General features: G+C 52.8%; 9 protein-coding genes across 17 annotated transcripts in view; 6 read left to right on the top strand and 3 right to left on the bottom strand.

Moving 5' to 3' along the window:
* Positions 1-32,933, top strand: part of Adgrl1 (adhesion G protein-coupled receptor L1) — a 43,398-nt gene extending 10,465 nt beyond the window's left edge. Inside the window, exons 2-23 of one of the 6 annotated variants that reach the window (XM_052166146.1) lie at positions 5,464-5,625; positions 8,832-9,045; positions 12,933-13,042; positions 19,378-20,178; positions 20,825-21,139; positions 22,067-22,170; positions 22,462-22,647; positions 22,861-22,899; positions 23,241-23,424; positions 23,537-23,659; positions 24,276-24,490; positions 24,750-24,920; positions 25,313-25,522; positions 25,604-25,824; positions 25,936-26,002; positions 26,468-26,559; positions 26,935-27,103; positions 28,385-28,513; positions 28,601-28,697; positions 28,782-28,910; positions 29,033-29,050; positions 29,435-32,933. In XM_052166146.1, coding sequence (XP_052022106.1) covers positions 5,556-5,625; positions 8,832-9,045; positions 12,933-13,042; positions 19,378-20,178; positions 20,825-21,139; positions 22,067-22,170; positions 22,462-22,647; positions 22,861-22,899; positions 23,241-23,424; positions 23,537-23,659; positions 24,276-24,490; positions 24,750-24,920; positions 25,313-25,522; positions 25,604-25,824; positions 25,936-26,002; positions 26,468-26,559; positions 26,935-27,103; positions 28,385-28,513; positions 28,601-28,697; positions 28,782-28,910; positions 29,033-29,050; positions 29,435-30,171 — 4,401 coding nt within the window. In that variant the 5' untranslated portion in view covers positions 5,464-5,555 and the 3' untranslated portion in view covers positions 30,172-32,933. Of the gene's footprint in view, positions 1-5,463; positions 5,626-8,831; positions 9,046-12,932; positions 13,043-14,145; positions 14,260-16,458; positions 17,175-18,214; positions 18,300-19,377; positions 20,179-20,824; positions 21,140-22,066; positions 22,171-22,461; positions 22,648-22,860; positions 22,900-23,240; positions 23,425-23,536; positions 23,660-24,275; positions 24,491-24,749; positions 24,921-25,312; positions 25,523-25,603; positions 25,825-25,935; positions 26,003-26,467; positions 26,560-26,934; positions 27,104-28,384; positions 28,698-28,781; positions 28,911-29,032; positions 29,051-29,434 lie in introns of those variants that run through there. The other 5 variants (XM_052166145.1, XM_052166149.1, XM_052166147.1 and 2 more) reach the window with 5 other exon arrangements.
* Positions 32,934-46,245: 13,312 nt separating this feature from the next.
* Asf1b (anti-silencing function 1B histone chaperone) lies at positions 46,246-58,973 on the top strand. The gene is made up of 4 exons (XM_052166721.1): positions 46,246-46,505; positions 54,156-54,271; positions 56,608-56,784; positions 57,909-58,973. The coding sequence occupies exons 1-4, from the start codon at positions 46,397-46,399 to the stop codon at positions 58,113-58,115; spliced, it is 609 nt and encodes a 202-aa protein (XP_052022681.1). The 5' UTR covers positions 46,246-46,396; the 3' UTR covers positions 58,116-58,973.
* A 2,730-nt stretch (positions 58,974-61,703) lies between these two features.
* Prkaca (protein kinase cAMP-activated catalytic subunit alpha) lies at positions 61,704-83,662 on the top strand. Its single transcript, XM_052166598.1, has 10 exons — positions 61,704-61,979; positions 69,470-69,531; positions 69,871-69,999; positions 75,077-75,175; positions 76,364-76,446; positions 78,507-78,633; positions 78,721-78,816; positions 78,942-79,064; positions 82,589-82,753; positions 83,083-83,662. Exons 1-10 carry the CDS (start codon positions 61,934-61,936, stop codon positions 83,206-83,208), a joined length of 1,056 nt encoding a protein of 351 aa, XP_052022558.1. The 5' UTR covers positions 61,704-61,933; the 3' UTR covers positions 83,209-83,662.
* A 1,707-nt stretch (positions 83,663-85,369) lies between these two features.
* Samd1 (sterile alpha motif domain containing 1) lies at positions 85,370-88,025 on the top strand. The gene is made up of 5 exons (XM_052166719.1): positions 85,370-86,354; positions 86,732-87,023; positions 87,107-87,203; positions 87,297-87,408; positions 87,498-88,025. The coding sequence occupies exons 1-5, from the start codon at positions 85,461-85,463 to the stop codon at positions 87,654-87,656; spliced, it is 1,554 nt and encodes a 517-aa protein (XP_052022679.1). The 5' UTR covers positions 85,370-85,460; the 3' UTR covers positions 87,657-88,025.
* A 94-nt stretch (positions 88,026-88,119) lies between these two features.
* On the top strand, positions 88,120-92,527 carry C21H19orf67 (chromosome 21 C19orf67 homolog). Its single transcript, XM_052166720.1, has 6 exons — positions 88,120-89,666; positions 90,689-90,833; positions 90,952-91,052; positions 91,132-91,317; positions 91,691-91,825; positions 92,204-92,527. Exons 1-6 carry the CDS (start codon positions 89,338-89,340, stop codon positions 92,376-92,378), a joined length of 1,071 nt encoding a protein of 356 aa, XP_052022680.1. The 5' UTR covers positions 88,120-89,337; the 3' UTR covers positions 92,379-92,527.
* Positions 92,528-97,224: 4,697 nt separating this feature from the next.
* On the bottom strand, positions 97,225-99,199 carry Misp3 (MISP family member 3). The gene is made up of 3 exons (XM_052166593.1): positions 98,172-99,199; positions 97,739-97,812; positions 97,225-97,517 (listed from the first exon to the last, which is right to left on the bottom strand). Exons 1-3 carry the CDS (start codon positions 98,725-98,727, stop codon positions 97,503-97,505), a joined length of 645 nt encoding a protein of 214 aa, XP_052022553.1. The 5' UTR covers positions 98,728-99,199; the 3' UTR covers positions 97,225-97,502.
* Positions 99,200-114,188: 14,989 nt separating this feature from the next.
* Palm3 (paralemmin 3) lies at positions 114,189-117,567 on the top strand. The gene is made up of 4 exons (XM_052166531.1): positions 114,189-114,331; positions 114,429-114,513; positions 115,443-115,488; positions 115,621-117,567. The coding sequence occupies exons 1-4, from the start codon at positions 114,216-114,218 to the stop codon at positions 117,312-117,314; spliced, it is 1,941 nt and encodes a 646-aa protein (XP_052022491.1). The 5' UTR covers positions 114,189-114,215; the 3' UTR covers positions 117,315-117,567.
* A 543-nt stretch (positions 117,568-118,110) lies between these two features.
* On the bottom strand, positions 118,111-130,845 carry Il27ra (interleukin 27 receptor subunit alpha). 4 transcript variants are annotated; one of them, XM_052166532.1, is made up of 14 exons: positions 130,754-130,845; positions 130,385-130,502; positions 129,064-129,221; positions 128,640-128,797; positions 126,717-126,873; positions 126,545-126,618; positions 123,290-123,473; positions 123,013-123,201; positions 121,687-121,788; positions 121,444-121,602; positions 119,266-119,391; positions 118,763-118,853; positions 118,557-118,683; positions 118,111-118,471 (listed from the first exon to the last, which is right to left on the bottom strand). In XM_052166532.1, exons 1-14 carry the CDS (start codon positions 130,836-130,838, stop codon positions 118,277-118,279), a joined length of 1,923 nt encoding a protein of 640 aa, XP_052022492.1. In that variant the 5' UTR covers positions 130,839-130,845; the 3' UTR covers positions 118,111-118,276. The 4 variants fall into 4 exon arrangements, with proteins under 4 accessions (XP_052022492.1, XP_052022493.1, XP_052022494.1 ...); XM_052166533.1 differs by having other exon boundaries at positions 118,111-118,456; XM_052166534.1 differs by having other exon boundaries at positions 118,557-118,650.
* A 125-nt stretch (positions 130,846-130,970) lies between these two features.
* Rln3 (relaxin 3) lies at positions 130,971-133,581 on the bottom strand. The gene is made up of 2 exons (XM_052166536.1): positions 133,356-133,581; positions 130,971-131,684 (listed from the first exon to the last, which is right to left on the bottom strand). The coding sequence occupies exons 1-2, from the start codon at positions 133,540-133,542 to the stop codon at positions 131,446-131,448; spliced, it is 426 nt and encodes a 141-aa protein (XP_052022496.1). The 5' UTR covers positions 133,543-133,581; the 3' UTR covers positions 130,971-131,445.
* Between the last annotated feature and the right edge of the window lie 2,353 nt (positions 133,582-135,934).

Genomic DNA, 135,934 nt, shown 5'->3' with positions numbered 1-135,934 from the left:
CAGGTGTATATAGCCCCACACATACACATAATTAAAATTTAATTTATATTAAATACATATTAAATATGTAACCCTAGCCTGGGACTTGCTGTGCTGATTAACTGGCCTCAAGCTCACAGAGATCTGCCTGCCTCTGGCTCCACAGTCCTGAGGTTAAAGGTGTGTGCACTCAGCTTCAATTTTATTTTGAAATAATGTCTAAGTTCCCCAGGCTGGCCTTGAACTCACTTTTCAGCACTGACTGGCCTTTAATTCAAGACCCCCTTGTCTCTTCCTCCTAACTAGTTGGACTGACAGTTCTGCACACGCACACCCCACCTCACTGGAGAGGGTCTCACTTAACTAGCGGGGCACTGCTCGTGTTCTTATAAGAACACAAGAGGCACGGAGAGATTTCTCCGACATACCAGGAAGGCTGAGTGAGGACAGGTGAGAAGGCGGTCTGCACGCTGGGCAGGGAGGCTGTGACAGAAGGCCGGCCTGCAGGCCTCTTCAGCGGAGGCCGTGACAGAAGGCCGGCCTGCAGGCCTCTTCAGCTCAGACCTATCTCTCAGAGCAATGAGAAAGAAAGTTTCTCCTGCCCAGGGTCCCGGACACCAGAGTCTGTGCTTGAGGCAGTCTGTGAAGTAGTGTGGCATCTGCAAGACTCTGCATGTCCCGTTCTGGAAGCTTTCACCCTTCCCGGGACTGCACGGCTTCCTGATGCAGCAGCAGTGCTATAGAAGACTGATTGTTGCGGGCATCCAGCATCCTCTGTGGGCATCTGTCCCCAAATGGCAAGATCTCCATGCATGCACGCAAACACACACACACACACACACACACACACACACACCCCACACATGCACATGGATGGATTGATATATTTTAGTTTTCAGAGACAAGGTCTCACTACGCAACTCTGACTGTCCTAGTCTTTACTGTGTACACCAGACTGGCTTTGAACTCACAGAGATTCACCCGCCTCTGCCTTGCAAGTACTAGGAGCAAAAGGTGTGTGCTACCACACCCAGCAGTAGTACACAAAGCTTCCCCCCAAACAAATTTAAAAATTGTAATATAATCCAAAGACATACTACTTTAATACTTGTGTGCTTGGGAATGATGGTAGGAAACTATTAAAAGCTTATATTCAGCCATAATTAAACCATACCAAACTACCATGTTGGCTTTTTGTTTTGTTTTGTTTTGTTTTTTTGTTTTTTCGAGACAGGGTTTCTCTGTGCAGCCCTGGCTGTCCTGGAACTCACTCTATAGACCAGGCTGGCCTCGAACTCAGAAATCCGCTTGCCTCTGCCTCCCAAGTGCTGGGATTAAAGGCATGCGCCACCACTGCCCAGCTAGCCACCATGTTTTTATAAACGCAGAAAACTTTGCATTTATAAAACGCCTATGGCAGTGTAGTCTATGCAACAAGGCACGTGCTCCATAGGTGCTAAGCTGGCAGATACCAAGGCACACGTTGCAGATGTCTTGGACTCAGAATCAAGACTCCAGTGAAGTTGGAGAGCGCACCCTCTTCTTCCACCCTTTCAACCTCCTAACCCTAGATAGGACTGGAAGGAGGGGTGACCTCATCATTAAACACTTCCTGCTGATTAGGGACATCGAGTTCCTTGGGGCAAGTTTGATCTTCACCTTGTAGATATCTAACTTCTTGTTTCTTCTTCTTCTTCTTCTTCTTCTTCTTCTTCTTCTTCTTCTTCTTCTTCTTCTCCTTCTCCTTCTCCTTCTCCTTCTCCTTCTCCTTCTCCTTCTCCTTCTCCTTCTCCTTCTCCTTCTCCTTCTCCTTCTCCTTCTCCTTCTCCTTCTCCTTCTCCTTCTCCTCCTCCTCCTCCTCCTCCTCCTCCTCCTCCTCCTCCTCCTCCTCCTCCTCCTCCTCCTCTTCTTCTTCTTCTTTTTCTTTTTGGTTTTTTGGATTTGGATTTTTGGAGACAGGGTTTCTCTGTGTAGCTCTGGCTGTCCTGGAACTCACTCTGTAGACCAGGCTGGACTCAAACTCAGAAACCCGCCTGTCTCTGCCTCCCAGAGTGCTGGGATTACAGGCGTGCGCCACCACTGCCCGGCTTGTTTCTTCTTTGCTACTTAACAAATGACTCTTGGGGTCCTAGCATGTATATACCCTCTGAAGAATTTATATACTCTGTGAACTCCAAATGTCACATGCTTGCAGAAACTATCTGCAGCTGGCCAATCAAATCATGTGCCTGCTAGAAGAGGAAGAAAGGAAAAGAAGCCACGATTCTCCCTACAGTGCAGTTCAGGCAGAAACGCCTGGTCTTGTTCTCCATGTGTCTGATTTGAATTAGTTTTTGGTCAGTTATGAAAAGTTGTTGGCCTTTTCACAGACCCACCTTCGGATACGTGAGGCTACAACCCATGGGTTAAGAAGCTGACTTCTACATGCCTGTAATCCCAGCACTCTGGGAGGCAGAGGCAGGTGGATTTCTGAGTTCGTGGCCAGCCTGGTCTACAGAGTGAGTTCCAGGACAGCCAGGGCTATACAGAGAAACCCTGTCTGGGGAAAAAAAAAAAAAAAAAAAAAAAAAAGCTGGCTTCTAGCCCACAGATCCTGGGGTCCTGTCCTCAGCATTTCAAGGGAGAAAGAACCAGGCAGGCCTGGCGTCCCATGAATGCACTTCCAACCTGAGAAAGCTAGAATAAAGAGCGGGGTGTAGTTCCTTGGAAGGACGCTTGTCTAGACTGGGCCCCACATGCTCCCTGGGACTGTAGAGCCTGCAGCTGCTGGGGAGTCTGGGGGAGCTGTTGCCTGGGGTCCCAGCTAGAGGAGAGACTGAGGTCAGAGTGTCACTGGAGCCCAGGAGGGCACAAAAGCCTGGGCCACATGGTACAGCCCTGCTGCGAGGTAATAGTAACAGAAGCCAGGTGACCGAGACAGGGGGGCTGCTGTGAATTTAAAGGCCAGCTTGGGTTCCTCAAAAACCAAGCAATCAAAATGACCCTGTCATTAATACCAATTACTGTATGCTTACATGGTTCGGAGGCTGGGGGTGCAGCTCGCAAGTAGAATGCATTCTTAGTAAGTTCGGGAGACCCTAGATTTCATCTGCTCTCTAGAAGGAAACAAGTAGTTTAGATGATTTAAATTATGTCATGTTTTACATATAATGTATATGGGTAGTTATTACGTATATACACCATCTCTGTGCTTGGTGACCTCCGGGGTCTAGACAAGAACATTGGATCCCCTCGGAATTGGAGTTCCGATGGTTATGAGCCACCGTGTGGGTCCTGGGAACTGAACCACGGTCCTCAGCAAGGGCAAATGGTCTTGACCACAGTCATCTCTCTAAAACCCTTCTGGTGTAGTGTTAAAAACCCAACATCCCTTGGCCTGCTGGGGGCATAGAGTATTAGGACAAAGGGATGCAGTGAGGACCGACTCCTGACTCCCTCAGAACAGAACAGGGTCTGGGCTTCTGAGATCTGAACCTGGAAGGTGGCTGCCACCGGTGGACAGGAGGGGATCCCGGGGTCTAGTCCTGCTAGGAGGATACTTGCGGCCTCAGCCTCTGCCATCCACGGGCCTTAGGGCATGAACTGCATGGGTCTCTGCATGGAGAATGCAGGCTTGGGGGAAGACTTTGTCCCATGCTGTTGTCCATCCATCCATCACTGTGACTGTGGTGTCCTGTCGTCCCGCCCCTTATTACTCCCCGCCCGATGAGGGTCTGACAAGCCTGCTGCGCGCGCATGTGTAAATTGTTGCTCTCATAACAATATAATAATAATCTTACCTCCCTGAGGGAGTAGGGCTGGGGGAGGGGTGGTAGAGGATAGACTTGGCCCTGGATCCTTTCAAGGTGACTTGACTTTGGGGACCTGGGCTCCATGGGGCAGGGGCTGGCAGAGCTTCCTGCGAGCGCAGTGACCCATTTCCTTCTGCCTCTGAAGCTCGCATGGCTGGGAAGGAGAGGAGTGGTGAGTGCCTGTGGGGTCTGTCCCAGGGAAAATGGAAGGAAGGTGGCCTGGCCGGTAAGAAGAGAGCTGGTTGTGGTGCTGAAAGGACAGAGGCCAGCCCTGGACCCGCGGACCGGGTGTACTGATAGACCAGCCACCACAGTGGGAAGGAAGGTCGGGTCGGGGTGGCTGGAGCAGGCGTTAAAGCCTGGGCTGATGGTGTTGGTGAGCTGCCGATTTATGAGCTCAGGACCCGGGTGTCGTCGGGGACTATCCCGGAAGGTGGGGGCAGGCCGGAGCCTTTGTGAGCAAGAAGGAAGGAAAGGAGGGGGAGGGTGGACAAGCCAGCAGGGTGCTATCTTAGGAGTAGAGGAAAGTTGAGCTTTGAGATGCACCATGTCACCTGTCCCTTAGCTCTGGAAGGTGAGGGGCAGAGTAGGGGCTACACAGAGGTAGACTTGCCGTGGGACTTTGAGTGGAAGCAGTAGGTCTGAGATGCAGTCAGCAATACGATTTCTCAGGACGTAGGGCTTGCTCTGTAAGTTGGGTGTGGTGGTCGTGAACTAAGATATCTAGGTCCCTGGATGGCAGTTTCCCACCAGAGAAACAGTTCCTCGGGAGCAGAGTGACGGCCTGCCCTGTGGATAGCTGAGAGTTGTAAGGGACAGAGGAAAAGACGCGGGCAAAGGCCCTGAGGTGCAGAGGCAGAGCAGAATGGGAAAGCGACCTGCGTGGTCGTGGTGGGTGCTTTCTGTAGACGTGGAAGTGGGAGGAGGGAGGAAGAGCCACAGAGCTGTGCTGAGGGAGAGGGGGACCTATTGGAATGGGGTGCAAGGGGCAGCCTGGGGCCAGGTGCCACGGTGCTTTCTCTGGAGACCCTTCCTAGAGTGAGTCTTCTAGGCTGTTGGCAGGCGAGGTTGGTGGCCCTAGGCTGAGCTGGTCCTGAAGACTGGGGTGTAGATGTCACAGGAGCGGAGGGCAGAGGAGGAAGAAACTGCAAGTCACAACGGTGGCCTGGGAGGAGCTGTGGCCAAGGAGGCTCTCCGCACACCCTTGGTCCCTGCTCCTTCTCCTCCCAACCCGACTGCCTGTCTCCAGCTCACCCCGAGAGTCCCCTAGAAAGGAAAGAGGGGACTTGGGTGTCCCTGGTCCCCTATCTGTGGCGCCAGCCAGCTGGATTCTAATTAGCTGCCAGAGCAGAGAGACAGGAAGCAGAGGCTAGGGGCGGGGCTGGATTCCTGCCCAGAGCTGAAGCTGGAATCAGGTTAGACGCCCCTTGCCCTCCTTGAGGGGTGGAGATGCTCGGTGGTGGGGAGCGGGCAGGAGTTAGCAGTGCTGGGGTGGGGAGGTGGGTGCTTGGCAGCTATGCTGACCAGTCAGGCTGCCCCCAGAGAGTCCATGGAGAAGAGGGAGCAGAGCTGGTGAGAGCGACCTGGGACAAGAAGCCCAGGAGGGGCCTCACCTCACCATTAAGGTGACAGACACCCTCTGTGCCTGCTGCGGTCAGCTCCTGCCCAGTATCATTCCCCTGTCCTCCTTCAGGCTGGTGGGCCAGGTCGTGGTACCCTGGTGATGCGGGGCGAGGCCCCCCCCACAGTCCGCTGAGGTCCCTGTGCCCGCCCCTGGCCTTCGCCATGGCCCGCTTGGCTGCTGCACTCTGGAGTCTCTGTGTGACAACCGTCCTCGTCACCTCTGCCACCCAAGGTAGGTGTTGGGAAGGCGCGGGTCTCCAAACCCAGATGGGAGGGTGGGCAATGTGAGGTCTCTGTGGACTGCAGCCTCTACCCCAGGTGGAGCTGGGCCAGGCCAGGGGGACCCCGGCGATGCTGCTCTTAGCAGGCCCCATTGGGGAATGGGGTCTCCCAGCAGGTGCTGTCTCCCTTGGAGAACCTGAGGACCAAGACAGGCCTTGGGGAGGGGGGCTACCTATTCCTCAGTCTTCCCTCCCCTCATTCATCACATCTCTGAGTCTCACTGGGACCGAGGCTTAATTAAAGCATGCCTGCTGACGTTTATTTAAAAACAAGTAATTACCCAGCTCCGGCCTGGGATCCTGCACACGCCACAATTAGTGCCTTGAGCACGCTGCCCACTGTCGATCACTTAGTTACCACCGCAAGTGGGTACCAGCTGGGTGCAGGGCAACAGAAGCTAAGATGGGGTCTGTTGGCCTTGCCCTCTCCAAGAAGGTCCCTCTCCCCATATATCCAGTCCTGTCCTCTGGAAAGTCACAGGGATGAAAGGACACTGAAGCCTTGTTCTGAAGCCTTGGCAGGGTCCTGCTGGTCACTGACCCGGTCTCCCCAGTATCCAAGTTCTGGGAGCAGCCCCTGCCAAGCCAGAAGGGGCTGCCTCCACCCCCAGCCCCATGTGAGCCAGCCTCCACCCCCGGCCTCCCTCCCTGACTAGGGAAGCTAAAATTAGAGGAGGCAGATGGCACAGCAGGCGCATGGGAAACTTTCTCTCGAGTGGGGCTCTACTCCCCCAAGCCCGAAGGCCTGCCGCTCTAACCTGGGGACTGTCAACATTAAGTGGACCCCGTCTCTAAAGAGGGGCCATCTTGGCTCTGCCACTGCAGTACAGACGCCTTTCACAACACTCCACTTGCTCCCCGCCATTGCCTTCCCCTAGACCTCTGTAGTTTCTATCCTCCTGTCCCCGTGTGGCTGGGTGTCACAGTGTCCCAAGGTGCTTTGCCTGGGCAGCCTGGCACGTGTCAATTCTGGATCTTGAGAAATACCCATAACAAAACAAAACAGTGAGTGTCTCGTCAGCACGTTATCTGTAGATTAACTCCGATGGTGGGGAGGAACCCAGGAGCAGGGACCAAGGTCCTCTTAGGTTACTTGGAGCCACCAGCCAGACCAGGGGGCACCAGGGTTGGGACTTAGAGCTGTGCTGTGAAGCTCTGATTGTCACAGAGGGACCCCTCATGTGAAGCTCTCTGGTGTGAGGCAGAATGCCACCTTTCTGTGATGCCGGCATTTGGGGGTAGAGGGGAGGATCAGGAAATTGAGGCTAACCTTGACTACTTAGACTTTGAGGCCACCTGGCTATGTGTGAGCCGGTTTCCAAAAACCAAAACAAAGTAAAATTCCTTTGGTCTAGAAATTCAACTATATGATCCTGACCTGTGGGTACCCATTTTGCAGCTTCGGAAAACAAGGCCTGGGGAAGCTACTAGTAGTGGCTTTTCTGAACTTTAGCATGTTGGGTGTGGTGGCACATGCTTGTTATCGGACAATTTGGGAGAGTTTCAAGCCAGGTTGGGACCACACAGCGAGACCCCATCACCAGAACAATAATAAACGAAACAGCTGGAGTAGGCCAGTGGCAAAATGCTTGCCTGGGTGCGGTCTGTTCCTGTACGGTGTGTGGGGGTGCATGGACATCCCAGGACCACGCTCACAGTGACAGGTGACAAGCTGTAGTTTGCTCAGAGGACCAGCAGCAGTCACAGAAGCCACTGTGCTTGGGGACAGTTTTCTGCAGTGGGAAGACAGAGTCTAGTGAAACCAGAATAGTAAAGTTGTGCACAGTTCTGCTGGGACAGCATGTCCTACTGGCCCGCTTTAACCAAAGCCGCGCATCCCTAGACTTGTTTGATAGCCTGCATGGCAGCCACTCCCCAAGGGGACTCCGCCCTAAGACCCACCCCTGATGAGACTTGTCTGCTAAAACTGCCCCTGCCTTCTTCGTTCAGCCCACCGACCCACCCCACTGCTCAGGAGAACAAAGGCCTGCTGTCCTGGCACCCTCCCAGCCAGCTCCTGCTGAGGTCTCTGCAGCCTGCAGGAGGAGCCCCTCCCTCCGTGTCTGCTGCACACAGTCTTCCCTGGGTGCAGGAGATTTCCTCATTGAGTGGCCTCGCAGCCCTGACGTCCTAGCCAGTCAGGAGGCTGACGTAGGAGGATGACAGTTCCAAGGCCAATCTAAGCCCGTCAATGAGAAGTCATCTCAGAATAACAGGTTCAGTAGAGCTCGGTCCTACATGTGTGGAGCCTTGGTATTGTAACAGTGACAATGAAATACCCCACATGCGCCCTTTTTGTAAGGACCCTTGTCAGGCTGGACTGGGGCCCTCCTTGAGAGCCTCATCTTAAATTAGTTTGCATTGTAAGACATCATCTCCAAGCCAGATGTGGTGGTGCACTTGTCCCAGAGTGAGGCAGAGGCAGGCAGGAAGTTCACTGGAGGCTTGTGGCCAGCAGGGTCAGCACAGACCCTGCGGTAGGGTCACTACGACCCTGTCTCTGAGAAATTGTGTGCGCGCGTGTGCTGCATGTGATAGCGCACGCCTCTAGTCCTGGCTTGGGACGGAGAGGCAGTAAAGTCAACTCAGGGCTGTATTGCAAGTTTAAGTCTAGCCTAGACCACACGCGACCCTGTGTCAGTTTAGTAATTGTGAGGGGTAAAAAAAAACCCCAAAAGACATTGTCTTTGAGTACAGTCATCTTCCAAAGTGTGGGGCCTTGGTTCTACAGTCCAGCATAAGATTTTGGGAGCCGGCTAGTGAGATGGCGCAGGTGGATTGAGGTGTTTGCTACGTGACCTGACTTGAATTCAATCCCCAAGGTCACTGATAAAAGGTACAAGTGCCCTCTGACCTCCACAGGGACACCTCATACTGAAACCATTCTTGATTGTTTTTAAAGAATTTGGGGACACACAGTTGTGGCTGATCTATAACGTCCAAGATGATGTTCACTCTTTCCTACCAGGCTGGGCATTACAAGGTGAAGAGTCAGCTCTCTCTGGGCCAAATTACCCCTTCTTCCATGGGGTTAAAACTCAGAGCCATTTTACAGCCTTACAGGCCTGAGAGTCACATAACTAGTTTCCCAGCATAGCTGAGCCAATGGTTTCCTTCTTCCCTGGTGACTATGACACTGTCTCCAACGGTTCTGCAGGCCTGAGCCGGGCTGGGCTCCCGTTCGGGCTGATGCGCCGGGAGCTGGCGTGTGAAGGCTACCCCATCGAGCTGCGGTGCCCGGGCAGTGACGTCATCATGGTGGAGAACGCAAACTACGGACGCACCGATGACAAGATCTGCGACGCCGACCCCTTCCAGATGGAGAATGTGCAGTGCTACCTGCCCGACGCCTTCAAAATCATGTCACAGAGGTGAGCCTGCTCGCTGACCGCCACATGTCCCACAGGAGCTCCCGAGCACAGGTGCAGCAGCTGGAGCTGCATCACACTGACAGTGTCCCCAAGTCACTCACCCCGTAGAGCAGCGGTTCTCAACCGTCCTAACCCGCCGGCTCGTTAATATAGTTCCTCATTTTGCGGTGACCGCCAACCATAAAATTATTTTTGTTGCTTCTTTATAACTATAACTTTGCTATTGTTTCGAATTGTGGTGTAAATATCTCAGGTGCAGGATATCTTGATACACAGCCCCTCTGAAGGGGTTGCAGCCCCCAGGTTGAGAACCACTGCTGTGCATGGCTTGCTCGCGTTGGGTTCAGGCGGGAGCTTGTAGGACTAAAGCGAAGGCATCATGGATGCAAAGGGAAAGGCTCTCCGAAGAAAGAACCTACTCAGAGCTGACAGTATGAGAGGCCGAGGTGGGTAGGGAGCTTTGGTGTGCAGAACTGTCCTGAGCTTGGCAAGGGGCAATGACTATACAGCGTGGGTGTGGTGTGATGTATGAGCATGTGTGTGCAGATGCACAGCTTGTGTTTGTGTCTCTGAGCAGAGATGTGTGTGGATAAGGGTGTTTGTATGGCTGAGGAAGTGTCGCAGGCTGGGGCGGCCCACATGCGAAGATGCACGACCTACTGGAATAGTCTGTCCACCTGGTTTCTCCACAAGCACCTGTCCCTGGAATGGGGCTCCACCTGCTCTCTTTGCCACCATCTTGTCTGTGATCGTCAGTTCTTCCCATGCAGCCCGTGGGCATCAGTGGCCACTGGCGTCAGACCCTGTGCCTCTGCTTAGAACTGTCTGGTTCCCACCTTCAGAAATCCAAAGCCTTTCTGAGGTTCAGAGTACGCTCTGTGACCTGCCCTGACCGACGACCCTCCTTCCCTGAACACTCACTCAGTTGCAGCTATGCAAGGCAGCTCACTGTAGAGTGCTTGCTGGGTCCATTCTCAGTACTTGAACATGCATCACAATTTGCAGCCCTGGAACCCAAAGGTTCCCAGTCTCCTGTTCTGGTCAGTCACATCCTTCGTGGGGTCTGTGGGCCACAGGAACATGGCCTCTTAGCTCAAGTGACAAAGCCAACTGCTAGGGTTTGGTTTGGGTTTTGGTTCTTGTCTTCTTTTAGAAGTATATCCCTGGTGTTCCTTCTGGTCTGAGATCCAAGTGGCTGGCCCCTCCCCTTTTCCTGACTCCTGCAGAGCCTCCACTTCCAGCCGTATTTCCAACTGATCGACAGTCCTTGCTTGGTACTTCACCTTATGTCCTCCCTAACTAAGTTACTGGCCATACAGGGACAACAGGCCTTTGTCCTTCCTGCTGTGGCTATGGTCAGGTACACAGCAGGCGCTCACTTGATGCTTGACGCCTGCTCGTTGCTGTGTAGCGTGGTAGAAAAGGGAGGCAGGCTGGAACCAGCGTAGTTGTCAGAGGACAGGACACCAAGACTGTCACAGGACATTGGGAAGAGCGGCTGGTTCAAAGTATGTAGGGCTGGGGCTGCCTCGCCACCTTTGCCCCAGTTCCCGGTACCTCGTCTGACGTCCCAGCCATGACTTCTGTCCTACCCCCTTCCTCAAGCACCCTGGTTCCTTTTTACAATATCCACACAGCTGGAACAGAGGCATGTCTGTCCTCCTCCAAACGGGAGGCTGAGAGTTACAGGGTCCAGGGAGCATGCTGGGGCCTTGGGAGCTCTGTGGGGAAGGCTCTGGACACCCTCAACCTTGCTTCCTCTCTGGATGCTGCAACTTTGTGTCTGTCAGGGTCATGGCTTAGCTGCTTGGACAGGTGCCACAGGATAGTTGGCCCTAACATTCGCCAGGCGTTAGTGTTGTCACCTCCTGGAGTCCCACCTCTTAAAGACAAATGCACACCCACTCTCCCATGGTAGTTCAGCTTCAGGGGAGTCTGGGCCACAAAACTGGGCATGCGACTCAGGGCCTTGTACACACTGGACGAGCACTCTGCCCCTGGACTGCACTTACCCTGGAAATGAAAAGCTCTAAAGTGAATGCTTTTGGTGACATCTTGTGCATTTGCCAGCTCAGCTTAATTCCAGAGCATTCCATGGCTTCAAAAAGAAACCACACGGCCTTTATTAGCTGCTTTCCGGTCTCCTGTCGTCCCATCTGTGTTCTCTGTCTGATTTGCCTGGGCTCTCTATACATTATATACATACATATACCATCCTGCCCCACACAGCCCTTCCTCAGGGTCACTGTTGAAATTTATCCTTGGTATGCTCTGAGTTGGCTCCATATCCCCCTTCCTGGCCAGATGTCATTCTGTCATGTGGGCAGGCTACATTTTACAAGGCGGCCACACCAGTGATGCCACCAAGACTTCAAGCTGGCTACACTTTGCTCGGCATTTCTCCATGGGCTGGCTTTTGTGTTGTCTCCCCCTGGTGGTAGACGTAGGCAATGCAGCTGTGAAGGCGCATGCTATAGATTCTGTAGAGCACACTGCTGAGGACCAGGATTGCTGTGTTGTACGAGGCCATGGCTGAGCCTTAAGGAAGGACTTGGGGGCGGAGAGCACCGAAGCCTGCCCTACCTACTCCTCCATTTCTTCCCGCCTTCCCCATTTCCTCTCTGTCTTTCCTGGTGCCTGGGGAAAAACTAGAGGCAGATGCAGCTTACTTTTTTGTTTGTTTTGGTTTTCGTTTTTTTGGACTAAAAGACAGGGTTTCTCTGTGTATCCCTGCAACTCTCTGTAGACCTGGCTGGCTTCAAACACAGGAGATCCACCTGCCTCTGCCTCCTGTGTGCTGAGATTAAAAATGTGTGCACCACCCAACTCAAGTTACTTATTACACAAGTACACACCTTGGCTGGATACTCTAAGGACGGAGAATGGTGTTGCCTGCATTTCTCGTCTCTCTGACCTCACAGAAATAGCTTAAGGAAGGGCTCATTTTGGCTCTGGGTTTCAGAGTTCAGTACATCACAGCAAGGGTATGTGGCAGAACGTGGTTCCCACATCATGGCTGCCAGGGAACAGGGGGAAGTGTGGCCATTCTGCCTTTCTCCTCCTTTCCCACTTTGATTGCAATAGGCCAGGCCTTCAGGCCATGGGATTTGCCTCAGGTTGTCCACATTTGAGGTGGGTCCCCTCTCTGGCAGGCCCGCGCAAGCATACCTGGAAGCACACCTGACTAATGTCGTAGGCAGTTCTAAACCCAGTCTAGCTGACAACGAGGGTGACCCATTACAGGAACCTTACTGGGTACTGATGGTAGTAAGGAGTGACGTGAAGACACAGGGAGTGGGCAGGTGACTGGACCTGAGGTGCCCCTGCAGGGGGGGACAGGGTCTGTGCAGTGGGAGAGCAGCCACCCAGTGTGGACAAGTGTCTGTGATGGTATCTTCCAGTTGTAAACTAAGACAACCATCCTTTTCCATACTGGCCGGACCCTGGCGATGCTGGCAGGCCTGGGGCCAGTGCATTCCCTGTAGAGATTCATGAGGTTGCTGGCTGTGCTGGCTGTAGACCCTCAGACACTGTCCAGGGTGTGGCGTTGTCCATGGGAAGGCCAAGGTAGTCACAGCAGGCACCGAGCCTTCTGAGGGTGGTGCAGTTTGCAGGGGTGTCCAGTACGTGTGGTGCTGTGCATGCGTTTTGCTAACTGGCACAGGGGCTTTGTACTCAGTTTAAAGAAAACTGCCAAAGGCGTGCTAGTCCGGGGAGAACTGCCTCTCAGCCGCAGAGGCCTATGGGACAGAAAGCAGGCAGGAAGCTGGAGTCGTCCAGTCTGCCCTCCATAGCGTCTTCCCATTTGGAATGTGTTTGGCCTCTGACCTAGAGCCTTCTGCGTCTGAGTCCATCATTCTCAGCTCCTTTCCCTTCTCCGTCTGCAGGTGTAATAACCGAACCCAGTGTGTGGTGGTGGCCGGCTCTGACGCCTTTCCTGACCCCTGTCCTGGAACATACAAGTACCTGGAGGTGCAGTACGACTGTGTCCCTTACAGTGAGTCATCTTGTTCCTCATGCTGTCTCGGGCCCTTCCCCCAGTGGAGCAGGGAAGGAGAACCTTGATCCAGCACACATGTGCACACATGCGCACACATGTGCACACATGCGCACACACATGTGCACACATGCGCACACATCCATAGGGCTAGGCCCAGGGCAGCAGGCGTGCTCTCACTCGGACACATTCTTTTCAGACATCCTCAGGTCTAGGCACCCGCCCACCCCGCTTCTTCACCACGTACCCTTTGCTTGCTAAGGCCCTTCAAGGCCACACTCCTCCAGCCTGCCACTGCTCTGCCTCCCTCCTGACTGTGGTCACACCCGAACGTCCTCAGCTGCCCCTCCCCTCCACTCGCCCCTCCCCCACTCCGCCCCTCCTATGTAGTACCCTGAGGACACTTCCGGTCCACAAAGGAAGCGATGCCCCTAAGCTGGTCTTTGGGAGGCGGGGCCTAACTACGTACAACTGACCAAGGGCTGCAGACAGAGGCTTGCCCATCCTTAGCACCCCGCACCGCCAGTCTTCCCGCCACTGCCCCCCCTTCCACCCATTGCCCCTCTGTCCTCTCACCTGGCTTCACACAGCCAGCCTTGGAGGTAGGGAGGCCCTCTAGGCAAGAGGGGAGGAGACAGACCATCAGGGTGTCCAAGTGAGGGGCAGGGGAGCAGGAGACCTCACATCTCTCCCTCCTCTCCCCTCCCACCCAGCTCTCCCACCCCCACCCCTCCAACCTTTGATTTCTCCTTGCAGGTGAAGCCAGGACGATGGATGGGCGAACAGGCTCACTGACTGCTCTGTAACTTTCTTCTTTTAGTCTCCGCCCTTTCCTTTCAGTGCCTGAGGCCTTCTTCCACCGCCTGAGGGGGATGCCCATCTGCTCCCCGAAGCCTCCCCACAGCACTGGGGACACTGCCCACCTGCAGCTGGGCAGCAGGGAGGGAGGTGGGGCGTGGCGACTCTAGGACAGGGGGTTGGGCAGGCGGTGTGAGGTCTGACTGTGGCTCCTGACTTGTCTGGCTCTGAGACCTGCAGCAAATGACTTAAAATTTCTTCGGGTGCTGCAGACGGCGTGAGTCCTGGAGATCGGGAGTGACAAGCGCCTGGCCCTGCCGCCAGAGTCTGCTCCCAGGAGCAAAGCCCCGAAGGCAGAGGCTGCGACTTCACCCCCCAGCGCCCAGCCCCGAACCTGGTTCACGATGTGCTCAGTGATGGTACGGACGCTCTTCTCCCGCCACCTGAGCCTCTTAACGCCTCTGATGGGGGAGGGGGTCGACGCGCGCCCAGAGTACTTCAAGTATAGACAGCATGGGGGCCCAAGCTGCTCCGTGCCCCACCCAGGCCACTGTAGGTTTTGAGGGATGGCAGCAGCCGCATGGTGTCCTCTGTGTGGCTTTACTTCTGAACCTGTTTCCCTAGCTGTAGTCAGGGTCCTCGTAGGCCTGACTGCAAGGGCCCGCACTGTTCTGCATCCTCGTGAGCACTGGCTGTCACTGTGACGACACTTCTTCTAACCAGTTACTGGTATTGCCATGGTGATCAAAATAAGAATAGCAACAGTTAGTGAACCCAGCTCTCCAGACTGGCAGTCACGAGACTAGAAAAGTCCCTGGGCCAGTCCAGACTCCAAACCAAGGTACAAGGGAAAAAAGAGGCCCTGGGTCCTGAGTGGAGCTTAGAGACCTAGAGCCACGCCCCCCTCGTGTGGCCCAGGAGCACAAGCCAGGAAGATGGGCTGTGGGGTTAAAGGTGACACAGGGCAGGGGTGGCAGCTTTTTAGAATGAGGAGAATGCAAATGAACCTCCAAGACAGTGTGTGTGTCAAGAGTGGTGTCATGGGTGGGGCACCGCAAGTGCTCCTGGGCAGGCAGAGCTAGTAGGTCCAATTAAGTTGGCTCCTGTCTCCCCCTCCCCCACCCGCCCCTGGACCTTGGGGACCAGGAATAACTAAAGCTAGGGAGAGGCCGGACACACACTTCCATGACTTTCCCTGAGCATATCCTGAGTGCTAGGCCCTGGGCGAGGCGCTGGGGAATCAGACAGGGTCCCCGCAGAGCTCAAGCGGATGCCCAGAGGGGAGCAACCTGGTCAGCCACAGGACCTTGGGCTTCAGAGGCTGGGGTGACCCCAGTGCTGGTGAAGGGGGGGCAGGGGCGGGGAGCAGGGATCCCAAAGCTGGGGGAGGGGCCGCTGGAGTGTGGGAACCCCAGACGTTGAACTAACACTGACTGGATTTGCTTTGCAGCTGAGCACAGCCTAACTCTCCCTTCCTCCCCAGGTGCCACCTGTGCGTCATCAAGGGCGGTGGGCAGGGTAGGGTACAGCTAGGGCTCCTGGCCTTTGGTGGACTGGGCAGAGCAGCTGAACCTTGAGACCCCCCACCCCCACCCCCACCCCCGGGAGTGTAGGAGCCTGTCTGCCACGTGCTGTCCAGCCCAGTCTATGTCCCCTCCAATTCTGTGCCTCGTGTCTTCCCTACCCTGGCTGTCTGAGGCCAGGGGCACCTGCCTGCCTGCCTGCCTCTTGTTGTGTGTGGGGCTCTACCAGCCTCTCTCTGTGCGTTTCAGGGGTCTGGAGGGTTTCGGGGAACACAGCTGGATTCAGGTGGGAAGGGGCTCAGCCTATGCTCTGGGCTGAGGGGGGCACCTGGGCCCCAGAGCTACCCTTCCTTCCACCCTGGTTAGCTGGGGTGTTAGCACAGGGTGGAGAGGAGCCGCGGTTCGCGCTGCCTGGTGTCTCCTAGCCAGAGTTCAGCTCCTGTTTGGGGCGCCTCTTTATACCTGGGCCCCTCCCGCCTGAGGGCTCTGCCTGCCTGTCTGTCTGTGCCACACCCAGTCTCTTTGTCTCTTCCCTTCTGTGTGTTCCCCTGACCCTTCTCACTCTCTCCTCCGCACCCTCTCACCCCATCCTACCCCAAAAGAAGGGAGTTGGGGGTGGGGGCTGAAACGATGCTACGGAAGGGGTTGGGAAGGCAGGAGGAAAGACAGGAAGAGGGGGCGTGTGGCCAGAAAAGAAACGAAAGCAATTTAATCTTTTTTTTCTCTTTTTTTTCTTGCACATTTTTTTTTCAATTTGTTTTCTCTCTCTCTTCCGATGCTTAAAGTAGAAGTGGAGCAGAAAGGTAAACGCACTGTCACCAATGCTAACCCCTAACTCACACTTTGTTCCGCCCGCCCGTCCATACTCATGTGGCCTGCCCCTCCCCCCTTCTTCTCCCCCTCCCTACCTGGTCGAGTGATTTCCCTGCCCCGGGTGTCCTCCCGGCACAGCTGGGCTGGCCCTGGTGCTGCGGCACCGCCAAGGCCAAGGTCATGGCCCTGGCTTCTCACCCTCCAGATACTCACGGAAGCTCCTCTCTGAGCCTGGGCAGGATCCCACCCCTCCCCCTCTCTCTCTTCTCTCTCTCTCTCTCTCTCTCTCTCTCTCTCTCTCTCTCTCTCTCCTCTCACCCCCTCTGTACTTCTCTGGTCCCTGGTCCCGGCTGGGTACCTGACCTCATCTCTCTGGGTACCTGACCTCATCTCTCGTTTCTTTTGCCTCCCTTAGGAGAAAAGTGTAACCTTCCAGGCGGGTGGGGAGGGGGGGACTCCCGCCTCCACAGGCACCGGTAGAGCTCTCTCTTCCTCACTCTCTGTCTTTTCCTTCCCTTCCTCTTCCTCTCCCCACCTCTCTCTCTTCTCCTCTCCCCTTATACCTCTCGCAAACTGTTTCTGGTAGGGGGTGGTGAGATGGAGGGGGGTTTTTTCCTTGGGCACCAGATTTCTCCTCTCTCTCTGGCTCCTGGTGGCTTAAGTTCTTCTGGTTTGGCGTTTCCAAGGCCCAGAGCTGTTGTGGAGCACAGAGAACCAGTCTCCTCACACGCAACCCTCCTGACCAATTGTGTCTAGTACTGGGGAGGGTTGTCAGCTATCCCAGTCCCCTGGGAGGGGGCAGCCTACCAAAACCCTGGGGTGGGGGTTGGAGTGGGCTTCCTGGAGAGGGCGGGAGCGGGTTCTGTCTCTGCACACTTGCAAAGCTGCAGTCAGGGTTTCTTCCGGGCTGAGAGGGCCAAGAGGGATGGGGGGGTGTCACAGACTAGCTCTGGGGACTTCCACAGGCCCCGTAATTTCTCGCAGGGAGCCCCGTGGTGGTGAGTGAGGCGTCCGTCATGGGCCGGGAGCAGAGGGTAGCCTGCTAGCAGTCGGGAGGAGGCTTGGGCCAGCAGGGAGACTGCCCTCCGGGTCCCTCTTGTCTTGAAATTAAGGTGGTCTGTGGAGGCTCCCCTGCTGGGCGGCGGGCAAATCCCTCTGAGCTGCCCCCCTCCCCTTTCCTCCCCTGCCCATCTCAGAGGCCTGGGCACCGTCCCCCGTGCAGTCCCGAGTCAGACCTGCACTGGTCACTCTCCTTGTGGGCTTGGAACTATGGCATCGGGGTCGGGCTGAGGGAGGGGAGAGGTGCTGGGAGCTGGGTGCTGAGGAGTGAGCCTTGCTGCCCGAGGCTCTGGGCAGACCCTCTCACCTTCCCCCTTCCTGGGAATGACTGTTTTTCTCTGGTACCCTCTGACTAGCTCAGGCCCTCTTCATGAATACACACCCTGGCAGGGGTTTCTGTGGAATACCGGAAAGACCTGGGGAACAGCAAAACAAAGGGGTGGGGCCAGGTCGTCTGGTCAGAGGGTACAGATAGAGTTGGCAGGAACGCCAGGGCTTGGAACCCAGGCTTAACCTTGGCTAAAGGGGCTGTGTCACGGGCTGCCGTGTGCCCTGTGTCCTGGTGCCAAGCTGCCCCTGTGCTGTGAAGGGAGATATGCAGATTACAGATCCCCAGCCTGCTGAGGAGCTAGGCTGGAAGTAAGCACTGCCCAGGGCTTCCTCACAACTGAGGCTGCCCACCATGCTGGTGCCAAGTCACCTCAGCCCCCTGTGCCCTGGGGCTAGCTGCTTTGGTGATGGACCAAGCAGGAGCAGAGAATTCACCGTAGACCCACACACACACCCTACAGCCCTGGCCTGCCTGTGGGTTCTGTCATGGAGTGAGGGGAGGTAGCAGCCCTCCTGAGGGAAGGGGCTGGCCACTCTGACCTGCTGGATCAGTAGGCTAGACTAGGAGAAGGTGGTGCTGGGCTGTGAGGGCAAGGGTGGGCAGGCCAGCGGTGCCAACGAGATGCAGTCGAGGTTTTCCTCTTTTCAGGGAATGGGGGGGTGGGGCGGGGCCCCCCACCTTTCTGACATCAGCGCTGCCTTGGTCCCTACTCCCGAGCCGGGGATGGTCACAGGTAAATCGGGGTCCGGGGCAGGGGAGGTGGGGGGTTGGCTGGGGTGGGCTGGGGCTTTATCCTAGCACCTGGTTCCCTCCCTTGCCCCCTCCGAGCTGGACCTGGGACTGCCCCTGGAAGGGACTCTCAGTCGGGCCTGAGCCTTGGAGTGAATTCTCTGCTCACCCCCTCTCTCCTCCCAGCACTAACCTTTTCTTCCCAGGTGGTCTGCAGAGCGCCTCCCTGGGAGCCAGGACTTTGGATACACAGCCTTCCTTGTCTCTCTTCCCTCTGCACAGCTCCCTCACCCCAATGTCCCGGGAGTGCTGTTCTCCCCTCCGCCCTGTGCACCAGTGTCAGTGTGTGCTTCTGAACCTGAGCCGCCAGAGACCCTCCCTAGCTAACCTAGGAGCCGCTTCCCTCCATCCTCTCCTCAGCTGCCTAGTTGGCGGGTGCCTGCTGAGTGGAGCCCAGACAGCCCAGGGACTGAGGCCGAGGCTAGGCAGCCCTGGGCCTTCCTGCCTGAGCGGAAGCTCCGCTCTGCCCTGCGGCTGTGGGGGAGGAAGAAAGTGGAGTTTTTGCTTTTGTTTTTGCTTTTGTTTTAAGACAAAAGAACGTCTGCCCCTGCGTGGTTGGCGAAGGCTGGGACCCCAGCCCCTAGTTTTTCCGTAGAGGCAGAGAAGAAAGGCCAGGGTGCTGATGCCCGAACCTTGAGGCTAGGTGGCAGTGCAGCAGAGGACCCCACTCCACACCCCTCGTACCCAGTCTGGAGAGCTCCGGGCAAAGCCTTTATCCCCAGCCTGTAGGGTCTCTAGCAGCCAAGGAAGGGAAGAAGCGCCACCTTCCCACACTAACCCTGCTCTTGATGGCCTCCAGGGTTCACAGCTCCAGGGAGAGGGGCAGCTGGGCAGGGCGGGACTTCCGGCCCACAAACCCCCTTCCCATCACCAGCCCGACCAAGCAACCATGACTGCAGCAGCAGGAGGGGACAGCATGGTTTCCTCCCCCACCGTGTGACCAACTTGCCTCTCTCTCCCCCCTCTCCTGCCTCTGCTCTTCCCCTCCCCTCCCTGCCTACCCACCCACCCACCCGGCCCAGTCTTCGTGTGCCCAGGGACCCTGCAGAAGGTGCTGGAGCCCACCTCCACACACGAGTCAGAGCACCAGTCTGGTGCGTGGTGCAAGGACCCGCTGCAGGCAGGTGACCGGATCTACGTTATGCCCTGGATCCCCTACCGCACGGACACACTGACTGAGTACGCCTCCTGGGAGGACTATGTTGCCGCGCGCCACACCACCACGTACAGACTGCCCAACCGTGTGGATGGCACTGGCTTCGTGGTCTACGATGGCGCGGTCTTCTACAACAAGGAGCGCACCCGCAACATTGTCAAATATGACCTGCGGACCCGCATCAAGAGCGGCGAGACCGTCATAAACACAGCCAACTACCACGACACCTCACCTTACCGCTGGGGAGGCAAAACCGACATTGACCTGGCGGTGGACGAGAACGGGCTGTGGGTCATCTATGCAACTGAGGGGAACAACGGGCGTCTGGTGGTGAGCCAGCTCAACCCCTACACGCTGCGTTTTGAGGGCACGTGGGAAACGGGCTACGACAAGCGCTCGGCCTCCAACGCCTTCATGGTGTGCGGCGTCCTCTATGTGCTGCGATCTGTCTATGTGGACGATGACAGCGAGGCGGCAGGCAACCGCGTGGACTACGCCTTCAACACCAACGCAAACCGAGAGGAGCCCGTCAGTCTCGCCTTCCCCAACCCCTACCAGTTCGTATCTTCTGTTGACTACAATCCCCGGGACAACCAGCTGTATGTGTGGAACAACTATTTTGTGGTGCGCTATAGCCTGGAGTTTGGACCCCCAGATCCCAGTGCTGGTGAGGATGGGTTTTGAGGGGTGTGGGCCTGTTTGCATGCATTACTTTGGTACCAGGATGTGGGGCCCACTATAACCTCTGGGGGATTAGGAGGTGAAGAAAATCACAACTTGTGACAAACATCTACCCTTCCCACAGCCCACACGCAGTGTGGCTCTGTCTTCAGGGCTTGGGGTTCACTGTACTGTTGACCAAGTGACTGAGGCATTATTTTACTTCAGAATTGAACCCCGGGATTCCGGGCTCTAACCGGGGTCTGTGCTGCCTGGGACCTTAGTGTAAGAGTGCCGGGATGGAGACTCACAAGCAAAGACGGTGCTGTTCTCCTTGGCCTCCAGCCTCCGGTCACCTCCCCAGAGCCTTGGGATTCCCCTGAGAGAGGGGGTCAGCCGTGTCACGGAGGGAGGGGCTGCATCCAGCAGCTTCGACACGCGTCTCCAGGACCCGCCTGGGAGAGACTTCATGGGGCAAACTAGTTCATTCTTGTCCTCTTCTGAATGTGCATGTGAATGTAGGAGACTTCTGAGCACAAACAGGCCAGGGGGCCCAGGACACGTTTCCACTTCCATGGGTGAGGTCAAGGTGCCAGGGGACCCTGTGTTTGGGCACACTGCTGTGACTATGCCCTGTGTCTCCTACCTTCCAGGCCCAGCCACTTCCCCGCCTCTCAGTACCACCACCACAGCCCGGCCCACGCCCCTCACCAGCACAGCCTCACCAGCAGCCACCACTCCACTCCGCCGGGCACCCCTCACCACACACCCAGTGGGTGCCATCAACCAGCTGGGACCTGACCTGCCTCCAGCCACAGCCCCAGCACCCAGTACCCGGCGGCCTCCAGCCCCCAATCTGCATGTGTCCCCTGAGCTCTTCTGTGAACCCCGAGAGGTCCGGCGGGTCCAGTGGCCAGCTACCCAGCAGGGTATGCTGGTGGAGAGACCGTGCCCGAAGGGAACGCGAGGTGAGTGCCGGAGCAGCAGTTGAACTGGAAGGGTCAGGAAGCAGCTTAGCTCTGCAGGTGACAGCTCTGCAGGTGACAGCTTAGCTCTATAGGTGACAGCTCTATAGGTGACAGCTTAGCTCTGTAGGTGACAGCTTAGCTCTATAGGTGACAGCTTAGCTCTATAGGTGACAGCTTAGATCTGTAGGTGACAGCTTAGATCTGTAGGTGACAGCTTAGCTCTATAGGTGACAGCTTAGATCTGTAGGTGACAGCTTAGCTCTGTAGGTGACAGCTTAGCTCTATAGGTGACAGCTTAGCTCTGTAGGTAACATCTTAGCTCTGTAGGTGACAGCTTAGCTCTGTAGGTGACAGCTTAGCTCTGTAGGTGATAGCTTAGCTTAGCTCTGTAGGAGATAACTTAGCTCTGTAGGTGACAGCTTAGCTCTATAGGTGACAGCTTAGCTCTGTAGGTGACAGCTTAGCTCTATAGGAGATAGCTTAGCTCTGTAGGTGATAGCTTAGCTCTATAGATGACAGCTTAGCTCTGTAGGTGATAACTTAGCTCTGTAGGTGACAGCTTAGCTCTATAGGAGATAGCTTAGCTCTGTAGGTGATAGCTTAGCTCTGTAGGTGACAGCTTAGCTCCTGGGGACCTGCAGGTGTTCAGCTCTCGGCCTCAGACTAATCACAGCCAATTTCAGGACAGACATGGGGCAGATGAGCACCTCAGGTGTTCTAGGGGTTCCAGACAAGGTTGGGAGAGGCTTGGTGAAGAACCCTTCCACCACAGATCGTGCCTTAGGTGTGCTAAGGCTGGGAGGCCTGGGGTGGGCCTCGTGCCCTTGCCCAAGCGTCCTTCTCCTACTTGCCCTCTGCTGTCTCCTCGCTCCTTCCTTGGCCCCCCTTCATCTCCTTCTCTTTGGCTTTTTTTGTCTCTCTCTACAGGAATTGCCTCATTCCAGTGCCTCCCCGCTCTGGGGCTCTGGAATCCCCGGGGCCCTGACCTCAGCAACTGCACTTCTCCCTGGGTCAACCAAGTAGCTCAGAAGGTACCAGTAACTGCTGCCCCTGGAGGCAGGCCAACCAGAACCCAGGGTTGGCAGGAGGTTGGCAGGAGGGGTGGGAAAGTTGGAGGCACATAGAGCTGAAAGCCAGGGCAAGGGTTCTCTTTTATCTAAACTGTGTGTGAGAAAGGCCGGCAGGGAGATGGCCTGTGCAGGCGGGGCCTGTGGTGAGGGAGCTGGAGCGTGTGGTGATGGGGCGGGGCGTGTGGTGAGGGACTGTGCAGCTGTAGACCAGTGCACACCAGACCTGAGGGCACCTCACCTTACCTCATGCAGATCAAAAGTGGAGAGAATGCGGCCAACATTGCCAGTGAGCTGGCCCGCCACACACGGGGCTCTATCTATGCTGGGGACGTGTCCTCCTCGGTTAAGCTGATGGAACAACTGCTCGACATCCTGGATGCCCAGCTGCAGGCCCTACGGCCCATTGAGCGCGAGTCAGCCGGCAAGAACTACAATAAGGTGGGCCTGTGGGAAGGATCTGGCTTGTGCTTCTGCACCTGTGGCCACCCCACAGTGACCAGTGAGGGACGTGGGGCCCCGGGCTGCTGCACTGCCCTGAGTAGTCCTCAGAGGTAGGGTTCCTGAGCAAGGTCCCCAGAAGAGTGCTCTGTCAACGCGGGGGGAGGGCATTGCTGCGCCTCTACCTGCCACTCCCTCCATTTCCTTCTCTAGATGCACAAGCGAGAGAGAACCTGCAAGGACTACATCAAGGTGAGCCCGGGAAGGCCCGGCTCTTGGCGAAGAGGGGCCCTGGCTTCCTGGGGACTCTGGAAATAGAAGGGAGGGGAGGGGACATCAAGACTATCCCAATGGGCTGGAGAGATGGCTCAGTGGTTAAGAGCACGAACTGTTCTTCCGGAGGCCCTGAGTTCAAATCCCAGCAACCACATGGTGGCTCACAACCATCTGTAATGAGATCTGATGCCCACTTATGGTGTGTCTGAAGACAGCTACAATGTACTTACATATAATAAATCAATAAATCTTCAAAAAGAAAAAAGACTATCCCAAGGGATGTGGGAGACCCAGTCTATTGTCCTTGCTACCCACAGGCTGTGGTGGAGACAGTGGACAACCTGCTTCGGCCAGAGGCACTTGAGTCGTGGAAAGACATGAATGCCACCGAGCAGGTCCACACGGCCACCATGCTCCTGGATGTCCTGGAGGAGGGGGCTTTCCTGCTGGCTGACAATGTCCGAGAACCTGCCCGCTTCTTGGCTGCCAAGCAGAACGTGGGTGAGTACTGCAGCTACTCCAGGGTCAATCTCAAACCCTGGGGCTTGAGGGTGGGGGCTCCCCGTTCCTGGGCTGGGGTAGACACTGAGTGCGTCTTCCTCTGCCCACTCAGTCCTGGAGGTAACTGTCCTGAACACGGAGGGTCAAGTGCAGGAGCTGGTGTTCCCCCAGGAGTACCCCAGTGAGAACTCCATTCAGCTCTCCGCCAACACCATCAAGCAGAACAGCCGCAATGGTCAGTGTCCCGCGGGCTTGTCTGCGCGTGCGCGCTTGGCCCGCTCTGCACCTTGATCTTGGCTCTGTAAGGAACATAGCGGTCGTGTGTTTAGTCGAGGTTTGTGTGCCACTAGTGACAATATTCCAGCGCTCTGCGGAGGCCTGGGTTCTGGCTCTATTTGATATGGAGGCAGAGAGGCTAGGGTCTGCCCAGGGCAGGCAGAGAGGAAAAGTGGGGCTGGAGAGACGGCTCAGCGGTTAAGAGCGCTGACTGCTCTTCCAGAGGTCCTGAGTTCAAATCCCAGCAACCACATGGTGGCTCACAACTGTCTGTGACAGAATCTGATGCCTTCTTCTGGTGTGTGTCTGAAGACAGTGTACTCATATAAATAAAATAAATTAATCTTTAAAAATTAAAAAAAAAAAGAAGAAAGTCAAAGTGGGTCAGAGAAACAGCCTCTGCGCTGACACTTACGCTGCCCACCAAGTGAGGGGATGGTAGCTTTGTGGACATGGCCCGAGCTGCTCGGATGGGACAGCCCAGTCTCAGTGTACCTGAGAGCTACGTACGGAGCCCAGATCCTGGGCTGTGGCCAAGGATAGCCACTGCATCTCCCTGGGCCCGTCTTCCTCAGGTGTGGTGAAGGTCGTCTTCATTCTCTACAACAACCTGGGCCTCTTCCTGTCCACGGAGAATGCCACAGTGAAGCTGGCAGGTGAGGCGGGGACTGGTGGCCCTGGCGGTGCCTCCCTGGTGGTCAACTCACAGGTCATTGCAGCGTCCATCAATAAGGAGTCCAGCCGCGTCTTCCTCATGGACCCTGTCATCTATACGGTGGCCCACTTGGAGGTGAGCCCAGGTGCACCCTCAGACTCCCTCATGTCCCAGCAGCCTCTGTTCCCGACTGAATATCCCCCCCATTCACCCTCCCCCCGCCCCCCCTCCCCGAGAGTAAGTCTCAGCTTCCTGCTTCAGCTTGGGTCACCGAGCTGGTGGTCACCTTGGCACCCCCAGACACTGCCTTCACGCTTGTCACTGTCCCTGTAGCTGGTATGAGGGTAAGAGCAGAACGTGCAATCTCGACACTCTGTCTACCACCACGTGACAGGCCAAGAACCACTTCAATGCAAACTGCTCCTTCTGGAACTACTCCGAGCGCTCCATGCTGGGCTACTGGTCAACCCAGGGCTGCCGCCTGGTGGAGTCCAACAAGACCCACACCACATGTGCCTGCAGCCACCTCACCAACTTCGCCGTGCTCATGGCTCACCGAGAGATCGTAAGCTGGCCAGTGCCCTGCTGAGCCGGGCGGGCGGGCGGGCGGGCGGGCAGGCGGGCGGGCCTGCTGTTGCTGGCCTAACTTTGCATGGCGTCCCAGAGAGCACACGGCAGGGCGTTGCCTATGAGGCCAGCTCATGGGCATGGGGGCCACCAATCTTACCTGGGGCATGAGGCCTTGCATCTGGCTCCCTCTGTCCCTGAGGCACTCTGGAGAAGCAAGTCGGTGTCGCAAGGCTTCCAGAACATGAGGAAGTGGGCCTGCACTGCCTGCACGGGGGCGGGGCCAGCTTGGTGGCCAGAGGGCCTTGTGGCCCACGGCCTCGCCTGGGTCCTTACCTTCAGCTGGCACCTGACCAAGCCCTGAGTGCACCCCCTTCTCCTGTCCCCCAGTACCAAGGCCGTATTAATGAGCTCCTGCTCTCAGTCATCACCTGGGTTGGCATTGTCATCTCCCTGGTCTGTCTGGCTATCTGCATCTCCACCTTCTGCTTCCTGCGGGGCTTGCAGACCGACCGCAACACCATCCACAAGAACCTGTGCATCAACCTCTTCCTCGCCGAGCTGCTCTTCCTGGTTGGAATAGACAAAACTCAGTATGAGGTGAGGCCTACTAGGGCCAAGGCCAGGCAGAGGGACGCGCTGCAGCCCCTGGAGCGGCCGCTCACTGAGCTGCTCTTGCAGGTCGCCTGCCCCATCTTTGCCGGCCTGCTGCACTACTTCTTCCTGGCCGCCTTCTCCTGGCTGTGCCTAGAGGGTGTGCACCTCTACCTGCTGCTGGTGGAGGTGTTCGAGAGCGAATATTCGCGCACCAAGTACTATTACCTGGGCGGCTACTGCTTCCCAGCCCTGGTGGTCGGCATCGCAGCAGCCATTGACTACCGGAGCTACGGCACTGAAAAGGCGTGAGTCACCCTGCTGTCCCTGGGGTCTTCCATCTTCTTGGCTTTCTTTGGGCCAGGGCGGGGCGGCTGGGCTCTCAGGCACCTTCCCACTCCGGTCGTGTTTCTTTGTAGCTGCTGGCTGAGGGTGGATAACTACTTCATCTGGAGCTTCATTGGGCCTGTCTCGTTTGTCATTGTGGTGAGTGGCACTCCGAGTATTGGGGCTCCTTTCATTCAAGCTGGTCTTGACCCTAAGCCCCGGGCTCCTTGCCAGCTTTGCAAGGCACTAGTGTAAAAACTGTCAGACAGGCCAGGGCATGGCTCAGTGGAGAACACTTGCCCAGGATGCAAAAGGCCCTCGGTTCTATCTCTGATAACACACACGGATACATGTGCACACTGTGCACGTGTGCGCGCACGCACATACACACACATACACACACACACACACACACACACACACACACGCGCACGCACGCACGCATCCTGAAGAACAGCTAAAAGATCAGGATGACATATGAGTGGTTCCTTGGCACTGAGGCCAGTGACGATCCCACAGTTAGTTATGGTTCAAGCCATGATAGCAAATAACTGTAGATAGTGGGCAAAGAAGGCCCTGAGAAGAGGCTGGACCCCAGCCTGCGCCCACTCTGCTCCTGCCCAGGTGAACTTGGTGTTCCTCATGGTGACCCTGCATAAGATGATCCGCAGCTCCTCCGTGCTCAAGCCCGACTCCAGTCGCCTTGACAACATCAAGTGAGTCACTGACCCTGGGCGACCAGAGGTTCCTCAGACACTATCACTGCTACCGTCCAGTGGGATTTTCAGTGAGAGGGTATTCGTACCTAGGACGGCCCTGTTTAACAGAGCCAGAAAGGGCAGCAGTCCATCCAGCCCGTGCTCGCAGAGTCAGTGTGAGTCTGTTTGAGGGTACCTGGAAAACGGGCCACAAAGGGGGTTTTAGTGGCTGGAAATCTAGCCAAAACCTTGAGGTTGGCAGGGTACAACAGGCCTTCCCAAGACCTCCTCAACCTTAGCTTAGGTCTTTCAGGCGGCACTGGAGGCCTTGGGGCTGGCCGTCTTCCCTCTTCCTTGGTGAGTACCGTGACTGCCTGTCCCCCTGGCCACCAGGTCCTGGGCGCTGGGTGCCATTGCGCTGCTCTTCCTCCTGGGCCTCACCTGGGCTTTTGGCCTCCTCTTCATCAACAAAGAGTCAGTGGTCATGGCCTATCTCTTCACCACCTTCAACGCCTTCCAGGGGGTCTTCATCTTTGTCTTTCACTGCGCCTTACAGAAAAAGGTGAGGGTGGTAGGTCTCCTCAGAGACACTGGATTAGTAAGGGAGGGGAGCCAGGATGACGCTCGGGTGCTCCCTGGGACCGTTGGGGACCCTTGGTCACCTCCCTAATGTGGAGTCTTGATGGAGGCGGGGCGGGGATATTCAGTCAGAAGTAAAGACGACTGCAGCAGAGCAGCCAGAGCAGGTCTCACTATGGGTGTCCTTGTGGCCCTGTTAGGCATGAGGCCCCGCTTTGGGTGACAGACAACTGGGAGCCACAGAATAAGCTTCCTACCTCAGCAATGGGAGTGGTTCTCCCTTGTCTGGTGGCTTCCAGGGCAGTGCGCGGACGATGCACATGTGCACACGGTGCACACACACAGACAAAACATCCATAGTCAGAACATTTCCTAAAAACACATAGAGTGTGGGGGTGGGGGGCTCCTCACTTTAATCCCAGCTCTCAAGAGGCAGAGGCGGGCAGATCTCTATGAAATTTGAGGCCAGCCTGGCTCACAGTGCAAGTTCTAGGACAGCCAGCACTACACAGAGAAAACTGTCTCAAAAAACACCACCACCAACAAGACCACACATGAGGGAGAATTTAAAAAGTCAAGGGCTGGAGAGATGGCTCAGTGGTGGAGAGCTCAGACGGCTCTTCCGGAGGTCCTTAGTTCAGTCCCCACGGTGGCTCACAACCGGCTGCGTGGGATCTGACGCCCTCTCTGTGTCTTTGGAGGGAGGGAGCGACAGAAACAACACATAGAGGGGCTGAGGGCATAGCTGAGTCGGTCAAAGCCTGTCTCGCTTGCACGAAGCCTGGATTCCATTCCTAGAGTCACAGGAATTGAGCATAGTGATGCATGCCTAGCATCCCGGCACTGGGGAGGTGGGGGCAGGAGGATCAGGGGAACATGGTCCCTGTGCCCGGCATGGAGTACATGGCCCTTAAAGACGTGTTGAGTTGGAAGACCAAGGGATGAATAAGAAAATTGGTGGTGGACAAGATTATGGGCCAAGGCTTCAGTGACCTGACAGCCACGAAGATAAGAGATCGGTCTCGGCAGCAGGTCTGGGAGTGACAGTGCGCTGACTGTCCCTCGCACAGGTGCACAGGTCTGGGAATGAGAATGCGCTGACTGTCCCTCTGTCCCTCGAACAGGTGCACAGGTCTGGGAATGAGAATGCGCTGACTGTCCCTCTCACAGATGCACAGTTCTGGGAGTGTCAGTGCGCTGACTGTCCCTCTCACAGACGCACAGGTCTGGGAGTGACAGTGCGCTGACTGTCCCTCTCACACAGGTGCACAAGGAGTACAGCAAGTGTCTGCGTCACTCCTACTGCTGCATCCGCTCCCCGCCCGGGGGCACTCATGGCTCCCTTAAGACCTCCGCCATGCGAAGTAACACGCGATACTACACAGGGACCCAGGTACCCGGGCAGGGAAGGCGTGTCCACCAGATCTCTCTGGGGCAGAGTGGCCCTAGAGATCCCCTCATGTTTGGGCTGTGTCCCCAGAGCCGAATCCGGAGGATGTGGAATGACACCGTAAGGAAGCAGACAGAGTCCTCCTTCATGGCAGGTGACATCAACAGCACCCCCACGCTGAACCGAGGTGAGACCCCACACACTGTGTTCTCCCAGCTCCCTGCCCCCGTCTCTCAGTTGCCGTGTAACCTCTTTCCCCTCCCTTGGGCAGGGACCATGGGAAACCACCTACTGACCAACCCTGTGCTGCAGCCCCGCGGGGGCACGAGTCCATACAATACACTCATTGCGGAGTCCGTGGGCTTCAACCCCTCCTCGCCCCCAGTCTTCAACTCCCCAGGTGAGGACTCTCAGACAGCCGGGTGCCAGGCCGGGTTGGGAGGGAGGCTCCGAGGACAGGTCCTCAGGGCTCTCTGCTTAGCTCACGCTTGTCTTCTCTTTTTTGTGGGCTGGCGTCTACAGGAAGCTACAGGGAACCCAGTAAGTACCTCTGTGTCCTGGAAGCACTTCCAAAGGGGGGGAGCAAGGCAGTGGCTTTCTGTAGCCTCGCATGGGCTGTATGTACACTTGGGGTGCCCCTACCCACAGGCTCCGACATGGTGGCTGGGTGGGAGCCTCAGATAGAGGATGAAAGTGAGAGGGGTACACTAGGGACCTGCATGCACCGGCTCCATCTGCTGGAGTTCTGAAACGTCAAACTTGCAGACCCTGGGGCCTGGTCCTGATGCCCACCCTCCTCAGCCCGTTGCTAGTTGGCAGAAAACACTGCAGCTGAGGAAGAGAAAGTGGGGGTGGGGACCTGGGGCAGACCCTTGGCCTGCCTGTCCAGCTAGGCCCGTCTTCATTGCTCCCTCTGCCCTGCAGAGCACCCCTTGGGAGGCCGGGAGGCCTGTGGCATGGACACCCTGCCCCTTAACGGCAACTTCAACAACAGCTACTCCTTGCGAAGTGGTGATTTCCCTCCAGGGGATGGGGGTCCTGAGCCGCCCCGAGGCCGGAACCTGGCGGATGCTGCAGCCTTTGAGAAGATGATCATCTCAGAGCTTGTGCACAACAACCTGCGGGGGGCCAGTGGAGGCGCCAAAGGGCCCCCACCAGAGCCTCCTGTGCCTCCTGTGCCAGGGGTCAGTGAAGACGAGGCCGGTGGGCCCGGGGGTGCTGACCGGGCAGAGATTGAACTTCTCTACAAGGCCCTGGAGGAGCCCCTGCTGCTGCCCCGGGCCCAGTCGGTGCTGTACCAGAGTGATCTGGATGAGTCGGAGAGCTGTACGGCAGAGGATGGAGCCACCAGCCGGCCCCTCTCCTCCCCTCCCGGTCGGGACTCCCTCTATGCCAGCGGGGCCAACCTGCGGGACTCGCCCTCGTACCCGGACAGCAGCCCCGAAGGGCCTAATGAGGCCCTGCCCCCGCCCCCACCTGCTCCCCCCGGGCCCCCAGAAATCTACTACACCTCTCGCCCGCCGGCCCTGGTGGCTCGGAATCCCCTCCAGGGCTACTACCAGGTGCGGCGGCCCAGCCACGAGGGCTACCTGGCTGCCCCCAGCCTCGAGGGGCCAGGGCCCGACGGGGACGGGCAGATGCAGTTGGTCACTAGTCTCTGAGGGGCCTCATGGACCAGAGGCCAGAGGCCTGGCCAGGGAGGGAATCCAGGAGGGGCCCTGGTGGGAGCAGAGACTGACGAGACAGTGGCTGGTGGGCCACTCTCTCCAGGTGCCCCTCTGCCTGTGGGCCCCACAGTCCCTCGGGGACTATGACCTGGGCCCCAGGTGCCAGGGTTAGTAGACAGGGTTTCCACCAGCCACAAGCCCCAGCCTCTCTAGGGGAGTCATTGAGGAGAAGCCCTCAGGGCCCTGGGAGTGAGGGAGACGCTGGTGGGTGTGACCGACTTCCGAAGCTCCCTGCCTTTGGAGGGAAAGCGGGGCGAAGGCTTCCCTGGGTGTAGGGGCTGCCGCTTTTGAGGTGGCCAAAGCCTTGGAGGATCCACTCTATCTGCTGCTCACTCTTCTCCGTCCACCAGAAAGGGACAGTGGGACAGATGGACAGGATCCTTCCGTGCTACAGTTCCTTGCTTCCTGGAGACTGGGCCTTACACGGCGAGAAAGCCCAGACCGGGGGCTGGGGCTGTGGGGCTGGTGTTAATGGTGGACCTTTCTCTGAAGCTCCTTTCTCCTTTGCTATTGGTCCCTGTCTCCCAAGCAAGCCTGCCCCTCGACCCCCAGAGTGCACCCAATGACCCCCTCCCTTGGGGTGACTCCTGATGAAGCACAACTCCCCGCAGGGCCCCGAACCCACTGGAGTGGCCATATTTGGGCAGTTCCCAGTCCTGTGGGCTGGGCTATCTGGGGAGCAGGGTTGGGGTCTGGAGTCCCCTGAGGAGTGGGTCCTGGCTTTGGATCTTTCCCTAGGGGTCCTCTCACCCCTCTCTCTTCCTCCCCTATTGCTGTAAATATTTCAACAAAATGGAAAAGGAAAAAAAAAAAAGACAAAAAAAAAAAAGTAAGAAAATCTCATCACTTGAAGCCACCGGGCACCTGCAGCCCAGGCCAGCCCAGACTTTCTCCGGAACAGAGCAGCGGCCAGCCCTGGCAGCCAGGACTTCCTGTGTGTGAGCATCCCAGCTGGGGTGGGCAGCCGTCAGAGCAGCTTTTACACTCCAGAGACAAAATCTAGAAACAACAGCGAGACAAAGAACCTGCCCTTCCTCCCAGCACCCGTCCTCTCGCCTCTGCTCTGCCCTGTCCTCCCCGCTGCCCTCCTGGGGCGTGTACCTCACTGCCTGCCCCAGGGCCAGAGGCCTGTCTCCCCTGCCCCACTGGCCAGGAGACATCTTCACACCCAAAGATGCTTTTGCCAAGATGGCTGCACTACCCCTTTGAGTTCCTGCTTCTTGTATATCACTTCAGGACTCATGGCAGGCAGAAGGAGGCTGGTGTCCCATCCTGAGAAGGACAAGGGAAAGAGGTGGGGGTCAGAGAGTAGTGGTTCCTGGGGCTGAGGGTGGGATGGCAGAAGTGATGTCATTTCAGGGGTGGGGGACAAAGGTGAGAGGTCGCTTTTCCTTACCCCACCTCCAGCCCAGCCTGCCCTCCCCCCAGTTTTTTGGGGGTAGCATAATCCTGCTGCCCTCATCTAAAGGTAGCGCCACACCTCTGCTGACTTCATCCTGTCTCTTCCCTGCCTCCTTCCTCACAAGTGCCATGAGTTTTCAAGCATCCTCCAATCTCAGCTGCTGCCATGAGCTTCTTTGGGTTATGGGGGAGGGGCTCTAGGAAGGAGCTGAGGAGGGGGGGATGGGTGGCTGGAAGGACCCTTTTTGCTGCTAGAAAGCCCTCTCCCTTCTAAGGAGCTGGGACTGGCTTGTCCCCAATCAATGAGGGGGAAGGGGCCAGACCAAAGATGATGGTTTGCCCCATGGAGGGGAACAGATGTGAGAAGGCAGGGTTTATTCCATCTCTGGTTTTTTCTGGTAATGTTTTAACCTGTCTTGCCAGAAGACCAAGGATGAAGTCTAAATAGGGAAGAAGAGACAGGATGGGGACAGTCTGTCAGGCAGATGTAAAGGGCACGGGATGGCTCTGCTCTGGCCTAACTTGACTGGATCTGGACTTTGCTGTGGCTGGCCTAGGAGCCAGAGGACTTGACTCAGCCCAGGCCTGAGGCCATCAGACACCAATAAGACTGGAAGAAATGGGGTGAAGAGCTCCTCGGGGATTGGCAGGCACAGGCGTCCTGGCCCTCTGTCCCTGTACAGCCCTTCCCTGACTGGGCTGTGGAGAGAGAGTAGGATGCGATGTGGCGGGCCCTAGCTGGAATCGCTAACACAGGGAGCAACTTCCTCCCAGGCCTCAGCTACATGGCAGGGCCCCACGTGGGGCTGGATCCACTACAATCCAGCGTGAAGCCACCCAGAGAGCCCAGGTGTCCCCTACCCTAACCAGACCTGGTGCCTTGACGCCCCCACCCCAGCGGGGACGGTACAGAGAAGGGTCTTGGGCTCCTCCTCCCTTCCTTGGGCTCCTGAATTCATTTGCTCCTAAGTCTTGCTCATTCTTTTTCTCTAGGTTGTTTTCTTTGGGTTTTCCTCGCTATCCAACTTTTCTTTGTGCTCTTTGTTGCTGTCTCTGTGTTCCTCTCATTCTCAATTTCTTAGTCCATTTGGGCCTCCTCCCTGACCCCACGCCCTCCCTCCTTCCTCCCCTCCTTGGTCTCCTTTTCGATATGCCAAACCAATTTTGGGTCGAGTGCATTTAACGAGAATAAAACAAAAGGCTCATAAGAACGTTTCAGAAAAAAACAAAAAGTTTTAAAAAAATGTTGAGTCAAAAAAGTCAAACAATAAAGAAATTAAGATTTCTTGAAGTGATAGAGTGGTGTGGTCAATTGGTGGACTAAAAAATGCATGGTGTAGTTCCCTTGGTCCCCAGAACATTCCAGAGTTGGATGAGCATAGTATTACAGGCCTATAATTAAACATGAGAAGCGGAGGCAGTATTATCAGTCAGGGTCCAGCCTGGGCTACCAGTGAAACCCTGTCTCAACAAAATTAAGGGGCTGGGGAGATGGTTCTGGTACAAGTCCCAACTTCTGTTCCCCTATGGTGGCTCGGCCACCTGTGACTCCAGTTCTAAGGATCTGAACCCTCTGACCTCCAGAGCATACCTGTGGTCCGTGTGGTTACATACAAGCAAAACACTCAGATATAAAGTCTAAAACAACCCTCAACAGACACCAGGAACTGATGTGCGTTCTGTGCTTGTGTGTGGAGTGCTTTTATACTCCTGGTCTGGCTGTGTCTTGGGCAGTCTCTGATCTGCACCCATAATGCAGGGTGCACAGGCACAGTTATAATTCCACTTTACAAGTGGTGCGCCGCCACCGCCCGGCTGGAAATGGATTCTTATCTGCTGAACTATCAGTGGCTTTTCCTGAAGGAGATGCCAGGCAAGACAATGGGGGTATCCTTCGGGGCTCACCAGTAGTTTTACCTCTAGACTTAGGGCTCCTAGAGGGGAGATAGAAAGTGTAGTCTATAAGGAGGCACACCACACCATTAAAATAACTTAGTGAGTCTGCCGATTTATTCAAGCAGAAGTCTGGGGAATACGTGTGGGAACGGGTTTTACTGGTGGGATGTAGTTGAGCGATGGTGGCAAACGCCTTACCCAACCCTTGGGAGGCAATGGCAGGTGTATCTCTGCGAGTTTAAGGCTAGCCTAGTCTACGGATTGAGTTCCAAGACAGCGAAAGCTACAACAGAGAAGCCCTGCCTTGAAAAGCCAATGGGGGCCGGGGGGAGGAGGGGACAGGAGGGCCTGGGTGTGTGTGGGAGAGCCCGGGGTGTGTGTGTGGGGGGGGGAGAGCCTGGGGGTGCGGGAGGGCCTGGGGGGGGTGTGGGAGGGCCCGGGGGTTTGTGGGAGGGCGGGGGGGGGGTGTGGGAGGGCCCAGGAGAGGGTTGTGGGAGGGCGGGGGGGGGGGGGTTGTGGGAGGGCCTGGGGGCTGGAGGGGAGTGAGGAAAGAGTGAAAGGAACATAGAACTGGATCAGGCTGAGTTTACTGACATAGGCCCACGAAGTGGACAGTCTTGGCTTAATATAGAGGCTTGCACATTTATTAACAAACAAATAAATAAATGGTGTAGCCAGGCAGTGGAGGTGCACACCTTTAATCCCAGCACTCAGGAGGCAGAGCAGGCAGTCTACAGAGAAAGTTCCAGAGCGAGCAGCCAGGGATACACAGAGAAACTGTCTTGAAAACCAAACAAAAGTGGGTACATAGTATAAACCTAATCCTCTACAACAGGAAGATCCAGGAAACATGCCCTTCACTAATCCTGTAAGACTCAAAATGGTGAGGCGATCTGTTGTTACCTTCTCTTTCTGTTCCAAACCTTCTCAAACAAAACAGAGAAAGGCTCCATTGAGTCCACTGAATGGTGGCGAGAAGGAATCTAGCCCTGAGAACAAACTTCGGGTCTTGAGCCACTCTGTAGACTCAGAGCCCCTGGAATGAAAGGCCAAGTTCCCCTGCTTTAGAAAGGCACCTATAAGCTTTATTAATAGCCTTTTCCCAGGCTGTCCTCAGAAGGACCTACAGCTTTTTACAAAGGTGAAAAAGGTATACTGGGGGGAGGAAGCAGTCAGAATTTCTGGGGTATCTTGTATGCTGTTTCAGTGAGAACGTAAGAAGCATCGCAGCCCTTGAGTTAAAGCAGGAGCTCGTGGAGGTCAGGTGACTGATGGAGTTCTGGCTGTTCTGACTCACAGTAGGTCTATGGGTCATGTAGCCATTTCATCAGCTCCAGAATGTATACGGGATATACTTAGAAGTTGGCAGAATTTACACATTGATTCTCTGACCAGTGCAGTGTTAGGGAAAGATCCAGTGACATCCACGGATGAGCACCTGTGTGTCATCATCAGGCAAGAAGGTAGCAGGAGGTCTTGGTGCTCTGTCATATAGTCATTAGACAGTAAGTGGTGTGGTGTTACTCAGAGAAGGGTCTCAAACACATTGTGGGTGCTGTGTGTAAAAGATCTTAATCCAGAGTTTACTTGTTTTCCATTGAATTAGCAGAGGCTGGAAAAGTGGTAAGACAGGTAAAGTGTCCAAATGGAAGCCACTGGAGTTGCCACTACTAGAAAAATAATGACGTAAACACAGTACCAAATCCCAGGAGGAACTGCAGAAATTAGTGCTACCATCAAGGACTTGAACGATACAGGGGATGATGGCTCCCATCACATCTTTCGTTAACTCTCCTACCTGGCCAGTGCAGAAGACAGATGCTGTGGTGGTTTGACTATGCTTGGCCCAAGCGAAGTGGCACTATTAGGAGGTGTGGCCTTGTAAGAGAAAGTGTGTCACTGTGTAGGTGGGCTATGAGGTTGCCTACCGCTCAAACTCCACCTAGTGCAGAAGAGAGCCTCCTCCTGGTTTCCTTCAGATCAAGATGTAGGACTCTAGAATCCTCGAACACCAAGTCGGTCTCACGCTGCCGTGCTTCCTGCCTTGATGATAATGGACTGAACCTCTGAACCTGTAAGCCAGCCCCAATTAAACGTTTGTATGAGTTGCCCTGGTCATGGAGGCTCTTCACAGCAATAAAACCTAAACCAAGACAGACGGATTGTGGAGAATGTCAGTGGACTATAGAACATTTAATCAAGCAGTGATTCTTATTGTAGCTGCTATACCAAATGTGGTGTCCTTACTTGAGCTGATTAACACATTTCCTGGGACATGGTATATAGCTATTGATTTAGCAAATGTCATTTTCTCAGGACCTGTCCATAAGGACTAAGAGAAAGCAATGTGCTTTCAGATGGCCAGGCCAGACTATACCTTTACAGTTTTACCTAAAGGATATATTAACTCTCTGGCCCTGTGTCATAACTTAGAAGTGGTCTTGACTCTCAGTCTCTTCCATGAGCTCTCACATTCCTGCATTGTACTGACATTATGCTGACTGGACCAAGTGAACGGGAGGCAGCCAGCACCACTTTGGACGTGTTGATAAAACAAATGCACATCAGAGGATGGGAAGTTACACCAACCAAAATTCAAGGTACTTTTATCTCAGTGGAATTCTTAGGAGTTCAGAGGTATGAGGAATGACAAGATATTCTTTCTAAAGTGAAGGATAAGTCATTGCACGTAGCCCCAACTTATTGAGCATATTTGGATTCTGAAGACAGAACATTCTGCACTGTGTTACTCCAGTCCATATCCAAAGTGACTCTGAGGGCTGCTAGCTTTGAGCAGGGCCTGGAATAGGAGAAGGCTTCAACAGGTCCAGGCTGCTATGCAGACTGCTCTACCACTTGGACCATTCACAGATCCAATGGTAGTCGAGGTGTTAGCGGCAAACGGGTGCTGTTTAGAGCCTTTAGCAGATCCCATAGGTAAAGCACAGAGACATTTAAGATTTTGGAAAATGGATCTAACATCATCTGCAGACTATTTTGCCTTTGAGAGACAGCTCTTGGTCTGATGTTGGGCCATAATGAAAACTGAACATTTGACAATAGGCCACCAGGTTCCCATGAGACCTGAGCTACCCATTATGAGCTGGGTCCCCATGTCTGACCCACCAAGCCAGGACATGCACAGCAGTAATCCATTGTCAAATGGAAGTGGCATAAACTTGCTTGGGACTGAGCAGGTCCTGAAGACACAAGAAGTTTGTGTTGCCCATTTTAGTGGCTATGGTTTCTACTCCTTTTACAGTGCTGTCTGGTCCTAAGCATTCTCCCGCAGTCTCGTGATGTATTCTCCATGATCTGATCAGTTGACTGAAGTAGAGAAGACTGGGGCCTAGTTTCCTGTTATGTCTGGATATTATGGAAGGACTACCCGGACGTGGACAGCATCCAGCATCACAACCCCCTTCTGGGATAATCCTGAAAGACACTGGTTGGTGAAAGGATATCTTCACAGTAGACAGAACTTTGGGCAGAACACACGGTTGTAATTTTGTTTGGAAAGAGAAATATACACTTACTGGGGCCTACAGCCAATGGATTGGCTGGACGGTCAGGAGCTTGGAAAGAATGTAATTGGAGAATTGGTGAGAAAGACTTCTGGGGAAGTATGTGGGTAGATGTCTCCGAATGGATGAAGGATGTGAAGATACTTGTGTCCCATGGAAATGCTCACCAAAAGGTGACTGCATCAGAAGAGTTCAGTACTAAGTGGACTGCTCTACTCTGAGGACAGCCAGTCTTTTTCCTCAGCCATCTCTGTCATTGTCCAACGGACCCATGAACAGAGTGGACATGGTGGCACATATGGCGTTATACATCAGCCTGACACGTGGACTACTACTCACTAAAGCTGACCTGGCTATCGCTGCTACTGAGTACCAGGTCTGCCAACAGCAGGAACTAATGCTAAACCCTCCAGATAGTACCATTCCCTGAGGTGACACCCTAATGACCTGGTGGCATCCTGACTACACTTGACCACTTCTTCATAGAAAGGACAAAGATGACCTGGATTACCATAGGGAAATTGGATTGCTTCTTCAAAATGGAGGCAAGAAAGATTACATCTGGAGTGCAAGCAGTCCTTAGGATGTCTCTTCGTGCTACCATGTCCCATGATTAATGTCAACAGGGAGCTACCCAATCCGGGCAGGATGTCAAAGGTCACAGACTCTTCAGGAATGAAGGTATGAGCCACTCATCCAGGAAAAGAGCCAAGACATCTGAATGCTTTCAAGGGTCGAGGAAATACCAAATGGGTAGCAGAGGAAGGTAGTTATACATCCAGCTAAGGTCATGTGAGTGTTTACATGAGTGCTCCTGTCCTTTTGGGGTTTTTGGTTTTTTTTTTTTTTTTTTTTTTTTTGGTTTTTTTTTTTTTTTGGTTTTTTTTTTTTTGGTTTTTTTTTTTTTTGGTTGGTTGGTTGGTTGGTTTTTGGGGGTTTTGGTTTTTAGTTTTTCAACACAGGGTTTCTTTGTGTAACCCTGGCTGTCCTGGAACTCACTCTGTAGACCAGGCTGGCCTCGAACTCAGAAATATGCCTGCCTCTGCCTCTGTCTCCCAAGGGCTGGGATTAAAGGCATGCACCACCACCACCCGGCCTGTCCTATTTGCTGAGAACATGTTTGTATAGATATCTGTGTCTTCTTTCCTTAGTTTCTTTTTTTTAAAGATTTATTTATTTATTATATGTAAGTACACTATAGCTGTCTTCAGACTCCCCAGAAGTGAGCATCAGATTTCTTTAGGGATGGTTGTGAGCCACCATGTGGGTGCTGGGATTTGAACTTGGGACCTTCGGAAGAGCAGTCGGTGTTCTTACCTGCTGGGCCATCTCTCCAGCCCTCCTTAGTTTCTTTATCATGTAATGTAACATCAACTGAGATAATATCAGGTATAATATTTAAGTTTTGAAATACTAAAAGACTGTCTCTCAAAGGACATGCTACCTATTCTAAAATATATAATGCATTTGTGGTTGTACATAGGACAGTTATATCATGTTAGGTATAATTATGACCCAGTTATTACTTTGAAATTAAGCTTGAAATAAGTAGGTAGGATTATGTCCTGTTGTCAAGGAGTGGACTTGTGATAGCTAATCTAGGTTGTCAACTTGACTGCATCAGGAATGAAATAAAATGCACACTGCTGGGTACACTTTTGAGGGATTTTTCTTTCTTTTATTTTTTAAGATTTTATTTATTGTATGTATATGAGCACACTGTAGCTGTACTGATGGTTGTGAGCCATCATGTGGGTGCTGGGAATTTGAATTCAGGACTTCTGCTCGCTCTGGTCACCCTGCTTTCATTCTGGCCCAAAGATTTATTTATTGTTATATGTAAGTACACTGTAGCTGTCTTCAGACAGAAGCACCAGAAGAGGGCGTCTGGTATCTTTTACGGATGGTTGTGAGCAAACAATTGTGGTTGCTGGGATGTGAACTCAGGACCTCTGGAAGAGCAGTCAGTGCTTTTAGCCGCTGAGACATCTCTCCAGCCCCGGGAGGGATTTTTCTTGATGGGATCATCTGAAGTGGGAAGACCCATCTTAAATGTGGGCTATGCCCTCTGGTGGAAACCTAGATAAAGGATTTGGAAAAAGGAAGCTCTTGTTCTTTGCCTGCCTCACTATCACTGGTAAATTCATTCCTTCTCTGGTATTAGATACTACGTTTTCAGGATTCCAGTGTATTCTGAAGACCACTGAGACAGCCAGCCTCATGGACTGAACAATTATTGAATTATGGGACTTTCCATCAGGAGACAGCCATTGTTAGACTGGCCAGACCATGCTAACAAAACCATTTGACAGCTAATCTCTTGGGATGTTCTACCTGGCCAGTTCTGAATCAACTCTCCTCTTCTCTTTGCACACATAGCTGTTGACTGTGAAGCCACGCACCAGAACATTAACAAGCTATGTGTAGTGGCTAAGTTTTACTTTCTTGAAACATGTTTGGTTTTGCATTCAATACATTTTACTTTTCTAACAGAAAAAAGGTATTTGTGTACCTCACTTGTTATAGAAGAAAGAAGGCCTAAGATTGGCACAAGTGAGAGTCAGAACAAGGTAGAAGTGACCTGGGTAGGGCTGGTTTATACTGTGGTGATATTTGAGACAATGTGTACAGGCAGAGGTTTGAAAAAACTGGATAGAAGGCAACCTATTATACAGCAATGGCAATGGGAGAAATGTCCAGGGGAAGACCAGCTCGGCTACAAGGGTCAACTCCCTTAACAGCCGGTTGGATGTAGTGGCACACAACTTTAATCCTAGCATGTGGGAGGCAGATGAGCCCCTGCCACAGAAGCCCTACCTTGCCATCAAGTGCTGCTGTCGACGACGAGGACTATGTTAACATTTACTATATTAAAAATGCAAACCGGGAAATTTAAAACCATGTTAACTAGTACAATCCTCCTCCAATCCCCTTTTTAGATAGGGTCTCACTATGTAGTCATGGTAGGCTTAGAACTAATTACGTAGGGGCTGGAGAGATGGCTCAGTGGTTAAGAGCACTGACTGCTGTTCTGAAGGCCTGATGCCCTCTTCCCACCTCTGTGCACACAGGCAAGTTCATAGGCAAGCATTCCAACATATGAAATACGATAATTCGATTGGGTTGTTAGCTAAGCTCATGCCTTTGATCCCAGATCTCTAGAGGCAGAAGCAGGAGACTCTGGGAGCTCCCGGCCAGTCTGGTGTACATAGTAAGTTTTCCAGGAAATCTAGGACTATGTAGAGAGGCCTCATCTTAAAAACAAAATATGGGGCTGGAGAGATGGCGCAGTGGTTAAGAGCACTGACTGCTCTACCAGAGAGGTCCTGAGTTCAATTCCCAGCAGCCACATGGTGGCTCACAAACATTTGTAATGGGACCCAATGCCCTGTTCTGGTGTTTCTGAAGACAGCAAAATAAATCTTTAAAACAAACAAAATAAAAATAAAACCAAAACATAACCAAAAGAAAACTAATAATATTAATCGAAAAAATCTGACCACTCCCTGAGCCTCTAAGGACACTTGTATTTAAGCACATAATTAAAAATAAAAGCCTTGGGTTGGAGAGATTTCTCAGCGGTTAAGAGCACTGACTGCTCTTCCAGAGGTCCTGAGTTCAATTCCCAGCAACATAACCATCTGTAATGGGATCCAATGCCCTCTTACAGTGTGTCTGAAGACAACTACAGTGTATGCATATACATAAATAAACCTTTAAAAAATAAATATCTAAAATAAAAACCTAGTCAGGCAGTGGTGAAGCACACCTTTAAACTCAGTCCTCAGAAGGCAGAGGCAGACAGATCTCCGAGTTCGAGGCCAGCCTGGTCCACGGAGTAAGTTTCAGTTCCAGTGTTACACAGCGAAATCCTATCTTGAAAAAAACAAAATAAATAAATAAAAATCTAAATGTTCACAAGCTGTTTATTTCTAGGTCTTACCGACAACTTAGCTCTCCTGGATGCTGTCCACATGTCAAGTGCTACTCTAGGACTATATATGAACTCATCCTTAAAGTTTTCCCTGTGTGTCAGGACCCATGTTAAGCTCTTGAACCACAACAGTAAGATGAGAGCCGATGAGATTTCTGTTTTCAATCAGAAATAAAATAGATACTAAGACAAAGCCCAGAAAGTCAAAACCAGCGTCAGGGTCTGGGGCTGCAGCTCGGGGAGGAAACCAGCGTCAGGGTCTGGGGCTGCAGCTCGGGGAGGAAACCAGCGTCAGGGTCTGGGGCTGCAGCTCGGGGAGGAAACCAGCGTCAGGGTCTGGGGCTGCAGCTCGGGGAGGAAACCAGCGTCAGGGTCTGGGGCTGCAGCTCGGGGAGGAAACCAGCGTCAGGGTCTGGGGCTGCAGCTCGGGGAGGAAACCAGCGTAAGGGTCTGGGGCTGCAGCTCGGGGAGGAAACCAGCGTAAGGGTCTGGGGCTGCAGCTCAGGGTAGAAACCAGCGTCAGGGTCTGGGGCTGCAGCTCGGGGAGGAAACCAGCGTAAGGGTCTGGGGCTGCAGCTCGGGGTGGAAACCAGCGTAAGGGTCTGGGGCTGCAGTTCGGGGTGGAAACCAGCGTAAGGGTCTGGGGCTGCAGCTCGGGGTGCAGTGCTTGCCCAGAAAGTCAAAGGGCCAGGGCTCCATGCCTGCTACAAAGTAAACCTTGTGTCAAAGGACCAGCTGGCAGGGCTGGAGAGGTGGCTCAGCGGGCACTGGGTGCAAGCACTTGTTGCTCTTGCGGAGGTTCAGTGTTTAGCACCCATATGGCAGCTCACAGCTAATTGTAGCTCCATTCCAGAGGCTCCAGTGCCCTCATCTGTCCTCGGTAGGCACCAGACACACAAAGTGATATATATACAGGTAAAATACCCAACACACACACACACACATACACACACACACATACACACACACACACACACACACACACGCATACACACACATACACACACACACACACGCATACACACACACACATACACACACATACACACACACACGCATACATACACACATACACACACATACACACTCACACACACACACACACACACACACACTGCTGCAAGGGCTCAGTGAATAATGGCACTTGCCTGATGGCTTGAGTTGGATCCCTGAGAACCAGTTTCTACGATTTGTCCTCTGACTTCTGTGTTTCAGCACACAAAGAAAAATAAACAGGGGCTGGAAAGATGGCTTGGTGTATAAGAATACTTGCTGCTGCTCTTGCAAAAGACCCTGGTTCAATTCTCAGCACTCACATACAGCTCACAGTCACCTGAAATTCCCATTTCCAAGAGATTTGACATGCTCTTATGGCCTTTGGATATCAAGCCTGCTACACAGACATACATGTAGGAAGAAATTCATACATCTAATGCTTTTAAAGTAACTAATAAATGCAATATATATGAGAAAACTAAGGCACAAAGAGGATGTAAACAGTCTGTTAGTCCATTGAGCCGGTGATCCAGAGTGTAAAGGTAAGAAGGGCCACATTAGATAAGGTGGTCTGAGGGGCCTTGGGAGGACATCTGAGTTGGTTCCTAAGAGTGGGGATGAGCTTGTGTTTAAATAAGTCTCTTTGAAAGTTATAAAAAAAAAAAAAAAAAAAAAAGAGTGGGGATGAGGTAGCAGGCGACTTCCCGGAGAAAACACATTCTGTGCAAAGGGAGCAGTAAGTGCAAAGCCCCAAGGCAGGAAATAAGCCTGGTGTGTGCAAAGAGAAGAAATAAAGCCAGCGAGGTTCTGAGTAGTGACAGGAGACTGGAAGACGAGGCTGGTGAGGTTCGCAACGGCCGCCCTGAAGGGCCTCTCGAACCACAGTAAAGACCTTAGGTTTCATTCTAAGCAGGATGAGCCTTTGAATGTTTTAAGCAGATAACACATCATCTGGTTTATGGCTGAAGATCATTCAGCTAGCTGTACCAAGAACGAAATGGACTCGACTTGCTTTCTAAGCGCCAGAGTATTGTGGCCGGTAAGCTTTGAAGAGAATAGGGGAGGGACAACGTAATCCACAATGCAAACGGAGGGGAACAAACTTTGCTTATGTCTAGGAAATACATGGCAGCTCCGTCATTTTCTGATGGAGTTCTGATCTTATTTTCTGAGACAATGCATTACTATGAAGTCCAGGCTTCAGAATTGTGTACAATCTTTATCCTCCCATTCATTTCCCTTCTGGGGCTAACTCCCACTCCCTTTTCCCTGAGACAGGATTTTTCTGTGTAGCCCTGGCTGCCCTGGAACTTGCTTTGTAGACCAAGCTGGCTTCAAACTCAGAGATCCACATGCGTATGCCTCCTGAGTGCTGGGAATAAAGGTGTGCGCCATCAGCAACAGACAGACCAACTGAGTGGCAGGTGTGGGCTTTTAAGTAGTCATTTTAGTTAACTTTTCTGTTGCTGAGAAATACAACAAAGGCAATTTATAAACAAAAGTTTAATTTGGCTTAGAGTCCATGCTGGTGGGAACATAAACATGGTGGCAGGAAGAGCTAAGAAGTCACATCCTGAGCCACAGGCAGGAGGCAGAGAGCACACAGGGCATCCTGCTAGCCTTCTGAGACCTCAGAAAGCCTGTTCCCAGTGACACACCTCCTACGCCTTCTTAAACAGGTCCACCATCTGGGGTCCAGGCATTCAAACATACAAGCCCATGGGAGCCATTCTCATTTGAACCGCCATACTTGGGAACAGTTGGGATTGAAGGACACGAACCCATAGTTTCTTCTTTCCTTTTTTGTTCTTTTTTTTTTGAGGGGGCATGCTGTGTAGAGCTGGTTGTCTTAGAACTCACTATGTCAGGGGTTCCTCGAACTCACAGAAATCCTTCTGCTTCTGCCTCTTGAATGCTGAGATTAAAGGAGTGTGCCACTACACCCAGCTGTTTTTCTAAAAACTCCTTTTTTTAAAAATTTTTTTTTTTTATTTTTTCGAGACAGGGTTTCTCTGTGTAGCCCTGGCTGTCCTGGAACTCACTTTGTAGACCAGGCTGGCCTCGAACTCAGAAATCCTCCTGCCTCTGCCTCCCAAGTGCTGGGAATAAAGGCGTGCGCCACCACTGCCTGGCAACTCCTTTATTTTTGTGTACTACTGAGTATTTTGTTTGGCTATATGTATGCACAACGCATGGCTGCCTAGTGTAATGAATGGTCAGAAGAGAGTTTTAGAGCCCCTGGAACTGAAGCTATGGACAATTGGGAGCTCCATGTCATGTGTATGCTGGGAACCAAACTTGGGTCCTCTGGGTTTTTTGTTTTGGGTTTTGTTTTATTGTTTCGCTGTTGTTTTGGTTTTTTTGGTTTTTCAAGACAGGGTCTCTCTATGTACTCTGGATGCCCTGGAACTCAATCTATAGACCAGGCTGGTCTCAAACTCACAAAGATCTGCCTGCCTGCCTTTGTGTCATGAGTGCTGGAGTTAAAAGTATATGCCACCACCATCTGGTGCAGTATGTGTTCTTAATTGATGAATAATTGCTCCAGCATTCAAAAAGTCCTTAAATAATAATAATATACATTCTTAAATATTATATGTATTCTTAAAGTATATATATATGTATATAAAATAGTGTATATATATATATATATATATATATATATATATATGCAGATGCTTACAGAGATCAGAGGAGGGTATCAGATCCCTTGAAGCTAGAGAGGGTTGGGAACCAAACTCGGGTCCTCTGCGAGAGCAGTATAGTCTTTAAAGCACTGAGCCACCTCTCTAGTCCTCAGATTCCTCATGTACTCACAAGGATGGCCTTGAACTCCTAACCTGCCTCCTAAGTGCTGAAATTACTGGCTTACATTTTTGACTATAAACTTGTGAAATATAAAAGGTCAGATACCTCATTCAAATCAAAGTGGACAGTCCCATGCTAGGTTACAATGTTTGAAATGTGGAACACATACAGGATCCCAAAGACTTCTGAGTAAAAGGATGCAGGATAGCTCATTAGTGTTTTTATAACGGTCACGTTTGAAATTATTATCTTTGTCCTATTAAGTGTACTATTCAAAATCATATTCATTGCTTCTTAGCCTTTTTTGGTTGGCCAAGTGTGAAAACTAATTTATTTATTTCCAAACTCGTTGTGTAGACCAGGCTGGCCCACAGAAGTCTGCGTACCTCTGGGGACTGAGTTTAAAGGCATGCATGTACCTTTCCGTTTTGTTTTAACCTTTAAAAGATGTGATTGGTAAAAGGTTGTGTAGGAAACTATGACGGAGTTTAGAGAACCAGAAAGCACAGAGAAGAGATAAGTTTCGGTTGCATTCTAGCTTCCTCAACAGTGGCAGTTAACTTGTGTAGCCCTGGCTGTCCTAGAACTCGCTGCACACCAGGCTGGCCTCGAACTCCCAGACCCACCTGCCTCCGCCTCCCTCGTGCTGGGATAAAAGGCCTGTGCCACCGGGCCAGGCCACCACAGTGAGATTTTCAACGGGCTGAAAAATGGAGTGCAGAGGCAGGGTTCAAACCCTGGTCCGACCGCCAACTAGAACTCGACCCTGTATCCTCCCTCATCGCTGCGCCATCTTGTCTCAGGAATGGTCCAGACTTTCTCGACGGTCTCCTCCTTTACAAAGGCGGGAAGCCCTCAGGGTAGTCCCCGGAAACGCTCACCTGCCGACATAGCCAAGGCCCCCTAAGCCACTCTTCCCTCCTCAATGCTTTTCACTGTGAGGGCGTGCGATTCCCACAGCCCTCCGGCCAGCTTTCCTCACGCCCACCACATTAGCCAATCACATCTCAGAAGCCCGCTCAAGCCCCGCCCACAATCGATAGTCAATCCCTGGGAGTGCAAGTACGGTCCTCTGCGCGCGTTTTAGTGAGAGTCGCGCGCCACCGTTCGGCCGTTGGCGGCGCTGCTCTCTGTGAGGTGCGTCTACCGGAAAAGTGGAACGAGGGGAGGGTCATGCTGGTGCGGTAACCCTTGGGATTGGACCAGAGAAGTTCCGCGCTCTAACTCCGCCCACCCCGGAGCAAGCTGTTCCAGTCGGAGACTCTAGGGATTGGTTCCCGACAGACCTTTACGAAGCTAAGAGATTATCGTTCCGCCTCCTGTGGACCATGAAGAGGGAGCTTCTCTGATTGGTCGGAGGGTCCAGGCGCGCGCCTGCAGACGCCCCAAGATTGGCTGACGGCTCGAGCCGTCATAGATCCTTAGCGGCGATTGGCTGGAGGGCGGAGCCGGCTATTTGAAGGGAGCGCGCTCACCAGAGAAGCTCTTCAGAGGGAAGAGTTGGGAGTCGCGGCGAGGCTTCGGTCTTGCCGTCCCCCTCCTTCTCTGTCGCAAGTCACTGAAGAAGGCTCCACGGCAGCTGCGGCTCCCGGGCGAGGTGATGGCCAAGGTGTCGGTGCTGAATGTGGCTGTGCTGGAGAACCCGAGCCCTTTCCACAGCCCCTTCCGGTTCGAGATCAGCTTCGAATGCAGCGAGGCCCTGGCTGACGGTGAGGCTGGGCCTGCCTGTGCGGGGACCCCACACCCTCCTGCCCGCGTTTGCGCCACTCCCGGTCTCCCTGGGCCGACCGACTCTCCGTGAGAGCGGCGCCTCCGTGGCGCAGCCCGGGCCTCCCGGTGGTCCCGGCTCTGGACAGTCAGTGCGCATTGTCTCGCGGAGGCCTCGTCACCCTGGGCTGGCGCCGCTTGCGCTTGAGCGTCTTCCTCAGAGGTGTCAGCCCCCGTGGGGTCCCCGCGGCCACGCCCTCTTCCCTGCGGCGGGACCCGGCGGAAGACCCTTCCTCACAGGAAACCTTCCAGCCGGCCTCCCGTGGAAACCCAGCCTCCCTTAGTCCCCTCATCTGTGGCTACGGTTTCCCGCGAGCCCGCCGGGCCCTTTTGTTACCCTGTCTGCCCGAGGCGAGAGCTCCATCCCCGGCTCCCGACAGCACCCTCCCCAGATGTGTCCCCAGCCACGCCCGCTGGCCAGCTGTCACTGCGAGCCCGGCCCGGGGCTGCTTTCTTTACGTCAGTCCCAAACCCCGGCTGAGCTTCCTTCCCCTCCGACGAGATGGGGTGACCTGTCTCCCAGCGCCCGGCCCGGGCCGCCCTCGGCCGGTTCTGACTTGAGCTAGCGCGCAGCGTGCAGCTAACGCAGTGCAGGGAGCCCACCCCTCCTCGCTCCTGATGGGCCCACCTCGTCTGGGGAGGGAGTGGGTGGGCCGGCCAAACGGGTGGGGTCCCGCTGCCCTCAGCTGGGGGGCGCTGGCTTTTGTGGCCCCCTCACAGAGTGACTTAATTCGTCTGTGGGACACAAAGGTGGATGCGGCTCTCGTGTCACCGATGAGAGGGCAAGAGCCATAAAGAGCAAAGGACCTTTCAAATAAATCTGTGAGTCCTCAGCGCCACAGCGCAGGGCGAGGCCTTTCAGAGGGAAGCACTCCACGAGGCCATTTCTCTGCTGAGGGTTGAAGACGCTGTAGCAGCTGAGGAGGTGGAGCTCTGCGAGGCTAGGCCGTGGCAACTGGTGCCTCTTGGGTGGTGTTAAGGCCAGCCACCACACACACACACACACACACACCCCGTTCACTTGGAGCTGCTGTGTGTGCCCGGCTTGGAGCTGCTGTGTGTGCCCGAGTGGGCCAGTGGCTCAGCCTCTCCTGGCTTCTTACTCCTTACGTTTAAGTGAATCTACTTAGGACTAACTATAGAATAAGCTGGGTTAAGTCCTTGCTGGAACAAGGCAGGGTGTAAAGAAATAAATAAATAAAAGGTAGAGTAACAGTGTGGAATAAGATTTATTTGGAAGCCAAGAGGAGATATAAGGAGCTGATAGATTAAGGGATTCACAGTTCCCAGATGCTGAGAGATCAGGTTTCAATCAGCCTGTTTGTGCTCCTTGCATTTAAAAATGGTTGCATGCTCATTGCCTAGTATTACTTTTATTCCTTATTTATAGAATCAGAACAACAAGGCTAGAGTCAGCCTGCTGGTCATGTTTTAATAGGAGCAGGATGATTTTTCCAAGTCAGCCAGATAGTAGAAGTATTATCATTGAAGTGTGTCTCTGAGTTCTGGGTCCAGATTGTTTTTAAATTTTATTTTTTAGTTTAATTTGTTTGTGGGTGTGGGCCAGAGAAACTGCAAGTGGTCTTTCTCATTCCTCTCCACCTTTATATTTTATTTTTTGTGTGTATGTTTTGCCTACATGTATTTATGCCACCACTTGAGTGCTTGATACCCACATAGTTCGGAAGAAGGACTTGGGTGTTCTAGAACTTCAGTTACAGGCTTGAGAGACTCCACGTAGGTGCTAGGAATCTTACCTGGCTTCTAGGGGTGCAGCCAGTGCTCTTAACCCGGGCTGTCTCTCTAACCTTGTCCTACTTATTTAAGACACAGTGTCTCTATAAAACCTGGAGCTCCAATACTGGTAGTCTGGCTGTTTAGTAAGCCAGGGATCCACCATCTCATTCTCCTCAGTAATGGGGTTTTCTTTCCTTTTTTGTTTGTTTTTTGAAACAGGGTCTCACTATATAGTTCTGGCTGGCCTAGAACTTACTCTGGCCTTGAAGTCAAAGATTTGCTTGTCTCTGCCTCCCCAGTGCTGGGATTAAAAGTGTGCACCACCACATGTGACCTCTTTCCTTTCTTTTTTAATTTTATTTTTGTGTCTATGTTGGCGGTGGCATATGCATGGGAGCCTTGGGAAGGCATAGACATCTGATCCTCTATAGCTGGTTTGAGACTCCTGACATAGGTGTTGGGAATCAAATCTGGATCTTTCAGATCAATCCTGGATTCTAGCCTTGAACTATCTCTTCAGCACCCTGATTTCAGGTTCTTAGGTTTTCATGGGAAACACTATCTGCTGAGACATTTAGCCAGCTCCCAGATTCCTTTTCTTTCCTTCAGTACTAGAAAAGGAAGAAAACCTTTACTTTTAGATCTTTTTTTGTTTGCTTATGTGTATTTTGCCAGCATGTATGTATGTGTACCACATGTGCACCTAGTGCCTGCAGAGGCCAGAAGGTGTCAAATTACCTGAACTGGAATTAGAGACAGTTGTGAGCCACTATGTGGGTGCTGGGGATCAAACCTGGGTCCTCTGTAAGATTATCAAGCGTTCTTAAATGCTAAGCCATCTCCCCAGCCCCTACTTGAAAGTTTTATTTAATTTTAACCTCTTTATTTTTTGTGGGGGTGGTAGGGTGTGTGTGTGGTGACTCTTGTTTTTGTGTTAGAAATCAAACCTAGGACTACACACGTGTGCTAAACAGTTGCTCTGCCATTGAGCTGTATCACCAGCTCAACAGTCTATTTTAGGAGAACATATTAGGAATGACCATAGAATTTCTTGTCTTATCAGGACCCTTTGAAAAGATAGAAGAGAGTGTTTTTCCTCTAAGTTATGATGGTTGCTTCTATTCCTTACTCTCTGACTGGCCTGCAATATGGCCTTCATCTTCCTGGCCTCCTTTCCATGAATAGTAGAGAAGTTGTTTCCTTGCATTTTGGCACTTTGTGCTGAAACCTGACAAACCTCTGAAGCCCTGTGGTTACCTCTCTTCAACATCTAGAAGCAGACAGTTCCAAGATACAGGCCTACATTTAGTGGATTTGGCCGAGCTTCCCTCCTCTTCAGTGGAGAATTTCTACTGGTATCAGTTGAAGAAGTCAAAGAAGCCAGATATTGTGCACCAGTGTTGATCTGTGTGATGAACAAAAGACCAGGCAATAATACACAGAAGTTTTAAAAAAAAAAACAGTGCCCAGCTGCACCCCTGTCATGCAAGCAGATACATGAGCTACATAGGGAAGCCTGGTCTCAAAGAAGCAGGAAGTATGGCACTTACCTGTGACTCTAGCTCTCGAGGGGTTGGGGAGAGTGATGACAGGAGGAATGGAAGGTCAAAGCCAAGCTTAGTTTCATAGCAAGTTCTAAGTTAACCTGGGCTACCTGACACTGTCTCAGAAAAGAAAGAAAAAAAGAAGCAATGAAGGAAAAAGCAAGCAAGCAAAGAAGGCCAGAGCATGGTAGTACATACCTTTAGTCCCAGCGCTCAGGAAGCAGAGGCAGGTGGATTGCCAAGGCTAAACAGATCTGTTTTAAGAAATAAAGGAGGGGAAAAAGAAAGGAATAAAGGAATAGGCTGAGGTGTAGATCATTAATTAAGCACTTGTCTAGCATGTGTCAAGTTCTGGATTCTGTCCCGGTGCTGTCTAAAACAAGCTCAGGTAATCTACAAAAAATTTTTACATGTCTTTAGTAAAGCGCTAGGCCGTGGGTTCGGTCCTCAGCTCTGTTTAAAAAAAAAAAAAAAGTGAGCCACTATGCTCTTTTTACATGCTTATATAGAAAGCACTGTAATTACTGTGCCATCTCCCCAGCTCTACATGACTTATTCTTAGTGTCCGAACTATGGAAATAGATGTTATATGCTGTTAAGAGAATACATGAAATGCCTTTAATTCCAGCATTCAAGAGGTGGATCTCAGGCCAGGCAGTGGTGGCGCACGCCTTTAATCCCAATGTTTGGGAGGCAGAGGCAGGCAGATTACTTGAGTTCGAGGCCAGCCTGGTCTACAGAGTGAGTTCCAGGACAGCCAGGGCTGCACAGAGAAACCCTGTCTCGAAAAACCAAAAATAAGAAATTATTTAAAAAAAAAAAAAAGAGGTGGGTCTCTGAGGTCTAGGCTAGCTGGGCCTACATGATGTGAGAATAAACAACAACAACAAAGTTGTACATATTCATGCTCAGTGCAAATTTGTGTGTGTGTGTGTGTGTGTGTGTGTGTGTGTGTGTGTGTGTGGTACTGGGGATGGAACCCAGGCATCATGAATGCTAGATGAGTATTCCACCTCTGGGCTATTCCTCCAGCCCCAGATTGTTTTTCTAATATTTTCTATCTGGTTGGTTAAGTTTATGGTTATATGACCTGCAGGTGCTAAAAGCTGTGTATATTCTGAAGTGAAATCTTTACTTTCTCTCTGTTCAAAACACTGTATCCCAGTGTGAGGAAATGGTTCAGGAAGGACCTGAGTTTGATTGTTGAGCACTCAGGTACAAGCAGGGGAGGAGGAAGGGGTACAGAGAGTTCACTGGCTACCAGTCTAGCTCCAGATTCAATGAGAGACACACATAGGCGCACTCTTGTAATTCCAATACTTGGAAGGCTTGCAGGTATGTTATAAGTTCTGGACTAGCCTACACTATATAGGAAGACTGTGTCATTTGTTCCTTTGTTTTTACACACGTGTATGTATGTGCTAGTGCTTGCAGAGGTCGGAGGACAACCTGCTGGAGTCAGTTCTCTCCTTCAACCTGTGTTTTCTGGAGACTGAGCTGAGTCTTTACATTTTGTGGCAAGTGCCTTAACCCTCAGAGCTATTTCTAAAACCAAACTTTTTTTTTGAGCTATGTCTCACATATTGAGATTAAAGACATATCCAGTGCAATCTATCTTTTGAAGGAAGAAAATATGAAAAAAAACTTCATCAAATTTAAAACGATTGTACTTTATGGGCCCTTGTTTCATCATCTGTTTCTGTAGATTTGATCAGCTCTGACAGTAGCACGTCAGTGTCTTTTGTGGCCTTTTGTGAATTCTTGGGTCTATTTCTGGCCTATGTCAACAGGGGCTCACCATCTGCTGGCTTCCAGCATACACCACAATCTTTCTTTCAATAGTTTTGCCAAAAGTATTGACCTAGACTAAGTAATGTTAGGTGCCTTGGGGACACAAGGAACTATTTTGTGTCAAGCTCTTTTTTGCTTAGCCTTCCCTCCAATACATTAATTAAGTGTATGAATATGTGACACCATGGGGTTTCGGGGGAGCTTGACAGAGCCATCTTAGAAAGTGAGATCAAGCAAGGGTTGCATACTTTTCTGATCTTCCAGAATCATTGATTTTAGAGTGTTACTTTTTATAAAACTAAATCCATGGGTCTTGGAGCATGGCTCAGATGCACAACACTTTTTTGGTATGTGCATGTCTTAAGTTCCACCACCAGCACTCCTCAGAAATAAATAGCCAGGGACAGACAGACAGATTGTTCCATAGTTAGAGCACTGATTGCTCTTCCAGAGAACCCCGGTTTAGTTCCTAGCACCCACATAGTTATTAACTCCTTCTATTTTAATGAGATGACATACCTGTCATCCAGGAAATTTGAAATTTCAATTTTTGTTATAAGTAAGTTCTCACCTCATGTTGGTTTGCCAACATGTTGTGGCATCTATTCTGGGAATTTCCACTTAGACCATATAGTTTTCAAATGAAAGACAAAAACGTGCTGGGCGGTGGTGGCACACGTCTTTAATCCCAGCACTTGGGAGGCAGAGGCAGGCGGATGTCTGAGTTCGAGGCCAGCCTGGTCTACAGAGTGAGTTCCAGGACAGCCAGGACTATACAGAAAAACCCTGTCTCGAAAGAAAAAAAAAAAAAAGAAAGAAAGACAAAAACTTTTACATTTATAATAAGCTTAAAATTGTTAGAGCTGGGCAGATATCAACCAAGTCTTATGTTATTTTGTCTACCTCCCTGTCAGTAACTGAGAACTTGCCATGTTCTGCCTGGGCCGCTCCTACTTCAATAGGCCGGCCCTCATGGTCATGTACTCTGGATCCACCTACCTCATGGTAACTTCTTCCTTCTCTCTCACCATGGTTCCTGCCTGAGACACCAAGCCTTGGACCTGAAGCCCGCCTTCCTCTCTTTTGACCAGCTACATACTGTAGGCATCTTTATTAACCAGTCAGGGATAGCATGGGGAGCAAGGTTTATACAACATGGTATACATGAAGATATGCTCATCTTGGAGCAACCAGATCTTGATACAGAATTTAGCATTTAAATACAAGCAGCACTAGACCAATCCCTTCCAGGACCTCTAATTCCAGCAGACTCAACACCATCTTCTGACCTCTGTGGGTACAGGCACCAAAGAGTACATAGACACACATGCAAGCAAACACCCATACACATAAAAGGAAAGGCACATAAGAAAATAAAGCTTAAAAAAATAAAATAGCTAAATAATTTCCCCAAAATGCTGAGGCTAGAGTTTGAACCTGGTGAACCATGGGCATGGGGTCACCTAGAAAGATCTGGGAGAAATTGTGAAGAAACAAGGGAGTGGATGTATAAAGGAAAGCTTTATGGTTCAGGTAACAAACTCCATAGTATGATCTGATATCTGTGTGCTTCCAGTGTTGGATGCCTGTACCACACCGGACCAAGAGCCAGGCAGCTTCCAAGAGCTCTCCGTGAAAATCTCAGCTTGTGCAACTTTTCCCAGCTGCTGGAGCTAGGGGTTGTGTAATTTCAAAGAGCCTAAAATAAGTTCTGGGTCTGATGCCAAGCTTCTCTGTACTAGCATGACCTTGCTCCTGGTAACACTTGGCCCCCCTACAAGAGGCTATGGGTACCAGGGCTCTCCTGAGATTAATAGGAAGGGTCTCCAGGTACTTTTTCTTTCATCTCTTGTGGGTATACTCCAGGACCGAGCCCCCTTAGTGATAGAGTACAGAGTCAGGTTTTGGAGGTATGCCTTGTCACACACCATTTGCTGGCAGAGCCTCTGTCCCACAATGTGCACAAGTAGGCATGAGTTGGTGCCAAATGTGGACAACTTTGGGACAAGTTGGTTCCCCCCCCCTTCAGCTCTCTGCCTTTCCCCTCCTGCCACCTGGCTCTCCTGCTGGATTGGAATGTGCCACCCTGCCCCAGTTATCGAGGGATCAGCTCTACTAGGTGGCACCAATCCTTCTGTGAAAGAGGATGGCACTTCCTACCCAGAGATCAAGGTAGCCCAACTCCCTGCTGTTCCCTCACAAGCTGATGTCATAGAACTTGAGTCAGTCTCTTCTGCTATATGGTTCCTCTCAGCTATTGAGAGGCCTAAGTTTCCCTGGAGGGCCAGAGTCAAGGTCAATTGGTCGAGTTAGGCCCACAGGAAAAAATGTCTCCATTAAAGTAGATCTTCATATTTGCTCTAATTCAGGACTGTGGTGCCAGAGCCTACTACCCAGCAAACACACCAGTTCATAGGACCTTCTAGTGTATTCAGATTTGCCTAATGTTGACAAGAAGACCTTTGCCTTGCTCTCCTGCTATTTCAGTCCTCAATTCCCTTATCCCCCATGGTCTTGCAGACTTGGAGTGGAAGATCATTTATGTGGGCTCAGCTGAGAGTGAAGAGTTTGATCAGATCCTAGACTCAGTGCTGGTGGGCCCTGTTCCTGCAGGAAGGCATATGTTCGTCTTTCAGGTAAGTAAGTCTTGCCTTGGCCCTTGATTTCCAGAAATGTTTCAGGCTGGAGACAGAGCCAGGACCTGACACACTAGACATGCACTCTACTACTGAGCCACACCCAACCTAGAACCTTCCTCTTTTACCTGAAAGCACACTAGTTTTGGCAGTCAGGTTTAAGTTCAAATCCTTAAACTTGGACTGCTGACACTACTGTAATCCCAGCTGCTCAGGGCGATGAGGTAGGGAGACCACAAGTTCAAGGCCTGTCTGAGCCACATCTCGGTTGACTGCCAGGAGCTGTCTGACTAAAGCTATCTTTTGTCTTTTTTTTTTTTTTTTTTTTTTTTTTAACAGAGCTGAGGACCGAACCCAGGGCCTTGCGCAAGCGCTCTACCACTGAGCTAAATCCCCAACCCCCTGAAGCTATCTTTTAAAGGACCACCATCCTGAACTCACCCAATCTCATCAGTTGTCCTTTCCCTCCCCAGAGGTGGGGACCTCTGGGTCACAGCCCTTAGTGACCACTGGACCACTTATCTGTGATCTGTTCAGAGAAGTTGTATAAAGCCCATAAACATAGTTCATGAATATTGAACTGTTCCCTTAAGGAAGAATAAGGATTAAGAGTTTTTGTTACTTGTTCATCAGCGAGAACTGGGCACAGCAGTATGTACCCAGCACACACAGTTTGGATCCAACCTGAGCTATGCAGTAAGACTGTCTCAAATACCTTACTAGTAAGGGTTGATTCAGGAACTCAGCCAGAAGCACTAACCCATTTCTGAACAAAGCTTACCCAGCACAGATTTTCTCTATCAGTTGCATTTACCCAGATAGCACTTAAGCACTGCATTTGGGGATCTTATGTATTTTGTTATTTGCTGTATGATGTAAATCTTTACTCATTGATTTTTTTTTTTTTTTAGACATCTCATTTGGCATCAGTAAGTTAAACATTTGCATAATGAATCAAGTACTCAGTTTCTATTAAGGGTGGTAGCTGAGTTTAGTGGTACTTAATTTGTAATCTCAGAAAGAGGTAGAAAGATTGCTTCAGGTTCAAGGCTAGCCTAGAGTACACAGCCTGATGCTGTTAAAAAACAGTTAGGCCGGTTGTGGTATACTTTTAATCTGAGCATTAAGGAGGCAGAGGCAGGCAGATTTCTATGAGTTTGAGGCTAGCCAAGGCTACATAGTGAGACCCTGTCTTAGCGGAACAATTATAAGGATGTGTAGTAAAGATGGTGGCGAATATAAAACTCTTAAGTGTTTATATTCTGCCTTGGGATTGTTGGTAGTGTAGCAAAGAAAAGTTCTAGGGGTTTCATGGTTGCCTAACTTTATGTTTCTAGGCCAGGGGAGGGGCAAATATTGTGGTAGCTGGAATGTATAGCAAAACTGTTCAGAAAAAAGGGTCCTTGTGCTGTATTGAAAGCTGAAGCAAGAAGGCCAAGTCGCCCCTAGTTTGGCCCCATGTTGGAACCTGAGCATAGGGTTCTTCCTTGCTCTGTACATGTCTGTAAGCAATTATGAAAATACTACACTTGTCCATTTTGAAGTTTCTAGATGTATCAAGTTGCCAGATTTGTAAACTCAGAACCAGTGAATACAAAGATGGGCTGTGACTTCTGATTATTGCTATGTCCATCACCGTCCTCCCACTGCTTTCCCTATTTCAAAGTACCTGCCCTCACACACTCCTACCTCTGAAGCCCACTGAGCCCGGTGCTCACAGCCAAGGCCTACTAGCAGAGCATGCAACTTGGCCATGAACAGGCCCCTCTGATGGTGCTCAGCTGGGCGGTGGTTCTGGTTAAGGGTCTGTGTTTTCATTTGTATTGGTTTCTTATTGCACCAACATAGCTGTTCCATCCAAAACCAGACACCCTTCTCTGCTGCTGGGTTTAGGCTACTGCCCTTCTCCAGGCTGACTCCTGCCTGGCCTCCCTACTTCTGCCACAGCCCTTCTGCAGCCAGACCTCTATATGCTGCTGGTCTTTTCAGACCTTACCTCCTGCTAAGCACTGCTCTTTCCCAAGCCTTTAATTGACCTAGCAGGTCACCTGACCAGCTTCATCTCCTCATCAGTCACCTTGTACACCATAATCCACCTGAACACCTGTGTCTCCTAATCAAGTTCAGTTTTTAATTTTTTATTATTATTACTAGGGACTAAAGAAGGAAGACAGGCCTCTGTATGCTGGGCATGCATGCTGCTAAATCAGATTCACCATCTCTTTATAGTCATCTGTATAATCAGTTTGTCAAGTCTCACTTCATTGGTAGTCTTTGTGTTAATGACATTTGGGCATGATTGGCAGTGCTAAAGCGCAGGATATGTGTCTTTCTAGGCTGATGCCCCAAACCCATCCCTCATTCCTGAGACGGACGCCGTGGGTGTGACTGTGGTTCTCATCACCTGCACCTACCATGGACAAGAGTTCATCCGTGTGGGCTACTATGTCAACAATGAGTACCCAAACCCAGAGCTTCGGGAGAACCCACCCCCAAAGCCAGACTTCTCTCAGGTGGGGCCTGTCTCTGCACCTCTGCTTCAGACAGGCCAATTCCCTTACAGTTGAGGAGGGGTGGGAGCCAAGGTCACTCGAGGTTAACAGGCCATGCTGTCTCTGCAGTGCTAAGTGAGAGCTAGAATACAGTAAGTCTTTTCTTCTGGAGCCATGCCTAACAGAATGAGGACTAGAGCTAGGTGCAGTGGAGCACACTGACCTCAGCAGCCCAGCCCTCAGAAAGTTAAGCCAGGAGTATCATAAGTTAGAGGCGAGCCTCATCTATATGAGTTCCAGACCAACCTAGGCTACATAATAGCAAGTCCCTGTTTCTAGGTGTGTAGGGGTTAGGGAGGATCGGAAAGATAGCTCAGTGGAGCACTGGCTGCTCTTCAGAGGACCTGGGTTTGATTCCTAGCATCCATGTGGTAGCTTATAGCCACCTGTAATTTCAATTCCAGGGGAATATATGCTTTCTTCTGACTTCCACATGGATCAGGTATATACATGACAAACAGACATCTCAATAGCAAAAACATTCATACAATAAAAATAAAGATATTAAAAGAAAAAGAGAGAAAATGGGCTGGAGAGATGACTCAGTGGTTAAGAAACTTGTTGCTCTTCCAGAGAACCTAGGTTCAATTCCCAGCACCCACATGGTGGCACATAACCAACTTTGACTCCTGTTTTAGGGAATCCATGCTCTCTTCTGACCTCCAGAGGCACGTATATGGGACAACCAAATACCATACATAGTGTTTTTTAAAAAATCAAATAAACCAGGCATGGTAGTACATACCTCTAACCCCAGTACTTGGGGGTTAAAGCACATAGGGAGACACAGGCAGATCTCATGGGTTCAAGGCTACCCTCGTCTACATAGTGCCATGCCAGCCAGGGCTACATGGGCTACATAGTTGAGACCCTCTCTCAAAACAAAACAACGCCAAACCAAATGAACAAAGCTAAGCTAAACCAGGATGAGAAGGCCGTATTCCTACCCAGAGTGTATGAGCATCTCTAGGGCTCTGCATCTGAGCAGCAGGAGCCCTTGAGTCTGCTCTCAGACTTAAAGTGAAGGTCTGAGGGAATAATGAACACTGAGGATATGGGGGCTGACACTCTTTTTCTTACTACAGCTACAGCGGAACATCTTGGCCTCTAACCCCCGGGTGACCCGATTCCATATCAACTGGGACAACAATTCAGACAGGCTGGAAGCCATAGAAAATCAGGACCCCAATGTGGACTTCGGCCTTCCCCTCAGTTGCACTCCTGTCAAAAGCTTGGGCCTCCCTAACTGCATTCCAGGCCTCCTCCCTGAGAACTCCATGGATTGCATCTGACAGGGGGGCCAGATAGGGCTCAGTAGGACCGTGGCAGTCTCCTTGCACACCTGGAGGGGACCTACAAGCCCTCAGTCAGACATGCTTGGTCATCTCAAGGATTTGGGAACCACCAGCTGTCTCCAGGCCTGTCAGCCCCAAGAAAAAAATGGGCCCCAATCTCCTCCATTCAGGTCCAGAAGAATCATCTCACTTATGACCTACTGACCTCTAAAAAGCAGGTACTTGTGTTGCTCATTCTTTGTGTCATTTTTCCTTATATATTATCAATTTCTATGAGATGCTCTCTGACACCACCTGCCTTGAGGCTTGCTTAGGTAGTGCCTGGCTAGCACTGCCAGAGGCTATCATTCCTTCCAGCTCTAGTTCTTGGAGGCTCAGGCAAGGAAGGAGTCTTGGTTAGAAGGCCAACTCAATACAACAGCTGTCCTTTCAGAGTGTATAGGACATTCAGTCTAACTACTACTACAAAACTCCCCAAAGGTGAGCCCCCCCAGGCCAATGAGGGATGTCAGATCCTTTGGTCACAGCCACCTTCTCATTTCCTGACTGAGCCTGGCTTTCTGAGAGGATTGCCCTGGGTAGGAGATATATTGGAGGTTCTCTACATGCATTCTGGCCCCATGGAGTCATCAGGGTTTGCTTTGATCACATGTTCATTCTCCTGCAATACCCAAATACTCTGGGATAAAGGAGGTAGTTAGCAGGCTGACCTGAAAAACTCCCATTCCATCCACCTCTACCCTAAGCCCTTGGTTTCCTTGCTGCTACATGTATGGTATTGTGATTGCAGTGTGTATATTAAAAGGTTTTATATTAAAAGTTTTGGTTGGCTTAAAAATAAAAACACTTCATCTAGATTGTTCTCCTTTATTTTCTCCCCCCTCCCCCACCCATCCACTCACACAAAGCAGACCTGGGAGTCACTATGTAGACCAGAGATCTACCTACCTCTGCCTCTGCCTCTGGAGTGCTAGGATTAAAAGTGTACAGTACCATACCTGGAAAAGGGTTGTTTTAATATTTTTTTGTTCTTTGTTGTTGTTGTTTTGTTTTTCATTAGGGTTTATTGGTGGTGATGGTGGTTTTGGGGGTTTGGTTTGGTCTTGTGGGGGGTGGGTGGGAGGGGGGATGGGTTGGTTTTTTGTTTTGTTTTTTAGTTTTTTGAGACAGAGTTTCTCTAGCTATCCTGGAACTTAATCTGAGACCAGGCTGGCCTCAAACTCAGAAATCTACTTACCTTTGCCTCCCATGTGCTGGGATTAAGGGAATGCCCTACCTTGCCTGGATTAAAACTTTTTTAGCCGGGCGGTGGTGGCACACGCCTGTAATCCCAGCACTCTGGGAGGCAGAGGCAGGCGGATCTCTGAGTTCGAGGCCAGCCTGGTCTACAGAGTGAGTTCTAGGACAGCCAGGGCTACACAGAGAAACCCTGTCTATAAAAGAACCAAATCCAAAAAAAAAAAAAAAAAAAAAAAACCTTTTTAAAATTTTTATGTGCTTTGGGTATTTTGCCTGAGTACCGCTTGAGCACCTGGTGTCTGCAGAGACCAGAAGAGGACTTTGGAGCTTCTAGAAGTGACTGTGCATCTCCATGTGGAAGCTGGGAATTGAACCCATCCTCCAGACAAGTAGCCAGTGCTCTTAAGTCATCTGGTGCCTGTACATTTTTGTGATAGGCTGTTTATTTTTTGTCCTCCTGTGGCTAAATGGAGGCACTTTCACTTTTGTCACTTTCGTGTCATGAGTAACTTCTTGTCCTTACAGTGGCTGGACCTTCTCCCTTTTCTTTTTTTTTTTTTTTTTTTTTTTTCTTCTCCCTTTTCTTGATCCCCTGATTTCAGTCTCAACTGGTTGTACAGTTTGCACCACAATTTGAGGGTCAAAGCCTATTTTTCTTTGCCTAATTTTTTTTTTTTTTTTTGGTTTTGTTTTGTCCAAGCTTAAGTATACCAGCTGTTCAACAGATGATGGCCAGTGATTTTTCTCACTCTGACCTTGACCCACAGGCACAGAGCAACATTGTGACCCAAGGACACACATAGCCACAATTTAGATAATTTTACTTAGCTGTGGCAAAACTCCCCAAATCAGAGATGGAGCATTTGTCTGTTCAGCCAGCTATCATAATCCAGAGGAACCGTACTCTCTGGCAGGGTCCTTTCCCCCTAGGGGACTGCAGCTGACCTAGTAGCAGGAGAACATACAGTTGCTGGCTTAGAAGCAGTGTGTGCACGGTTGCAGTGAGTCTATGGGCATATGTAATTCAGAGTCAACTACCCTTTGGAGTCCGGGAGAGGTAGCTCATTGTCCTCTCAGCACCTTCCACTCTGGCCACCTCTATTACAGAGTTCTGGTGAGGGTGGGGGTAATTTTGTTTGCAAGAGCACATTTAGCAGTGTCTGGAGATGGTTTGTGTTGTCCCGGGCAGCAGATAGATGGAAGAGTGCCAGCACCCAGTGTGTGAGGGTGGGGTTCTGACATCAGCCCAGTGTACAGGAGACCCCTCCAGCAGAGTGCACAGGCCCCTGGTGTCAGTGGCACAGTGGGAATGACGGAGTTCTCACAGTGCAGCCTTGAAAGAGCTCGGAGTGAGGTTCTAGCTCAGCGGTACAATGCTTACTTAGCAGGAAGTAGGCATCCATCGTGTTCAATCCCCAGCATTGCATAAAATAAAATTTAAAGATGAGCATCCTGAAGGAAGGAGACTGGCTCCCCGCCTGCCCACAGACGGCAGGTTATGCCGGCAATGTCTGGGCAATGGAGATTAGTTACAAGCAGGAAACTAGCCTGACCATGCCACAGTAAAATGGGAGTATGGCAGTGCCAACGTGCTAGGCACAGAAGGAATGTATTTGGCCGGCGTCGCTGTTACTTTTCAGGGGCGTAGGGTTGAACCTTAGCAAACAGTGGACACTGAGAGTCTCCTCCCAGCCCGCCCTCGGTTCTGGGTCCAGTGTCCCCTGGCAGAGCGAACCCCGAGCTGGTTGGGTCACGGCTGCCCAGTGTCGGGCCTTATGAATGACGCCGAACGGCGCCGGGCGACCTTTGACCCTCGGCGCCAGCCCGCCCCTCCCCCGCTGGCAGGTGGACAGCCGCTGCGCCGGGCCGCCGTGGCGTCAACCTCCTCTGGCCCGTGGCCGCTGCCGCACTGGGCGGGGGCGGGAGACTGCAGCGCGCACAGCGCCGCACGGGCGGGCGTCCGCCGGGCCGCCTCCCGCACCTCGCAGCGCCTGCCTCCCAGCCACCCTCCAGCCACCGCCGCCGCCGCAGCCTCCGCCCCGCCCGCCCGCCGCCCGGGCCGCAGCCTGAGCCGCTGCCCCGCCCTCTCACCCCGGGACTGACACCCGCCGGGGCCGCGCGTCTCCGCCAATCGACGGCTTCGCAGGGCCAGCCCCAAGCCCTATCGCGCTTCTCGGCCAATCACGTGCGTTCGCCCGCCCGACTGCAGCCTCACGAGCCCGTGAGTGGCCGAGAGTCTGCAACTCGCGTCACTCATCCAGGAGCCTATGGCGGTGCGGGAGGGTTCCGGAGGGCCAATGGAGAGCGGCGTGGGGCTGTCAGTCAGGGAGGCCTGAACCAATGGGCGGTGGGCTGCGGGGGCGTCACGGACAGAGGACTTGGGCTGAGGCTCCCCCGCGGGCGGGCGCAGAGAGACGCGGGAAGCAGGGGCTGGGCGGGGGTCGTGGCGCCGCAGCAAGCGCAGCCAGCCCCAGGGGCCGCCGCCTCCGCTGCCCAGCGCGCTCCGGGGCCGCCGGCCACCTTAGCACCCGCCGCGTCGCAGCTCCGGGACTGGCCCCGGCCGCGACGCCGCCGCGATGGGCAACGCCGCCGCCGCCAAGAAGGGCAGCGAGCAGGAGAGCGGTGAGTGCCCGGCCGTCACCCTGATCTCCGCTGCGTGCGGCCTGCCCGCGCAATGCCCATCACTGCATGGCCCCTCCCCCATATGCCCCCCCAATCTTCTCTGCTTGCACCCCTGCCCGCTGCCTGTCCACGTTAGGGTCCGATCACCGCAGAGGTACCTTGCCCCCAGTAGGGGCCCCAGTGCCCATGGCCTACCATCCCCCACGGCAAAGGCCATGCCCCCCCACCCAGCTGTCACTGCCAACCATTGCATGTATGACCGCCGGGGCCCCAGATGGGGCCCTGTCATCACCCCACCCCCTCTTCTCCTAGTCCCTTTCCCCAGATTCTAATCCCCTCTCCCACTTCGTCACTCACCTTTCCCACACAGCGCCCCAGTACCTGACCCTGATCCAGGCTCCTGCCAGTCTCGGGCGTGCTGTGGGGTCCACGCTGCAGGGACCTTGGCCACTTGGTGACCACACCCCTCCCCCTCCAGCCCCCGCCATCTTTCGCCTACCCCTGCCCGATTCACCTTATCACAGCCCCCACCTCCAAGCCCTCCCTACCCCAAGAGCATTTCCCAGGGCCACCTCCTGCATTGTTTTTCCCTTCTGTGTCACTTGGCATGGGGGACAAGATCTTTCTGGGTCCCTCTGCCCCTCTCATCCTGTCACTCCACCTCCTCCGTGCAATCGGCTGGCCCTGGCTGGGGTGGCAGACTGTTTATGAACCTAGAGAGCTGCTTCTGCGCTTCCACATCCAAGTTTGAGCTGGTCTTGCTCGGAGCCATTGCGTCTGTCCTTTTTCTTGGGTTGCGGGTGAGGTAAAGCGGCAGAGCACCCTCCTAGCCTGCCCGGAGGTCTGGGTTTCTTGGAAGGCCCCTCAATAAATGGTCGTTTCACAACTGCGGTTCTGTCGTTCACCCAGTCCCTGGGGCTGGTTCAAAGCTGAGCACGAAATGAATAGCAAAGGCTCGTTCCACTGAATTGAGATGGTCAGAAGGAGAATTGCACGGCTTAGGGTAACGCCATCCTGCAATAGGTGACGGCTAATGATTTGGTTTGCTTAAGACAGATTCTGTGCATACTGAGGGCTCACCCAGAGGGAGGTATATTTTCACCACCCCAACCCTAAACATGCTGAATTTTTCCAGCCAGGGAAAGAAAGAGATTCTATATTTGAAATTACTTCAGAAAGGGCCTTGGGCCTGTCCCCCAATACTCGCATGTCTTAAAGTGGTGTCACTCCAAAGCTGTACTGCGGCTGAGAACTCCTTCCAGTTACCCAAAAAGGAGGCTCTGGTCAGCTCTGCCCTTCTCGGTGTTGAGCCCCCAGAATGCCACTGAAGAACCCAAGAACTTTCCGCCCCCTCCCCCGCTTTCAACCATCAGAACTCAGCCCAGCCAAGCAGCCTTAAGAGGCCTGGCATTTCACCGATGGGCGGGGGACGGAGAGGCGAGTGCTTGTAGTCGAGGGCTTGATGACAGAGGAGCAGGTGGGCAGTGCCCAAAAAGGTCTTAGGCTTGAGCTTGGAGAGGCCCGGGCAGGAGGAGAAGGGCCAGCCCCTTGGCAGGTGAGGCCCCCCAGGAGGTAGATGGTACGTGCGGTGGACTAGACTGCAGTGACCCTTTGAAAACTGAACACAGTGCTAGCTGAGCTTTAAGCATATTAGACACATACGACAGGAACTGAGACACAGAGGACGGAAGATCCCAAGAAAAAGGCCCGAGTCTGAGTTGGCCAGCTGCTTGGGAGTCAGCCTCGGCCGTGCGATGAACTCCATGTATTCAGGGGTCTCTATAGACATACTTACATTGATGATTTTCTGTCCAGATGAGCCATCTGAGTTTGACACAGACAACGACACACAGGCAGATCTGTCTACCAGCGCATCTCCTGGAACCCGGCCGGGATGTCTTAACTTAGACGTCTTTGGTTTGTTTTGGTTTTTAAAGACAGGATCTCACTATATAGCTCCATCTGGCCTGGAACTTGACATGTAGACCAGGCTGGCCTCAAACTCTCAGAGATCAACCTCCCAAGGCGTTCATTCACCTTCATGGCTAGCCTTCAGTGCATCAGCAGGAGTAAAACCCCAGAATAGTGATAAAAAATAGATGATAAAAACAAACCCCATAATAGTATATATTGACAATACCAGCAACCCAAGGGGCTGAGGCTAACAGATGGCTTAATGTAAAAATTACAGGCTAGCTTAGGGAACAGCAAAACTTTGTATCAAAATACAAAACCTGTGTGCTACAGGATGGCCCTCAGGTAAAGATGCTTGCTGCAAAGCCTGTTAGTCTGAATTGTCTCCCTAGTGGAAGTGGGGACCTGAATCCCCCGGGTTGTCCTCTGACCTCCACAAGAGTGTGCATATAAATGTATAGAAACATTTAAAAAAGAAAAGAGGGGCAGCGTCTCAGACCCCTAACAAGCAAGCGAGGAGGGCCTGTGATGCAGAAGGACCTGAGTTTGAGGCCACCCTGGGCCACAAAAGAGACACAGCCTTTAAAGGAAATCATAAACACTTGGCTCATTTCTCTTCGTAGGTCCTAAGCTTTTCCTGCCTGGGATTGCTGGGCCCGCTGTGGTCTCTGCTGCAGGCTTGTCGTCCCAGGCACTAGGGCAGCGGAACCAAGAGCGTCTTCCAGTCTAAGATAGTCTGGGTAATTTAAGGAGATGCTCGCGCTCCAAAATGAAACGTACATGGGGGATGGGGACGCTGCTCAGTGGTGCAGCACCTGCATCGCATGTGCAAGGCCCTGCCTTCAACCCCTGCCTAGCACCACCACATCTGTGTGCTATAACTGGGCGTCAGCACATCCTCAGAATAACTTGGTGTTCTTCCCCTGACACCTGGTCAGACTTTGGAGACATCCCTCCACCCCTAGAGAGGAACAGGGTGAGAAAGGCAGTCTCTTGTCTTGGAAGCTACTGTCTAGAGGAAGAGGCAAAGTGGAGTACTCGCCTATAAGCAAAACAGGACAGTAGCCACACCAGCCTGCAGAGGGCACCTGCACTTCATCTGCCACACATCTGCCCCACTGAGGCCAGGAAGATGCCTCAGCCTTCTTAGGCACCAAACAGGCGTCTTGCAGCCCACTGCACTGCCCTCGAAACGCCCAGGTGGGGCAGGGTTTGCTGTCTTCTTGACCAAGAAAGAGGGCAAGAATCTAGAAGCAGCCTAGGACAGACTAAGGTAAGGGGAAACTCAGTCTTAAGTGACATCGATGTTGACAGGGGCCAGGGTGAGAAGCCTAGAGGACAGAGGGAAAGGTCAAACCTCAGGAGGCTCCCAGTGCTAACAGCCAAGTGGGGCTCAGAGCTCAGCCAGTCCGTACCCCAGGGAGTTGACCCACAGGGAGAGTGGCAGGCGTGTAAGAAGGAGCCCCGAAGAAGTCCCCAAGACAAACTGGCCCAGTCACTGAGGGAAGACATCCTCAGGACATCTCTACATGGAAAGAATTGTTACCTTCTAACATCCTATAGCAGCTCAAAAGGGTCAAACCCTTGCTACCATCGGCAGTTGTATGGGTGCTCAAGAGGGTCTTCCCAGACAGCTTTGCCTTTTGCCCAGTCAGGCCAACAGAAGTTTGAAGGGTTCTATCTGCCCCTCCCCTGCACCTATTAGTCTGCAGGTTGAGTTTCTCTTCCTGTTCCCACCCTATTACTCCCTGGCTCCCTCTACAGGCAGGGCACCCCCCAGGACTGGCAGCTAAGCTGGTGCAGCAGATCTAATGAGGCTTCCCAGCCACCGTAGTGCTGGAGCCCTGAGAAGGACTGAGTGATGGCTTCCAGCTCCAACGATGGTGAGGCTGAGCCCTGTTGTTATAGCAACTTCCTAGACACTGTCAGCCCCTTAAGTCAGGGAGGGGCTGTGATGAGGGCTTAGGGGAGCAGGTGGAGAGATGGAGTCTGTGGACCCTTGAGTATCCCTGGAAACCCCCCCCATTCCTAAAACCCTGGGCTAGGGAACTTGAGAAAGGACAGAGGGCTGAATGGTCCATTTCAGACCAAAGCAGGTGGTCTGCCCGGAGTGGGGCTCCCACTCAGACAGGAGGGAGCGGTCCCGCCCAGCTTGGGGATTCAGCCCAGAATAGCGATAGGTCCACCTTAGACCTGGTACAGTAGAGCTTGCTTGATACCCTGAACCCTGCCTGGAGATAGAGGGGTCCTCGTGTTGGGGTCCCTCTCAAACTTGGGGTAGAGTGCAGTGCACTCTTGCTGCTGCTGTGACCCCATATCTGAATCCAAGGTGATTTCCATGTCTTGCTGTGGCACTGTCTTTCCTGGAGGTGTCTGGAATTCGCAGCACATCAAGCCCAGAGAGCGGAGGCCAATGACACCCTTCATTCCTTCCTTCCTTCCTTCCCTTCCAAATGAGAGACATGGGCAGGGCTGCAGGCTCCGCCGGCTAGCAGCTGCCGGGCTACCCTCTTCCTGTTGGCAGCAGGGGTCCATGGGTGCCAGACAGCCCCGGGAAGGCTGCTGCAGAGCTTTTAGCTTTTGGGAGCCTGGAAAGAAGGAAGATGATGATTAAAGCTACCGTCCCCTCCCCCACTCAAGTTGAGCCATTCATTTCCGGTTTGGACTTTCATGGCTGCGAACAGAGCCAAGCACAGGGCAAGGTTTGACAGAGGCCAAGGACAACCTGGGACACCGATCCCCTCTCCTCCCCTGCAGAGGAACAAGGCAGAACCAGATGTGCCCATTTCTCTCAGGGGTAACAGGATTTGGAGGCTCTGTATTGAGAGGAAACTCAGAGGAGAAGATAAAGTGGCTTTTGCTACTGTTCTCTACCCTGGCCTTCCTTCCCAGCTGTTCTTTCAGCTAATTAACAAGCTCTGGGGCTTTCTTAGCCCTCTAGAGAGCAGAGGCTGCTGCGTGGGCCTGGACTTTAACTCCTTCACCTCTGCCTGTGGGCAGTACTCTGGGCACATGGACCTTACGCAGACTGTGTCACTGGGGAGACATTCCGGGAACTGCGGGCATCCTTGAAAGGGCAGACCAAGCCGAGAGACCCTCTAGAGAACCTTCCTACCTCTCACTGTCAAGGAGCGCCTCTGCAGTTCGGCCAGCAGGCAGCAGGTGCCTTTAAATGCTTCCGTGGTAACCAGCTCCTTCCCAACCCCCAGACCTTACCAAGAGGCACTTGTTACTCCAGCAGAGAGATTGCAGCTAGAACCCGGGCCGCCAGGGATGGATCTGGGGTCTGGAAGTAGTGAGTGTGAGGACGATCTCACCTTTCAGCTGTGGCTACAGCTGTTCCTCTTGGCCCACCTGGCTGTCCGTTTCCTGGGTTACCTGCGCTGCACTTTCTGGGGACTAAAGCCTCAGTCAGCACCCTGAATCCTGGCTGGGAACTGATGGGCCCCAGTTTGCCCCATGATTCCTAACCCCCATGCCATACTCTGCCAGGAGAGGCAGGGAGCAGGTGAGTTTGGGGCTCCTGGCTTAGGTTCTTGTTCGTGCTGTCCACCGCCACCTCCTGTGCATGTTTTGTTTCTTGAGAGGCCTGCCTTGTACTTGAGATCCTTCTGTCCTAGCATCCTAATTCTGGGATAGCCCAGTGTATTCTTTTGTGTTGTTATGCTAGGGATAGAACCTAGATTTTGTGCATATTGGTAAGTGCTCTACCACTGAGTTCTTATTCTTTCAATTCGGGTTCTTGCTGTATAGCCTAGGCTGCCCTTGAACTCAAAATCGTGCCTCAGGTCTTGATCCTTTGCTGTGGCACCACTCTAACCTCACCCCTCTTAGCACTGCCCTCCCCCCCAACGCCGTGACCCCAAATGTATAGTGGCTCATATGCATCCCCAATCTAGTGAACCTGAGTCAGGAGGACTGCTCTGAGTTCAAGGAAGGCCTGGGCTATATAGTGAGTTCCCTGTCATACTGGGCTACAGTGTAAGATCCTATCTCAGAAAATCAAGAGATGTGGTGTTGCAAGCCTTTAATTCTAGCACTCGAGAGCCAGAGGCAGATTGATCTCTGAGTTTGAGGCTAATCTGGAATCACTACATAGTGAGTTCCAGGACAGCCAGGGCTATGTAGAGAGAAATCCTGTCTCAAAAGAAAAAAAAAAATCAAGAGAGACTATTAATCATACTTCTCTAAGGAACAGACCTGATACAGTGAGTATGTATATGTGGGATTCATTGAGTGGCATACAGTGTCAAGACTGGGCATGTCAGCAGTCCCAACCCAGTGCTGGAGTTCTGGAAGATTCCTCACAGCTGGTGGTCTTCGGTCCACACCGGATACTCAGTACTGAGGAAGTAGGTTTCAGCACCAGCAAAGGAGTACCTCAGCCACGGGACAGATGAGCTTGCCATTGTGAGGGAGGGCAAGCAGGCAAAAGGCGGAACTGTGTTCTCCCATGTCCTTTTATATGGGCTGTTGCAGGAGGTGTGGCCCAGATTTAGGGCTGGTCTTCCCACCTCAGAGAATCCAATTAAGAAACCTCCTCACCAGTGCGCCCAGCTGCTGGGGTTATAGCTGATTCCAGATATAGTTATGTTGCCAACTAAGATTCACCATTAGAGAGAGTGGCCAGCATTTCTGTACCATAAACCTGGTGCCAGACCACTGTTCCCGCTCCTTTGCCAGGGAGGAATTAGGACTGTCCCCACCCGCACCCTACAATGTCATCATGGTTTTATCCCTGATTGCTCCTGTAGAAAACTGAGACCCAGAGATGTGAGTTGTCAAACGACTCACAGCTCATCACCATCCGGACAGAGTCTTGAGTTCCCACCCTGAAGTCCTGTCCCCCAGCTGCCTCTCAGTAGCCATACACAACAGTGAACTGTCCTCAGGCCTCATCCTCCTGAGCTATTAAGTGGTTAAAATAGATGTAAAGAAGGTTGCCCAGCAGATCAAATAAGAGAATGAAATGGGCGCCCCAGCCAGTCACCAGGGACAGCTTCTCCATTAGGAAGTGAGATGCTGGCCTCAGAATGCTGCAGGCGCCTGGGAGGAGTGTGCCTGACAGGGGCACCCAGTGAAGCAGCTCCGGGGTAAGGGTTCTCCCCTCAGCAAAGGCGGGCACAGAGCCAGCAGGGGCCGAGGTGACGGCTGAGCCCACCAAGGGCACCTGCCACACCAGCCCTGCAGGCTTGCTCTAGGGCCTGGCCTCCACAGAGGAGCAGCCAGATCAGAGGCTATTAATACCTCAGCTGGCACAGCCCTGGCCAAGGAATGTCCATGAGTGCTCGGGAGAGTGGGCTGGCTGGCCTGCGTGCCTCTCCGGCCTGTGTTCCCAAGTGCCTGTGTACCCTCTTCGGGTCTTACCAGAACCTGATACCTACCTCTGTCATTAGTGGGTTATCAGGCCCCAGCCCAATCAAAATGCACTAAGTTGCCTCTGGGCTCCCTCAGAGACATAGGTAAAATATCAGGTTCTGGTGTGAAACAGCTGTACCCACTTTCCACCAGAGTGGAAAAACTTGATGTGCCTCGAAGCAAGGACTCTTCACCTGACTTTCGTCTCTCTCCCTCAGTGAAAGAGTTCCTAGCCAAAGCCAAGGAAGATTTCCTGAAAAAATGGGAGACCCCTTCTCAGGTGAGCCCCTCAGAGTAAGCAGTGCCCCCGAGATGGTCCCCAGCTTGGTCACTGTGTGCCCTACCCAGCCCTGTCCCATTCCCTTCCACCGTGCTCACGGTGCCCCCGGCTCCTCACTGCTGGGCCCCCACCCCTGTACCCTTGCTCTCCATGCAGCTGCCAGCAGCTCCTGGGCCCCAGGCCAGGGCCAGATCTGGCCCCTGCCACCCTGCCTGGAAGAATGTCCCCTGGGTCATCTCCACCCACTCCCCAGGGCCCCCTCTGCCGGCGACACAGGGGACTCCCCAGCTCAGAAGGCTGTAGGGAGGTGCCCCTGACCCTCCCCGTCCCTCCCCACAGAACACGGCCCAGTTGGATCACTTTGACAGAATCAAGACCCTCGGCACCGGCTCCTTCGGGCGCGTGATGCTCGTGAAGCACAAGGAGACTGGGAACCACTACGCCATGAAGATCTTGGACAAGCAGAAGGTAAGATGGCTGGCACCAGGCCTTCCTGGCTGCCCACCATGCCAAGCCCACCGCCACCTACACTGCTTTTCTGCCCATTCACTCACCTCTCGTGGCTGTCAGCGTCAGGCTCCGCAAGATCACACGTGCAGTTAGTAGTAAACTAGCAGTTCAACCCTCCCTGCACCTCAGGTTTTAGTAGAAAGGTCCAGTGGCAACTTGGCCTTGCCACATGCAAAATGCTGTGCCGAGTCCAGAGAGCAAAGGATGTGTGCGCCTTTCCTTAAGCACATAAGTGATCTGCGGTGGTTTACTGTCTACCGCTGGGTGCGGCTCAGGCAGAGGCCTGGCCAGCATTGTCAGGCCTGGACTCCATGCTCACCTTTGCAGAAGATGAAGAAAGTGGAATAGGGTGTGGAGGTCTGTGCGAGCAGTGTCACCGCACACACAGGCCAGAGCTCCGCACTTTGCCACCTGTGTTCAGTAGTGTCAGGACCTGTCCCGGTGGGCTCACAGCTACATTCATATCCCTGACGCTCCACAGCCCGTCGGACCCAAGGGTGAGGAGGGCCTGCGTCCCCCAACCTATCCAGCCCTGCGGTTAATCTTCAGCTGGACAGAGGTTGGGGCGGTCTGGAGAAAACAATGCTTACACAGAAGTGCAGAAGTTGTTGTTGTTGTTGTTGTTTGTTTGTTTACTAGTTTGTTCGTTTTTCAAGACAGAAATTTCTGTGTGGTGCTCTGTAGCCTAGGCTGGTCTCATACTTACAGAGGTCTGCCCAAGTGCTGGTTCTAAAGGCACATGCTGCCACTGCTTGGCCTGCATACAAGTTCTCTAAAAATTGTTGTTTTAAAACTTTGCGTGTATGGGGGGGGGGGGGAGTGTGCGTGTGTGTGTGTGTGTGTGTGTGTGTGCGTGCATGTGCGTGTGTCTTGCTGGCAAACAAGCATAACCGGTCCCAGATTCAGTGGAAGAGCCTGTCTCAAGAAACTGAGGTAATGCTGGGCAGTGGTGGCGCACGCCTGTAATCCCAGCACTCTAGGAGGCAGAGGCAGGCGGATTTCTGAGTTCGAGGCCAGCCTGGTCTACAGAGTGAGTTCCAGTACAGCCAGGGCTACACAGAGAAACCCTGTCTCGAAAAAACCAAATCCAAAAAAAAAAAAAAGAAACTGAGGTAGAACTGGACTGGAGAGATGGCTGAGTGAGTTAAGGGCGCTTGCTAGCACGCATGGTGACCTAAGTTCAATCCCCAGAGCCCACCCTGTAGGAAATACTTCTGCAAGTGTCCTCTGACCTACAAGGGTGTCATGGCACAAGCATCCAGCCCCCTGACCTCTACACACACACACACACACACACACACACACACACACACAAGTGAATTTAAAGAAAAAAAACCTTTAATGAGATAGAGGGCTGAAGAGATAGTGGTGAGAAGTCACCTCTTAGGCGAGCGTGAGGACCTGGGTTCACTCCCCAGAGCAGACACAGCCTAGCACAGCAGCACTCACATGCGTTGGTAATCTTCCTGTGATCAGGGCGGAGACAGGCGGGTCTGTGAGTTCAAGGGTAGCCAGCCTCTCATAGGCGGCAGCAGGCAAGACGGAGGGCAAAGAACCCCCCCCCAGGATGATCTCTGACCCCCCCCACACACATGCCCTGTGTGTAAACACCCACACTCGCACAAACACAGAAGAGCTTCTTTTCTTCTAAGATTTATTTATTTTATGCATGTGAGTACTTTGTAGCTGTCTTCAGACACACCAGAAGAAGGCATCAGATCCCATTACAGATGGTTGTGAGCCATCGTGTGGTTGCTGGGATTTGAACTCAGGACCTCAGGAAGAGCATCCATTGCTCTTAACCTCTGAGCCATTTTACCAGCCCTGAAGATTTTCTTAAAAAGGAAAAAAAAAATACAGGAGATGGCAGATGAATGAAGAAAATTCTCAGTGTCCGCTTCTGTCCTCTAGTGCCTGTGCACACATGAATGTATACATAGGTGCAGACACACACAGAATCATGTGGTGGAAGTTGGCCATGGTGGTGCACACCTGTAATCCCAGGAGGCAGAGGCAGGCTGACCTCAAAAGGCTAATCTAGTCTACAGCGTGAGTTCCAGGACAGCCAGGGCTTCATAGAGGAACTTTATCTTGGAAAAAAAAAAAATCAAACCAACCAGCCAACCAACTCAAGGTGAGTTCACTGCCATCCTGGGCTATGTGAGCTCTTGTCCCAAAATAACAAAAAACTTTGTTTGGAAATAGGCTCTCACTACAGCCCAGATGGGCTTCAAATTTGAGGTCTTCCTGCCTCTGCTCCCAGAGTCTGGCGTTGACAGCTTTTCATAAAGGCTGTGCGCATGTGCACACCAGAGAGCTTTACTGGCTTTCTTCTTCAGTCACCCCACGTCATTATCATTTATTGTTATTATGATTATTATTATTAGGTTTCTGAGACGGGGTGTCTCTGTGTGGACCTAACTGTCCTAGAACTCATTCTAAACCAGACTGGTCTGAAACTCAAGACATCTGCCTTCCTCTGCCTTCTGTAAAGGCATGACCCTGGGCCTCCACTTTATTTCACTGAACTTGCAGTGAGGCTGGCTGGCCAGCAAACACCAGGGCTTCGCCTGCCTCCCCATGCTAGTGCCGGCGTTATAGATGGACTACCGCACCTGGCTTGTACATGGGTCCTGGGGTCAGAACTCAGATCCACCCCCATGTTGGTGTGGTAGTCACTTGGCCAACTGAGCCGTCCCCAACCACCCTCCCCCCATAAAGATTTTTCTCCAAATTATTTGTGTGTGACTGTCTGTCTGTGCTTGTGGGTATGTTTATAAGTGTCCGTGGTGGCTAGAGCCATTGGATCCCCCCAGCAGCTAGAGTCACAGGCATTTGTGTCTTCTGCAAGACGAGTTCACACACTTTCTCTGTCCCAACTCATGAAGATCTCTGACGGTGACAGTGCTACAGAGCAGCGCCACCAACAGAAACCCAGCACAAGTCACAGAATTACTGATTTTGTGTGGTACTGGAAATTAAATCTGGGCCTTCCACACTCTAGGTGCCTGTTCTACTACTGAGATACCTCATAGCCTAACAAGGGGGATTTCTACATTTTCTAGTCATCCCATCAAAAAAGTACAAAGAAACAGGTGAAATTCCTTTTTTTTTCTCCTGTTGCTGGGTGTAAAACTCCAGACCTCACACATGTCAATCAAATGATACGCTGTGGGGCTCCCTCCCAGCCCTGGGGTATAGCTTAGCCATGTTTTCCAGTTAATCCTACTCATTTCTATGCTGCTAGTCTAGGCAAAGGTGGGGTGGTTTGTTTTGTTTTTGTTTTGTTTTTCTGAGACAGGGTCTCTCTGTGTAGCCCTGGCTTCCTAAACTCACTCTGTAGACCAGGCTGGCCTCAAACTTAGAAATCCACCTGCCTCTGCCTCTGCCTCCCATGTGCTAGGATTAAAGGCGTGCGCCACCACCGACCAGCTGGTGGGGTGGTTTTAAGACAGAGTCTTATTGATCAAAGCCCTAGTTTTAGACTCTGTGTAGCCAAGGATAGCCTTAAACTCTTCCTGACCCTCCTGCCTTGGAAATGCTAGCATTCAGAGGCATGTATTTCTGGTCACTGGTCAGGCCTGGTTGGACCACCACATCAGGCCTGGCTGCTGCTGCTGCTGCTGCTGCTGCTGCTGCTGCTGCTGCTGCTGCTGCTGCTGGTGGTTCTGATTGCTTCTATAATTGGGAGGTTGGTGACAGTTGTGACGAAAGTGTAGAGGTCTGAAGACAGCTGCCAGGAGTCGGATCTCTCCTCCAACCATGTGGGGTCCAGGGATTGAACTCAGGGCATTAGACTTGGATCAAAGTTGACTGCCTGGTTTTTGAGACAGGATCTTGATATGTAGTCCAGGCTGTCCTCCAGACGTCTTTCTGAATGCCAAGATTACAGGCATGCATGCACCACTATGTCTAGTGAAAATTTTGTGATTTTTTTTTTTATGTTTTTTTTTTTTTTTTTTTTTTGGATTTTTTTCAAGACAGGGTTTCTCTGTGTAGCCCTGGCTGTCCTGGAACTCACTCTGTAGACCAGGCTGGCCTCAAACTCAGAAATCCGCCTGCCTCTGCCACCCAGAGTGCTGGGATTACAGGCGTGCACCACCACCGCCCAGCTTTTTTTTATGTTAAATAACTTTACTGTACTGTATTTTACTTTTGGTGTGTGTGTGTGTTCACGTGTGTGTGTGTGTACACGCGCACGCATTGAAATAGGTCTCACATAGCCTAGCTAGCATCTTTGTATAGCCAGATTTGTTCTTAAACTCCATATCCCCTTGCCTCAGTCTTTCAAGTACTCACCAGGCCCAGATCATCTTATACTTACAAGTCCATGGAAAGGCAAGAAAAGGTATAGAAGCTGAAAAGAGGCCCTGTTACGGCTGTTCCAGATGTGCTCCAAAGTTGCTGGCCTGGGATGGGGTGGGGCTGGCAACACAGCCCAGCAGGTAAAGGTGCCACCAAGCCTGACAACATGAACTTGCCGTCCAGGATTCACGTGGTGAAAGGGAGACAGACTTCCTCAGCTTGTGCTCTGACCTGCGCGTGTGCACCTTATCCTGCGCAGGTCGCCCCGACAGGAATATAAATGAATACAAGGTTTTAGAAGGACGTGGGCTGCTGCTCGGTGGGAGAGAGCTAGTCCAGCACACGAAAGTCCTGGGTTTCCTGCTCAGTACCACACAAGATAAAAAGATACTTGCCTAGAAAAGGGAAAGCTGGTTTCTAAGCCTCCACACCTTCTGGGGCCTCTGGTGTCGGCTGAGCCTCCGGCTCTTGCAGGCAGCCTTCTCTGGTTCCCCTTCCTTCCAGAGTTTGCCAGGCGCTTCAGTGGGGCATCCATAGGTCCCAGACTCCCTCTTCCAGCTCTGGTCCCTCATCTGGGGGGGGGGGGGCTCCTGTACCCACACTGTCTGCTTTGCTCTGTGTTCCCTCGGCTCTCGTAACTCAGCCACACTGGTTATCTGCACCGTTCTGACTGAAGAAATGGTCCCCAGTCCCATATCGGTTCCCACGCTCCTGCCTCTCCTCCCCTCAGGTGGTGAAGCTGAAACAGATCGAGCACACTCTGAATGAGAAGCGCATCCTGCAGGCCGTCAACTTCCCGTTCCTGGTCAAACTTGAATTCTCCTTCAAGGTAAGGGCCACAGCCAGGGCTTGAGGAGGGGAGAGGGTGGAGCCTAGCCCGCTGCTTCCTGATCTCCATGGCTGGGGCCACCTGCTTTCAAGGAAGAAGATCTTTGGAGGAGGAATGTCAGAAACTGGGCTGGGCTGGGCCTGGGCACCTCTGGTTCCGCTCCTCAGCTAGCCAGCTGGTGGTTTGGTAACCTTAGGCACATCACCCGTCCTGAATGACCTCCCTCAGAGTCACCCCCCTGACTCACCCGGGGCAGCCAGGGAGCCGCATCACCCTGCAGGAGAGGCACCAACCATACTGGGCCCTGCTCTTCATGTGCAAAATGGGACTCAGCACAGCCTCATGCTATGAGGTCATAAGAGTGCGGAGTTCTTGCAGGTGCATAAGCACGTGTGGGAACGCCACTCAAAGCAGGCGTCATCAGAGCCTGCCCCCAGAAATTCCCCGTATAGAAGCCATACAGCAATTCTTAGTTCCTGTTTCTTTTTGTTTTATTTGTTTGTTTGTTTTTCGTGACAAAGTCGCACTGTCTACCCCAGGCTGGCCTAGCATTCATATTCCTCCTGCCTCAGTTTCCTGAGTCACAGGTGTGACCATCATGCCCTATCAACTTTTGTTTCATATGGTGTTAGGGATGGAACCCAGGGCTTTGTATGCAGTAGACGAGTGATCTACAATTGAGCCATATCCCCAGCCCTGTAAAAAATATTTTGTTCTTTTGGTAGTGAGAGTCTCAGTATGTCACTATCCTCTCCAGTGACCTATAATGCTTTCTGTTTTGTTTTTGGCAAAGCTTATGTTTTCTTCTTATGTAACCCAGGCTGGTCTCAGGCTTTGCCGTCCTCGGGAGCTGGGACTCTAGCTGTGTGCCGTCACATCCCACACATCCCCGTTTTCGTTTCGGGCCCTGCAAGCTCTGTCCTGTCTTGCCTGTCTAGCACATGATGACCCTGAGTCTTGGGACAGTAGCTCCTGCAGAACTGTGGCTGGCCATGTTGTCACTTTGTCCCCTTGTGAGGACAGGAGCGGCTGCCTCTTCCCGCTCCCAAGGACATGCAGTGCTTGAGACATGAGCAGCTGGGAAGATGGTTGTCACCGAGGTGTCGGTGCTTGCTCCCCCAGGCCACAGAGGTCTTCAGTGGGGCCCATGCTTGGGGATAGGGCCGTGACTCCCTCTGCCTCCCACAGGACAACTCAAACTTGTACATGGTCATGGAGTATGTGGCTGGAGGAGAGATGTTCTCTCACTTACGGCGGATCGGAAGGTTCAGGTAAGCAGGTCCCATCCCTGCCACCCTGGGCGCCACCAAACCATCCAGGGGCATGTAAGAGTTCAGCATGCTTAGAAATGGAAAGTGATCTCTGGGTGCCGGTGGGATTTTGTGTGTGTGCATACATACATGTGTGTGTGCGTGCGTACGTGCCTGCTGCTTGTTGTGTCTGTGTAGCCGAAGCTGGTCTTGGGCTCACAATCCTCCTGATCTTGCCTCCTGAATGCTGATGTGACAGGTAACTATCATCACATTCATCCCCTATGGGGTTTGTTCCTGTTATGCTAAGCGATTTGTGAAGTTTCAGCCAAGTTGAGTGACCAGTCATGGTGACTTAGTGGTCACATTTGGAATTGGCAAGGCTGGGGCTGGAGCTTAGTACCATTTTACAAACTCCAGCACAGAAAGGGAAAAAGAAAAAATGAGATCGCACTATGTAGCCCAGGTTAGCCTTCAGCTTCTAGTCTGACTCCTCCTCAGCTTCCTAGAGCTGCACCTCTCTCTACACTATTACACTACTACACTACTACAGCTAGCAAGGTTGTTGTTTTTTTTTAACTAGTAAATAATTTTATGTAGTTTTAAGTTTTATACTAGTATGTTACTTGACAAGCATGTATCTATATATGGGATTATTGTTGCTATTGTGTTTGTTCTTTTTTTTTTTCATGGGGTGCGGTTGTTTGGTTTTCTGAGACAGGTTTTTGCTGTGTAACCTTAGCTGTCCTGGAACTCAGTCTTTAGATCAGGCTAGCCTCAAACTCAGAGATCCACCTGCCTCTGCTGGAATTGAAGGTGTGCTCACCAACAATACCCAGCTAAGTAAATAAAGAAATCTTACGTGTACTGAAGTGCAGACACCTTGTCACGTGTGGTGGTGCACACCCCCATCCCAGCACTCAGGCTTTGGGAGGCGGGACGATCAGGAGTTTGAGACTAGCTTAGACTGCTTTGAAAGCTGTGATGTCAAAACCAAGCAACCACCTTGAAAAGAGAATCAGAATGGAGGTCCCACACCATTGTGCGGCTCTCCCGAGTCAGGAAGGGGCGACCTTTCTGTCTCTCTCTTTCTGTGCTGGCCGGACTACCAGACAGTTTTCCTGGTGCTTTGTGCCACCTTTCCGCAACACTCCCAGCCCTGCCATGTTACTGCCTACTGCCCCACGACTGCCCTCCGAGCTGGTAACAGCCCGCCTCCACCCCCACCCCACCCCCGCTTCTCTTTTAAACTGCAGCTTGTCCACTTGTCTTTTTAGAAACTTGAGCTTTGCCTAACTTACCAATAGAAGCCAACAAGACCTGTAGTCCTTGATGACCAAGCCCGTGAGGTGGTCTGTTTTGTTTTATATAACTTTGGCTGGCCTGTAGCTTACCATGTAGACCAGGTTGGCCTAGAACTCATAGACCTCTGGGGTTCTTGGGCTCAAGGTATCTGAACTATGCCATCATGCCTGGCGAGGTGGTTTTTTGTTTTTGTGCCCCGGTGACTTTCTTGCAAAACTCTGATTATCAGACAAAATTCCCTTAAACCACTTTCTTGACTCAGCAAAGCACCTGCCTCTTCTAAGCCTCCAGTCCGAGTTTGTTTTATCTGAATTTGGAATAGAATTAAAAAGCTCAGAATGGGGCAGGGAGGGGGTGGCGTGATTGTTGTGTGTTTGTTTGTTTCATTTTTGACACAGGATCTTACTATGTAGTCGGGGCTGGCTTGGAACTCATGATGTTAGCCCAGGCTAGCCTCAGACATATACTAGTGCTTCTGCCTTGCTCCTCACAGTGCTGTAGTGATGGATATGTGCCACTGTGTCAGGCTCCCCAATTCTTAAAATAGAGTTTGGGTCTCTGTCAGACTGCGCTTGGAATCTTGGCTCACGCAGTCCCCTGCCTCAGCCTCCTACATAGCCGGGGCCACTGGTTCATGGCATTTCCAGCCTTTAGTCTCCATTTTGATTAGCTAGACATGGGGTGTCTTGCTCTGTGGACACACAGACCCACGTGTTGGACCACTTGGGGGATGTGGTCGTGTTCACCCACACTTCCCCTCCCGCTTGTCCCACCAGCGAGCCCCATGCCCGTTTCTACGCGGCGCAGATCGTCCTGACCTTTGAGTATCTGCACTCCCTGGACCTCATCTACCGGGACCTGAAGCCCGAGAACCTTCTCATCGACCAGCAGGGCTATATCCAGGTGCCCGAGGCCGGGGGAGGGCACCCGAGGGCACAGTTGGAGCCCGCAGCCCTTCTCTCTATCAACTGCTCGTTCTTGTGCCTGCAGGTGACAGACTTCGGCTTTGCCAAGCGTGTGAAAGGCCGAACTTGGACCTTGTGTGGGACCCCTGAGTACTTGGCCCCCGAGATTATCCTCAGCAAAGTAGGCACCTCACCAGCCTGCCCCGCCCCTGAGGCCTGCTCTACCTCACCAACCCGCCCCACCCCTGAGGCGTCATCTCCCTCTTCACCTCCTTGCCTCATCGAGTGGCCCCCATCTTGCTCTAGGGATACAACAAGGCCGTGGACTGGTGGGCTCTCGGGGTCCTTATCTACGAGATGGCTGCTGGCTACCCGCCCTTCTTCGCTGACCAGCCTATCCAGATCTATGAGAAAATCGTCTCTGGGAAGGTGAGGCCAGGATATGATGTTCAGCTCTGGAAGGAATCAAAACAGCCTGTCACATGTCCTCACAAAGCTGAGTGTGCTGTCACAGACCTGTTGTCTTAACATAGGAGCCTGAGGCAAAAGGATCTTAAGTTCGAGGCCAGTCTGGGCCAAATAGAGATTTCCAGGATAGCACGGGCTAAATACATAGTAAAACAGAAAAATCACGGACAGGGTGGATGGCTCTGATATAGAGCACTAGCCCTGAATCTCCTGTGAAGGGGGTGGAGGTGTGGCTCAGTGGTAGAGCAGTCATCTAGCATGTATACCCCAGCAATAAACACACACACACAGACACACACACAGACACACGCGCGCACACACATGCATACACACACCAGTGCTTTGGAGAATCTGTTTCACAACTGACAGGACTGAATTCCCAAGCACGCCAGGAAGCTGATCCCCATCAGAATTCAGGCTACAGAAAACACCGCCCTGACGCCAGAAGAACAAACCCATTGAGTTCCAGCAAGCCTCATCCTGCTGTGGGCAGGACCCGCAACTGTATAATCCTTCCAGATGTAGTCTCCGTAGTTAGCCTGGCATGGCAATATAGACCTAAAATTTCTGTACTCTTCAGAGGTCCAAGGCAGAGGATTGCCATGAGTGCCAGACCAGCCCGGGCTACAGATAAAACCTTGTCTGTGACAAAGACAGAACCTGACCACTCGTGTCCTCCCCCCCCCCCCCCCCTCACGGGCCTTCTAGCCTTACCCTGCAGAAATGGCGCCCCTGTAGGGCAGTTGAGGGTACTGAGGTGCAGAAAAGCTGTGTGGTTGGTCAGAGGCCTCAGTGGGGTGGGGTGGTGCCCAGGTGCCCCTGCCTTCAGCAGCCCTACCTAGCATGGAGCTGGGCGCCACCCCACCTGCTTCAGCATCTCTGGCAGCAGCGGCTGGCTCCAGGTCTCCAAGTGTGGGCACTGCCGCTCCACAGGTCCCTATCCTGTGACAAGCTGTCGGGCGAGACTGAGACAAGTCACTTAAACTCTGGGCCTCGTCTGGAAGGCTGGAAGGAGATTGCTCTGTGCTGTGGTCCTCGGGCCACACTCACCATCACCTCGGAGTGGTGTTGAGGGCCTCCCAGCAGACAGACAAAACACAGCCATGTGCTTTCTTCTTCTTTATTCATTTTCTTCTTCTTCTTTTACCCAGCTCATTTTTTTTTTTTTTTTTTGAGTCAGGTCCTCACTTTGTAGCACTGGGTAATCTAGATTTTACTGTGGACACCGGGCAAATTCATAGACATGCGCCTGCCGTTGCCTCTCTCCGATTAAGTGAGCCTTAGTAAGTGCTTTTCCCCCTAGCATTCAGAAGACTGAGGCAGGAGGATTGTTGTAAGGTTAGGGAAACAGATGTTGCAACCTGTTACAGAATATCACTGAGAAAAAGACACAAAATGAAAAACTGAAATGTCCAAGATGGTGCCTGAGAAGGCACAAAAACCTCCATAAAAGATTCTGAGGAAGAAAGGAGGGCATTTTGTTGTTGTATTGAAAGCAGAGTCCCAGGTTGGACTCCCAATTCCATACATAATCAAGGTTACCCTTGAACTCTGGGCCCTGCCACTGCTTCCCAAGTCCTGGGTGGACAGGCCTGGGCACCACACATGGCTGAATATAATCTCCTCCTCTGTAGCAGTTTACAGTTCCCACGGGCTCTGACTGTTATCTTGTCACACAGAACTCTGGGATATCTGCCCCATGTCATTGAGGCCAGTACAGGAGAGGTTAAGGGCCCTGGCCAAGGTCACATAGCTCAAGGAAGGCTTAGCAGGGACCAGTTGGGGTTTTGGTCTTTGTTTCTTTCCTTTTGCTTTTCTTGCTAGCCTGCGTTCCCTTTCTTCATTTCCTCCTTCCTCTTTCTTTTCTTCCTCACCCAGGGTTGTTGTTCCCTTCAGTTTTCTTATATCTCTTCATTGTGTTTGTGGCACTGAGGTGGTGTTTGTGAGTCCAGGGCAGGGTCAGGAGTCAGTCCTCCTGCCTGTGGGGCATGGGGAACAAACTTAGACGATTCCTCCTCAGCCATTTCACTAGCCCGATTGTGGTTCTTTTTTGTTTGATTGATTAGCTGATTGATTGACTGATTGACAATAGGGTCTCAATATAGAGCCCTGGCACTCAACCCCCCTGCATTAGCCTTCCAAGGGTGGGAGTGATAGATTTTTGCCACCGCCTGTAGCTCCTAGAAGCCAGGTCTTCTGGGTGTAGATCCCGAGGCTGCGTGCCAGGATGTGTAAGAGCCTGAGGGGGTGCGTGGCTGGAAGAACCATAAAGCTGTTTTATCCAGATTGAGCAACTGTTGTTCCTCAAGCCCTCAGGAGCTGCCTGGAGGACCCAGCCCAGGGTACAAGTCCACAGACTGAGACAGAACCTCCCTACAGTTCTGTTCCCTGCAACCTTGGGGTAGTAGTCTCAGGGCCAGCAAATTCAACAGTGCACTCAACACGTTTTTTGTCTACGTGGCCACCGGGGCCTAAAGGCAGAGACCTGTGTGTGCTGTGTGTGCTGTGTATGCTGGGCTCCTGACCTGCCCCAGAGCTGGAGTGCTGGTTCCAACAAGCCATCTCTGTTTATAGTTTACCTACTTTATTTTTTAACTCTGTAAATATTTGTGTGTATGTATGTGTGTACAGAGAGAGGCCTTAGCCCCCATAGGAATGGAGTTACAGGTGGTTATAGGCCAAATGTAGGTGCTAGAAATGAAACCCGGGACCTTTGCAAGAACACGGCCATGTGTTGGCCCAGCAATGAGTTTTTGGGTTTTTTGAGACAAGGTCTTATTATGTAGCCTTGGGTGGGCTTGCCCTATAGACCAAGCTGTCCTTCAGCTCAATCAGAGATCACCTGCCTTGGCCTGGATGCTGGGATTACCCATGAGTGCTGCTACACTCCAACAAGCCATCTTTTTTTGGTTTTTGAGTGTTATTTTTTTTCCTTTGTTTTGTTCTTTTTTTCTGAGACAGAGTTTGTTCCTGGCTGTCCTGGAACTCCCTCTGTAAAGCAAACTGGCCTCAAACTCACAGAGATCCACCTGCCTCAGCCTCCTGAGTGCTGGGATTAAAGGCGTGGGCCACCACTGCACTGCCCAGCCCCACAAGCCGTCTTAACAGATTCTCCCTGGAGACCTATTAGATAGAGCAGCTACCAGTCTGCCAGAGTGTAGTGGTCCATACTTGTAGCTTTAGCGCTCAGGAGGCTAGGAAACAGGATCATGTGTTCAAGGCCAGTTTGGGCTACACATTAAGATCCTATCTCACCCAGTATGGTGGTGCACACAGTTAATCCCAGAACTTGGGAGGACAGGTGGATCTCTGAGTTTGAAGACAGCCTGGTCTATAGAGTTTCAGGACAGCCCAGGCTACACAGAGAAACCTTGTCTGGGATGTGTCAGAGGAGGGGGCGAGAATTGTATCAAAAATGGAAAAGGCGGCACTGTGGACCCCCAAAGTCTATGAGTAGCACCCCACTCTGTCTACACCCTCTCCAGGTGCGGTTCCCGTCCCACTTCAGTTCTGACTTGAAGGACCTGCTGCGGAACCTTCTGCAGGTGGACCTCACCAAGCGCTTTGGGAACCTCAAGAACGGCGTCAATGACATCAAGAACCACAAGTGGTTTGCCACGACTGACTGGATTGCCATCTATCAGAGAAAGGTGGGCTACTTTTTCCCATGCCCAAAGTTGGAAAGGCAAGGACTTAGGGATAGGACGCTAGAAAGAACCCGTTAAGTTCAGGACTGCAGCAGAAGGTTGCCTGGAGCTAGTGAGGCACCAAACATGGGGGACACTGGGCTGTTTCTGGGCAGGAAATGTCCTCTGGGAAGTGACCTCCCTTTGGTGAGTTGGGTTGCAGAGAAGAACCTTAATGTTGAGCTCAGGCCTGGGTCACAGCAAGTGTCCTCTGAATATTAAGCCATTCATTTTTATTGTTGTAATGGTAAGGTCGGCTAATGTGCTTTGGGTGGTTCTTGATCCCTATCCAGGTGGAAGCTCCCTTCATACCAAAGTTTAAAGGCCCTGGGGACACGAGTAACTTTGACGACTATGAGGAGGAAGAGATCCGGGTCTCCATCAATGAGAAATGTGGCAAGGAGTTTACTGAGTTTTAGGGGTGTGCTTGTGCCCCATGGGTTTTCTTTCATTTTTTTTTCTTTTCCTTTCAATTTTTTTTCCGGTTGGGGGTGGGGGGGTTGGATCGAACAGCCAGAGGGCCCTAGAGTTCCATGCATCTAATTTAACATCCGCTCCACACCCCCAGGGTTAAGGAGAGCAGGAAAGCCAGATACTGGGGAAGGGGCTACATCAGCTGCCCCACCTCTCCCTTCTCCTCCACCCTTCCCTGCCTGTTTTCAATGAATTTCTTAGCTCCAGTCATACCCAATCTTGCTGGTGTATCCAGGGGCAGGGTTCGGAAAGAGGGGCTCAAATTCAGCCTCCACTACCCCAGCACTGGATACTAAGGATGAAGAGTAAAGCCAACCTTCCCTTCCATGCAGCCCTACCTGGAAAGGGAGAATTTATGACCTGTACAGAGGGCTGCTTGCCAGTGGGTTTTTTTTTTTTCATTTAAATTAAGTTCCACCAGTGCCTCCCACCCTCCAAATTGTCCCAGTCCTCCCAAATGCCCTCCCTACTCCCTAAATCCACTCTGATGAGACCCCGGTAGCCAACTGACTGTCAAGGAAGGAACTGGGCTTGGAATCTCGCCCCGAGCTGCTAGCCTCCCGGCCCCCTTCCAGTGGTCTCATGCCAATTGTTCCGTGCATCAGCTCCCTTAAGAAGCCCCTCCCCATCCTGGGCGCCTCACTTCTAGCTTAGCTGTCAGCTGTCCATCACCTCTTGCCGTGCGTGCGTCCCCGCTCACTGCAACCCCAAGTCTGATTGTGCTTTTTCTCTCAATAGAAAGGTGGGGAGCTGCTGGGGAAATTACCCCGTTTATCCCTGTGTTTATCCCTCTCGTAACTTCTCCCAAAAAGGAGGAGCTCTCAGGCCTGGGTGGGGGCCCCGGGTGGGCGAGGGGGGCCGTTCAACCTGTGTGCTTCGAAGGATGAGACTTCCTCTTGAACAGTGTGCTGTTGTAAACATATTTGAAAACTATTACCAATAAAGTTTTGTTTTAAAATAAAAGTGTCTCTGGCATTCCCGACTTCGATCACACCCTCAGGGTATTGGAAAGGGAATTTCGGACCTCAATGAACAAGCTCTGAGGATCCCGGCCTCGGGACCTTGGAGAAACCGGGTTTAGCTGGAATTCCTGTACTTCCTCCGCCTCGCCAGAGAAAGGAGGGGTGGGGTGGGCAAACTGTCCTTTGACCCTGAGTTCGGGGCCCTCAAATCTGCTCCCACCCCTACTTCGGTCTAGTCCGGGACCGAGAGGGCCACCCGGACCGGTTTGGCCAAACAGCAGCAGGATTAGCAGGGTAGAAGGAGAAAAGGGGAGCCCCGCACGCCCTCCAAGCCCTCATGTAGGCGCGGCAGGGCCGCTGGTGAGGTCTCCGCGGCTCCCCAGGAGCGAGGCGCGTCGGGCCGCGACGCGGCTAGTTCCCGGTAAGTGCGGTCCCGAGAGCGCTGCGCGCGGAGAGGCGTGGAGAGGGGGCTGGGCGCCGAGGACGTCTGGGTCCCGCGCCCAATGGCTGGAGGGCGGCCGAACGCCGCCCGCGCGCCCCGCCCGCCCCTGTCCCCTCCCCCCCGGGTTCCCCTCCCCCTCCCCCGCCCGCCGCGCTCCCCGCCCCCGCTCCGGCGCCAACTCCGCGGCGCCTCCTTAAAAAGCGCGCGGGAGTTGTAAGGGGGGGCCGGAGCGAGCCTGAGTGAGCTAGAGCGACGGGTACACGGGGCGGGCGGGGGCCCGGGCTCCACCTTAAAAGCCGGCGCGTGGGGGTGGGAGGGAGCGAGGAAGGCGGGCAGCGGGGGAGGGCGAGCAGGAAGGGGGGCCGGAGTGTCCCGGGCGCAGGGCGCGCGTGCGGCGGCGGCGGCGGGGAGGGGCCGGCCGCGCCGCGCTCCCCTCCTCCCTCCTCGCATCCCCGGCCCCGCGCGCGCCCAGCAGAAGCGGGGCTGTTGTGTGCGTGCGTGCGAGTGAGTGAGTGTGTGCATATTTTTTTCCTCTTTTCTTTCTCTCTCACTATTTTTTTTTCTGTCTCTCTCGCGCGCTCTCCTCTCTCTCGCTTTTTTTTTTTTTTTTTTTTTTTTTTTTTTTTTTTTTTTTTTGCGAAGAAACAGCAGCGCCGCCGCCGCTCCGCCGAGGCGCTGCGCCCCCCGGGGGGAGGCGGAGGAGGCGGGCAGCGGCGGAGGGAGGGGAGCGGGGAGGGGGCGCCGCGCTGGGAGGGAGGCAGCGCGCACCGTGCAGCCGGGCCGGGCGGGAGGCATGGCGGGGCCCCCGGCCCTACCCCCGCCGGAGACGGCGGCGGCCGCCACTACGGCGGCCGCCGCCTCGTCGTCCGCCGCTTCCCCGCACTACCAAGAGTGGATTCTGGACACCATCGACTCGCTGCGCTCGCGCAAGGCGCGGCCGGACCTGGAGCGCATCTGCCGGATGGTGCGGCGGCGGCACGGCCCGGAGCCGGAGCGCACGCGCGCGGAGCTCGAGAAACTGATCCAGCAGCGCGCCGTGCTCCGGGTCAGCTACAAGGGGAGCATCTCGTACCGCAACGCGGCGCGCGTCCAGCCGCCCCGCCGCGGAGCCACCCCACCCGCCCCGCCGCGCGTCCCCCGCGGGGGCCCCGCCGCGCCGCCGCCCACGCCCGCCCCGCCGCCCGCGCCCGTCGCCGCCCCGACCCGGGCGCCCCGCGCGGCCGCCGCCACAGCGCCCCCTTCTCCCGGCCCCGCGCAGCCGGGTCCCCGGGCGCAGCGGGCCGCGCCCCTGGCCGCGCCGCCACCAGCGCCCGCCGCGCCCCCGGCCGCGGCGCCCCCAGCCGGCCCGCGTCGTGCACCGCCGCCCGCCGTCGCCGCCCGGGAGCCGCCGGCGCCGCCACAGCAGCAGCAGCCGCCACCGCCGCAGCCACAGCCGCCGCCGGAGGGGGGCGCGGCGCGGGCGGGCGGCCCGGCGCGGCCCGTGAGCCTGCGGGAAGTCGTGCGCTACCTCGGGGGCAGTGGCGGCGCCAGCGGCCGCCTCACCCGCGGCCGCGTGCAGGGGCTGCTGGAAGAGGAAGCGGCGCGAGGCCGTCTGGAGCGCACCCGCCTGGGAGCGCTCGCGCTACCCCGCGGAGACAGGCCGGGACGGGCGCCGCCGGCCGCTAGCGCACGCGCGGCGCGGAGCAAGGTGAGCGCACCGGGCAGGTGCGGGCGAAGTTGGCGGGGACCAGAGTCCCGGGAGGGAGCGGGACGTCAGGTGGCCGGGATTCGCCCACGATCCCCGTGGACTCCGAACGCGGTGGTCTTGGTCAGTGACCTGATCTGCGGGAGCCTCAGTTTCCTCGGTTGTAAACGCGGATTGCTGACAGTAGCGACCCCTGGGGGTAGTTGATCGAGTTTAGTAAGACTTGGCTATTGAGGGCTTTATTAACCCAGAACCTGGCACGGAAACGACAGCACAGCGTAAAAGTTACTCCATGTTGTTGTCAAAGGTGGCGTCGGACACTGGATTTCATCCGGGACTAGAAGAGCTCTAACTCTGCCTGCTTCTTTCTCTGGCCCCAGAGAGGTGGAGAAGAACGGGTGTTTGAGAAAGAAGAGGAAGAGGAGGATGAGGACGAGGAGGAGGAGGACAATGTATCTGAGGGCTCAGAAGTGCCCGAGAGTGACCGCCCCGCAGGTGCTCAGCACCACCAAATTAATGGAGAGCGGGCCCCTCAGAGTGCTAAGGAGAGGGTCAAAGAGTGGTCGCCCTGTGGACCCTACCAGGGCCAGGATGAAGGGCGGGGACCCGCACCTGGCAGCTACACACGCCAGGTGTTCCCGATGACAGCTGTGAATAAAGAAGGGGGATCAGGTAAGGACCCCCCTGGGTTGGGGTGGTGCCGAGCAGGAAGCCGTGAACCCTAGCGTGACCGCCATCTGCCTTTCCTTTCCCAGCTTGTGTTGCAGCTGCTCCAGATTCTCCGTCTCCTGTGCCTTTGCCTCCAGGAAAACCAGCCCTCCCTGGGGCTGATGGGACACCTTTTGGCTGTCCGTAAGTTGAGGCATTGGGGACGTTGGGGTTAGCCACCTGGGTGTTGGACAATCAGGTGCACCGAGGTCACTGTTGCTGTCCATTCTGATGCAGTACTGCGCGCAAGGAGAAGCCGACGGACCCCGTGGAGTGGACGGTCATGGATGTGGTGGAATACTTCACTGAGGCAGGCTTCCCAGAGCAGGCCACTGCTTTCCAAGAGCAGGTGAGTTCCCGGCCAGGGACCGCAGGTGTCTGCGCACACAGGGGGCCTCACAGCTGGTCACTGACTTGCCCCCTTTCTGTCCTGCCCAGGAAATTGATGGCAAGTCTTTGTTGCTCATGCAACGGACAGATGTGCTCACTGGCCTGTCCATCCGCCTGGGCCCAGCCCTGAAGATCTACGAGCACCACATCAAGGTGCTTCAACAAGGCCATTTTGAGGATGATGATCCTGATGGTCTTCTAGGCTGAAGCCTTGTCCCCACCCCAATCAGTCCAGATTTCACCCATGGTGACCCCTAGTCCAGGAGCTGGACGTGGGTACACGCAACCTTCCTGACAGACTCCAGCGAGGGGGTGCCCTTGTCCGTTTCCCCCCTTTTCTCACACCCCTGACCTTAGTTCAGCCCGTCTCCACAGCAGTGGAGTGTGGGGTCGGAGGACTTGGTTGGCTCATTTACCAGGGGTCACCCTTTCTCCCCAAACCAGGACATTTTTGAAAAACAAACAGGGGAGCTTCCTTTGGCCCCAAACCCCTCTTCAGTTCAGCCAGATGTATCTTTTCTGTGTTCTGTTCTGCCTACTCATCCTGGGGGTGGGCTTTCCCCCACCCCCGTGCCCTCCCTCTTGACCCCCAGCCTCTGGGGAACAGGTGAGGTAAGGGACCTTGGGTCCTCTTCTCCTTCCCTTCCTGTCTGTCGACTATTGTACCACCTGGCTGTATTGCTTTTTAATATTGCACCGAAGGTTTTTTAAATAAAACTTTAAAAAAAAAAAGAAGTTCACTTTCTGCATGGAGGAAGAAGGTGCTAGAAACCTTGAGTTTACCGTTACGACAGTCATTTGGTGAGGCAGGATAATGGCTGCTTCCCTCAGCCCACTACAGTGAGGCTGTGGCCTCACCAAGGATGCAGATAGTCTCGGTTCTGTCTCTGCCACCACAAAAAGGAGATGGCTTTGTAGCTGGGCTTGGTGGCGCCCCTGTTATCTCATCACTTCAGAGATGGAGGCAGAATCAGGAATTCGAGGTTAGACTCACCTGCATAGCTCAAAGGCAGATCGGGCTCCAGGCAGTCCTGTCAACAATGACAAGATCAGTCCGGGACTGAAATAGTTCCTTTGTCTTCTGCCTTCTCATTCCAGAACCACCTGCTCAAGTGTTTGTTGAATGACTAACAGTTAACTGCACACTTGCTGAGGGCTTTGTCACCTCTGTAGTTTGGTGAAGCAGACATCATAAAACTCGTTTTATAGACAGGGCAACTGGCTTGGCAAAGTCAAGTTGAGGGTCACAGGACAGTGGGACACCTGTTGCTCACTTCAAGCCTTGTAATATATTTGGCTTTCTAGCCTGTACTTAAATACCAGTCAGTCCTTGCACACAGCAAGGAATCCGACCTATAAGTGTTCTGGGACCAGGGCAGGCACACAGGAACAAAAGACACAATGGGATAAGATCGCCTGGCTGAGGATTTTTATTGTAGAAGTAACCGCTGTATCATTAGGCCTTAGGCTCAAAAGCAGATCCCAGCTCCATCAGTTGGGGTCACCTGCTGGGGTGTACTAGGCCTCTCAATAACCATCGCTTCCGATTCCTAACAAGTTAGGAACCCCCTCCAGTCCAGTCACCTGCCCGGGGAGACAAGGCGCCTAGGTGCGCTGCAGCCACAAGACAGGTCTGGGGCTCCGCCCTCGGCAGCGCCCCGCGCGCCAGGTGCTGGCCGGCGAGCTCCGTGCGCAGTGCAGGCCCAGGCTGCGCGCCCTCCGCGTGCTGAGATTCAAAAGAGGCGAAAGCCCCGCGGGCCGGCGCCGGCAGAGACGTCGAGGCCGGCCTGAGTGGGCTGCGGCTGCGCTCACTGCCCAAGCCGCTCGGCCCCAGGTGTGTGCGCTCCCGGGACGCCGCCGGGGCTGGAGGAGCCTGCGGTGGACGCCGATGGCTGCGGAGCCCTGGTTCGCGGGGTCGCTGGCTCTAGGCCCTGGAGAAGCACCGCCTTCGGAGGAATTGGGACCCGGGCAGCCGCCCTATGGAGACCCCTCGTGGTCGCCCGCCGGGAGACCGGAGACTTCAGCGGAACTGGAGCCCCAGCGGGCACAGCCCATGATGGAAGCTCCAGCCTCCACGTCCTCCCGGGAGCCACTGGCAGCGGAGCTCGGGCCGGCCCCGGCTCGCCTCCCGCTGGACTCCATGTTCAGCCCCATCACTGACCAGCTCCGATACCTGCTCAGGAAAGCGGATGACTTTCAAAGCTACTTGCTCTACAGGTGACCCTGCACAGAGGCCCAGGTCCCAGGACAGGAAGACAGGATGTGCAGCCCAAAAACAGAACTCAGGGCCCAGAGATACAGTATACGAGGCTAGCTGATTAGAAATACACTTTACTAGTGGCTGTGAAGAATTGAGAGGCAATGTATGGGGCTTTAGGGTAGCAAATTTCTTGTTTTTTCCTCTAGAACTTGATTTTGGTTGGTTGGTTGATTTGGCCTTTTTTTTTTTCCCCTTGAGAGGGTCTCATTACATTCTGGTTGATGAGCCTCCTGCCTCAGTCTACTGAGTATTGCCTACCAAATTTGAAATGCTCTCTTAGATTGTTTTAAAAACCCTTTTAAGTGCGCTAACCAGATCCCATCTGCATCAACTCTAGTTAGAGAACTTGTGGTATGAGAGGCCACCCTCCACTCCCAAAGAAAAATGCAGTTTCCAGACCCGTGGGAAGGGCTGTAACGTCTTTGGGAGGCTTGCTCAAGCCACAGCTTTCTGAGCGAGCGAGCGAGCGAGCGATGCTCTGCAGTTTTGAGAGAACTCAGTCGTATATACCCCCCAACCCTGGGGAACCCCCAACCCTGGGGAACCCCCCAACCCTGGGGATGGAACTCAGGCCTTTGTGCCAGGCAAGCGTTGTGCCGCAGAGCTGTGCTCCCAGCCCAGGTGTCTGCACTTTAACTAATGTTTCAAATGACTGATACAGGTGATTCTGAAAGATGATGGAAGAAAGACTTGACATGGGTGTGGCGGGGAGGGGGCGTTCCCTTATGCTGAACTTTACCTGTGCCGAGCTCCAATCTCTCACATGGACTTAAGCTCCCAGTCCCTTTTTTTATGTTTAATTTTAGGGTGTGGGAATGGAACCCAGGACTCTGCACATGCTATGCAAATGCTCTTAGCACTAAGCCCCAGCACTGAGGGAATTTCGTCATGGGGTCAGCCAGGGATAGAGGAGGAGGGTGAGCAGCGGGGCACCGGGCTGGAAGGAGAGACCCACATGAAGGCCCCTTTCTCCCTTCAGCAGGGACCGAGTACAGAAGGAACAGCTAGCCAAGGCCATGCCCACCTTCTTAACAATGTGTGAACCCTACTTCCTATACCTTGAGGCAGCAGCGAGGAGTGTCCCTCCCATCTACGGAGCACTGCAGGAGTTGGTCCGGAAGGGGGTGTGTACAGTAGCTCTCTTTCCCGGCCCTTCTCCTTGGGACTCTGCGGGGGTTGGGGGGGTAGGAGGGTTACTTCCGGCTGACCCCCTGAGATCACGAAGCCCCACCCTCCACGCAGCTGCTGGAGATCTCCCAGCAGCTAGCCCTGCGCCTGGAGCACTTAGCTCTCATGTATGCCTCCTTTGGGTTCGTGGACCTGGAGGAAACTAATCCCTTGAGGTAAGTGGGCAGGACACGGGGCCGTGGGGTGGTGGGGACCTGGGCCCAGCTTGCAGTCCATTGTCCTATCTCCTGCTAGCATCTCCTGCTTCTTTTGCGGGAGGTTCTCCATCAGTCCCTCCCACGATGTGTCCATCTTCCGATACTGCACACCGGCTGCGTACACTGCCAGTCACTTCCCGAGATACCTCTATAAGAAGATGCGCTGGAACCTGGAAACCACCACAGAGGCCAACAGCCAAGGAGCAGACCCCCATGTGGATTAGTGAGTGCCCTTGTCAAAATCAAAGCCCTCTCCTTCCAACACCAACTTGAGCCTATACCACCAAAGGGTGAAAGACAAGACAAAACTGAACGCCTTCTGTAGTGCCAGAACCTTTACATATGCTAGTCCAGAACTGAGCTACACTTAGAACCTTTAGTTTTCTTAACTTTCTTCCCATTAAAATAAAAGTACTCCTCTTCAGATTATGCCACTAGGGAGAAAAGTCCTCAGTATTAAGACACACTCCCACCTGAGAACTTGAGGCAACGTCTGACAACCTGAACCTCACCTCCAGAATTAAAGCCCTCAGCAGGGGGGAAAAAAACCCAAAAACCCTCAAGTATCGCTTTTCCTTCTGATCTCTCCCTCTTAGTTACTTCTTGTGTTATCGAGATACATGGGAGGATGCAGACCAGGGTCCTGCCAATCCGTGCCCCCAGATCCAGAAACTCTGGTCCATTGGTCGATGGATGCCCCTAGGACCAGCAGAGGATGATCTTGATTCCTGGTAGGATCCCAGTCACGGCTATGCTGGCTTAAGTTTGAGGGAGGGCAGGACAACCTCACCAGAGATTGGAACTCAAGTGACAAAGTTTCCACTGTTAATAGGGAACACATTTTACTGTGCCCTGAAGGGTGCTTTATGCAGACTAAACAGCAATACATAGAGATACGGATTTCACAAAGAAAACATGTTTTCAAAGCAGATAAGTCACTCTCCCAGGGAGACAACAGCCAGAAAAGTGTTTAGTAGCCTCAAATCCAGTGCTTCAACCCCAGGAGTTTGTCAAAGAGAAGAAATGTTTTCCCCTAGGGTATCCCTCAGCCCTAATTGAAACAAAGCCCCTCCCAGTGCTCAAGTCCAGCCTTGTCTCCATGCCCCCAGGATTTTGTGCCCACAGCCGCCCGGGGACTACCAGCAGCTACTAACCATCGGCTTCGAGGAGCCGTCGCATGTGCTTGCCACCGACCTGCTGGTGCAGATCCTCATGGGCCAGGCAGGCCCCGCCCGGCCCCCCAGCACTGCCGGGCCCTCGTCTTGGGCAGCCCCGGCATCCTGAGTCCCAGGAGAAGGCGCCAGCTGTAGCCTGACAACCCCAAACTCCAGGCAGGAAGAGGTGCGGCCGCACTGAGTACGGCACGGCGCGGCATGGGACCGCAAACACCAAGTGCCGGTAGACTTTTCTGTTAATAAAAGAGCAAGGTCAGAGGTTCTGTGTCCTGTGAGCACCGCATCCCTCCCCTGGGGGGCGGGTGGGCCCCGCCCACTGCCCACCGCGAGGTCTTGTGGGAAGTGTAGTCCGTAGACCGCGGAGAGTGCTGCACATGCGCAGATGCGCATGAGTCAAAGAGGGAAGTAGCGGCTCTCGTCAGCAACCGGAACCCAGAAAACAAGTTTCTGGTAGCAGGAAAATTCTAGGCCCACTGGAGGAAGACTTAGACCCACGCCCGTTTCTGGGTTTTTTTTTTTAATTTTTTAACCCGGAAGTGATTTCTATTCCGTTCTTTAAAAAAAAAAAAAAAAAAAAACCACAACTACATTTCCCGATGTACCCTAGGAAACTGCAGGATATCAGTTTTCAGAGTGGAATCAGACTTTACCTTCCAGCTTTTAGGGTGTCCGAGCCAAGATGGTAATTGTCTCTTGAAGAGTGTCTAGAGAGTCCCAGCGGGCTCTTTCAGCCCCACATCAATCTTGGGCTGGTGAAGGATACTAGCTGAGAGGAATGAGCGAGCCCTCCTGCTTCTGGAAAAGCCAAGTCTAGACTCGAACCTGGGCCTTCTGAGCAAAATTGGCCCTGGCTAGGAATGGGGGCCTTCCTTCTCCCCTGTGTCACTCTGAGTTTCCACAATCTCTACAGTCGATATTTGGATTTCACATTCAGAGTCAGAATGTGAGACCTAGAAACAGAGACTCAGAACTATGCCCTGTGTGTGTGTGTGTGTGTGTGTGTGTGTGTGTGTGTGTGCACGCGCACGCGTGCATGATACTAATTTTTATAAACTGGGCATGGTAGCATACACCTTTTATCATAGCACTCAGGGAAACCGAGGCAGGTGGGCCTCTGTAAGTGGAGACCAGCCTGGTCTACATAGTGAGTTCCAGGACAGCTGGGGCTGGCTGTGTATAGAGGCTGTATCTCTTTTAAGTATATATATATATATACACTTATAATTATATCTTTTTATTTCTCTGCTTGCTCAGGAGGCCAGAGAGGGCATCACAGATACCCTGGGTCTAGAATTACAGATGGTTCTCAGCATCCATGCGGGTGCAGGAAACTGAACTAGGGTCCTCTTGGAGAGCAGCCAGTGCTCTTATTAACCATCCCTCCAACAAGTTTTCTCTTTCCTTTATTTGTTCATTTTTTCTAAGACAGGGTTTCTCATTATGCTGGAACTTGTTACAGAGACCAAGCTGGTCTCAAATTCAAAGATCCACCTGCCTCTTCCCAGGATTTAAAGTTGTGGTGCTACTGCCTGGATACCTTTCTTTTTAATCCCCCTGGAGTCCTAGTATATAGCCAAGGCTAGCCTTAACTTCCAGCCTGGGACTCCAGAGTGTACCACCATGCCTTCTGCTTCAGTAATTCAGTCGATACCACCTGGTACATACTATTGTAGGCCTTTAAAAACAGATATGAAAAATGAGCTAATTCAGGGTTACAAGCCAAACCCTTGCTCTTAGAGAGACTTCTGCTAAGCATTGCTGTATTGTTTAGTTATTGTTTTATCCACAGCTTGGATCAGATTAATTCTAATCAAAGAGGGAAGGAGGACTAGACATATATATATGGCTCAGCAGTTAAGAACAGTGTTGCTCTCCCAGAAGATCAGGGTTCAGTTCCCAGCACCCACGTTGTGGTTAACAACCATCTATAATTCCACTTCTATATCATCTGATACCCTGCCCACGAACCAGACACGCACCTGGTACACAGACAGACACGCAGGCAAAACATTCATGTTAACATAGTGAGATTTGATAGGACCATAATGCTAGTATCTAGTTCTTTGTATGTCAGCGTGTATGTTGCATACCCATGGAGTTTGGGAGAGAACAGTGTCCACTCTGGTTTTCCACATTGTTGTAAAGTAGTGCCTTGTGCTGTGTCTGCAGACTAGCTGCCCACATACTTCCCATGATTCCCATTTCCAACCAGAGCCTGCAGGGATGTGCATATACCACAGCTTTTCACGTGGTTCCTAGGAATCTGGATTCTGGCCTTCGGACTGGTGTGACAGGCGCTCTACCCACTGACACATCTCCTCAGCCCTCAAGCTGGCCTCTAGTTCTCTATGTAGCTGAGGCTGACCTTGAACTTCTGATCCTACTGCCCCTACCTCTTCAGGTACAGGTATCCACCACTGTTTAGGTGTAGCTCGAGATTAAACCCTGGCCTGGCTTTCCTGTTTACCAATGAGCTATATTCCTATCCCTATACAACAAATCTAAAATGTTTTGGAGTCTCACTTTTTCTGATCCTTGTCACTTCTAAGAAGCTGTAGAATTGTCCTGGCATTCTGTGAATTACACAGACCCAGTTTCCCAGACAATTTAGAGTGTTTAGCAGACATGAAGCAGGGTTGTGCCTGTGACTGGCCATTGCCACTTTTTTTTCCTAAACAGGGTCTCACTATGTAGACCAGGCTGGCCTTGAACTTACAAAAATCTGTCTGTCTATACCTCCTAAGTGCTGAGTTTAAAGGCAAATGTGTGGCCATACCCAGTCCCACTTGAATAATTTTTAGCTTTTTTTCTAAACCTGGTATGATGGCCTGGTCTGCAGTTCCAACACACAGGAGGCAAAAGCAGGAACTCTCAGGTTCAAAGCTACCCTGACCCACACAGCCAGCCAGGGCAACCCAGTTGAGTCTCTGTTTCAAAAGACATTAGAAGGGGAAAGAGCTTGCTAACTAGTAAAAGATGGCAGTTATGTTTTGGCTCAAACACAGAGCCTTGCATTTGCCAGGGAAAGGTTTACATTTTTTGTTTAATTAAAGTTTTTTTTTTTTTTTCAAATTCTGTATGTGGCCAGGCCATGGTGGTACATGCCTTTAGTCTCAGCACTCAGGAAGCAGAGGCAGGCAGACCTTGAAGCCAGCCTGGTCTACCTGTAGAGCAAATTCCAGAACAATCAGGGTTACACAAAGAAACCCTGTCTTGAAAAAAAACAAAACAAAAATAAAAAATCCTAGCACTCAGGAGGCAGAGGCAGGAGGTTATCTGAGTTCAAGGTCAGGCTGGTTCCAGGACAGTCTGGGTATTAGATATTCACCTGTGTATTCCAGAGTGGTACCAGAAAAGTCTAGAAGAAGGTGTCTGATCTCCAGGAGCCAGAGTTCTAGGTGGCATGTGCCACCCAAAGTTACGTGCTGGAAACTAAAACTGGATCTTAATGGGCAGCATTTTTTTTTCCAAGACAAGTTTCTCTGTGTAGCCCTAGCTGTGCTGGAACTTGCTCTGTAGACCAAGCTGGCCTTGAACTCAGAGATCTGCCTGTTTCTCTGCCTCCTTAGTGCTAGGATTAGGTAGCATGTGCTACCTCGCACAGTAAACACTTAACTACTGAGTCAATTCTTCAGTCCTCTTCAGTGTCTCTTTTAGTAACAGTTTCATGGGGCTGGAGAGATGGTTCCATGGTTGGGAGCACTAGTTGTCATTGCAGAGGACCTGGGTTCAGTTCCCAGTACCCACATCTGGCAGCTCCCAGCTGTCTGTAGCTCCAGCTCTGGGTGGATCTAACACTCTCTGGACTGAGGGCATCTGTACATCTGCACTCTAGTGTACATACCGGAACAAACACAAACATAGAATTAAAAGTAAAGAGAGGCTGCACAGCAGTTAGGAGGACTTTCGGAGGACCATGGTTCAGTTCTCAGCACTCACATGGAACTTTAGTTCCAAGGAATCTGACCCTCTTCTCACCTCTGCAGGCTCTGCTCAAGCACATACATACACACACACACACACATATACACACACACATATACACCACACACACACACACACACACACACAGCATGAATCCAATCTTTTAAAACTTTCTAGGTCACCTTCTACCACAAAGAGAATTTCAGGTCAATATGAGATATAGGAAACCATGTTTTTAAAAGAAACGAGGAGCCATGCGGTGGTGGTGCATGCCTGTAATCCCAGCACTCTGGGAGGCAGAGGCAGGTGGATTTCTGAGTTCCAGGCCAGCCTGGTCTACAGAGTGAATTCCACGACAGCTAGGGCTATACAGAGAAACCCTGTCTCAAAAAAACCAAATCCAAAAAAAAAAAATAAAAATAAAAATAAAAACACTTCCTTGAACCTTCAACGCCACCATAGGTATTTCTGTCTTTTAAATTATCTTTTTAGTTCATGTGTATATGTGTGCATTTTGTGAGAATGGATGCCATGTATGTTCAGATTTTCCTGGAGATGGACTTATAAGCAGTTGTGAGCCTCCCATGTAGATGCCGGGAATTGAACTCCAGTCATTTGTGGTCATTTGAAAGAATAGAAAACACTCTTTACCCTAAACCATCCCTCCATCCCACCCCTAGGGTTTTCACACTATTATTTATATCCCTAGGGCAGAGGATACAACTTCATAGCACCTCGGTCTAGCGGTCTAGGAGCGCCCTGAGCACAGAATGCTTTTGGCGCCTATAAAAACTGACATCTGGATACCAGTCGAGTCCGTGGGCGGCTGAGCAACATTTTGCGCTCTCACCACCAGGGGGCAGTAAGGCCCAGGCCTCCAGACCTGGGTCAGCAGTCAGTCCAGAACAAGGAGACCAGAGCACACTTTGAATTCCAACATTCCTGTGCAATCTGCTGGTGGCTTTCCCAAGCGTTCTTCACCCGTCGGCCTGCGCCCTACCCAGACTAAAGAGAACCCAGTAGAAAACAGCTTGCACTAAAGCCCAGGAAAGGGGAGGAGGACTTTATTTTAAGTTTCACTCAACAGGTTTTGCAGGTGGTGGTCTATTTTCCAGGGAAAGACTAAGCAATTTCATGGAGAAAGGCTGTTAATTGCATAGTCAGTATCAAGGATGGGCTGGATTTCAAGTTGCTATTAAAGAAAGCTGGCCCTTCCTTCTCTAGGCCTCTGCTGATCTGGAGGGTAACCGTACCCTGGTTCTCCAGAGGGTTTGTTACTTCTAGCCGCAGGTCCCAACCTTCACAGACCTCAGGGTCTGCGCTCCTACAAGGTGAAGGGGAAGAGAAAGAACATCCTCAGGGAGAAGCTTGGCCTCCAGGCCCCCATCTCCTCTTCACTCTCTGGATTGCGGCTGGGACTTTTGAGCTTGGTCACCGTGGCGCTCCAGGGGACCAGGATGCACCTTTCCCCCCACCCCACCCCAGTGCCCAGGCGCTGCAGGGAGGGGCGGGAGGGCGACAAGCTTCGGAAAGGGAATCTCCCACCTTCTCCAGGCCGTTCTCTGAGGCCCGACTCCGCGGGGGCCAGATCACCGCCAACTTTCCGTCTCCCCTGCTCGCTGTGGGGGAAGGAACGCTCAGCCGCGGTTGCCAGCCGGAGGACGGCCGCACCCCTTAAATACATACAGGTGTGCACCCTCCTCCCCGTGGAGGCCTCCACCCAGTTCTGGGGACCCAGGAACTGGAGTGAGGCAAACTCAACGTAGATAGGAACCCGAGTACTACAGAGGACCCGAGAACGCCAGAAGTCAAGGTTCCAAGACAAGGTCTGAGGATCTGGGGCTCCTCACTCCGGGTGTGGGAGTGAAGAACAGAAGGTGAAACCCCAGAAGAATAGTTAAGGGTCTGCAAGCCTACAGATGAAGGAGCACTGGAGGTGGGGACAGCTGGGGCTCTAGGGCCCAGGGGGACCGCTTACGGGTGAGGCTCGGCGCTGGCTCCTCGACCTCGGCGGCCCCGTAGATGCTGCGCCGCTGCAACTGCAGCTCCCGCTCGCGCTCGCGCACCCGGCGCACCTCCTGCTCCAACAGCGACGGGGTGACGAGCGGCGGCAACTGGCCCAGCACCGGACAGCCGTCCTGAACGGCGGGGTGCAGCCGGCCTCCGGCTTCCGGCTGCCGCTGCAAGCCCGCGCCGTCCTCTGCCGCAGCCTCAAAGAAGCGCTTGAGTTGGTCCAGCGGCTGCGGCTGCGGCTGCGGCCGCCGCCGGGCGCTGGGCTCCGGAACCGCGGGGCTCGCCAGCGCCGCCTGCCTGTGAGCCTCGCGTTCGATGTCCCGTTGCATCTTCGCGCCTGCCCGAGCGCGCTCCAGGGCGCGCGGCAGCGGGGTCCCGGAGCCGGGCCGGCTGAGCACCGGCCGCAGGCGCAGCTCGACGAGTTCCTCTCCTGCGCGACCGGGACTCAGACCCCGGCTCCGGCGCAGGCTCTCCTCCCGCTCGCAGCTGCGGCGGATTTCGCGCTGGATGGGCGTCTCCATCAGCAATTCCGCGGGCGCGGCTTTGGATGCCGCGGGTCTCGGTGGAAAACACACCTGGAGGCCTCTGAGCCGAGACAGGGGCACAACTGCCCTGTACCTCCGTTACCCGAGTGCCAGGCGGCCCAGCCGTGGACCGCCCGGGCGCTCGATGACCCGCTCAACTGGCACCTGCCGCACCTGGCTCTCTGGCTCCTGAGTCTCCAAGTCGTCCTCTCCAGAGGTTTCCAGGACCTCACTGCCTCCCCCTGCAGCCCTCGGTGGCCTGGCTCTGCTGCTCCCGGAAGACGTAGCCTTAAGCTTCAGGCGACCCCAGGACTCCACTCTCGGACACCGAGGACATGGATGTTCGGAGTTCGGCGCACTTTGAAAATTTCAGTTCTCAGAGCCGGATTGAGATGCCCAGATCTGTAGGACACGGTGCCCTGCTCAGTACCTGGGGTTGCAGCCACCGCCCGAGGTTCTAAGGCGTCGCCAGCACTCTTCTTTGACCCGCCTCTGGCCTCCAGGAACGTCCCCTGGGGGCAGGGCTGGGCACCGCCCCCGGCACCTGCCAGCTGGATTCGAGTGGCCCTGGACCCGCCCTATGGGCCTGGGCGCCTCTGCTGCACACCGGGTTCCCGCCACCTGAGCACGCGGCCTCTTCCGAAAGGGCTTCCCTGAACTCTCTACCCGGAGGGTATGTGTCGCCCTTTGCCTCTGGTACCACGCTGGCATTTGGGGATCTTGTTTGTTTTCTCATCACTTTCCAGAGACCTGACCTCTAGCGGAGCGCCGCGCTGATCGCCGAACCACGGCCTCCTTACAGAGAGTTTCCCAGGTCGTCTTTCGTTGACCTCACTAGTCTAGGTCAGCAGATGCCAGCCCGCCGCCAGCGACAGCCTCCCCCTCCTGCACCCCCCCCCCCCCCGTGGTCTCCGGGCCTTCTCTGTACACGGATCGCTGAGGCACTGACACAGCTCGAGTCCAGCCCGAGGGGGCGCCAGGGGCCGCCGCACTGCGTGCTATTGCTGCCCCGGGGCTGCTCAGCTCTGCCGAGTTTGCAACAGCCTTGCTACCACTCAAAACCCTGGAGCAGCTTCCCCCACCTTCCAGAAAAGCCGGCAAGGTGTTGGCAGCCAAATGTCCTGCTAGAATGAGCAAGGTTTGATCGCACAGACACGGCAGGACTTCCGGGCCTCAGCCGAGCATTCCTGAGGAGGCCCCAGCTGGGGCAGAGGAGCCACCGGTTAGCTGGAGGCAGCAGCGACCTTTGTCTGGTGCCTGATCTGTCTTCCAGGACAGACAGGTCGACGATCTAGAGTGAGGCTAGCCACTCGAGAGACATTTTCCACTCTCCCTTGTGGAAACTAGCCTTCACAAACACCGGCACACCCCGTGTCCTTCTGTAGTAACCTGGGAGAAAGACAATTCCCTAAAGAAAATGGAAAGAGTAAATGGGGTTAAAGGGGTGGTGGCATACTCCTTAATTCCAGCACTCGGGGACACAGAGGCAGAGGTGTCTCCAGGATTGCAGGCCAGCACCTGTTCTCCATAGTGGGTTCCAGGACACCTAGGGCTACGTTTCCGGGTCTTGCTTCACCAAACAAATACATGGAAATAGAGGGCTACACAATCCCAACTTTTCGGTCTGTCCTTCTCTTACCACCAGCATCAAACGGTGCCTCCCCTTGGGTTGGAAAGGTAGCTCATCAGCTACGAGCACTGGCTGATGTTGCAGATGGCTCAGACTAGCTGTAACTCCAGCCTTATGGGACCTGACCTCCTCCCAAACCCAGGCACTGCCCCAACTCCCAACATGGTACACAGATACATGTGCAGGCACACAGCTGATACACATAAAATAAAAATAAGTCTTTAAACAATAGTCAGTTTAAGGTCTGGGCTGACGGCTTGGTTTGTAAAGTGCCCATATATAGGACCTGGGAAAGACGGGGTCACAGAGCCCATTGGCACCTAGGCTGGCCTAGGAGAGGAGCTCCAGGTTCAGCAAAGTCTCAGAACCCAAGGTGGAAGCCAGGTGGTGGTGCACACTTTTAATCTCAGCACTTGGGAGGCAGAAGCCGATGGACCCCTGAGTTCGAGCCCAGCCTGGTCTACAGAGTGAGTTCCAGGACAGCCAGGGATACATAGAAAAACCCCATCTTTTTTTTTTAAAGAGTTATTTATTGAATGTGTGAGTACACTATTGCTCTCTTCAGACATACCAGAAGAGTGCATTGTACCCCATTACAGATGGTTGTGAGCCACCGTGTGGTTGCTGGGAATTGAACTCAGGACCTCTGGAAGAGCAGACGGTGCTCTTAATCACTGAGCCATCTCTCCAGCCCTGAAAACCCCCATCTTTGAAAACCAAAAAAGCAGGGCTGGAGAGATGGCTCAGCAGTTAAGAACACTGACTGCTCTTCCGAAGGTCCTGAGTTCAAATCCTAGCAGCTCACAACCATCTGTAATGAGGTCTGACTCCCTCTTCTGGTGTGTCTGAAGACAGCTACAGTGTACTTACATATAAAAATAAATAAATCTTTAACAAACAGTAGAGGTGGAAAGTAATTTTAAAAAAAAAGACTGACATTTACCTAGTCAGGGACACACATACACTTACATGCATACAGTCACACACACATGCATGTACACATACATACACTTACATATATAATATATACACATGTGTATGCATGTACACACATTCATATACACATTCACTTACATACATACACACATGCATGTACACACATTTACACACATGCATGTACACATATACACTTACACACACACACACACATGCACGCATGTCACTCGAACAACTGGGGGCGTGGCTCAGTAGAGCGCGTGTGGAGCATGCACACAGCCCAGGGGGCCATCCCAGCCCTGCTATGGCGGCACTGTAATGCCAACACTTGGGATAGATGGTGTAGACAGGAGAGTCAGAAGCTTACCCTTGACTCCATGGTAAGTTAGAGGCCAAACAATTTGTAGCTGGGCGGTGGTGGCGCACACCTGTAATCCCAGCACTTGGGAGGCAGAGGCAGGCAGATCTCTGAGTTCGAGGCCAGCCTGGGCCACAGAGTGAGTTCCAGGACAGCCAGGGCTACACAGAGAAACCCTGTCTCAACACCCCCCCCCCCCAAAACAAACAAAAACCCCAAACACTTTGTGTCTGTGAGGCACCGGGTACTTTATCACTTCACCCCTCTCCGGCTCTCTGTCCCTGTCATTTCCCTCCTGGCTTCTGGTTCCATCCGTGATGGCTTCTACTGAGGTCGTCAGGTGGGAGAGAGGCAAACAAGGCATTGCCCTGTGATTCTCTCTCAGTCCCGCTGGCCACCTCCCACTACACACCAAACGGTCTCTAGGGACGCTACACCAGGAAGGACGCTGTCGTGTGTGAAGGCCGGGGCTCCTTCATTTAGCTCCGGGGTTGCTCTTTCTATTCAGTTTTAGTTTTGGAGATTTTTGTGAGTACGCGTGTGCACATGGATTTATTGAGATGAGCGCGGATGCCTTTGGGTCTTTTGGAGCCCAGGTCACAGTCAGGGGCCATCTTGAATGGGTACTGGCACCAAACCAGAATCTTCTTAAAAACGATTTCATTTTTAAAATTTGTTTTATTTTTATTTGTGTGTATTGCACTTATATACAGGTGCCTGTTGAAGTCGGAAGAGGGCAACAGATTCCCTGGAGCTGGAGTTACAGGTGGTCGTGTGTTGCCCGACATGTGTGCAGAGGAGCGACCGCTGGTTCTTTGCGGCACTCTTAACCACTAAGCCACCTCAGCAGATGTCACCTTTGTTTTGAGACAGGACCTCACTGTGTAGCCCTTATTAGCCTGGTACTCAAAGGCTGGCCTTGAACTCACGAAGATCAGCAGAACTCTTCAGAGTGCTGGGATTGAAGGTCTACGCCACCATACCCAGCTGTTGTTTGGTTTTGTGGTGTGACACTCACTATTCCTGGGGAGACATGAACAAGTATTACTCACCCCAGATACAGAACTGATGACAGGCCAAGAGACCACTGAGGCCCAGTGGGGTGAGACCAGTACGTTTTATTGGGGTTACTTCCAGGAATATGGGTGAGGAGTTAGTGATGGGAACAGAAATGACTCTGACTCAAAGAAGACAGATGCATTACCGAAGAGTCTAACACATCAATGATGACAGCTCATAAAAACCAGGAACCTGGAGTGACAATACAGCCCGCAGATCAGACCGTCACTTTACGGTCTGCAGATGCTATATTCCTGGGGAGGGAGGGGCCCAGTGCATGTGTTCAATTTCAGGAGGTTCCTGAAGCCTTTAAGTTGTTTACTTCGTGAGCTTTAGGAGCTTCCTTGAAGAACAGAATGTTTCATCTCTCAGGTGACCATCTCTAATCTTTTTTTTTGGGGGGGGGGGGTGTCCAGACAGGGTTTCTCTGTGTAGCCTTGGCTGTCCTGGAACTCACTCTGTAGACCAGACTGGCCTCGAACTCAGAAATCCACCTGCCTCTGCCTCCCAAGTGCTTGGATTAGTGGCGTGCACCACCACTGCCCACCATCCCTAATCTTAATACAATGTTTAAAAAAACTAAAGAAACTCAGTTGCCTTTAATCCTAGCACTTAGGAGGCAGAGGCAGACAGATCTGTGAGTTTGAGGCCAGCCTGGTCTACATAGTGAGTTCCAGGACAGCTAGAGCTACATAATGGTACCATGTCTCAAAAAACAAACAAACAACAAACAAAAACCAAACTCTAAGCAGGATGCACTGGTAAATACCTTTAATTCCAGCTCATAGAGTCAGGCAGATCTCTGGAAGCTTGAGGCCAGCCTGGAACAGTAAGTTTCAGGAGAACTGACTCTGCCTCAAAATCCAGATAAAATGGCAGGTGGTGGTGGTGAACACCTTTAATCTCAGCACTTAGGTGGCAAAGGCAGGTGGAAGATCTCTGAGTTTGAGGCCTGGTCTACAGAGTGAGTTCCAGAATAGCCAGGGCCACACAGAGTAACTCTGGTCTTAGAAACACCATACCATAACCAAACCAAACAAACAAACAAACAAACAAACCCAAACAAACCCCCAAAAACCAGATCCTCTAATCCACTGAGAGCTATGCTGGAAAGTACCTGAGTGGGTAAAGTATTTCTTTTGTAAGCAGGATGTCCTGAGTTCAGATCTCCAAAACTCTCTTGATTACTTTTCTACCACCGAGGAAAGCATGAGCAAAGCAACTTATAAAAGAAAGAATTCTTGTGGGGCGTCAGTTCCAGAGGGTTCATGTCCATGACCACCATGGCAGGGACTGTGGTGGCAGACAGGCAGGTGCAGCACCAGGGAACAAGCTGAGAGCTCACATCTTGAAACACAACCAGAAGCAGAGAGAGAGAGAGAGAGAGAGAGAGAGAGAGAGAGAGAGAGAGAGAGAGAGAGAGAGAGAGAATTCCATACTGGGAATACTATGGGCATTTGAAGCCTCACACAGCCCAGCCACAGTGACACACCTCCTCCAACAAGGCCACACCTCCTCCAACAAGGCCACACCTCCTCCAACAAGGCCACACCCCTCCAACAAGGCCACACTTCCTCCAACAAGGCCACACCTCCTCCAACAAGGCCACACCTCCTAATCCTTCCCAAGCAGTTCTACCAACTAGGGACCAAATATTCAAATATGTGAGCCCCATGGGGGCCATTCTCAGTCAAACCGTCACACTCACTGTTACTGAAATTCCTTACCTTGGGGGAGATATAAACATCACCAACCCCTTCCTTCTTTGTCCCAGGACAAACCAAAGTGTGATTCTACCAAAACTCATGCTAGGGAGCTGATGAGTTGGCTCATAAGACTTACAGAGCAGCAAGTGGTGCAGGCCTCCCAGTGGCCGAGGAGATGGCGTCCTCTCCCTTCATCCTTCTCCAGCTCCTCCCAGAGCCCCGGGGACACATGCAGTCTGAGCAGAACCCACGGCCATCGAGCCCATCTGCCCCAGATGGACACTTGGGGGTGTCGAAGTCTGGCTGAGAGGACAGTCCTGTACGCCACCCACATAGAGGCTGGTCGTGGCAATGCACGTCCAAAACATCAGCATTGCCTGGATGGGACGGGAGGGGCTTGAGTCCAGTGAGTCTGGAGCATGCAGCAGGGGAGGCTGACACAAAGTCGTCCTGTCGCAAACAAGAGAACAGTCACAGACCCACAAAGGAGATCGTTTGTGTACCTTGGCAGGTACACCATGGCGCTCAGACACATGAATGTGTGTGGAAACTCTCTCTCTCTCTCTCTCTCTCTCTCTCTCTCACACACACACACATACACACACACACACACACACATTCAGATATTTATTTATTTATTTATCTATTTATTTATTTATTTATTTTGGTTTTTTTCAACACAGGGTTTCTCTGTGTAGCCCTGGTTGTCCTGGAACTCACTCTGTAGACCAGGCTGGCCTCGAACTCAGAAATCCACCTGCCTCTGCCTCCCTAGTGCTGGGATTAAAGGTGTGTGCCACCACTGTCCCGCACACACTCAGATTTTTTAAAAAGTGACTTAAGAGTCAAGGCAGGTGTCTTGTGACTCTTACACATTTGTCACTTCAACTTAGAAGGCTGAGGCAGGAGGATTGAGAGTTCCAGCTCAACCTGGACTGCACTGCTAATGCCGGACCAAAGCCAGAGGATTTGACGCCCTTCCCCAGCCTCCTTCTGGACCATCGCTGAAGCCCACGGGCTCCGCCTCGAAGCAAGTTCTCATTACAGATGCTTCTTTCCAGGTTGGCCCCATCTAACACCGTCACCCTGAAGGTGTCCATCAAAGTTGAAATAAAAATCCAAATTCCAGACCCTGGGCCACAGGGCCCTGCACACTTCTCAGGGGTCATGTTTTGACCACAATCCATCCCAGCTTCCTGCTTCTCCCAACACTGCCACCACCTTGGACCACGGTGCCTCTGCGTGGCTTCTCTCAGCTTCTACAAACTCCTGTGGCTGCTTCCTGCTGCTCAGATCTCAGTGGGAATGCCATTTTCCAGACAACTGCTGCTGGTCACTTAACATGCCATAGAAATTCTTCTACCGTCCTATCCTAATCCTGCTCATTAACCCAACCTCAGGGCTTTGGCTCAGTAGCAGAGCTCCTGCCAAGACTCCCCCAGGGATGCACTAAGGACCTACCTCAGTGGCAGAGCACATGTCGAAAAGCTCTGAGTTCTCTCCCCAGCACCACAAGAACAAGCCAGCCGTGGTGCCGTTTCCCCAAACCCCCTCACTGTTACTTGTCTCTCCCCGTGTCATAATCAAGGTTCACAGTTCTGCTCCTGCCTCTCTTTCCATCTCTACATACACCCCCACCCTGCCCAGACTAGCTCCTGGCCCATGAAAACAAAATTATTTCTATGTATGCTGTGTATATCTTTAATGCTGGTACTCAGGACATAGAGTTTGGTGGGTCTCGTGAGTTCAAGACCAGCCTCATTTACATCCAGGTAAGCCAGTCAACAGAGCAATTAATTAATTAATTAAAAAGCAAATAAAAAAAGTAGACCAACCCGCACAGTAGAATATTATTTACCCATAAAGAGAAACAAAAGCACTGATTGTTGTCATAATATGGCCAAGCTGAGGACAGGATGGTGGCCATGGACAGGACAGTCTCACAAGCCCAGTGCTCAGGAGAAGGAGTCGGGAGGTCAGACCCTAAAACTCCTCCTTCACTACATAGTGACTTTGAGACCATTTGGGGCTATGTGAGACCTTGCCCCACCCCCAGGCAATAAATAAATAAATAAATGGAAAAAAAGAAAACATGCTGAGTGAGAGAGGTCTAATGCTCATGGCTACATTGTATCAATTCCCCACCCCCTGCACATGTGTATGTGTGCCTCTGTGTGTATGTGTGTGTGTGTGTGAGACAGAGAGACAGAGAGACAGAGAGAGAGAGAGAGAGAGAGAGAGAGAGAGGGGAGAGAGAGAGAGAGAGAGGGAGGGAGAGAACAGGCAAACCACACACACACACAGCTTACAGGAGGGTGTTCTCCAAGGGTGGCAGCTGCCCCAGGGTGACTGTCGTGAGGCCCAGGCTTCCTTGGAGATTTTCTTGATCTAGATAGGAGCAGGGCTGGCTGTCACTTGCATGTGCTAACTACCCCAATGGAAAATGCTGTTAAAAAATTATTCAAAGCCACTGGAAAGATGCCTCAGTCCAAAGTCCCTGCTGTACCAGCCTGAGAACCTGGGTTTGGATCTGCAGGCAGCACCCACGTGGAAAAGCCTGCGGGAGTTCATGTCTCTAACCCCAGCACTGTGAAGACAGAGACAGGTGTGTCCCACGTGGAAAAGCCCGTGGGAGTTCGTATCTCTAATGCCAGCACTGTGAAGACAGGTGTGTCCCTGAGCCTTATTGGCCAGAGAGCTAGCCAAGTGGGTGACCGTGTGGTTCAATGAGAGGCCCCGTCTCAGCAGATATGGTGGTGACTGATACCAACAATTCCTCCGTGTGCACAGGACTAGGACACATGGGTAGAGACATTAATCAAGGGCTGGGGTGTGGCTGAGGACTGCCTACCAGGTTCAACTCCAGCACACACACAAATACGTATTCATATATGCACACATAAATGTCCTCTCCTCATAGGTATGTTTTCATAATAATCTAGAAACTTAAATTCAATTGTCCCCCCTGTTCTGGGGATTGAACCTAGGGCCTTATGTAGGCCAAGTAAGCTCTCTATCACTAAACCACATGGCGAATGCCCCACCCCCACCCCACCCCTTAATTTTAGACAATTTCTTACCAAGTTCCCTAGGTTGGTTTTTTAACTCATTCTCCAGCCTGAGCCCCCTGGAAGCAGGTCACCTCCCTGGTTCAGGGTCAATCAAACCGTTAGATTCTTAAGAGTCTGTACTAGAGTACGGAACATAGGCCCTTGCCGGCAGCCGCAGTCCCGCCCTGTGCTCGCAGGAGAGACGCTCAACTTTACAAGCCAAAAGCAGCCCGTGGATCCCTGAAGCAGTCAGGAGAGGAGAGGCCTAGAAATGGTAAGTTTACCATTTTGTCTTGTGGCGAAGGGGTCCTTGCTCAGAGCAGGGTCCTCTGAAGCGCCTAGCGGAGACAGACAAGGGCTGATCTCTTTCAAGAGGAAGGTCAAACCTGCTCTGGTTGTAGAGATCTGTAATGGCAGCACTCCGAGTTCAAAGGAAAGACATCCTTAGTAGTGAATGGGAGGCCATCTCCCTATCGGTGTTTGTTTGTTTGTTTTGGTTTTTTGAGACAGGGTTTCTCTGTGTAGCCCTGGCCGTCCTCACTCTGTAGACCAGGCTGGCCTCGAACTCAGAAATTCGCCTGTCTCTGCCTCCCAAGTGCTGCGCCACCTCGTTTCTTATTTCTATCCCCATCCTTAAACATTAAATAACACAGCAGGGTCTTCTGACCTGCAGGGCAATTGAAGTTATTCTCCCATTTCACAGCAGGGCAAACTGAAGCCTTGAGACCTGAGGCAAATTGTCCACAGTGACCCACATCCTGGGCTTCTTGGTTGCCACGGTCTCCAGAAGCCGGGTCAGAGAGCTCTCCCTGCCGCCTGCTCGCATGCTCAAAGGTCCTGGAAGGGAGACCCAATGACTTTGGGCTTTTACTAAAACTTTCCTGTGTGAGTGCCCAGAGCAGGCGCGTGTTCCCCGCGGCCGCGGGTCAGTGCTTGGCTGCTCTCCCCCACCTGCCGGAGCATCGGCGTGGCTGCGTGCGTGTGAACAGGGAGGCAGCCGAGTGCAGCGTGGAGGCCGGAGGCTGGTAAATAATTCATCCTGAGAAGTTGATAGCGCTCCCCAGCACTGCCCCAGCCCCAACCGGGCCGCGCCTCCCGCCCAAACCAGCCGGACCTGCTCTCCCGCTCCGCCCCGCAGCCCCCTCCCATTAACCAGGGCCCAGCCTGGAGCCTTTGGCTCACTACTGGGCAGTGATGGCTCTGCAGATCCCGGTGTTGTCCCCGGCCACACCCACGTAAGTGTCTGGGGTGGGGGCGGGAGGGCAGAGTGGAAAGGCTGGGGTGGGGGGCTCCGGCCTGGCCTAGGAGCCCCAACTGGCCTCTCCTAAGGAGCCGAGGGGAGCGCAAGGGGAAGGTGGTGGCCAAACCTGGGGCCAAATCCCCAGACAGCTAGGCCTACTGCAGAGTTAGGGACAAAGAGTGTCAGGATCCAAGAGTGTGCATCCAAATTTAGTCACCAATCCCCTCAAGAATGCAGCAAGAAAATGCTAGAGATTCCAAGAAGAAAGGCGCGCCCCACCTTGCCAGTCATGAGGCAATGGACGCCCCTCTGCTTCTTCAGTAGCAGCCCGGGGTGACGGCTGAGGGCTGAGGCGCGACCGACCTTGGAGTTAAGAGACAGACATGGGTGCAGGTGTGGGGACTTCACCTTAGCTGAGGCTTTTTCAAAGCGAGAGCTGTTTGGTTCACTCCTCAGCTCTTGCCTAGCATGGGGCTAGTTGCACCCTTAGTAGGGAGCGGGATGGCTACAGGGGCTCCAAGTGATTATAGAAACATCTAGAAAGAGGGCTTCCCTCCAGTAGGGACCCCAATTCTGTCCTTTACTCCTCTGTGCCCTCCATTGCATTATTCACCAAGTACAAACCTGGTTGCTTAGCAACAGGAACCTGATCCCGCCCCCCCCCAAGGAAGAGTTAGGGAGATAGCATCTTAGGAGTGGGACAGCTGAGGGGGACTTCAGCCCTCCCCCAGGGACAGTGATGAACAAGAGTCTAGACTTCCCTAGGGACCTCTGTCAGGAGACCTTCAGCCCTTGCCTCAGTTGCAATCCCCTCCTCTAGGAGGGTCTGGCTCCTGTGGGTATACAAAAGGTTTCTAGAACCCCTGAGCTCTGCACAGTGTGTGTGTGGCCAGTACCGAGGGAGAAGGCTTCATTTACCCTCCTGACTTCAGACAATCTCATGCTGTGTGTGCATGAATGCATTTGTGTGAGTGTGTGCAGTGTGTGAGTGCATGTGTCGAAGAGTGATTACTGTGAGTGTGAATGTGTGTGGGTGCATGTGTGTGTGTGTTCTGTGGATGTGTATATGAGTGTGTGGGTACATGTGTGTATTTTCTGTGAGTGTGTGGGTATGTGTGTGTGTGTCCTCTGAATGTGTTCTTATGAGAGTGTGTGGTTGCATGTGTGTGTGTCTTCTGTGAGTGTGTGGGTGCATGTGTATGTTCTGTGTATATGTGTGTATGAGAGTGTGTGGGTGCATGTGTGTATGTCCTCTGTGAGTGTGTGTGTGCATATGAGAGATATGAGAGTGTGTGGGTACGTGTGTGTGTGTGTGTGTGTGTGTGTGTGTGTGCATAAGAGTGTTTGCAAAGGTATGAGGGTATAAGTGTATGTGTGGTGTTCAAGTGTGTGGATGTGTGAGAGTATGTGTGTGTGTGTGCATAAGAGTGTTTGCAAAGGTGTGAAGGTATAAGTGTGTGTGTGGTGTTCAAGTGTGTAGATGTGTGAGAGTATATGTGTGAGTGTGTGTGTGTGTGTGCATAAGAGTGTTTGCAAAGGTGTGAAGGTATAAGTGTGTGTGTGGTGTTCAAGTGTGTGGATGTGTGAGAGTAGTGTGTGTGTGTGTGTGTGAGTGTCTGTGTGTGTGTAAGTGTCTGTGTGAGTGTATGTGTGTGTGTGTGTGTGGACAGAGGACAACCCTGTGTGGTTTTCGACTCTCCCCTTGTTTGAGACAGGCCCCTGCTTACTGCTGCAGGCCCGAGCTACCCCTGCTGCTGCAGAGCTGGGATCACAGAGCTGGCTTCAGCTTGTTCTGGGCATCTGCTCACCGAGCCTTCTCCCCAGTCCCTTTGACAAAGCTTTTTGCTACTCCTCAGAACCTCAGTTTCCCCTTTGGTAAACAGGAACGTTAGCACTGTTTGCCTTCCAGGATCACGAGGAAGATAAAATGTTTCTACAGATAGGACATGCCAAAGCCTGACCGGCACGTGCCTTGCGGCTACTTTGGCCAGGTCTGTTCTTAGCTGGAATGTCAGAGGCAAGAGTGGACCGTAGCCAGCAAACGGTGAGGGGTGGGGCCTGCGCAGAGGTGGCTTGTGGCCCGGCGGCGGCGGAAGCCTTGCTGGGCACTTAAAGCACTATAAATAGCACTGTTATGCCTTCAGGGTGTGTCGGGAGGATCTGAAAGGAGACAGCTGGAACTTAGACAATGTTACTGGGATTCTCTGCCCCGGGTTAGGATTTAAATTAATAAACACTTAAAGATCTCTGTGCCCACCACATCTGGCGTGGAGGATGACAGGCAGGTAGATATCCCTTTGTGACCACTGGCAGATGTGGGGTTAGCACAGCCCTGCAACTGTTGCTCAGTGGTCAGTGATCATGTTATTTTGACAATACCTGTCCCCTAGCTGAAGATCCAGAGTCCCCCGTACCTCCCCACCCCCACCCCGGAAGCTGGGAAGCAGGGATGCTGACAGAATTCAGTTAGGACAATGGTGGAGAAATATCAGGTTAAACCTTAAACCTCAAATCACCCATCTTGAAGCTCTAAGTCCACAACTAGGCAGAGTGGCCCACTGACCTTTGTCCCCAGCAGGAAGCGGGTAGGTGAGTAAAAAAGAGACAGCCCTGGAGTTACCATGGTAATGGCTTAATGGTTACTCCTCTCCTCCACATTCCTTCAGGGATACAGAGTAGAAGATAAGGTTCAGAGAGAATATGGACTACCCATACACCATGTTTGGAACCTGGCAGGATTTGTGAATGTTTGTAGGAATCTGTAGAAATACTTATTGTGGGCTGGAGAGATGGTTCAACGGTTAAGAGCACTGACTGCTCTTCCAGAGGTCCTGAGTTCAGTTCCAGCAACCACATGGTGGCTCACAACCGTCTGTAATGAGATCACTCAAACTGTTCTCTCACACAACTGGGGTCAAGCTATCCCTGTCCATTTCACAGACCGGGGCTAAGAAAGATGTAAGACAGAGCTTTAGCATCATGGACTCTCCTTTTCTCTCTCCAGACTCTAGGTTCTTCCCTGATGGAGAGGGGGGAAACTGAGGTAAAGCACTGGGTTCTCTCTTGGCGGCCCAGTGTTTTGAGTTAGAAAAGAGACACTTAGGAGCCTGCCTGCTGAGGGATGGGGTCCCGAGGAAACGCTTTTTCAGCCGGTGTGCTCTCCTCCCAGGGTCATGGCGGAGAGCGCCCTCTATCGGCAGCGGCTGGAGGTCATCGCTGTAAGTGTTACACTCCCAGAGCCCTGAGAATCCCCAGAGGTTCTTCAAGGCCTCTTTGTGGCCTGCCCCATCTGGGGAGGGAATGTTTACCCCGTAGGAAGCGACTATGGCTCTGTGAAGAACTGAGCTGCGTCTTCAGTTCCGTCTGGTCCGGAGCACCCCTCAGGCAGCTCCCGCATCGCTCTCTGTCGCTGGCTGAACAGAAGGCGACATTTGGCACACCCAGAAAAACCTCTTCCAGTGCAACCCAAGCTCCCGACGTCTCAGCTCTCTCTCTGTCTCTTGTACCCCACCCTTGGAGCCCCCCTTAGGGACCCCCTGTGACTCTGTCCTTCTGGTCCCCTCTCTCCTCCATTGCTCTTGTCTGCCTGGGCGCCTCTTCCCTCTGCCCCCCCCCACCCCCCATTTCTCTGCAGCCCTGTTGCACACCGTTCCTCACTAGCCTACTTCTGGGCCTCAGCTCCCAGCTCCTCCATCTTCGCACTCCATATTTCTGACCACCGCTGTGCACGTCTATTCTCCGAACATGCTCTGCATCCTGTATCTCTACACCCCACACCTCAGAACCCTCACCCCTGATCCCCGACTCCACCGCTCGGCACCTGCTCCTCTTATTTCCCCTTTGTGCTCCGTCTCTCTGACCTCCACCCTCTGCACCCCCTCTTTTGGCTCTCCATGTCAGGTGTCACCACTTAGCACCCCAACTTTCTGTAGCCCACTTCTGCACCTCAACTCTGGATTGCCCCCTGCTCCCTACGTCCCAGATCACCTGTTGTACACATCCCTTTTCTCATCCTCTCTTTTGTAGCCCACCTTTCTGACTTCTCCACTTTCCCATTCCCAATTTTTTCTGGACCCTCCTCCTCTGCACCTCAACTTTAAGCAGCGCTCTTGGGTACTTTGCACAATCACCTTGGAAGGTCATGTCTTTTTTTTTGTTTGTTTGTTTTTGTTTTTGTTTTTGTTTTTGTTTTTTTTCGAGACAGGGTTTCTCTGTATAGCCCTGGCTGTCCTGGAACTCACTCTGTAGACCCGGCTGGCCTCGAACTCAGAAATCCACCTGCCTCTGCCTCCCAAGTGCTGGGATTAAAGGCGTGCACTACCACCTTTCATGTCTTTCAACACGACCTGCACCCTGATCTTTGTACCCTATCTCTGCTTTACCTCTATATATGCCTGAATCTCTCTGGATGTCTACCTCTGCACCCGATTTTGGACTCCAACTCGCTAGCATCTTCTCTTTATCTAGACCCACACATCTCTATACCCCTCCTCCCACCCTTTTTTTAAAGAACTTTTTTTTGTCGGGGTTTCTGTAGCCCAAAGCAGCCTCTAATCTGCTACTCCCTTTGTAGGCCAAGCTGGCCTGAAACTCTTGGAGATCCTCCTTACTGAGTCTTGGGGTTGCTAAGCGTGTGCACCTCGCCTGACCATTCTCCTTCCCACTGAGAAGTACAAAACCCTGGTCCCCATCTCTAGGCCCCGCCCCCACACCCCCATCTGCGGACCACCATTGGGCGTGGGGCTGGCTTCCGCAGCATCAGGGCGCGGCCGACTGGTCCTGCCCCGCCCCGCCCCTTTCGCTGCTGAGTCAGCGCTCTGCGGCCCCCGCCCGAGGGAGGACGCCCCGGGAGTCCCGGGAGCCCCGAGGAGGCGGGCGGAGGGCGGCACTGGGCTGGCCCGCAGCTCTGGGTCGTGTGTGCGCAGGAGAAGCGGCGACTGCAGGAGGAGATCGGCGCCGCGCGTCGCGAGCTGGAGGAGGAGAAACTCCGCGTGGAGCGGCTCAAGGTTAGGGGCTCCACTCCAGCCCGGGCAGTGAAGTGGGGTGTCTGTGTGAGTCCGGCTGAGAGACAATAGGAACCTCTGCCCAATTTGGGAAGGGGGAGATCAGAGGAGGCGGGCGAAAGGTAGCCATGGAGACAGCTGTCCCACTCTGGAAGAGTATTGGGGTGGGGGGAGGGATGGTGGAGAACTTTTCCATCCCAGTTTGGTGGTGATGAGATGAACCTTAGGCCAACGTTGGCGTGGAGAGGGGCGCATTGAGAGATCTTTCCAGGCCTGACAGAGCCAGTCCACTGGGCAGGCTGGAAGGATAATGGTTGTATGTCTCCGCTTGGGAAGGCTGTATGCTGGTATGGCGTTGGGGGACGAGATAGGGACATGTCTCCCATCCTGATGGATGCACCCTCTGGGTGGTTGCAAGCAGTGGGTGGGGAGCTAGGCTTCCTATGGCCGGTCCCGGACTCTCATCCCATACTCAGAGGAAATCTCTCCGAGAACGCTGGCTCATGGATGGAGCAGCTGGAGGGCCAGAGCGGCCGGAGGACCCCGCCTCCAAGGACCCACAGTCGCCCGAGGGACAGGCCCAGGCTCGAATTCGCAACCTGGAAGACAGCTTGTTTTCGTGAGTCGGGAATCCCTAATTTTGAGCCATGCCCCAGCCGGTGGCGGCCCTAAGAAATGGAGCAGGTTTGGTCCAGACCGGCTTCTCTCTCCCTCAGACTCCAGTCTCAGCTACAGCTGTTGCAAAGTGCGTCCACAGGTGCCCAACACAGACCTGCTGGCAGGCCCGCCTGGCGCAGAGAGGTGAGCAGAGGCTGGAAGAGGTGGAGAGGAGGGGGCTGTGGTCAGCAGGGCTAGAACAGGACAGCGGTGCTCTCTCAAATCGCAGCTTCTGCCTCAGTATGGAGGACACCCACGCACTGTTACCTTGCTCTGTGTTCTATGCGAGTTGGTTGTCTTGTTTGTTCATCCCTAACATAGAATACAAACTCAGAAGCGCCTTTGGAAGGGCCAGTGAGATTATAAAGGAAAACTATTAGCCCAGGCTCAAAGCCCACGACCTTGAAATCCTTGATCTTCCTGCTCCAGCTTTTCCGGTGGTAGGATTACAGGTTTCTACCACCAAGCCTTGATCACAAAGGGAGTTTGTGTGCATGCAGGTGTGTGCGTCTGCTCCACCGTCTTTCTTCACATCTTTCCTTCATCCACGCTGGTCACATTGTCTCTTTTCTATTATTCCCTGGAGCGTCTAGCTCACCCAGGCAGTAAGTAGCCGCGAACAATGGTCTTCAGCTCAGCACTCTGGACAGGGCACACCCCACGCCGCACGCCTCCGGAAGCCACGCCCAGCCCAGTCTCTAGGGGAACCCTTGTCACCCCAGACCTCTCTTCTTCCCTTTCGCTGCTCTGGTCTCTCCCCTTCCTAGTTGCAAACGCGGTGTATTTATTTGTCGTTGTGTTTATTATTTACCTCTTCCCATTGGAACTTCGAGTCTGTAGATCAGGTCTTTACAGGTTGATGTGGCTCAGCAGCAAGATGGCGCTGGCCCAGTATGGCCCAGGCCTTGGGCTCTGTCTCAAGACTTCCATCCTTCCCCCAAATCCTTTATAGTCACCTCAGACGCTGACCATGCGAACATTAACATGGTAGATTGCTTAAGCAGGTGGGGCACAAGCATACCTGGGAGGTAAAACCTGGCACCAACTTGACCTTGTCTCTATTCTCCTTGCAGGGTCCCCGTCCTCTCTCTCAGCCTGCTATGGAGACAGGTCCTACAGGTAAACACTGGAGTCCCCGAGGCCTGGGGTACAGTCACCACCAGATCATGTGACTCAAAAGGATCTGGGATAAGGGTCCTGTTGCCCCATCATCCTGACCTCCCTGTCTTGTCTTCTCTTGATCCCCCCCAGGCCCCACAGATGTGGACAAGCGAACTTCCCTACCAGATGCTCCAGTGGGCATGTCCCCAGAGTCTCCTTCTGATCCCAGGGAGGAGTCCATTGGGGTTCCACCAGCCTTGAGGCCATCCCCTGAGGCTATAGAGACATCTTCAGAAGCCAATGGCCCCTGTTCTGGGCTCAGCCCCCTCCCAGAGCAGCTGAGGCTAGGGGTGTCGAGTGTCGCAAAGGCCAAAGGAGATGGTGCGGTGGAGGTGGTTTGGGCTGGGCTTCGAGCCACCGAGAACAGTGTCACAGGCCCCACAGGTGTGGAGCTGGAGGCTAAAGTGGAAGAAGTGGTTCTGGAGGCCATTGGGACCAGGCAGAGCAGCAGTAGCAGCCCTGAGCTCCCCACTTGGGTGAAGGAGGGCAGGGATGTGGTGGAAGTGGTCTGGGAGGGTCTGGGAGGCAGGGACCTTGATGTCACAGGGGAATTAGGCAGGGGTGCAGAGGCCACTCACACCAGTTCCCCGAGACTCCAGGAGCAATTTGAGGCTGAAACTTGCAGAAAAGGGGGAGGTACTTCCAGAGATAGTCTTGAGGGTGTTGGTCAGGGAGGTCCTGGAGTAGAGGAGGGGTCCTTCATTTGGGTGGAAAGAGTGGCCCTCAGCGAAGACTGGGAGGAGATCTTGATGGAGGGGTTGGAAGCAGCCCCGGGGGCGGGGTCTGCAGGGGGGCCTGAGGCTTCGATGGGAGCCCAGCCCGGAGGAGCTGAAGCATCCTGGGAGGTGGAGACGAGAGAAGTGGTGCAGGTGGAGGGCATAGAAGAGAATGGAAGGACCGAAAAGCTCGGGGGAGAGAGGGAGGACGGGCCAGCTGTGCTGCCAGACATGACCCAGGGAAGAGAAGAAAGCGAGGTAGAGAGGGCAGAGAGAAAGGCCGGTGAAGGCCCCTTTCCAACAGAGACAGAAACCGAGGAGGAAAAGTGGGAGGTGAAAGCGAAGAAAGATGAAGAGCCGTTGGAAGTAGAAAAGGGAGGTGAGGAGGAGACTGGTACCACTGAGAAGCCTTTGGTGGCAGAAGAAAAGCCAGACGACTCAGTGGAGGCAGAGAGAAAAGGAAGTGAGATGCCATCGGACCAGGAGAAAGATGCTGAGGGCTCCTTGGACAGAGAGTCGAAAACAGCTGAGAAACTATTGGATGAGGAGACAGGAGGTGAGGGCTCATTGGATGAAGAAACTGGAGGAAGTAAGAAGCCATTGGACAGGGAGGCAAGTGACGGCGAGCCGTTCTCCGAGGTGGACAAGCCCTCAGGCGCCAAGGATGCTGTAAGGCCAGAAGAGCAAGGCACATCTGACGGGGGAGCCGAGTGTCAGGCTGAGGATGCCAGCCCGCCAGGAGCCACTGTTTGTGCCCAGGAGGAGCCCAGACCAGAGGAGCCAGGACCACAAGACCCAGAGACGCAAGTAGGAGAGGCAGCCAGCGAGCCTCCGCCCTGTACTCAGAGTGAGGGCCCCCCGGGGGATGCCACCCCGCTCCTAGCTGAGACCCCAGCCCCGGAGCAGCCTGTGGAAAGGCAGCCTCTGCTCCATCAGGAAGTGTCCAGCACCAACCGCGATGACCACCCTGCACCTACCTACGCGCCTGCCCAGCAGCTTGAGCTGGCAGAGGCCAGAGAAGCCAGTGGCCCCAAGCAAAAGACGTGCCAGTGTTGTGTGGTCATGTGAGCCGCCGCCTGCCACCCAGCACCCTCCTCCTCCTCCTCCTCTCACAGCTACCTCGCTGCCTGGCATCCAGCAGAAGGGCCCAGGCATAGACAGGGCACCACAGGACTGGCAGTGGCGTCCAGGAGCCAGCAGGCCCCTGTGCGTACTCAAACCTGGGCTTTTAGATTCCCTGCCCACTGCCTGTGGCCCTGACCCCCTTCTGCAATGAAACCTTTATACTTGAAAATTAAATGTTAAGGCACTCTTGCTTTAAGGAAAAAAAGAGTTATTTATTATTTATTTGTCTTTTATTTATTTATTTTTATTTCATGTGCATGTGTGTTTTGTTGGTACCTAAGTAACCATGTGCCTGCAGGGCTCACAGAAGCCAGAAGAGGGCATTGGATTCCCTGGACCTGGGGTTACAGGTGATTCTGAGCTGCCCCGTGGGTGCTGGAAACTGAACCTGGGTCCTCTGCGAGGGCAGGGAACCAAACTTTGGTCTACTGCAAAAAAACGTGGGCTCTTAACTGCTTCAGGTCCTTAAACGTGTCTTTTGAAGCACCACCTCATAGCCTGCTCAGAAGGCGATCTTGGTAGAATCAAAGGTTCTGACTGGATGAGATGGCGCACACCTGTGATCCAGCACTAGGGAGGCTGCAGCAGGAGTGTCACAAGGTCTGGGCCAGCCTTGGCTACCTCTCAAGCGTCTGACACAATAAGGAAACGTCAACGATGGGGTTGTGGCTGTGAGTGCATTAACTCTTCTGCAGTAACGAACAGATGCCAAAGACACAGGCAAAGGAAACAAGAGTGGTCTGGGCAGGAGGCGCACTCCTTGCTGTTCAGTGTTTGGAAGGCAGAACCAGGTGAGTCTCTGTGAGTTCCAGGCCAGCCATGGTGAGATCCTGTCTCAAAAAGCTAAACCTAAAAAAAGTCTAACCCAACATAGGGATGCAGCCCCTAGCCTGAAGTAGAACAGGCTAGCTCCTAGGGGCTGGAGGCCTCAGAAAGCCCAGCTCCTCTGGTGTGGGCAGGAAGTGTTTCTCATATCCAGAGAAAAGGGGGGCAGAGGCTTCCGGGGACTCCGTCACAGGCCGTAGCTCCATCTCCTCTACCTCCAAGATGGGTCCATCCTTGGGTGGCTGAGGCAGTCTCACCTCCTGGGGAGATAGAAGCTTGAAACTCAGTGGTCCTCCCCTCCCACTCGACCCAGCATCCTACAGTTGGAGGGTGGTGCTCCCACGGGTGCCATTTTCTCACCTTTATGTAAGGTTGCCCAGAACTGCTGTTGGCGGGGTCAGGAACCCTCTCCCAGATCCATTGGGGAAGCAACTTGTGTCGCTGGTGTAAGCACCTGGCCGGCAGGGACCCGGTGGCAAACATATGGCTAGAATCCATGAACTTGGTGAACCCCAAGGCCACCCAGGCAAGGCCTAGCTGCTGAAGCCCACGTCTGGCAACCTTACCTGGTAGTGACCAGGTTCAGGCCACAGCCCATCATCAGCAAGCCCCACAGAGACAGAACCCAGGGCAGGACTTTCCACCTGATCCTGTTATCTGCGGGTGGGGGGAGTAGTTGGCACTAAGTAGACAGCCCTCCTGAACAAGGGGCCTGTGAATGGGAGGGGCTCCTGAGTGGGCGGGGTTGAAGGTGCGGCTATCCTGAAGAAAGAATGGACTTTTCAGTGGGCGGGGCTGAGGGTCCAGACATCATGAAGGAAAGGTGAGGGCACAGGGGTGTGCTCACAGGCAGGGCTGGGAGTGCTGCTGTTTTAGACATACATTGTTGAATACCACAACTGCATTTAGCAGAAGCAGACCTGGGCTGTGATCCCGGTTCCATCCTCGGCACTATTCTCTACCTAATCTTCTCCACCGGGAGCGTATCCACCACTGAAGCCCATGTTATGACTTCCAGGCACCCCTAGCAGGAAGTGGGCAGGCATCTATATCCCTTTCCCCAGCTTACCTGGTAGGTGAAGTGAAAGGCTGGGACCAGGTGGGCCCTGTCCTGCAACGGTGGACACCATCACCCACAGCTTGAAGGAACCCGAGTGAAGGTTGGGCAGAGGGACAGTCTGGGTTTGACTGCTCACTGAAAGACATAACCAAAGAAGTTGGGGCAAGCAGCGAAATCATGCCCCAGGGCCTTTGCACATGCTCTTTCCTCTCTGCAGCTATCCACACAGCTCTGCCCTGGTCTACTTCTGTTTCATTTTATGATTTTCAGGGGGCTGTCTCATAGGCATGCCATGACACACAGCTGAGGTCAGAGGGCACCCGTTTTCAACACCCTTTCCACCATAGGGGTCTTGTGCTTTATGGGAGGGGCTTCACTTGGTGAGCCATCCCATACCCCCGCCCCCCTCCCACTGTAAATGCTGTTGTCACTTCTGACCCTCTCATTTTAAATGGAACCCCATTTTTTTACACAGCTCTAATCACACGGCATTTTGATTGAACGTTATCTCATTTGTCTCCATCTCTGAACCTTGGGAAGTCAGCTCCTGAGCTGCCCTGAGTGTTTGCCTCGAATGCACAAGGCCCTGAGTTTGATCCCCAGCCCCGAAGGGGGGGGAAGAAAGCACAGGAAGGAAGCGGTCAAGTCCAAGTCCAGGAGCCTGTGCCTGACCTCTGGCTCCTCAGAATGTAATTTCTAGGTCAGCTTGAGACCCTGGCTCAACAAAGGAACAAAAAAATTAAAGTGTAACAAATGCACTGTGTGTGAGCAGAACTCGACCAGCTGCAGGGGAGATGCTGAAGTGGGCGGAGTCCCCAGGGCGAGTCAGTTTTCGTTACTTTGTTACTATTTACTTTGCGTGTGATGCCAGCAATAAGTAGAGGTTGGAGGGCAGCTGCGTTCTCTCCCGCCACCATGTGGGGCCCAGGGACGGAACACGGGCCCTCAGACTCCATCAGGAGTGTTAATCTGGCGAGTCATTTCACAGGTGTCAGTCGAATTTTGTAACAAGATAACTTTTATAGTTGGGAGGATAAGAAATGATTTTGTTTCTTCAGTGATGGGGATGAAACTCATTTGTTCTACTGCAGAGCCACACCCCAACCACACCACGCCCCAACCCCATACCAGGGAACTCTAGACAGGCACTCAATACTGAGGTACCATCCAATAACAGTACATACAAACAAACAAACCACCCACATTCTTTTAGATTATTTCTTATGTGTGTGGGTGTTTTGTCTGAATGTCTGCCTGGTTACCACATGCATTCCGTGCTGTGGAGGCCAGCAGACATTGTCAGTTCCTGGGGCTGGAGGTACAGATGGCCACAAGCTGCCGTGTGAATGCTGGGAACCAAAACCCGGTAAGAGCAGTCAGTGCTCTTAACTGCTGAACCTCTCTCCAGCTCCAGGAATCTGTCTCAGGGGGTTTAAGAGGAAATGAAAATCACGTGCAGTCCTATGACCCCCATTGGCAGGCAGGGAACATTCTTTGTATATTTTAGCCTTGGCTTTGCTCGACACTGGACTTTTTTTCCTTCCTTCCTTCCTTCCTTCCTTCCTTCCTTCCTTCCTTCCTTCCTTCCTTCCTTCTTTCTAGGGCTGGGATGGCCTGTGTTCCACACTCTAGTACACACTCTTAAGAATCTAATGGTTTAGCCGGGCGGTGGTGGCGCACACCTGTAATCCCAGCACTTGGGAGGCAGAGGCAGGCAGATTTCTGAGTTCGAGACCAGCCTGGTCAACAGAGTGAGTTCCAGGACAGCCAGGGCTACACAGAGAAACCCTGTCTCAAAAAAACCAAAAATCTACAAAAAACAAACAAAACACAACAAAACAAAAAACAACCAACCAAACAAAAAAAAAAAAAAAACACAAAAAAACCAAAAATACAAAAACAAACAAAAAAAAAAAAACAAAGCCATCTAAGACTCTATAATCCTCTTTATGTTTTTCAATGGTGTGAAATATGACAGGTATTCATCACTGCTGACGAGTACAGACTGGAGCCCTCATCTTTACTGTTTCTGTAAGGCCATTTTAGTGGTAGCCAAGGTTGTTCCTGTCCTCTGGGAACTTGGTGACATAAGAGTTCCCAGAAGCTGGGAATGTAGGGGCAGGGTGGACGAGGGTGGGTGGGTCTTGGGGGACAGACGGACGCTGAGGAGGCTTGGAGCTGGCTCACCGTTCGTGCAGACTGTGGGGATGCCCCTGCTCTGTATACAGAAGGTGTAGTGAGTAGCTCGGCCGCGGAGCTGACGTCTTGGGACCTCTCCCCATGCTACAACAGGTGTCCCTGCGGGGTCATCTGGGAGTCGCCAAACTGCTGGCCCAGCAAGGGGTACTGTGAAGAAACCCAGAGCGAGTGAGCGAGTGTCAGTATCTATTTCAGCTCCATGAGGCCCTTCCCCCTCCCTCAACATCTTACCTAATTCCTCTCTGAATCCCCAAACTGAGGGTGCAACAGCTAACCCCCCAGCGTACACGGCAGTCACTGTGATCCGATAGGGGACCCCTCCTTCGAACTCCCCTGGGAGGAACAGGAAGAAGGGAACAGTTAGGGCTGCTTCCTCCCCCATCCCCTGTGCAGTGCCTGTCATTTGGGCCCCTGGGGCGGCTACCCCATGGAGAGTCAAGGAGAATGGATGGGTGAACAGATAAGCAAGCTGTAAACAATATAGCTCAGGAAAGGACAAGTCCCGGTTGTGTGCAGTGACTTGTGCCTGTAGAGGCAAGGCTGAGGCTGGGCCACACAGAGAGACCCTGCCTCCAGGAACTAAACACCAGGACTGAGGATGTGGCTCAGCTGGCAGAGCGCCAGCTAGCAAGAAGCCCTGTTGGGTCCTCAAGAAAAGCACTATGTTCTCTTGACCACCGAGCCATCACTTCAGACCTTTATTTTATGTTTGACACAAGATCGTACTATATGGTCCTGGGTGGCCTTGAACTCACAGCGATATGTCTACCTCAGCCACGTGAGTGCTAACTAAAAGCACATAGTAGCACAATCCTGGAATCCCATCACATGAAGAGTAGAGGCAGGGGAATTAGAACTTCAAGGTCATCCTTAGTGAATTCGAGGCCAGCCTGGGATACCTGAGACCATCTGGAAGGAAAAAGGATAGAGTAATAGAATAATAAAATAATACTGGGGTTTCATGGTTTGTAGCACTGCACGCCTCTAACCCAGCCAGGCAAGCTGTTCTGTTTCAATGAAAATGGATCAAGGAGCTGGGGAGATTGCTCTGAGGTTGAGACAGTGGCTGCTCTTGCAAGGGACACAGGGTCAGTTCCCAGTCCCCACAGAGCAGCTTAAAACTGTCTGTAGTTCCAGTTCCAGGGGATCTAGAACCCTCTCTGTGTTCTCCATGTTACATGCTACACATGTAGCTGTGTAGGTGGGATTCCAGGTACTTGGTCTATAGAGTGAGTTCTCGGGCAGACAGAAATACATAGTGAGACCCTGTCTCAAAAATAATATAAAGAGTCAGGTATGGTGGCGCACATCTCTAATCCCAGACTTGGGATCTGAGTCTTAGCTGGTTTCTTGTGTCAGCGGGTGATCTCTCTCTGGCACAGATTTGAACTACACCACCATAGCCAGAAGGTGACCACTAAAAGTCAGCAGATGCCACACTGTTGTGTTTTCAGTCCTCCAAAACTGTGAGCCACACAAATCTCTTTATAGGTGTCTAGCCCCGGGTATTTTGTTATAGCAGCAGCACATGGGATCCCAGGTGTCTCGGGGTCTAACCTGGTAACACAGTGCTAAGGTTTGCAGCGGGGAGGCGGGTCCAGTTGAGCTTGTCCAGGCTGTCACCATCTTGAGCCCAGTCTACCACGTACTCCCACGGCTTTCCAGTCCCTTGTTTCCAGGTCACCGTTATCCCTGGGCTCCTGTCAGCACTGCTGACTCCCACATCATGGGGGGCAGATTCCAGAGCTGGAAGTGCGAGGAAACACCTTGAATGCTCATTCAGAAAAGCTCTTGTCCCCAAGGTATTGTGCAGGAGAACTCCATGTTGTTTTACCCAAGCACACCAAAGACAGGTTGGTGGGAGGCGCCCAGCTGGTGCTGTTGCCAGGAGAGACCACAGCCCACTCCATCCGTGCGGGGATGGGGGACTTGCAGCACGGGACCTCTTCTTGAGTGGTAGTAATATCTCCAACCCCAAACCAGACTGTGTAAGTCGCCTGCACACAGGGTCCTGGGTCCTGAAGGGGAGGAGAAGCTGTGGTTAGCAAACCCCCATTTTGTTGAGTGTCCACTATTTATGATGGCAAGGGACCAGTACAGCTGGGCAGCCCGGCAGCATGCTGTGGATGTAGACACTGAGTCCCAGAGAAGATTACCGGCTTTATAATGCAGGGCTGGGAAGGGAAAGGAGACACCGCAGTGGGTGTGAAGTGTAAGGGGGAACCTGGTGTGCTAGCCCATAGCTATAATCTCAGAACTTAGCAGGCAGAGGCAGGACAAGTTGACACAAATTTGAGCCCAGCCTCGGCTATCTGTAACCCTGTCTTAAGGAACAAAAGTAGATCTATAGCAAGCAAGATACCAGCTTTACATAAAGATAGCTTTGATATTGCACCTATTGGCCATGCCCTGCTCTGCTGTCTATAATCCTGGTTTGAATAATGGTTCTAGGAACCTGGTCCTGGCACTCAAAGTTGCTGGCTTGAATTTTTTTTTTTTTAAGTACTTATATCTAGGGCTGGGGAGAGGGCTCAGTTGGTAATGTGTTTGCTGTGCAAGCAAGCGTAAGGATCTGAGTTCAATCCCCGGCACTTGTTTTAAATGCCAGACACAGTGGCATACTTCGAACGTCAGTGCTGTAGCAGTGGAGACAGTTGGATCCCTGCAAGTCGCCAGCCGGCAAGCCCACCTTGGTTAGAAAGCTACATAAAAAGTAAGAAAGCAGGCCTCAGAAAACACGGTGGTCAGAGCCTGAGGAAAGGCAGAATCCACTGGCTTCTTCACACACCTAAACACATATGAACATGCACATACACAAATATTGATCTTTCTTAATTATGTGTGTGTGTGTGTGTGTGTGTGCACTCATGCACATTACTTCAGTATCCAAGAAGCCAGAGGGTTCCCTGGAACTGGAGTTACAAGGAGTTGAAATTTGCCTGATGTGGGTGCTTGGATCAAACTCGTGCTCTCTTCATGTAAACTCTCCTAACCACAGAGCACACATACACACACACACACACACACACACACACACACGCACACACATGCACACACATTCACACTTGTGGAGGTCAGAGGACAACTTTTCAGTAGCGGGTTTTCTTTTTCTACCTTGTTTAAAGTGGGAGATCTCTCCTCCTTCCAGCCATTGTGCTGTCAGGCCAGCGGGCCTAAAAGCTGGGTGATTCTCTCCTCCCTCTCCCCTACTGGAGCAGTGCTAAGATGTACATCACAGCACGCAGATGACGGTGATGATGACTTTAAGATTCATTAGCCAGGCGTGGTGACACGCACCTTTAATCCCAACAGATGGATCACCGAGTTCAAGGCCACTTTGGTCTACAGACTGAGTTCCAAGACAGCCAGGGCTATACTGAGAAACCCTGTCTCAAAACAAACAACCCTGCTTCAAAAAAAAAGATTTGTGCGTATAGTTTTGCATATAGGAGTGTTTTGCCTGCATGTGTGTGTGCACACCCTCACAGACCAGAAGAAGGCGCTGGGTCCCGTGGAGCTGAGCTGTGGGCTCTCTGGGTCAGCTTCCAGCAGCCAGTGCTGAGCCATCTCTCCAGATCCACATCAGCTTTCCACATGGTTCCTGAGATTGGATTCTTTCATTCAATCTTCAATTCACTCCCTTGTCCCTTGACCTCCACGAGCAGGCGCACGCGCGCGCGCGCGCGCACACACACACAGAAGATCTCTCGTACAGAAGGCTGGCCTCAAATTTTATATATAGGCAAGGTTGGCCTTGAACTGTTGGCCCCTGGTCCCCTGGGTTCTAGTCCCCAGTGGGATTCCAGCCGCACCGTGTCACATCTGACTCGTGCAGTGCTGTGGCTAGAATCCATGACCTCGGACAGTCTAGGGAAGCTCTACTTCTGGGCTCGGCTCCAGCAGGATCTAAGAGCTTTGGAGCATTGATTCCGGGCTCCTTCCCTGCTGCATACCTCCGGCTCCCTCCCCTGTGGCTTGTGAGCTTCCTCCCCAGTGGAGACGTACAAGGATGAGGATGTATAACAACTTAAGTGATTCCAGAAAACTCCAGCAGGCCACAATATTTAACACCTTCAATACCACCACCTAGGAGACAGAGGCGGGTGGATCTCTGTGAGTTAGAAAGTATGAATGTAGCCAGGCAGTGGTGGCACATGCCTTTAATCCCAGCACTTGGGAGGCAGAGGCAGGTGGATTTCTGAGTTTGAGGCCAGCCTCGTCTGCAGAGTGAGTTCCAGGACAGCCAGGGCTACATAGAGAAACCCTGTCTCGAAAAACCAAAACCAAACTAAACCAAACCAAAAAAACAAAAAACCCAAAGAAAGTACAAATGTACACACACATGCATTTACACACATATACATACACTTATGCTTTTGCATGCATGTGTGTATCCATACATTCACACGTAGGCATCCACACACATCTGCATGTACATGCACGATAAACACATGTGGAACTAAATGAATGACATTTAATTGTGTAGTTCGCGTCATGGTATGTTCTATTCCTTGTAGAGTTCAGCCATGCTCAGCTATATTTTTTTCAGTGTCTCAGACATTCTTACTAAGTATTCTGTCACCGAGCCCCCCTCCCCCCCTTTAAAACTTTTTGTTTTACAGACTAAGTTGTTGTCCTGACCTCAACTCACTCTGGCTGGTCTTGAGCATGTGATCTTCCTGCCTCGATCTCTTGAGCAGTTGGGATCACAGGTGTGGGGCACCTTGAATCAGGCAGACTAGGATACCCTTTTCTACTACTCGTTTGACTAGGATATCCTCTTCTACTACCCGTTTGAGGGCATCCGGGAGCTTCTAGTACATGTGTTACATCTTGCCAAGCTGCACTGAGATCATGTCCTGAATCTAGACCTTCATATCTTCTGTCTCTTGCCTGGGACACACCTCAGCTCTCCCACAGGCAGGTGACAATGGCGGAGACCCCCACCATCTCCCAGCTTGCACAAGTAGCGCATCAAGACTAGAGTTCTGCAATCCAAGAAAAAACCTCCAGGGGGCAGCAGAGGAAGCTATTGCTGCTGGGGCGTTCCCAGGCCCTGCAAAGAATTTCCTTTGGGGATGTGGCTCACCTTCCAGACAAGCAGGGCTGCTCGTTTGCCAGATGTTTCGCAGACGGTCCCCGATACCCATACATCTTCTGGAGCTGATGAAGGTGAGGAAAGACAGGTGCAGTTAGAGAAGAAGGCTGCCTGGCCTGTGGGGGCTGAGACCCAGAAGTGTGACAAATGGAGCTGTCCTCACCTAAGAACGGAGTCTGGAAGGACAGGTCCGGACTCCACTCACCCCATGGATACCCGTTCTCCACCTGGCAGCGGCCTGACACCTGGTAGCTGGTGCCAGGTTCCAGGTTCTGCATCTCAACAGGAGTCAGCATGTCTGTCTTCAGGTGTGGCTCCAGCTGGGGGAACAGATGGGTTCACCCTCTGTTGAGAAGACTTTTTTCTTCTTTATCCAATGCTGTGGCCCTGGGTCTGACACAGGCTAGGCAAGACATCTATCACTGAATTACATGAAGTCCTTGGTGTGTGTGTGTGTGTGTGTGTGTGCATGCGCGCGTGCGTATGTGTGTGTACAGATGTTGATATTAAGTGTCTTCCTCTGCTGCTCAACATAAGTTTTATTTATTAGCATATCTAAGCTGTCTTCAGACACACCAGAAGAAGCCAGAAGCGGGCGTCAGATCTCTTTACAGATGGTTGTGAGCCACCACGTGGTTGCTGGGATTTGAACTCAGGACATTCAGAAGAGCAGTCAGTGCTCTTAACCACTGAGCCATCTCTCCAGCCCCTCAATATATTTTTAAACTTTATGCAGGGCGGTGGTAGTGCATGCCTTTAATCCCAGCACTTGGGAGGCAGAGGCAGGTGGATTTCTGAGTTCGAGGCCAGCCTGGTCTACAGAGTGAGTTCCAGGACAGCCAGGGCTACACAGAGAAACCCTGTCTCGAAAAAACCAAATCCAAAAAACCCCTTTATTTATTATTGTGTATTGTTGTGTATGTTATAGACATGGGGGGGGGGGAAACAGAGGACACGTATACAGTAAGTTCTCTCCTGTTACCTTTGTGTGAGTCCCAGAAGTAGAACTCAGGTCATGCTTGTGGGGACCACAGCTTTTCCCCACTAAGTCATTTCCCTCTTCCTCCTCTTTCTTTTCTGAGCCAAGTGCCTCGCTGACTCTGGAGCTCCCTAATTTGTTAGATGGGATGGTGGGTCAGTTCTGAGATCTGCCTGTCTGCCTCTGCTGAGGCTGCTTGGTGCCACGGTGCCCCTCTCTTTCACTGGGTGCTGGGACCACGCTTGTGTGTCAGGTACTGTTTACTGAGTTATCTCCCAGCCCCTGCCTGCACGTTGGTTGTTTTATCTATTTCTTTTTGAGACAAAATTTTAACTGATTAAGAAATCCATGCAGGGGCTGGTGAGATGGCTCAGCAGGTAAGTGTACCGACTGCTCCCTCAAAGGTCCTGAGTTCAAATCCCAGCAACCACATGGTGGCTCACAACCATCCATAATGAGATCTGACACAGTCTTCTGGTGTCTAAAGACAGCTACAGTGTGCTTACATATAATAATAAGTAAATCTTTGGGCCAGAGCATGCAGGGACTGAGCGAGCCGGGTTGGCTGGAGTGAGCAGGGTTGACCAGAGCAAGCAGAGGTCCTAAAGTCAATCCACAGAAGCCACATAAAAGTTCACAACCATCTGTACAGCTACAATTTACTCATATACATAAAATAAATAAGTAAAAATCTTAAAAAAAAAAAAGAAAGAAAGAAAAGAAACTCATGCAGGCAGGTGTGGGGCTGCACACCTTTCATCCCAACATGGCTGGCAGAGTCAGGTGGTTCTCTGTGAGTTTCAGGCTTGCCAGGATCACACAGTGCCCATCCCCCAAAGCTGCTCGGGCAGAATCTAGGGGTGGCAATGAGACACTGCTGTCCTGGCGCTCAGGAAATCGAAGTTGGAGGATTATGGCTTTGAGGCCAGCCTGGCTACATAGCTATCTCAAAAACTAGGAAACAAATGAACAAAATTGCCTGTGAGACCTTCTATGTGGAACTTGGGGTAACTCCATGACAGGTACCAAATGAGGCTGTGCTCTGTGGGATTTGGGGTGCTGTCCCATCCACTGGAAAGAGGGTAGGAAGGAAGCCCTGGCACTCACCAGGGTCCACTTGTCAGTCCGGCATTCCTTGTACTGAAACTGACAGATGAGAACTTTATGTGGTGGCCACGCGGGCGGTGCCCACTGCACAGTGGCCTCCAGGGTTTCTTCCTCAGAAATGTCCACATGAGAGAAGATCTGGGGGGTGTCTGGCTTCACTGCAGATGGGAGGCCAGAGTGTGCTGAGCTAGGAGGGCCTTCAGCCACCTTCCCCCTCCCTCTTTCCCCTTTCCCCCTTCTCCCCTCCCCTCACCGCCTCCCCCCTTCTCCCTTCCCCTTCCCCCCCCTCTTTCCTCCTCCTTCCCTTCCCCTCCCCCTTTCCTCCTCCTTCCTTTCCCCTCCCCCTTCTCCCCTCCCTCTCCCCCCACCCTCCCCTCCTCTACCCTTCCCCCCTCCTCCCTCTCCCCTCCCCACGCTTCATTACTTTGGGTCTCCAGGTTCACAAAGACAGGGGACCAGAGAGGTTTTCCCTCTTGTGTCCCCCAGATGAGGAGTTTGTCAGCTGTGGTGAGCTGTTTCCGGGGAATGGTCACCCAGCTCTGTCCGGAAGGCACCTTCACTGCCTGGGTTCTATTGGGATGGCTATGAGGAGAGATTGGGAAGAGATGTTTGCTGGCTCAGCCTAGGCCGCAGGCTAAGCTTCTATCCCTGCACCGCCTTCACGCCTCACCCAGCTCTGCTGGGGTCTAAATCGCGGCTCTCATGTCAACAGTGTGGCCTGAGTGACTTAACCTCCCTGTTCTTTTGTTTGTTTGTTTTGTTTTGTTTTTCGAGACAGGGTTTCTCTGTGTAGCCCTGGCTGTCCTGGAACTCACTCTGTAGACCAGGCTGGCCTCGAACTCAGAAATCCGCCTGCCTCTGCCTCCCAGGTGCTGGGATTAAAGGCATGCGCCACCACCTTCCTGGCTTCTTCTTCTTCTTCACAATGTATGCAGTATGTGAACCTTGTGCAAGAAGTCAACAGTGGACCGGGCGACTGCCAGCTCACACCTGTCCTCCCGGCACATGAGACGGAAGCAGGAAGCAGATTGTTAGAGGCCAGTTCACACGGTAAGCCACTGTCTCAGAAAGCATGCTGTCCTCCATGGCTCCTCCCAAAGTGCTTTTTGTTTTTCCTTTACTTAGTGCAATTGACATGGACCCAAACACACTTTCCTCTGGACCCTGCACCCCGAACCCCACTAGGACCAGCTTTCGCTGTTATGATTACAAGCACTAGGCTGCCTTTTTTTATCTTTTATTTTTATTTTTTTGGTGAGATAGAGTTTCTCATAGCCCAGGCTGATCTCAAACCGGTTGTGAAGCTGAGGTCGGCTTTGAACTCCTGATCTTCTTGTCCCCATCTCTTCCCAAGTGCTGTGCTTACAGGTGTGTGTCACCATGCCAGTTTAGACTGGTTCATACTAAACTGCTCAGAAAAGTCAAGTTATCTGCCCAGTGTCGTACAACAATATAAACCTGCTTTCGAGTGCTCAGCGGTTTTTCTTTGCCTTGGGCCTACCGCGTTGATGGGCAGAATCAACCCTGGGAGGCATGTGTCCACATTACTGTGGGGGTGGCGCCTTAGAGAGGGAAAGTGACTGCACCAGAGTCACTGCTGGCTTGAGGGTCTTGAGAGTGTGGAAGAAATTCCCCGCAGCTAGACTGAGGGGCGGGCAGTGATCCTCCTAACTAAATTCGCTTAAAATCTAAGTGGTCATTTTCCGTGCCTCAGTTTCCCCTAGACCACTCCAAGGTATACTCACTATTTCTGACTCTGGTGATACAGCACAGGTGGAGTCTCCAGGTCGCCCAGAGGTTCCCAAGAGCAGTTCAGGATTCCTAAGGGGCCGACGCTGTAGCACTGCAGTGGGCCTGGACTGCCTGCAGGGGCGCAGAGAGCCAGGGAGGACCGTGGTCAAGTTCCCGGGGCCTGAACTTGCCAGCCCTGTGGATGCGGCCATCCTCCGGTACCGCGGTCCTGCAGTACCGGGGCGCAGGGCCTGGCACGTGCTGGGACGGCGCAGAGTGAGTCCCCGGGTCCCTTTCCGTCCTGCTACATCCTGTTGTCGCCCAGTTCCCGATGCCCTACAACTGTGACCCGGAGCCAGTCAGCTACTCATGAAGCTGCTCACCGTGGGGCCGCGTCCCGAGCAGCAGCGGTAGCAGCGACAGCAGAAGCTCCAACGGCTTGAGGCGTGCAACCCGGAGCCGGCTCATGGCTCGCAGGGACAAGTATGTCGCTGGGCCTGGGGCTTACAGCCCGCGGGAAGGAAGCCACCCCGCCCCTGGCGGGAAGTCCCCAAATCCGCCCACCCCCAGCAATAATACGCACGCGTGCAAATGCTCAGAACTGAACCTTTATTTTGTGTGGTGGGGAAGTTTGAGTACTGGGGAGCTGACGCCCTCAGTCCTGGGGTCTGCAACAGACTGCTCTGGTTTGGGGACTGAAGGGAGAGGAACAGGGGGCAGGTCGGCCAGAGACAGTGGCGGCAGTTAAGGCGGGAGAGAGGGCGGGGGCGGAGGGGGGGCTTGGTGTAGCCAATTTGGGTAGATGGGCATCTTGTTGCTGCCCGGCTGCTGGGGATGAGGATGGAGCGGGGAAGAACTCAGCCATGCCATCAAACCAAGTTTCTGTTTGGCTGGATAAAGGAGTGGCCGGCAGCAAGGTGGGGAAAGGTTGGCACGAAGTGTGTGCGTCTCGGGAGAGGGTCTGTAAGGCGACCGTGGACCCCTCGGTGCCTTGCCTGTAGGAATGCTCATGAACATCACACAGCTGTCAGCGGGTTGCTGGCACCGCCCGTTTCCCCAGCGCTCAGCCCTGATCCTAGCACAGGCTGCTAATTTGGCTCTTGCTACAGCCCCACTCGCAGCAGCTGCTGGAAAGACCGGCCAGCACGTCCCTGCTGCCCCGAACCACTCCAGGAGACCCTTGCCAGCTGGATCGACCACCATAGAAAGCCTGGGGGGATTTGGTCAGGGCCAGCCACTCGCTGGAGCCCACGGTTTCATCCAGTTCGCTGGCCAGGTGGTCTGTGTTGGTTTCTCCGTCAGTGAAGAAGTCCCCTGCAGAAGCGAAGAGGAAGAGTCAGGGCTCAGCCCACTTACATCTCTGGTTGGGGAGGAGCCAGGTTGCCGGTCTGAATTTGATGTCATCCGCCCCCCCCCCCACCTCCACCCCCACTCCCAGGTTCAAATGCTGACTCTGTTGTCAGTTTCAGTGCGAAGCTGGACTTTCCTGTCAAGGTCCAGGCCAGTCTTTTTTTTTTTTTTTTTTAAATATTTATTTATTTATTATATGTAAGTACACTGTAGCTGTCTTCAGACACCGGAATAGGGTGTCAGATCTCTTTACGGATGGTTGTGAGCCACCATGTGGATGCTGGGATTTGAACTCATGACCTTTGGAAGAACAGTCGGTGCTCTTACCCGCTGAGCCATCTCTCCAGCCCCCAGGCCAGTCTTTATTTAATGTGGATGGGGTAGATGAAAGTCTGCACTTGGGAGCCAGGCTCTGTAAATCAGAATTGTAACTGAGACTACTTCCGGCTCTCTCCTACGCTCAGTTTTCTTTTCCACAAAGCCGGGAGGAGGAGATGATAATAACTCCTACTTTTTTATTTTTTGTTTTTTGGTTTTGTCAGGAGCGGGAGACTGGATGCCAGCAAAAGCACAGTGCTATGGGACACAGGAGGAGCAGTCAGGTGAACACTAATCGTTTACTGACCTTCTTGTTTGCTTACCACATCCACGCCTGGCTTCTCGGTGACAGCTACTGTCTGCTGCTATTGCCACCCACTATCTAAGTGCGACCCCGGCTCCTCGGCAGGCGCAAGTGAGGACACAGCCATTGTCCACGGAGCTGCTGTTTTAAGGCGGGGCACACGCCTACCTGCACATGCACCTGTCATCCATCTGTCCATCCATCATTCACCCACACATCTCTCTTTCATCATCACCATCACCCTCCCCACCATTTTTGTTTTTGCACTTTTTTTTTGCATGACCATCCTGCCTCAGCTTCCCAGAGTGTTGGGATTCTAGTCACGTGCCACCAAGCCTAGTATGCCATCATTTGCCTTGCCTCTAAGAAGCTGCGCTCTCCTGATTGGCCTCCCGCTGCTCCAGCCACACTAAACAGTCTGCCCTGTTAAAGACTTCTGCAAGGTCTCACCCGCTGTGTCTTCCAGGAATTGTCTCTACAGGAGCTCGAGAGGCCAGAGGTGGCAAAATCAGGCCCGGTCGCTGCCAGCATCCCTCTCAGCTGACTGGGATAAAAAAATCTGCTGTGCCCTCACCCACAGCCAGGCACCTCAGGGGCAGCAGCACCCCTGGGTGGTGTCATGCAGCACACAGCCAGGACTCAGGAAAGGGTGGTCTGCCGGCTTTCTGATTTCCACACCCCTGCCTCTAACCCCGATATGCCTGGCTTCCAACTACCTCAGCTCCACAAAACTGTGCCATCCAGGTCCTGGGGACGTTTAAAGGCCAGGCAGAAATGTTTCCACTGCACGTGGCTAGGCAGGGTCTCTATTTCTCTACACCCTCTTTTTTTTATTTTTAAAGACTGAGTCTTACCCTGTAGCCCAGGCTTCCTTTAAATGTGACTTTTTTCTGTCACCACCTCCTAAGAGTTTGGAAGTTCAGTATGCCTGGCCCATGCAGCCTCTGTTTTGGCTTTGTGCCCACCAGGACACCTGTTCCAGGTTGATTGCCTCCCCTTGTCACCTCACTCACCCAGAGAGTCGTGGGCCAAGATGTCTGCTCGGCGCCATCGCGAGCCCCCGCAAGTGAAGATGACAGCGCGGATGAACTCCCGACCGCAGAGCTTCACCCCGTAGGGCGCTGGCCTTGCCTCGGCCTGCAGCCCCAGAGCCCCCAGGAGAGCCCAGGAAGCCAGCAGCAGCAGCCCGCACGTTGCCATGATCAGCTGAGATGCCTGCGGCCCAAGTGGCTCTGTCTGCACCACCTCCGCTCCCCTATTTATGCAGGCTGGCGCCAGCCCCTCCCGCTGACCTGGGTTATCTCTCGCGCAGAGGGGAGACAGTTGGCGACCTGGCCTTTACCATCTCTTTACCAAGAGATAACCTTTCACGCAGACAGGGCGACGCGTGGCTCAGTTCCCTGTCACCTTCCACACCCCAGCAAGTCTCCTGCTTCAGTCTCCTGCTAAGTTCTGGGATTACAGGAGGAAGCCACCTTTCTTCTTAGAATCTCCCAGCTCTCCTCAAACTCTCCACTGCAGCTGGAGAGATGGCACAGTAGATTAAAAGCTCTCTGCTCTTCCAGATGGCCTGAGTTTGGTGCCCACTACCCAGAGCAGGCAAGTCACAATTGCCCGTAAGTCCAGCTCCAGGGGACTCGACATCCCCGTCTGGAGCCTGCATGCACAGGCACATGCACATGTGCACGAATACAGACATAATAACAATAAAAGCCCATTTTTACAATAAATAAATGTATTTGTTTATTTTACATCCTAATCACAGTTCCCCCTCCCTCCTCTCCTCCTTGTCTTTACCCCCACCTCCCCTGCCCATCCACTCCGCCTCCATTTCTCCTCAGAAAAGGGGAGGCCTCCAGTGGATGCTATCCAGCCCAGGTATATCAAGTTGCAGCAAAACTAGGCGCATCCTCTCCTATTGAGGCTGGAAGAGGCAGCCCAGTAGGAGTAAAGGGTCTCAAAAGCAGGCAAAATGTCAGAGTCAGCCCCTGTTCCCGTTGTAGGAGTCCCACAGAAAGACCAGGCTATGCATCTGTAACACGTGCAGAGGGCCTAGGTCTGCCCGGGGAGGCTCCCTGCGTGGTGGTTCAGTCTCTGCGCTTGTCTGCAGCGGTTGATTTCAAACTTTCTTGCTTGTTTGTTTGCTTGCTTGTTTGTTTTGTTTTTTGCCTGCCTGTGTAGTCCTGGAATCACTCTGTAGATCAGGCTGGCCCTCAAACTCCTCCACCTCTCCGGTGGGTGCTGAGAATCTAACCCAAGTCCTCTGGAAGACCAGCCAGTGCCCTTAACGCTGAGCCACCTCTCCAGCTGTCAGATTCTTGAGACATTGACCGTTTTCACATGGCGCTCCCAGGCCACATGAAAAAGCAAAGCCCACGAACGCAAGTATGGTCATTGAAAAGAATGTGTCTGTGTTCATAATCATGTGTGTGCTGTGGGGGTGGGGCCTGCACAGGTGCAATGTCCACGTGTGTGTGTGTGCTGTGGGTGAGTGTGACGGCTATGCAGAGGACACATGAGTAGTGTGGGGACTGGGGTAGCACAGGTGTGCACAGAGGTCAGAGGACATGGACATCCTGCACTCTAATGCTCTACCTTGTTCTCTTAGCAAACCTGGAGCTAGGCCGACAGCCGGCAAACGTATGGATTGGTCTGGTTGCCTCCAACCTCCACAGCAATGGGGCCACGCGCGGCTTTTTAATGTGGGCTCTAGGAATTTGAACTCAGGTCCTCCTGGGTTTACAGCAAACACTCTTACCCCCTGTCCAGTGTCCTCTGTCCTCTATGGGTGAAGAGTGTGTATAAATAGGTTGCCGGTTCACACCGGGAGGACTGCGGGTGTCCTCTCCGAGTCCCTTCTGGCCACCATCTTCCCTCCACCACAGATAGCTGGCCCCTTCACTTTCTCATCACTTCTCTGATTTCCACTGATACAGACTTCTAGTGTTCTGAAGCCCTGGAGATGAACCCAGGACCTCAGGCACATTGGAAATGGAGTGGCGCTGAGCGGCAGCACAGTCTGCAGACGTGGGCTTGTGAGCAGCTGGCCTAGTTTGCTGGATTGTCGTTTAATAGTGGTTTACATTTTTTAATGATCCATTTTTATTTTGTGTGCATTGGTGTTTGGCCTGTGTGTATGTCTGCCTGAGGTACGGACTCTCTCGGAATGGAGTTACAGACAGTCATGAGCTGCCACACAGGGTGCTGAGCTTGGAGTCTCGGGAGGAGCAACCAGCGTTAACCTCTGAGCCATCCCGCCGGGCCTAATATGAATTTTTAAAATCATTAGCTTTCTTAATGTGTTCTTGTGTTAGTCCTGTGGCATGAGTGTGAGGTCAGAGAACATGTTTCTTTTTGTTTTTGTTCTTGTTTTTGTTTTTTCAAGACAGGGTTTCTCTGTGTAGGCCTGGCTGTCCTGGAACTCACTCTGTAGACCAGGCTGGCCTCGAACTCAGAAATCTGCCTGCCTCTGCCTCCCAGAGTGCTGGGATTAAAGGCGTGTGACACCACGCCCGGCCAGAGAACATCTTTCAAGACTTGGGACTCAGTTCTCCCCTTCCATTGTGGGGGTCTTGCAATCAAACTCGAGGCT

The sequence above is a fragment of the Apodemus sylvaticus genome, chromosome 21, assembly GCF_947179515.1.
Source record: "Apodemus sylvaticus chromosome 21, mApoSyl1.1, whole genome shotgun sequence".
Lineage (NCBI taxonomy): Eukaryota > Metazoa > Chordata > Mammalia > Rodentia > Muridae > Apodemus > Apodemus sylvaticus.
The sequence above is the reverse complement of the archived record's forward strand: the minus strand, read 5'-3'. Positions and strand labels throughout refer to the sequence as shown.

Bases quoted from the DNA above. Each gene is read 5' to 3' on its own strand.
- Asf1b (XM_052166721.1), top strand. From the start codon at position 46,397: ATGGCCAAGGTGTCGGTGCTGAATGTGGCTGTGCTGGAGAACCCGAGC. The intron at 54,272-56,607 runs GTAAGTAAGTCT...GTGTCTTTCTAG, and splicing joins GGCATATGTTCGTCTTTCAG to GCTGATGCCCCAAACCCATC. The intron at 56,785-57,908 runs GTGGGGCCTGTC...TTCTTACTACAG, and splicing joins CAAAGCCAGACTTCTCTCAG to CTACAGCGGAACATCTTGGC.
- Prkaca (XM_052166598.1), top strand. From the start codon at position 61,934: ATGGGCAACGCCGCCGCCGCCAAGAAGGGCAGCGAGCAGGAGAGCG. The intron at 76,447-78,506 runs GTAAGCAGGTCC...TTGTCCCACCAG, and splicing joins CGGCGGATCGGAAGGTTCAG to CGAGCCCCATGCCCGTTTCT. The intron at 82,754-83,082 runs GTGGGCTACTTT...ATCCCTATCCAG, and splicing joins TTGCCATCTATCAGAGAAAG to GTGGAAGCTCCCTTCATACC.
- Samd1 (XM_052166719.1), top strand. From the start codon at position 85,461: ATGGCGGGGCCCCCGGCCCTACCCCCGCCGGAGACGGCGGCGGCCGCC. The intron at 87,204-87,296 runs GTAAGTTGAGGC...ATTCTGATGCAG, and splicing joins GGGACACCTTTTGGCTGTCC to TACTGCGCGCAAGGAGAAGC. The intron at 87,409-87,497 runs GTGAGTTCCCGG...TGTCCTGCCCAG, and splicing joins CCACTGCTTTCCAAGAGCAG to GAAATTGATGGCAAGTCTTT.
- C21H19orf67 (XM_052166720.1), top strand. From the start codon at position 89,338: ATGGCTGCGGAGCCCTGGTTCGCGGGGTCGCTGGCTCTAGGCCCTGGA. The intron at 91,053-91,131 runs GTAAGTGGGCAG...ATCTCCTGCTAG, and splicing joins GAGGAAACTAATCCCTTGAG to CATCTCCTGCTTCTTTTGCG. The intron at 91,318-91,690 runs GTGAGTGCCCTT...TCTCCCTCTTAG, and splicing joins GCAGACCCCCATGTGGATTA to TTACTTCTTGTGTTATCGAG.
- Misp3 (XM_052166593.1), bottom strand. From the start codon at position 98,727: ATGGAGACGCCCATCCAGCGCGAAATCCGCCGCAGCTGCGAGCGGGAG. The intron at 97,813-98,171 runs GTAAGCGGTCCC...CTTCCCCCACAG, and splicing joins GCCAGCGCCGAGCCTCACCC to CGAGCAGGGGAGACGGAAAG.
- Palm3 (XM_052166531.1), top strand. From the start codon at position 114,216: ATGGATGGAGCAGCTGGAGGGCCAGAGCGGCCGGAGGACCCCGCCTCC. The intron at 114,514-115,442 runs GTGAGCAGAGGC...TTCTCCTTGCAG, and splicing joins GGCCCGCCTGGCGCAGAGAG to GGTCCCCGTCCTCTCTCTCA. The intron at 115,489-115,620 runs GTAAACACTGGA...GATCCCCCCCAG, and splicing joins TATGGAGACAGGTCCTACAG to GCCCCACAGATGTGGACAAG.
- Il27ra (XM_052166532.1), bottom strand. From the start codon at position 130,838: ATGAGCCGGCTCCGGGTTGCACGCCTCAAGCCGTTGGAGCTTCTGCTG. The intron at 129,222-130,384 runs GTGAGTATACCT...CTCTCCTCATAG, and splicing joins TATCACCAGAGTCAGAAATA to CCATCCCAATAGAACCCAGG. The intron at 126,619-126,716 runs GTGAGGACAGCT...CACCTTCATCAG, and splicing joins CTTCCAGACTCCGTTCTTAG to CTCCAGAAGATGTATGGGTA.
- Rln3 (XM_052166536.1), bottom strand. From the start codon at position 133,542: ATGGCAACGTGCGGGCTGCTGCTGCTGGCTTCCTGGGCTCTCCTGGGG. The intron at 131,685-133,355 runs GTGAGTGAGGTG...TCGCTTCTGCAG, and splicing joins CTTGGCCCACGACTCTCTGG to GGGACTTCTTCACTGACGGA.